At 41.1% G+C, this 142,854-nt stretch overlaps 8 protein-coding genes and 3 long non-coding RNA genes across 19 annotated transcripts; 6 read left to right on the forward strand and 5 right to left on the reverse strand.

Annotated features, from left to right (window-relative positions):
* The first annotated feature begins 6,442 nt into the window (after window positions 1-6,442).
* LOC143499248 (uncharacterized) lies at window positions 6,443-10,237 on the forward strand. Its single transcript, XM_076993991.1, has 3 exons — window positions 6,443-6,675; window positions 7,774-8,782; window positions 9,328-10,237. Exons 2-3 carry the CDS (start codon window positions 7,802-7,804, stop codon window positions 9,652-9,654), a joined length of 1,308 nt encoding a protein of 435 aa, XP_076850106.1. The 5' UTR covers window positions 6,443-6,675; window positions 7,774-7,801; the 3' UTR covers window positions 9,655-10,237.
* Window positions 10,238-24,911: 14,674 nt separating this feature from the next.
* On the forward strand, window positions 24,912-31,295 carry LOC143499250 (uncharacterized). Its single transcript, XR_013126057.1, has 5 exons — window positions 24,912-25,711; window positions 27,440-27,569; window positions 28,323-28,616; window positions 29,570-30,377; window positions 30,511-31,295. It is a non-coding gene; the product is annotated as an uncharacterized LOC143499250 (long non-coding RNA).
* A 10,057-nt stretch (window positions 31,296-41,352) lies between these two features.
* On the reverse strand, window positions 41,353-44,933 carry s100v2 (S100 calcium binding protein V2). Its single transcript, XM_076993988.1, has 3 exons — window positions 44,774-44,933; window positions 43,305-43,436; window positions 41,353-42,173 (listed from the first exon to the last, which is right to left on the reverse strand). The coding sequence occupies exons 1-3, from the start codon at window positions 44,783-44,785 to the stop codon at window positions 42,003-42,005; spliced, it is 315 nt and encodes a 104-aa protein (XP_076850103.1). The 5' UTR covers window positions 44,786-44,933; the 3' UTR covers window positions 41,353-42,002.
* Window positions 43,794-67,102, forward strand: LOC143499244 (uncharacterized). Of its 2 annotated transcripts, XR_013126052.1 has the most exons (4): window positions 43,794-44,036; window positions 46,189-46,225; window positions 46,331-46,372; window positions 66,966-67,102. It is a non-coding gene; the product is annotated as an uncharacterized LOC143499244 (long non-coding RNA). The 2 variants fall into 2 exon arrangements; XR_013126051.1 differs by lacking the exon at window positions 66,966-67,102 and adding an exon at window positions 58,720-58,962 and having other exon boundaries at window positions 46,189-46,372.
* On the reverse strand, window positions 58,919-62,503 carry LOC143499241 (immunoglobulin kappa light chain-like). 2 transcript variants are annotated; one of them, XM_076993983.1, is made up of 8 exons: window positions 62,136-62,503; window positions 61,277-61,597; window positions 60,830-61,129; window positions 60,550-60,642; window positions 60,299-60,326; window positions 60,159-60,196; window positions 60,027-60,076; window positions 58,927-59,889 (listed from the first exon to the last, which is right to left on the reverse strand). In XM_076993983.1, exons 1-8 carry the CDS (start codon window positions 62,200-62,202, stop codon window positions 59,815-59,817), a joined length of 972 nt encoding a protein of 323 aa, XP_076850098.1. In that variant the 5' UTR covers window positions 62,203-62,503; the 3' UTR covers window positions 58,927-59,814. The 2 variants fall into 2 exon arrangements, with proteins under 2 accessions (XP_076850099.1, XP_076850098.1); XM_076993984.1 differs by lacking the exon at window positions 61,277-61,597 and having other exon boundaries at window positions 58,919-59,889; window positions 62,136-62,502.
* On the reverse strand, window positions 65,958-68,550 carry LOC143499242 (immunoglobulin kappa light chain-like). Of its 2 annotated transcripts, none has more exons than XM_076993985.1 (8): window positions 67,894-68,550; window positions 67,351-67,656; window positions 66,956-67,249; window positions 66,725-66,835; window positions 66,611-66,635; window positions 66,480-66,517; window positions 66,218-66,258; window positions 65,958-66,139 (listed from the first exon to the last, which is right to left on the reverse strand). In XM_076993985.1, the coding sequence occupies exons 1-8, from the start codon at window positions 67,934-67,936 to the stop codon at window positions 66,095-66,097; spliced, it is 903 nt and encodes a 300-aa protein (XP_076850100.1). In that variant the 5' UTR covers window positions 67,937-68,550; the 3' UTR covers window positions 65,958-66,094. The 2 variants fall into 2 exon arrangements, with proteins under 2 accessions (XP_076850100.1, XP_076850101.1); XM_076993986.1 differs by having other exon boundaries at window positions 66,725-66,823; window positions 67,894-68,547.
* Window positions 68,551-70,510: 1,960 nt separating this feature from the next.
* sema4ab (sema domain, immunoglobulin domain (Ig), transmembrane domain (TM) and short cytoplasmic domain, (semaphorin) 4Ab) lies at window positions 70,511-102,197 on the forward strand. Of its 3 annotated transcripts, none has more exons than XM_076993975.1 (15): window positions 70,511-70,527; window positions 83,218-83,471; window positions 93,509-93,669; window positions 93,801-93,860; window positions 94,278-94,376; window positions 94,551-94,656; window positions 95,127-95,249; window positions 95,403-95,530; window positions 95,651-95,832; window positions 96,254-96,398; window positions 96,970-97,159; window positions 98,392-98,507; window positions 98,783-98,946; window positions 99,117-99,199; window positions 100,072-102,197. In XM_076993975.1, the coding sequence occupies exons 2-15, from the start codon at window positions 83,378-83,380 to the stop codon at window positions 100,893-100,895; spliced, it is 2,475 nt and encodes an 824-aa protein (XP_076850090.1). In that variant the 5' UTR covers window positions 70,511-70,527; window positions 83,218-83,377; the 3' UTR covers window positions 100,896-102,197. The 3 variants fall into 3 exon arrangements, with proteins under 3 accessions (XP_076850090.1, XP_076850089.1, XP_076850091.1); XM_076993974.1 differs by lacking the exon at window positions 70,511-70,527 and adding an exon at window positions 70,844-71,095; XM_076993976.1 differs by lacking the exons at window positions 70,511-70,527; window positions 83,218-83,471 and adding an exon at window positions 92,906-93,185.
* On the reverse strand, window positions 86,675-88,234 carry LOC143499239 (uncharacterized). Its single transcript, XR_013126050.1, has 4 exons — window positions 88,014-88,234; window positions 87,426-87,599; window positions 87,193-87,312; window positions 86,675-86,945 (listed from the first exon to the last, which is right to left on the reverse strand). It is a non-coding gene; the product is annotated as an uncharacterized LOC143499239 (long non-coding RNA).
* Window positions 88,945-93,069, forward strand: LOC143499240 (uncharacterized). Its single transcript, XM_076993982.1, has 4 exons — window positions 88,945-89,074; window positions 90,341-90,386; window positions 91,452-92,427; window positions 93,016-93,069. The coding sequence occupies exons 1-4, from the start codon at window positions 88,945-88,947 to the stop codon at window positions 93,067-93,069; spliced, it is 1,206 nt and encodes a 401-aa protein (XP_076850097.1).
* A 131-nt stretch (window positions 102,198-102,328) lies between the features above and the next one.
* LOC143499238 (uncharacterized) lies at window positions 102,329-115,767 on the forward strand. Of its 4 annotated transcripts, XM_076993978.1 has the most exons (9): window positions 102,330-102,639; window positions 103,671-103,762; window positions 105,196-105,350; window positions 106,139-106,255; window positions 106,377-106,433; window positions 106,810-106,947; window positions 108,248-108,298; window positions 112,139-112,252; window positions 112,485-115,767. In XM_076993978.1, the coding sequence occupies exons 3-9, from the start codon at window positions 105,255-105,257 to the stop codon at window positions 112,695-112,697; spliced, it is 786 nt and encodes a 261-aa protein (XP_076850093.1). In that variant the 5' UTR covers window positions 102,330-102,639; window positions 103,671-103,762; window positions 105,196-105,254; the 3' UTR covers window positions 112,698-115,767. The 4 variants fall into 4 exon arrangements, with proteins under 4 accessions (XP_076850095.1, XP_076850093.1, XP_076850092.1 ...); XM_076993980.1 differs by lacking the exon at window positions 103,671-103,762 and having other exon boundaries at window positions 102,329-102,639; window positions 108,254-108,298; XM_076993977.1 differs by lacking the exon at window positions 103,671-103,762 and having other exon boundaries at window positions 102,331-102,639.
* A 5,647-nt stretch (window positions 115,768-121,414) lies between these two features.
* On the reverse strand, window positions 121,415-128,770 carry LOC143499249 (uncharacterized). The gene is made up of 8 exons (XM_076993993.1): window positions 128,578-128,770; window positions 127,843-128,015; window positions 126,613-126,686; window positions 126,356-126,504; window positions 125,328-126,247; window positions 124,933-125,082; window positions 123,856-123,958; window positions 121,415-121,919 (listed from the first exon to the last, which is right to left on the reverse strand). Exons 1-7 carry the CDS (start codon window positions 128,639-128,641, stop codon window positions 123,893-123,895), a joined length of 1,596 nt encoding a protein of 531 aa, XP_076850108.1. The 5' UTR covers window positions 128,642-128,770; the 3' UTR covers window positions 121,415-121,919; window positions 123,856-123,892.
* Between the last annotated feature and the right edge of the window lie 14,084 nt (window positions 128,771-142,854).

Below are 142,854 nucleotides of genomic sequence, written 5' to 3' on the forward strand. Positions count from 1 at the left end.
TAAGAAATGCATTATCACAGCATGATGCAGACAAATTGGTACACGCCTTTGTTGGCTCCAGATTAGACTACTGTAACTCATTGCTGTCAGGAACCTAGCCACTAGGGTGCACACACCAGTGTATTTTAGTGCCAGGCCCAAGTTCAGATAAATAAGGAGGGCTGTGTCAGGAAGGGCATCCGGTGTAAAACTGCGCCAAATCAAATGATGTGGATCAAAAATAGAAATTCCATACCGATCGATCGAGGCCCGGGTTAACAACGACCTCCACTGGTGCTGTTGTCCAACAGAGCATTAGCGGAAATTGGACTACTGTTGGGACAAGGAGGAGGAGGAGAGGGGGGAAGAGGGTTCTGAAGCTGAAAGAGAGGAGGCAGAGCAGGAAGGTGGAGTTTAGAGTTGGTATGTTGAATGTGGGCTCTATGACAGGTAAAGGGAGAGAGCTAGCTGATGCGATGGAGAGGAGGAAGATAGATATACTGTGTGTACAGGAGACCAAGTGCAAGGCCAGGAGCATTGGTGGTGGCTTCAAACTCTTATCATGGTGTAGACAGGAAGAGAAATGGAGTAGGGGTAATCCTGAAGGATGAGTTTAGTAAGAGTGTAGTGGAGGTAAAGAGAGTAAGTGACAGGGTGAATCTGTGTAAAGTTAGAGATTGATGGGGTGATGATGAATGTCATCAGTGCTTATGCTCCTCAGGTAGGTTGTGATGTGGAGGAGAAAGAAGAATTCTGGAGAGATTTAGATGAAGTTGTTTTACAGGTTCCTAAAGAAGAGAGAGTGGTTATTGGAGCAGATTTAAATGAACATGTTGGTGGAGGGAACAGTGGTGATGAGGAGGTGTTGGGTAGATATGGTGTTAATGAAAGGAATACAGAAGGACAAATGGTGGTTGATTTTGCTACAAGGATAAAGATGGCTGTAGTTAACACTTACTTTAAGAAAAAGGAAGATCACAGGGTAGCATATAAGAGTGGGGGAAGATGTACACAGGTCGACAATATCCTCTGTAGGAGACAAAACCTGAAAGAGGTTAGTGATTGCAAGGTGTTACCAGGGGAGAGTGTAGCTAAACAGCATAGGATGGTGATATGTAGGATGGTTTTGGAGGTGAAGAAGAGGAAGAGAGTGAGAGCGGAACCTAAGATCAGGTGGTGGAAGTTAAAGGATGAGGACTGTGGTGTAAAATTCAGGGATGAGGTGAGGCAGGTACTGGGTAATGGTGGTGGTGTTCTGGATATCTGGGATGAGACTTCAAATGCAGTGAGGGAAGTGCTTAGGAAGGTACTTGTGACCTCAGGACAGAGGAAGATAGACAAGGAGTCGTAGTGTTGGAATGAGGAAGTTCAGGAAAGTTTGAGAGGAAAGCGGTTGGCTAAAAAGAATGGGGATTTTCAGCGAGATGAAGAAAGTAGACAGAGGTACAAGGAGATGTGTCGTAAGGCAAAGAGAGCAGTGGCAGAATCTAAAGAGAAGGCATATAGCAAGCTGTATGAGAAGTTGGACACTAAGGAAGGGGAAAAGGATCTGTACAGATTGGCCAGACAGAGAAACCGTGATGGGCAGGATGTGCAGCAGGTTAGGATGATAAAGGATAAATATGGAAATGTGTTTTCTGGTGAGGAGAGTGTCTTGGAGTATTTTGAGGAACTGATGAATCAAGAGAATGAAAGGGAAAGAAGGTTAGAAGAGGTAGAGGTTGTGAATCAGGAAGTTTCCCAGGTGAGCAAGGAGGAAGTAAGGGCTGAAGGGTAGTAAGGCAGTTGGACCGGATGATATTCCAGTGGAGGCATGGAAATGTTTGGGAAAGACAGCAGTGGAGTTTTTGACTGGGTTATTTAACAGAATCTTGGAGGGTCAGAAGATGGCTGAGGAATGGAGACGAAGCATAATGATGCCAATTTTCAAGAATAAGGGCAATGTTCAGAGCTGTAGTAATTACAGGGGAATAAAGTTGATCAGTCACAGCCTGAAAATCTGGGAAAGAGTATTGGAAGCTAGGCTTAGAGGAGAGGTAGAGATCTGTGACCAGCATTATGGTTTCATGCCAGCAAAGTGCACCACAGATGCTATGTTTGCTTTGAGAGTGTTAATGGAGAAGTATAGGGAAGGACAGAAGAAGTTACATTGTGTTTGTTGACTTAGAGAAAGCTTATGATAGAGTACCGAGACAGGAGCTGTGGTATTGTATGAGGAAGTCAGGAGTAGCTGAAAATTATGTGAGGGTGGTGCAGGATATGTATGAGAACAGTATGACAGCAGTGAGATGTGCGGTAGGAATGACAGACGGGTTTAAAGTGGGGGTTGGACTACATCAGGGATCAGCCCTGAGTCCATTCCTGTTCGCAATTGTCATGGACAGACTGACGAACGAGGTTAGGCAGGAGTCCCCTTGGACTATGATGTTTGCTGATGACATTGTGATCTGTAGTGAGAGTAGGGAGCAGGTGGAGGTGAGCTTGGAAAGATGGAGATATGATTTGGAGAGCAGGGGAATGAAAGTGAGCAGGAGTAAAACAGAGTACATGTGTGTGAATGAGAGAGCAGACGGTGGACAGGACCAGTTACAAGGAGTTGATTTGGTGAAGGATGATGAGTTTACCTACTTAGGGTTGAGAGTACAGAGTAAGACAGTAGCACTGACAAAGAGACAGGTGAAGGAGATGGAGGTGTCTGAGATGAAGATGTTGAGATTCTCATTTGGAGTGACGAGGAAGGATAGGATTAGAAATGAGTTTATTAGAGGATCAGCACATGTAGCATGTTTTGGAGATAAAGTTAGAGAAGTGAGATTGAGATGGTTTGGTCATGTACAGAAGAAGGAGGAAAGGTATGTTGGTAGGAGGGTCTTGAGGATGGAACTTCCAGGCAAGAGGAGGAGAGGTAGAACTAAGAGGAGGTTTATGGATGCAGTGGTAGAGGATATGAGAGTGGCTGGTGTGTCAGAGGAGGACACTCAGGACAGGACTAGATGGAGGAGTTTGATCTGCTGTGGTGACCCCTAAATGGGAATTGCCGAAAGAAGAAGAACTCATTGCTGTCAGGATGCTCATATAGGAATCGAAATAAACTTCAAATAGTTCAACATGCAGTAGCCAGAGTTCTGACTAGAACTAGAAAATTCTATCATATCAGGCCAGTCCTATCAGTCCTGCATTGGCTCGCAGTTAAATTCTGTATTGATTTAAAAATTCTTCTACTGACTCATAAAGCACTGCACGGGCTTGCTCCTGATTACCTCCAGGAACTTATTTCCTATTATGAACCCCACGTCTACTAAGATCACAGGGTGCTGGCCTCTTATTAGTTCCAACAATTAATAAGGTAACAGCAGGGGGAAGAACTTTTTCTTATAAGCCCCCTCAATTATGGAATAGCCTTCCAGAATGTGTCCGGGAATCTGACACAGTCTCAATATTTAAGTTTAGGTTGAGTTTATTTAGTTTAGCGTTTGATAATTAATGTGCCCCCTTAGATAAAGGTACAGATTCAGGGGCAAAGGGTTTTATGGTAAACTGGGGCGCTGGTGCTGTCATCCTGTGATTACAAGTGGTCACTCATGTTTGTTGACAGTGTAGTGGATAGATGCCAATGTCTCAGAATGCTCCCATGTCTGTGTTACCTTCTGGTTCTGCCTTTTTAGCTAGGCTGTAATATTTAAATTTAAAGCCGAAGTTGCTGCCACACTCCAAATGTTTAAATTTCATCTGTCCCACATATGATCCCATATGGCTACCCGCTTACCCGAGAAATACTGGAGAGGAGAGATGAGCCTTTCCAGAGATCCTGGGCCAGCCACCTCCTGCCTAACCAGATATGATGAAGGATCAACCCACTGCCCTGACTAGTGTGGATAAAGAATAAACCCTCTACCCTGGACAATCAAGCAATAATTTGTCAAAAATAAATGTACGCCTGTTTTTCAAGCATTTCTATATAAATGCTGGTTTCTGACTGAGATTTAAAATGTAATTTATATTAATATTTAATGTCATCCACTCAAAAAAACATGAATACTGTAAGCACAAAAAGTCTTAAATTAGTTTTTTAGTTAACTTCTCTATCTGTATCACAGCTAAGACAGAAGTGAAAATTTAGAAATAAAAGACAGCAGTGCAGTACTGTTTATAAGTTAAAAACTTATTCATTTTGTTTGCCTAATTTAAAGCTAGATAAAAACAAGGTAGTAGTCACTGTGCACCAGGCACCCTTGGTGTTGTTTTCTCCTTATATTTAAGCCCACAAGAACACTAGCCTAGTGCTATGGATGGTTCCTTACTGCAATCACTCTGAGTGATTCCACTGCTCTGCAGTGTCAATGGAACACCTGGACCTGTTACTGCCAGAACTTGTGCCCTGCTGCTTTGACCAGCAAACTTGTTTTACACTTTTCACCTTTCTGCATCTGTCACACAAGGGATGAATCTTGACAATATTTCATGTTGGGGTGTTTCTGATGTAGCTACTGTTCTAGTTAGTTATGAATAAATATGCATTGCGATATGTTTATATAGATTATAGGCCTTATGTTTCCATGTAAAGAGTGAATAATTAACATGGGTTACACCTGTATTTTGTTGAAGGTTTTTGTTTAAAATTGCTTCCTTCTGTAGATCACCTGCAGCTGAGAGGGAGACAATGTGAAGTGCCATGCAGGAAAGCATCTTGAAGAGAGGAAGCCATTTGTTTCTTGTCTGAGTTTATACTTTTGCTTTGTTAAAATAAAAACTGTGATCAGACTTTTTTTTCTCTTTCCAGCCAAACTACAAGCAAAACATGTAGATAAGTTGATAACTAAGAAAGCTCTTTGATGGACTTAAATGAGAACTCCTTTCAATGAAGAAAATGAAAGCATATTTTGAATGTTTTTTTGTCTGTTGCCACACTATGCAAAATTCAGATCTGTTGAATCTAACATGATCAGCAACACTGTCACACTCCTTCTTTAGTTATTCAGCATTTGTGGTTACTTCTTGGGTTTCATTTCTCCTGTGTGCAATAGTCTCATGAGGAGCTGTCATAATTTTCATCCACATATTAGTATTAGGGGTGGGACTTTTACATTTACATTGACAATATCAACACCCAGAACTTTCATTCTAGTTACCTTATACTTAGCCTGATTGTGTGATTTGTTTGTGACTTGTGTATTCATCTGTATAATTTGTTTTTGTGTAATTTGTGTGTTAACGGGCCGCCCAATGGAGGATGGGTTCCCTTTTGAGTCTTGCAAAAGCATAAACTTCAACATCTTGTTTATTTTTCCACCAGTCTACTACACAGGCCAATAGATGAGTGCAGAAAACAGAGCAAACAGTTTTCAGAACACTGGAAATTCTGACCAAAAATGTTGTTTAATTTTGGGAGTTTTGCTCAGGATATTGGAAGAATAAGAAGAACTGAAGTAAATCAGAAGATGTTTTTTAATACCATTTTAGATGGTAGACATTTTCTTTAATTTTCCAGGCCTTTGCTACAGCCATAAAGTCCTCTGCACTGACATCTCCATAGTGCCTAGAAGTGGTCTTCTGCATGCACAAAGCAAATGACTGGATCTTCCATTCATCATCTATAATATGAGCTGTCACACCAAGATAATTCTTGTTGCTAACAGAGGTCCAGTGATCCCCATTCAGAGCCACACTCTTCACAATAACCTGTTTTAATGCCCTTTCCTCATCATACAGCTGCTGGATTTTCTTCAACATTGTCTTTCTGGACGGAAGTTCATAACTTGCATCAGCTGACGCAATTTGCAGCGGTTCTTGTAAGCCTTTATCTTTATCTACAGTCCACAGCAATCCATCTCGCCAGTGATCAGTGATCAATTTGTCTGACGTGGACTTTGACATTTTGTTTCTTAATTTGAACCCAGACATGTGGTCGAGTGTTGATTGGTGACACTGTTTGCTCGTACTAGGAATACATTTAGCAGCTAAGTTATCATTACTGACCTGCACGTAAGCCCCAACATGTTTCGTGTTGAGGTGGTAACGAAGGGTGGAAGTGCTCCTGTGATAAGCGAACTCCTTCCTACATAAAGTGCAAATAACACTATTTGTGTTTGTACTTCCATCTGGAAGTTTCTTATATTTAAATTTCCCATCCACCAGCGTAGCCTCTTCAGTCATCTCCATCATGATCTTATTGTGCGTCCATATAATCTGTATGGCTGGAACTCGTGCACTGAGAAACATTCCACGATGCAAAAGTGTCTCATGTGTTAAATGTGTTAAAATGCGTAAATTTTTTAGGTTCGTTATTTTCCCTGAAATTAAATCAAAATTAACGCGTTAAAGTCTCACCCCTAATTAGTATCTAAACTGAATTCTGACTTTATTCTCACAATTCGGACTTTTTTTCTCACAATTCTGACTTTAATCTCACAATTCTGACTTTATTCTCAGAATTCTGACATTAATCTCAGAATTCTGACTTTAATCTCAGAATTCTGACTTTTTTCTCACAATTCTGACTTTAATCTCACAATTCTGACTTTAATCTCACAATTGTGGGTACTTGGAAGTCATCAGCTTAATGACCAGAGATCGACAGACATGTAGAGGCGTGCAGTTGGTGAACCAACCTGTGGACGGAAAGTCTCTGATTTAAGCGAGTTTCTACGGGGGCGCGGGGTGCCAGAAGACAGCATTTCAATAATGGAAGAGCAGAAGGTGAGTAACAAAGACAGTTTGTCGGCTGGCACTTTTTTCTCAGCAAGTAACCGTTACTTGTTAGCATGTTTGTTAGCTTATAATGTTAGCCAAATAGGCAACGTCTCACATTACATCAAAGTCGGTGAATTGACGGGTTTTTGAGTATTATTGTACTTCTTTTCAGTTTGAACCGAGTACGTTTACTACGGAAATTAAGCAGCATGTTATGAGCGCTAGCCGCCAGCCAATATCAGTTTAAGACTGTTCAAGACTGAAATCACAATTTATAGTCTATGCTAGCCTAAGTCTCAGCACGGTTCTAGTCAGCAGCCTCGCGCTGCACCGGGCTGAGAATTTCACCGGTTCGCTACTGGGAATGAAGCCTGGTTTATACTTTCGCGAATGACTGTAGCGCGTGACTCCGCCCACCTTGCGCGACCCTGCGCGAACTGTACCGGGCGTATTGTACACACGCCTTGGAGGGGGGGTTGCATGTTGCATGTTTCTTGCGTACTGACAGTCACGCTGTCTACATTGTGATTAAGAACAGGGCTGCCCCACTGAAGCATGAATTATGACCGTTACAAAAAAATCGAAGTTACAAAATTCGAGAGGTGCATGACCTCACGAAGCGACAGCGCGCGGAGCCCTCGCGCAGGGGCGGAGCCACCGCGATTACGTCATTTTCGGACCCTCGCGCCGGTCGCGACGCGTCAAGTATAAACCAAGTTTGACCTGGCTCAGGGATGACCTCACACGCAGCGCAGTGCCGTAGTGCCTGTACATTTAAATTTTAATGGTCCAATGAAGGTAATTTAAAAACCAGGACATTTCCTCACTTAAAAAACAAAATAAACCCGGAACGCCCGGGACAAGACGTGAAATACGGACATGTCCCAGGAAATACGGACGTTTGGTCACCCTACTTAACGGCCATACTGTAGCTCCCTTATCCCATTATTGTATTTGTCCCAGTTTTCCTGTTAATTGGAGACACTGACACAGCTTGAGCTGACTGTTTGTTGTGATTTGGTGCTGTATAAATAAAATTTAATTGAATTGTTTTGCAACGTGAACTTTGAAGAAAATTATTATTTTCTTTCTTCTTCTCTGCAGATTGACAATGCTGTCATAGCACTGATTGATGACACGGCTCTTGCAAATTCCATCCCCTCCTATGGAGACCGCATTGCCATCTTCAATTTCTGCTAAAGCAAACAACCACTCTCACAAAGAAAACAAAGACTTTTGTGAAAGGCTGGACCCTGGAGTGACAAAAACGGTGCCTACAATGTCAGAGTTAGATGACTTAATTCGATTGTACTTCAGACTGTCTTTCAGTAACAAAGAAATACTTGCAATTTTAGCTCATAATAATCAGATACTTATAAGTGTGCGTACCCTAAAGAGAATTTGTAAAAGACTAGGGCTCTTCAGAAGAAAGAATCAGACAGACCTGCAAGAAGTACTGGCCTTTGTTCAACAAGAAATCATGACCAGTGGCCAGATGCAAGGTTATCGTTGGCTACATCTTCGTGCAGTTCAACGTGGATTTGTTGTGTCACAAGATACCATAAGACGCATTATCAAATTGGTTGATCCACAAGGTGTGGAATTAAGACGAGCTCGACGCTTGAGAAGACCTCAGTACAGCTGCAGAGGACCAAATGCGCTTTGGCACATGGATGGCTATGACAAATTAAAACCCTATGGCATTGCCATCAATGGTTGCATAGATGGTTTTAGCCGCTATGTTTTATGGCTGGAGGCCTATATCACAAACAGTGACCCTAAATTGGTTGCAAGTTACTTTTTGAAAACAGTTTCATGCATGAATGGATGTCCAGAGAGAGTACGTGCTGACAGGGGCACAGAAAATGGTTGTGTAGAACAAATGCAAATGTTTTTGCGTAGAAATCACACAGACAGTTTTGCAGGGCAGAGAAGTTTCTTATATGGAACAAGTACAGCCAACCAGCGCATTGAAGGATGGTGGGCTACCCTCCGCAAACAGAGTGCACAGTTCTGGATGAACTTATTTAAAACATTTCAGGATGATGGTCACTTCACAGGAGACTTTTTGGACAAAAGTCTTATCCAGTTCTGCTTTCTTAATCTTGTTCAGGTAAAAGCTTCCTCATCCTCTGTAATGTCTCAGTTGTAGACATTGTATATTGTAAATCAATATAGTAGTGTTATTAGTAATTATAAAATCTTTCTTTGACATGAAAAATTTTGTTTTTTTTTTCATTTAAAAGGATAAGTAGAAGCAAAATGGATAAATATCAGTTATATTAACTGCAACTTTCTCAGGACAGGTGCATGGAGCAAATTAGTTTTCTTCCACATAGTTTAAATTACTGGAGAATCTGGTTCCCTGAAAATGTACAGCCCTCGTTTTGGGCAGAAAGCAGTGTTCTGAATTAGTGAAGTTATCATGAAAATAGTTTGTGGAATTACTGAACACCCAGAATAAATTGTTACACTTATTGGTGATTGCTGACTGGTGAAAGTGCTACTTTGTAGTTACTGCTTGTTTTTAGATTGATTAGAGGTCATTTGAATGAAAATTCCTGCTGTCTATTGATGACTTCATAAGCCTTAACTTTGGCAAGAGTTATTGGTGCACAATTTGTTTTATTCTTTTATTCTGCGCTACTTTCTTTGTAGGAGGAACTTGATGAAGTTGTGAATACATGGAACTCCCACAAAATTCGACCAAGATCAAGTGGTGGTGCTGCACCGCGCCGGCCAATCATGATGTTCTCATTCCCAGAGCTGCACAGTGCTGAGGACAGACTGAAACCTATTCACATGGAGGAGCTCACTGTTTGTATGGAAGAGTGCACTCCAAAAGGTCGATTTCCCTGTGATGAAACTGTCTTTGAACTTTGTTGTCTACTTATGGTAGAAAATGAATGGGATGCCCCAGTAGACCCACTTGCTGCAGCTGACCTGTATATCAGGTTAAGAGAAGAAATACTCCATAGTATTTAAGAAATGGCACACATCCACTATTTACATGTGCAAATATAAATAAAATATTGCAGTTTGTCTTGATCACATGATTTAATAACTGTTGCCATGTCTTACAAGTACCCTATTGTGTTGTGTTGCAGTTAGTGTAAGACGTTTTCCAGATAAATGCATTTTGGGTACAAGCAAACAGGCTTGCCATGTCATTCTTTTCATGTCATTCTGTGAATACTAAAAAAAAATGTAAATTCAGAGTGCTTATAGCAGATCATTTTAGTCTAATAGTAAAACCAATACAGTATGGTGGATATCCAATTATTTTGTGAATGTATAAAACCTATCTGCCATTAGAAGAATAAAATAGCTCTGTTAATTGTGTTTCTGTTGTCACGTGTATTCCTATTGTTCCTGGCTAGCAACCCAGGCACCAGGACATTATTTTATCATTATATGTTTCTGTAAATCATAGATGCATGTACTCCACATTTTTGGGTCTAAACTACATATAGACCCAAATATATTTATATAAACATTTATATAAACACATCATTGTTAATATATCAAGCTGTTACATATTTTGGGCTTTTAGTAGAAATAAAATGAAGATAGGCATGGTTACCCATATGAAGAACCATCACCTTTTACCATCATCTTTGTACTGTAATGTTATTGTAAGATTTTGGATTTTCCATTTTCAGTCATTTCCAAACTGATGCAGTATGAGCTGTCATGTACAAAGCTAATTAATCTAACATGATTCATACAATTAAAAGACCTACAGCCGAAAGTTAAATTTTTATTCAAGGTATACCAGCACCAATTTGACAGAACAGTGGCTGCAACGGTCACCAACATACCCTTTAATTTGGTATATAACTTTAGAAAATAATCTACTTCTGCAAGCAATGCTACATGTAAGACAAAAGCAGTGAAGGCTCAAGGTCAGGATATGGATATGGTTCAAATGGATACTGAACTTTATCAAAAGACTCAGAACTACAATATAAATGTAGTGGTAAAAGTAACATTTTATTGAAAATATTTTGCAAGAAACATTGTTATTGTAAATCCAAGAAGACAGAGCAAACTCTCTAAAACTATGTCCTGTAACAAGAATAGCACTACTTTTAAAAATAACGTGTAGATCTCATACAGCCTTGTGTCATGCATCAGACTTAGTGTACAAGATCACAAACACTGGCAATTGCATTAGAAATTCCTCAAGAGTCAGCTGTTGTTAAGTGCTAATGTTTAAGAACATGCATACAATAAAAATGTCCAAAATTTCCATAGGTAACAAGGACATTATTTTTAGTCTTGAAACTAATACTAGAGAACATGGAAATTTTGTATAAGAATGACGTAAGAATGATGGCATAAGAATGAAAGAATAATCACAGCCCTTGGACACTGCACTGTATAGTGTCTGTGCAATGACAATCAGTAAATGTCTTTAAAACTCTATTTATTTTGCAGTTTGCAGCATTTTCTTGGATGAATGTTTAGAAACAACACACCATTTAAGAAAACAGTGGAAATGCATGAATATATTCTAAAAACATGTGCGTTCACAAATGTGTGCTTATGTGGTACTTGAACATCCAACAGCAAATACCAACCTTTGATCTTTTAAACTAACAAGGGCATATAAAGCAAAATATCACAAGCATGACTAATGCAAATGTGCAAAATTATGCAAATTCCAGTTGGCAACTAGCAAAACAGTGTCTAACAACTGCCTATAATGCTTACAATAGAACATCAGAATAAATTAGTCCTTACAAAAGTATTTGGCTTTGCGCAAAATAGATAAATGTGATGTAATGTGATGTAAACTTTCACACAACTTAACAAAAAAAATATTTCACTGGGTGCATTAAAGAAAACATGAAAGAACATTTTCTTTATATTGCATACATCTCTAATGAGCACAATTTTTGTTGTTGCTCAAGGTTTCTGTTATGCAACTGGAGAACTTGGATTAGGTGAAAATAGCTTTAGCTATGGTAACGGACAGTGTGCCAGTTCATTTTGTTTTGTGACTGTACCAGTTTATCGTGAAACTGGATAATAAAAGAGACTGGAAGATTTGTAGCCAAAACTGGGCTTCTGACACAAATATGGTAACTTCTTTCTAATTATAAAAGAACAAGAAGGAGTGTTTTGTATAGAGCTCAAATATGTAGTGAATTGCTGTTCCTGTGGGAGTCTATACAATGTCCATTACCCAGACATTGCTTTCCAGAACTGTATTAAATTCAGAACGGAAATCTGGGAAGTTTTCATAGCTGTCAGCTATTTGCAGAATCTTCCCGCACGTGTGTCCAACTGGTCTTCTTGTAAACTCTGTCATAGCTTGAAACTCCACATATATACTGTCTGTCACTACAAGATCTGATCCAGTGCAGAATCGCAGAAATTTCTGAAGTTTAATGTCATCCAACTCTCTGATGAATCGTTTCAGATGATTTACCACTTCCTTTTGCTTTGGTGTCAAATCAACAGAAAATTTCAGAAGTTGGCAGACTTTTTTTGAAGTTGGCTGCAGGTCCGAGAACAACTTAGTCAGTGTCTCTGGAGTGAGGGCAAGGTGGGGATGGGTGATTTCCCTCCAACAGTCAATAACAAACATTGGTTTTTGGACAAGCTCCTTATGTGCTATTTCATCAAGGATTGTTGGAAGAGTCTCAGCTGTGATTATTTTCCTACATCCATAATTGTCAAGAACTTCCACAAGATCATCCATGTCAACTGCAGTGAAATCACTTACTGCTTGCACCAAAACTTCACATTCTTGGCTGCTCACAAACTGCAGAAAATGCACTTTAAGATCACTGTAAACACAGTTGAAAAGCACTTGTTCAAGAAAAGGGATAGCAAGTTTGGTTGGAAAATACTGACAGTCTTGGTAACCTTTCAGAAGTATTCTGCCAGTTGCCTTCCATTTTTCAGCAGAAAAATCATGGCGAATGAATGGCACTTTAACTGTTGCACCAAGGGTGCATCGCTCATAGAATTCTTGCCAGAAGCAGCTGAGTACATCTCTCAGTACTCCTGATCCTCTACCTGCTTCTTCTGTATTGTCTGGAAGTATGCGTTTCACATTCAGTGTTTTAGTCAAAATCTCTGCATCACAGAAAGCAGTAATCATGTCATGTAAAATGTTAGCATGATGTACAATGATTGTTACTACATCCTCTGGATTAGCTGGATTGAGGGGTACAAGAAAACCTTCATAGATTAATGTGTCCTCTGTACCTTCTTCAGCATCAAAAGTGGGACCAAAGGTTATCTCTGAATCATCTGAAATTTCTAAAGGATGGTGGTCTCCTTGAAAAGTACCTAAGACTTCTGCCACTTCTGTTGGATTAATTTCACTGCCACTGCTTGCAGAGACAAACATCACTTCAGATGTCTCACTGGCCTCTTCTTCAACATATTTTGGCTTTGTTGCAATGTAGAAGCGTAACATTGTCAGCCTTGCTGCTTCATACATATCACCAATAGACTGGCAAGTGTCATCAGTAAGGTGGTTCTGTTTAAAGTCCCAGACCTCAAACTCAAAATCAGTTTCACATCCTTTAGGAGACACTCCATCAGGGAAAAAGAAAATCTTGCCTTGCTGCATCAGTGGCCATTTGAATTTTTCTGGTGCCACCTCCCTGCTTTGCCCTCACCTGTTTGGTTATTTTTCCATCATGATGTATCCATCCTATTTCAACATTTCTTGATGTCTTTGGCTTCTTTGTCTGTCTTGTTCGTGTGTCTGCATGTGAAGTGTTCTCCTTGGGACCTTCCTTTCTGTTTTGCATTTTTTCACGAAGTTTTTGTAAAAGTCCTTGTTTTCTCTGTGAGAGTGGTTGCTTGCTTTTGCAGAAATTGAAGATGGCAATGCGGTCTCCATAGGAAGGGATGTAATTTGCAAGAGCTGCATCATCCATCACTGCTATGACAGCACTGTCAATCTGCAGAGAAGAAGAAAGAAAATAATAATTTTCTTCAAAGTTCACGTTGCAAAACAATTCAATTAAATTTTATTTATACAGCACCAAATCACAACAAACAGTCAGCTCAAGCTGTGTCAGTGTCTCCAATTAACAGGAAAACTGGGACAAATACAATAATGGGATAAGGGAGCTACAGTATGGCCGTTAAGTAGGGTGACCAAACGTCTGTATTTCCTGGGACATGTCCGTATTTCACGTCTTGTCCCGGGCGTCCCAGGATTTTTTTGTTTTTTAAGTGAGGAAATGTCCTGGTTTTTAAATTACCTTCATTGGACCATTAAAATTTAAATGTACAGGCACTACGGCACTGCGCACGGCGCTGCGTGTGAGGCAGGGCCGGCGCCACGGGGGGGCGAATGAGGCGAGGTGTCCCGCCCCCTCAATGTAAAAAATAAGACCCATTTATTTTACAACAATCGCTACATGGTGCCCCCTCGGCCGCTCGACAATCGTTACACGCCATCCCCCTATCAAGTTCGCCAGGCCCCCCCCCCCCCGCTCCGCTCAACAACTTACGTTCGCACCCCCGAAATTTTCTGACGCCCCCTCACTGTATATGTTCTGGCGCCGGCCCTGGTGTGAGGTCATCCCTGAGCCGCGTCAAACTTGGTTTATACTTGACGCGTCGCGACCGGCGCGAGGGTCCGAAAATGACGTAATCGCGGTGGCTCCGCCCCTGTGCGAGGGCCCCGCGCGCTGTTGCTTCGCGAGGTCATGCACCTCTCGAATTTTGTAACTTCAATTTTTTTGTAACGGTCATAATTCATGCTTCAGTGGGGCAACCCTGTTCTTAATCACAATGTAGACAGCGTGACTGTCAGTACGCAAGAAACATGCAACATGCAACCCCCCCCTCCAAGGCGTGTGTACAATACGCCCGGTACAGTTCGCGCAGGGTCGCGCAAGGTGGGCGGAGTCACGCGCTACAATCATTCGCGAAAGTATAAACCAGGCTTCATTCCCAGTAGCGAACCGGTGAAATTCTCAGCCCGGTGCAGCGCCAGTCTGCTGACTAGAACCATGCTGAGTTAGGCTAGCATAGAGTATAAATTGTGATTTCAGTCTTGAACAGTCTTAAACTGATATTAGCAGGGCTAGCGCTCATAACATGCTGCTTAATTTCCGTAGTAAACGTACTCGGTTCAAACTGAAAAGAAGTACAATAATACTCAAAAACCCGTCAATTCACCGACTTTGATGTAATGTGAGACGTTGCCTATTTGGCTAACATTATAAGCTAACAAACATGCTAACAAGTAATGGTTACTTGCTGAGAAAAAAGTGCCAGCCGACAAACTGTCTTTGTTACTCACCTTCTGCTCTTCCATTAATGAAATGCTGTCTTCTGGCACTCCTCGCCCACGTAGAAATTCGCTTAAATCAGACATTTCATCAAGTTCACCAACTGCACGTCTGTAATGTCTCTGTCATTAAGCTGATACTTCCAAGTACCCACAATTCCGAGAAAAAAGTCAGAATTGTGAGATTAAAGTCAGAATTGTGAGATTAAAGTCAGAATTCTGAGAATAAAGTCAGAATTCTGAGAATAAAGTCAGAATTGTGAGATTAATGTCAGAATTGTGAGATTAAAGTCAGAATAGTGAGATTAAAGTCAGAATGACTTTAATCTCAGAATTCTGGCTGCCCTTTTTTTTTTCTCAATGTCCCTTTTTTTATTTTTATAGTGGCCCTAATCCTCTTCCGTAATGACGAAACATGAGAGAACGTGAAGACGTTAATGTCAGGGCTGGCTCGGATGCCACACCATCTACCTCCACTAGGGGCACCCGAGTCAGCCCTAGACTACATCCATGCAATCAGCAATGATCCGTCTCACCTGTTGCCATGGCTTCTTAAGGAAGCTTTTGGAGACGGATCATTGCTAATTCGTTTTGGTCTTGCCGGTACGCTATCAGCCCTTCTCTTCTTTCTCTGGAGTTGCATTTCGTTGTAAGGTGTCTCGCCACCTTATTCTCTCTCTTTTACCTTTTACTTATTCGAGTACTTACCTCCTGCGCCGCTCCCTGGCCTCTCTCAAGTTTTCCTCCCGCTGTTATCCTTCCTGTCGGTTATTCTTTTATTTTGGGAAGGGTTTTGTTTTGTTGCAGCGTTCGCCTGCTGCCAGTATTCCCCTGGCGTCCTTAGTTCTATTTTCACGCGTCGAATTTATTCCGCGTTCTTTCCGTTGTCTTTGTTATTTTCTCTCCCGTGTGTTTACGGTTTAGTTTCGTTTTCGCGCATTGAGTTTATTCCACGTCAGTTTTGGGATTCGTTTTGCTACGGTGTGTGTATGCAGAGTCACTTTCGTTTTTGTTGGTGTGTGCTTATTTCATACACACAGTCCTATTATAAGCATTTATCCCATTTGGTTCCTAACGGCATTTGGGTTCAATACTCCCTTCATTTTCTTACGCGGTGTACCGGTCTGTACACCCCGCGTTGCAGTTAAGATTGGGCGTTTTGGGCTAATTATTTCGAATCATTTCGAGTATATGTATAAATATTTAACTTAATTAAGTTTAACGTTCTGGGAAATATTGAAATGGACCTTTAAAGTGACGTACAAGTGCTATAAAGGTGCACATGAAACTTTCTTGTCCCGGGCCCCAGCAAGACTGTCAACGGGCCTGTAGATAATACATGTCTATACAAGGGTGTAGATTTGCTCTTGACATTGGTGGGGACCATGTTCTAGGCTGCTTTGTCTGTGGGGGAGGGGGGGCAGTGATATGAGCTAACAGATGTGGCTAGATGAACTTTGGTCCATTCTAATTCTACACCCTTGTGCCTATGAATAAACTGAAATGGCTTTGGGCAAAAGGTTTTTCTAGTTAGTGCTTTGGAGCTTTGAGGCCAACACATTTTATGACCACCTAATTAGCATGATGCAAACTGCAAATTATTAGCCATATTGGTCTCTTGGCATCAGTGCAAAGCACTGAACATTTTGCTCAGGAAGGTAAGAATGTCTCCAGTACATTTTTCTAAATAAGTTTTAATTGCCAGTTATGTTACACATTTGAGGAATTTGTCTTGTTGTAACGTATTGACCAGACAGAGAGGGATCCAACTGCGGAAGTATACCGCTTTTGTTTAAACGAATCACGAGTACAGTGGTGGGAAGGTGTATAAGCAGTGTTGGGGAGTAACGAATTACATGTAATGACGTTATGTAATTTAATTACAAAAAAAGAGTGAGAATAATGAGAAAATATGTAATTCAGTTACAGTTACTTCTGGAAATATTAAGAATTACAATTTTAGTTACATTAAAAAAATATAAACAAAAACCTTTGCGAAATATTTAATGATATTTTTTATTGCTTTGCGCCCTATATCCCCTTTCCCGCTTGTTTCTGTGCTGGAGCAGCAAGCGTGCTGTTCAGTTTCAGCTCAAGCAGCAATAATGACAGATGCCTTCAAGCACTGAATTTTTTTTATCAAGTTATTATTGAAGATACAACAGTATAAACAAAACTCTCTCTAAATCCCATCCCAACCCACCCCGCCCCACCCACATCTAACCCACTAAAACCAGTTCACCTTACCCATAACCAGTGTTGTATAAAGTATTAGAGACCCATACTTGAGTACAAGTACTCTATCAAAAAAAGTGAGTTGAGTAGAAGTTGAAATGTTTTTAAAAGCTTTACTTAAGTAGAAGTACACAAGTATTCAGCATTTTTGTACTTAAGTATTGCAAGTAGTTTATTCTAAAATTTATTACCAGAGCCGGAGTGGCTAATCGGGAGATTCGGGAGGATTCCCGATGGGCCGGCTCATGTCAGTCTCTAGTTTGGGCATGAGGGGAAAATAATTTTGGGCCGGATTTGGGCATGAAACTCCCGGGCCCTGTTTATTACTCAAGTACTGAAAGTAAAATGTACAAGTATTGTGCTTTGAATTAATTAAAGAAAGCCATCAAACTTTGATTATCAATAGTTTTTATAAATCACTTACAAATCAAAGACCACAAATACAAGTGTTCTGTATGTATTAACAAGTAGCAACTTAAAAAACTGGGCTTAACACTTCGTACAAAAAAACAGATAACCTATGTCCCGCTACGTCGTAGGTTTGAAGCAGAAGTACAAGTTCGCCTTAATTTAGCTGAGAAAACGAGGTGTATTTTGGACGTAAAATCCGTTCGTCTGATTCTAAGGGTGAGCCTACTGCCCTGCGTTTACCCTCATTAAATGCCCTTACCCTATAAAAACACTACATTATAAAAATGGGTAGAGTATTCAACAATTTTACTCAAGTAAAAGTACAGTTACTTGAACCAAATGTTACTCAAGTAAAAGTATGCATCCAAAAAATTTACTTGAGTAAAAGTAAAAAAGTACTTTGATTAAAAGCTACTCAAGTAGTGAGTAAAAATGCATGAGTACTGTCTCGTGTCAGTAAATTACATCATGGGAAATTGAATTACGGGAAACAATGACTTTTAATGATAACAAAAATAATTTCTTATAAATAAATATTTTATATATATATATATATATATAAATTATTTATTATAAATAATATGTATTTTTGTTTGTTCCTAATTATTAGGCCTGTGTAACTTTAATGTATTCCACAAAGGCACTAACTGATTAGACTGTCAGCCAATACGTGTAGATACAACTTGACACCAACTGAATCAATTTGTAGCAGACTTAATCATCCTATATTGCTAGTGTGTACAATGTGAGAACTGGTTTTTAGTATTGCACTGCGTTACATTTAATAATTACATCATACAAACGTTATGCCTCAGAGATAGGCCTATAGCATTACACAAAATTATACATACAGCAAACAAATGTCCACACGTTTGCAGACACAATTGGCAGCGCCAAGGTTGCAAACTCTCACGCATTGAGCGTGAGACACACGCATTTGACTGTCTTTACACGCTTACACGCCACACATCCGATTTCTCACGCCGAAAAAAATCTAGTTTATTTACCTCTGATCCATATCTATGATTCAATGAGTTATTAGTTCGATCGATCGCGATATAATACTTAATTTGTGTCCATTTTACACCCACCCCACCCCCCCCCCCCCCCCCCCCCCCCCCCCCGTCAACAATTTACGTTCACCACCCACCGGTTTAAATCTCACTAAAAGTGATCTTTAAAACTTGGCAACCCTGCAGCGCATTATACAGCTGTCCTTTTACACGTTTGTAATGTAAACATTAGCTGTGAGGTCAGGGATGTTCGGTAGGTTTTTCTGTCACTTTCTTGCTACGGTGGAGAAAGTTTGCGTATGTGATCACGTGATTGACCGGCTTCATTTGATTGGTCACTCATACTCGGGTGACGAGACGTTGGTCAGTCTTCTCACTGAAAAGACGAATAGGCCCTTTTCACAACAAAACGGAAATACGTCACCACCGGGTAAAACAAGTTCCGGTACTCGCAGAAGATAGTTGTTGTCAATTCACCTCAGCATGGAGCGTGTGTTTACTTCATCCCTGTCGTCGCTGCCGAGACTGAATTTTGAATACGTTTCCAGTATCGTTGGAGAACATTCAACAACGAACTGTTCCAAGTTAAATAGAGGCTACAAATTGTTTGTAGAATAATTTATTCACTTATACCAGGGTAAGCTAACACCAGCTAGCACTAGCTAGGTAACTATTATTTAAGGTATAGCTGGTTCCATTAGTCATCCTACGGAGTGGTAAATCAGTCTTTATTATTATGATATATATTATAATATTACAAATGATACTGACAGCTTTAGTTAACAATATCTAGCTAGGTTAAGCTGGGCGTACACTGCGATTTTTGGCCCATTTTCAGCCGATTTTTCACTCGTGCGACTATTTTTGCGATCGGGCTGAGTTTCGGCTCAATCGCGTGTCGTGCATCGTATAGTTTACACGGGTAAACAAGGAGCGATTCACACCTCACGACCAATTCCCGATCAGAAATCGCAGCGTCGCAAGAATATCAAACATGTTTGAAATTCAAATCGCTCCTCGTGAGAGTATCGCACTGTTGAAGCAGCTCCACGAGCCGACTCTCCCTGCGATTTAGTCGTAGTTTGAGCTGGAGCTAAGCACATGATTTAAAATATCGTACAGTGTACGCCCAGCTTTAGCAAGCCAAGGGACGTCAGCTATTGATTGTTTGGTTTACATCAGTATCAATAAAGTTCATGACACACACCAAGTTATTACGTGTTATTGTTTATTCAGTGTCCAATATAGTCGACAGCAAAGTGATGGTCAGAGCTGGATGCTACCGAGCAGAGCTGGATGCTAGCGGATCACAACTAGTTTCAGAGCCGTTTCAGTGGAACAGTTGCTGTCCGCATTTGAAAGAGCAAACTCTCGACTAGTAGATGTCGTGGTGTACTGCCAGCCGAGAGCTTGCTCTTTTCTAGCTAGATGCTATCGGATCACGGCTAGAAGCTATCGGATCGGGGCTAGAAGCTATCGGATCGGGGCTAGAAGCTATCGGATCGGGGCTGGAAGCTATCGGATCGGGGCTGGAAGCTATCGGATCGGGGCTGGAAGCTATCGGATCGGGGCTGGAAGCTATCGGATCGGGGCTGGAAGCTATCGGATCGGGGCTAGAAGCTATCGGATCGGGTCTAGAAGCTATCGGATCGGGGCTAGAAGCTACCGAACCGGGGCTAGAAGCCATCGGATGATGGCTAGAAGCTACCGAACCGGGGCTAGAAGCTATCGGATGACGGCTAGAAGCTAGCGAACCGGAGCTAAAAGCTAGCGAACCGGAGCTAAAAGCAAGCGGACCGGAGCTAAAAGCAAGCGGACCGGGGCTAGATGCTATCGGACCGGGGCTAGAAGCTAGCGAACCGGAGCTAGAAGCTAGCGAACCGGGGCTAGATGCTAGCGGGTAACAGCTAGATGCTAGCGGACGTACGTGTACTCCCAGCCGAGAGCTTGATCTTTCAAACGCGGACAGCAACTGTTCCACTGAAACCGGCTGGGAACAGTAACAGTACTGGGGAGAGTAACAGTACTGGGAACAGTAACAGGGAACAGCACCAACTTTTAGCCGCGAGCTTCCTGCTATGTAGTCTGCAGCAGTGAAATGCTGGCTACACACAAAGATGCTCCGTATCACAAAGTTTTCCCCTTCATCCCTCCTAATTGCACAAACCCATTTTCTTTTCTGCTCGTCGTCAGCCGGAAAACCGTAGAAACTGAGATACGACTGTTTTTGCTTCGAGATCGAGCACCCTGGTGCACTGCAAAAGCTCTTGTTATTGGACTCTGCCATTGTTTAATGTGTAACGGAAGTAACTTTACCCTGCAACGAGAGCTTCCGGAAGAAAAAATGCGGAAGTGTGAAAAGGGCCTATTATTTACAAAACGAAAGTAACGGTAGCGCGCGGCGCAAATCTGATTGTAACGGAGTAAAAGTCGCGTTTTTCTCACCACATATTTACTCAAGTAAAAGTAGAAGTCGTTCATATTAAAACTACTCTTACAAATACATTTTTGTCCAAAAAGCTACTTGAGTAAATGTAACGGAGTAAGTGTAACGCGTTCCTACCCACCTCTGAAAATGGGCACATGATTAGTCACGAGGCTGAAGTTGGTTACTTATTCGCCGTTTGAGATTCGTTTGGTTACTTATTCGCAGCTCCTTATTTGGCGGCTGAAGTTGGTTCCTTATTCAAAAAGGGTGTGTTCACGATGCGTGTTTGCTGCGCACTTTGTTTAAAAGCGATAGATTAAACAAACGAGCGTAGGAGCAAACATTTAAGAGGTTATTGTTTCCCATACTGTTTCTGTGAATGTAGAAAAAATTTTTTTATGAAAGCATTCCTTTTGTAAATGGTTTCTATTCCAATTGTACACGATTTGTACATGATGATTGAATTCGTCAGCATTTCTAACGTAAGGAAACATATTCTTAGATTTAAAACTAAAAACACAGAAATGCTGTTCTAGAACACAAATGAATCAGAAGAAGAAATACCAGCATATTGAGCAGTGGGCATATAGGTGAATGGATTTAAAGGGGCAGTTTCAGAGGCTTATTGAAGGCCTTATTGATGGTGGGCCAGAGATATAACAAATGCATCATGAAGAACAGGTCACTCCCTAAGAGAGGAACCTGATTTTAGCCTGATCGAACATCATTTAATACCTCAAATTAGAGTAACTTGTTATTTATGAAGCATTAGAGTTTTGCCTGACCCAAGACCTTACAGGCATACAGCAGGCCTCTTAAATTGCTGCTCTGCATCATTTAACCTGTGCGCACCACTCCATGTGTCATGTTTCCAATTGGATTTGAGGCATAAAATTATGCTGGGCCAGGCCAAAAACATGTTTTTCTTACATATAGTAAAGTGTTATGTATGATGCATATGTTATTTGCCTGGCCCAATGCCTTGCATGCATACAGCAAGCCTCTGAAATCCACCTCATGAACCATTTCACCTGTGCGCTTAAATAGTCAATATGCCATTTTGCCAGTTAGATTTGAGTCATAAAATGATTCTGCGCCAGGCCAAAATCAGGTTTCTCATACATATAGGAACTATTTATGTATGATACAATTGGGTTTTGCCTGGCCCAAGACCTTACAGGCATACAGCAGGCCTCTAAACTTGCCCCTGTGAAGCATTTCACCTGTGTGCTTAACTACTCAATATGCCATGTTTCCAGTTAGATTTGAGGAATAAAATGATGTTGGGCCAGGCCAAAGTCAGGCGTCTCATACATATAGGAACTAGTTATATATGATGCATTCACAAAATCAGTATGGGAAACAATAACCTCTTATGTTTGCTCCTACGCTCGTTTAATGTAACAATGTAATGAACCTGGAGGGGGTGGCGAGTCTAAATTGTTGGCGGTGTAAAATGGACACAAGTTAAGTATTATATCGCGATCAATTGATCGCCAGTGGTTGGCGCCAGAGCGAACTAGTAACTCATTAAATCATAGATGTGGATCAAAGGTAAATAAACTAGATTTTTTTTCTGTGTGAGAAATCGGACGTGTGGCGTGAGAGCGTGTGAAGACAGTCAAATGCGTGTGCCTCACGCTCAATGTGTGAGAGTTGGCAACCCTGGAGTTATTTTGCAGGTTCTTCTGAAGATGGCACAACGACCTGATTGACATCCGGTGCGGGAGTCATGTGGCTTCATGGCGCAGGATAAGATTGGATGGCGGGCCTTTAAAAGCTCGCTCCGACAGAGAAACTGCCTTGTGGGGTCTTGAGCAGTGGACTCCACCTGGTCATTGGGTGTTACTGGGTGATTTCTGGCTTGAGTTGTAACTGGCTGTGTGAGTTCAGATGGATGGTTTACCGTCAGGTCTGTTATGAGAGAATTTCGATAAGCTTTGTGAGAAGTAATGCTTATATGCTATCCGATTATTGCATTTGTGTGTATAGTGCATAAAGAACATCATTGTGAATTTTGGGGGCTCTTTATTTTGGTTCATTGCTTTAACATTGTAAGGCTGGGCTGCCGTATTCTTTTGGGGTATATATATATATTAGGGATGCACCGAAATGAAAATTCTTAGCCGAAACCGAAAACCGAAAATTAGGAAACCAAGGCCGAAAGCCGAAAACCGAAACACCGAAATACATTATGCCAATTATTAGTAACATTGGATTTATGGCTAACCTCACTAAAAACCAAGGCATTGCTATTCAAAGAATAAATAAACTACAAAATTTGATTTGAAAATATTTATTTAGCACTGACATTACAGTAATGCATATTATAAAATAAAATTAGTGGTGGGCCGTTAACGACGATAACGCTGACAACGGCCGACCACTAATTAAATTTAACTCGCTTGCAGACCGTTTTTATCTGAGAGGATAAATATATGTATTTTATACGAGTTAAATTTAATTATAACTGACTGGCCTGAAAGATAAATATAAATTCTCTCATAAAAACGTGACGTGAGTTGCAACAACATTAAACAGCTCAGGTAAACACGTTTCTGAGAAATGTCGTCTGCTCGGCAAAACATAACGGGGCTCAATGTGCTCTATTAGCCTACGAAATCCCTACGACAGAGAACGGCTGATCGTCTAAGGCAGGGGTCGGCAACCCAAAATGTTGAAAGAGCCGGACCAAAAAAACAAAAAACAAATGTGTCTGGAGCCGCAAAAATTAAAAGCCTTATATAAGCCTTATAATGAAGGCAACACATGCTGTATGTATCTATATTAGCCTACCATCAAAATGAATAAGTTAGCTACAAATACGTAATGAGCATTCATGAATAAATGTTTATTCTCCCTGCAGTGTGTTCTGTAGAGAACGACGCACCACGTGACTGCTCTGTTGTAGGACGCCGCCTCAAGTTTAACTTCATTGCAATATTAATGAATTATGTTTCACTGATTTGATGAAATTAAAGAAATTCAATAAATCAGGGTTGCCAACTTTTCAAGATCACTTGGAGTGAGATTTGAACCTGGAGGGGGTGGCGAACATAAATTGTTACCGAGCGAGGTGTATAATGGACACAAATTAAGTATTATATCGCGATCGATCGATATCCAGTGGTTGGCGGCAGAGCGAACTAGTAACTCAATGAATCGTAGATGTGGATCAGAGGTAAATAAACTACATAGGTAAATAAACTAACGAGAAATCGGTTGTGTGGCGTGTGAGCGTGTGAAGACGGTCAAATGCGTGTGTCTCACGCTCAATACGTGAGAGTTGGCAACCCTGATAAATAAATCTGATTTTTGATGTCATTTTTATTTTTACGATTCGACAAAACAACAAAATGGAACGTGCATAACATGCCCCTTAGGCTATTTGGGCACTAAACAACCCGTTTAATGTGACTTCTGTTTTCGGACATCGGTCAGCTTCTCAACATCGGGCATGTAAGATGTAACTTTAATCTTGACACAGGACTGCAAACTCTCATCTGTGAGGCGGGTGCGATATTTTGATTTGATGTAGTTCATGTTTGAAAATATCTGTTCGCACAGGTATGTTGATCCAAAGATGGATAATACCCCAAATGCATGTCTTCATGTTCCTATAATTGTCAGGAAGAGCATTCATGTGTCATAGACAAGTTTCTCGGGTGTTGGGAGGCTTTCAATTTCGCTCCATTTGTGGCTTTGGCCAAGTTGAGCTGGCGAGTGACGTCTTCAAGCTCGCCGCCGGTGTGTTTACAAGAGCCACCTATGGAACGCCATTTGGCTCAAAACGTCTAGAATTACGTCCGTGTTAACACGTCAAATTTGGACGTCTTAAGACGTACAAAAATGCCGTGTTAAGACGTTACTTTTTGACGTCTTAAGACGTTTTAACGTCTTAAGACGTTTTAACGTCTTAACACGACAAAATGTGCCGTGTTAACACGTAACTTTTGGACGTCTTAAGACGTTTAGATGCTTAGACCTCCATACTATTGGTGGCCGCCAATATACCCACCCCTTGTTGACGTAGGGCTTACGTTTTAGTCACATGGGCTCTACGTTGCGGTGACATGGCGTCTACGTTGTGGTTACATGGGCTTTACGTTGTGGTCACATGGGCCTTACGTGGGCTGGTTCTGGGGCTACGTATCTATCACGTGACTTAGATGAGGCGGTGAAGGTGTGTTTGGAATAGTCCATGTGGGTTTATTTGCGCAGGTAATTTGGTCGAGTAGAGAACGCGATGGCTTCCAGGAATTTTTTGAACGACTGCCGTAGAACATTTTTAGAATGTACACGAGTTTTATCGTCGGATGATCAGCAACTTGATAATGTACAACCTGTTATAACTAGGTATGCTATCAATTAGTACAGTGTACAAAAGTTATTTGATATACTCTGGTTTCTTCACATAAATGTAGTTGTGGCTTCGTGATATTTTAAAGTGAATTGTATTTCATTCTGAACCGAGTTCATCAACATATTTGTAGTAGAAGTAGAGAACACGGGTCATGTTACGACAGTGAATTTATATCACGTTTTATGTGACTGAAACCGATTGGAGACTATGGCCTCGACCATTCGCTGGGCCAGTGGCCGACTGGTTGAAGCCGAAGTGGCTGATAATGCTTGGACTCATCAGTGAATTAATTCAGGAAGCTAGCAATCAACGACAACATGGTAAGTTTGCTTGTCAAATAAAACAGCCGCTATGTAATTTTTGAGTCGATAGGATGTATAGATTTGAATGAATTTAAGTTTTAAAATGTTTAAGCCCCCCATTGAAATGAATGGAGGTTTCAAATTACAACTGCGAGTTACCGTGTGACTTAGAGGGTGTGCAGGCATGAAAAATTATCAAAACTCTCCTGGATAAACTGCTGTAAAATCCTTACACCTTCACCTAGAAGCTCTATTTAAATTTTAAATGGGAGAGAAACTTGTCCTTTCTGGCACGCCGGGATATCTAATCATTTGATCGATTCGTTTTAGAGTTATGAGCATTTGTTTGGCACTAGGCACAGAAAACTGCTCCATTAGCTCCCATGTTAATTTCTCAAAATCCGAATTGTCATTTTGGGGTCAAACAATTACACCAAAATCATCACCAAGGGGTCCTCTCTCATACAATCTCTTCGGTTAAGTGATAAGTTAAATGTGTCCCGAACTACGACCGTTTGTTAGGAGTGTGCAAATCACATTAAACAAGCCTTCTCCACTCACAGTAACAGAGATTAGTTAGTGTGAGGAATGTCTCTCCCCCTCCCCCCACACACGCACGTGCACACACGCACATCTCTCGCACACACTGTTGACAACTCTTCTCTTTTATTTTAACATTAATACAAGCGAATTCACTCAACAGAAGTAAATTTCCTTTCTCGTTCTCGCTCCTCGCGCACTCTTTCTCACACACACACAACTTAAAGAAACAGTAACCCAATAATATTACACTACATCTCTCTCTCATAGCCACTCCATATACACCACACAGACACACATGCATACATCTCTCATACCCACTACACATGTACACCATACATACATACATCTCTCATACCCACTACACATGTACACCATACATACATACATCTCTCATACCCACTGCACATATACACCACACACACATACATACATACATACATCTCTCATACCCACTGCACATATACACCACACACATACATACATACATACATCTCTCATACCCACTGCACATATACACCACACACACATACATACATACATCTCCCATACCCACTGCACATACACACCACACACACATACATACATACATACATACATCTCTTATACCCACTCCACATACACACATAAAGACCGGTCTCTCATACCCACTCCACATACACATAAACACTACAAAGACACACACCTTTCATTCCCACTCCACAAACACACACAGATACATATCTCATACCCAGTCCACACACTAACACACACATACACCAAGCAGACATCTGCAACCCTTATTTTAGCCTAGGGTTGAATTGTCAACTGTAACTAACTTAATAACGGGCACACCTTTTCAAGCCCTATAGTATTTCGTTCAGGAAATGCATTGTTCTAGTTAGCTTTGTAACAGTGTTGTGTTCAAATGCTCTCCAGCTGATTTCATAAATACGTTTATCATAGATAAAAATGTAGTTAAAATGTATAGAATGTGAAAAGGTTATTTAAGCTTATTAACTGATTGTGACACCCTTAGCAGTAACAACTGCAATTGAATGTTTGCAAAAATATTTCTGTATAAACTGTATAACCAACATATGAAATTCCAAAGCAAATCATTTTACTTGGGCTCATTGGTTTTTCTATTTCAAATCTGAAGTTGATTTGTTTTTTCCATTTTCTGTTATTTTTATTAATTCTATGCTACTTTCTCTTGGACTATAGCTTTTCCTGGTTTCACTGTACCACGAAGGGCAGGACACGTGGGGAGATCAGTGTGTCAAGTAACACAACAACAGTTGCAGATGTTATAATTTAACTGTGTATCAAGAAGCACAGTGAAATGACGGTTAAGGTATGTGTTGATAGGTCTTTTTTTTAAGCACTTATATGAAACATTTGTGAATTGTTCTGTCTACAAATTGAATAATGAACACAAAATTTTGGAACTGCAAATTTAATTGCACACCAGTAGGATGTAGAATAACACATGATATATGTGAAGACAGTCACTGTCTTGAACTAACACTGATGCAGCATCACAAGGAAGCTAATATGCTCGCAGTAGAACACTGCTTAGCTCTGATCCATTAGCTAACAGAAACCTGTGCTAATTAGCTCTTATCTGGAGTAGAGTGCATGATGGAGCATGATCTGTGATTAAAAGTGGTGGCCCCCCTCCATCCAAATTTTTGTGTATTTTGGACATTTAAATAGGAATTTCTAAGTGGAAACACATTAAATTTATATATCAAGTAAGGGGGTGGAGTAACTACTTCAAGATACAGTATAGTGCAGCTTGGATTGATTTAAATTATTTGCATAAAATCACAGTTTTGAAAAAAACATACATGATTCGTGTATTAGTGTAGTCCTTTTGTATTCATATAACACAGCAGTTGAAAATTCTAATTTACTAGCCACATTTTTGGAATTGCACTTAAAATATGTGAATGAGTTCTGTTTGTTTTAGTATCTGATTTATGATTTGTTCACTGTAAAGCAGTTGACTGTATTGATTGTATTTTCCTACTGTAGCACAGTATTAAAATATGTCTTTCCCTTATCGTAAAACTAATCCGCATTCTTATACACTTTGTGTTTCTAGACAGTACAATCTATCTTTCCGGGGCCGTTACACAGCTCTGTCAGATGAAGCACTTGACAACCGTGTGCTGGAGATTGTCTCTGCCAATGACGAAATAGGACCTGAAGCTGTTGGGGCTCGGTTTGCTGGTGAAGGCGTCCTAGTCCAGAGACGACGTGTTCGTCAAAGTGTAATCAGGACTAATCCTAAAGGTGCTGCTCTCCGGACTATGTCCCACAGGCTTCACAGAAGAACATACAGAGTGGCAGGACCAAATTCACTGTGGCATATAGATGGAAACCATAAACTCATTAAGTAAGTAGCAATAGAAACTGTTTTACTTAAGTTGATTTATTTGCACCAACTGTGTCAATAGCCAATGTAAAGCTAACTCTTTGATTATGAAGTTGGTATTGTTAAGTTCAATCTTGTATAATCTTAGGGAATGACAACAATATAAATGTAAATGGGGAAAATGTCCAAAGTCTGTGTCTAGATTAGTTCAGGTGAGGACTGTGTGTCTAGGAAGGAACAAAGAGTACATCTGTTGCAAAGAAAATGCAGTTTTTGCCTAAGACATTAGGAAATGGATGGGAACAGGGTTAATGGAACAAGATGGTATTAGAAATGGATGGGAACAGCTCTAAATGTAACTGTTGAATCATAAATTCAATAGGTGTCAAGTCTTTAAAAGCAACAACTACTGAACTGCGTACCACTTATATCCATATAGTAACAGGTGGAGGCTCATTTGGGACCTAATCAGGTCAAACTGCAAGAATGGAATATTAAAAAAGTAGGGGCAGCAGTCACCCAACCTCCAATTCAAGGCTATAAAATATGGTTGCTGTACTCTTTATAATAACTGTTATTTAAGAGTCTGGTGTAATGGATTGGAATCTTTATACTATTACAAAAATAATCATCATCCCAACTATCATTTAAGATTTTTGGTTATATGTTAAAACAGGAGAATAAAAACACTACTGTTTACCTCTTGCACATACAATGCTTGCCCAAGTTGGTTGGATATAAAGATGTCTGTTAGTTATAAGTGGGGGATATTGGGGGACTAATAATGACATTATATTAAGTGTGAATTCATTTGAATGCAGCAGTGACCCCCCCCCACCACTATGAAAGCCCAACCATAGCATAGAGGCGTAGTCCTCGTTGTAGCTACATTCAAACTATTTGTGTGAATAGCTTTTCATTTAATGTGTTTTTTCTTCTTCTGTCACTCCCTGATCTTTTTCCATATTTTTTAGGTGGAGAATTGTGATCCATGGAGGTATTGATGGTTACAGCAGACTTGTGGTGTTCCTTCATGCGTCGAACAACAACAGAAGTGACACTGTAATGGATCTGTTCATTGGAGCGGTCAGCCAGTATGGTGTCCCTTCAAGGGTCAGATGTGACCATGGAGGGGAAAACAATGTGATGTGTCTCTTTATGGATGTCTTCCGAGGCTCAAGCAGGGGAAGTGCTTTACGAGGGAGGAGCACTCATAACCAGCGCATTGAGAGACTGTGAGGCGATGTGTGGAGAGGTGTTACAAACGTCTATCATTCGTTGTTTGTATATCTGGAGAATGAACGAAAATTGGAATCCAGTAATGAAATACACATCTGGGCTCTTCACGGTTTATCCGAGGGAGATAAACAAAGTGATCTCAGGTTGTTTGTTAGTCAGTGGAACCACCACAAGTTAAGAACTGCTCAACACATGTCACCGTATCAGATTTTTGTGCAAGGTTGTCTGTCACAACATTTGCAACATCACACTGGCATTCAAGGTGTGTTTGCAGATGAACAGATGCAGATGAACAGACAGTGCCAGGGGATGGTCAGGAACCCGTTTGCAACAGTTGGATTGAGGGCAGCGGAGGGCCACGGGGCAGGGGCGGCCGCAGCGGAGGCCCACGGGGCTAGAGTGCCTGCCTTTGACTGGCCTCAAACAATTGATGTCCCTGTTAATCAGTTTATACCTACTGAAGAACAATTGGGACACCTCAGGCAAAACATAAATCCTTTGGGGAGTGCAAGAGACAATTTGGGAACTGATATTTTTGAACAGGTACTTAACTTCCTCTCTTAAATATGATACATATGCCAGTTATACTGATCTCCCGCGAGACCTCTTTGTTCTATTTACCTATTGTGTTAATCTTGATTGCATCTATCATTGGTGTCTCTCTCCCCTCGATCAGTGACATCTATACCACACGCTGCATCCGCAAAGCCACCAGCATTGTGGAAGACCCAACCCACCCATCACACGGTCTCTTCACTCTGATGCCGTCTGGCAAAATATACAGGAGCATCCAAGCCTCCACCTCCAGACTCTGTAATAGCTTCCTTCACCAGGCAATCAGGCTCCTCAACTCCCATACACGGAACTGACACACACCAACACTGATCTGTCCCCACACATGCACTGAAACCCCCCACCAGAAATATTTGCTGCTCTCCCACAGGACCTAATAACTACCTCAGAACCACTGTGTTCATGTATGTTCCATATGACACAGTACATCACTTATCTCATACCACATTGCACTGCACCAGCACTTTACACCATGTCTCAATTGTCTCTGGCCTGTTGTATTTATTGTAATGTCTTGCTGTGAGATTGCACATTTTGCACATTGTTTTGTTACCCTGCTGCACTTTGTTGTCTGTTGTACTGTTGATTTGTGTTGCACCATGGTTCCGGAGGAACAAAATTTCATCACACTCTGTACCTGTGCTCAGATGTAATGACAATAAAAAGCCCCTTGACCTTGGTGCGCTCCTTTGATGTAACAACCACCCGGCTGGGGCTATCTTACAGTCTGCCATATGGGATTCTCCCCCGACAATGTATGTCTGTATGTAAATTCTTTAACACCTCAAGGGGTGTGGTTTTTTCTTTATGTAACCTATGTGTTGGTAGACTGTCAGATTACTTTGGAATAAAAAGTACATACAAAAAAACTTCATTCTTGGAAATCCCCACTCCTGTTTCTTGAAGAAACCAACGATTCTTGCTAAACAGAAGACAATACCCATGGTTGTGATTAAACTGCTACTAGCTCACATCTTGATGAAGTATAACTTTTACCAAATATGTTCTAAACTGTTAATGGTGTAAGTTATTTCACGATACCAGGGTAGTGAGACAGAACAAATTGATATTAAATCTATGATTGTCATGTAAATTCTTTGTATATGGCTATAGGAAGCTAATGTAAAAATATTGGTTGAGACAGTGAGGTCATACACACATACAACTTTGAATTAATGTCATTATAAGTTTTAGAATAAGCAAGCAGTCTCAGTCACTTGATGTTTATTACAAATGAACAAATAAATTACAGTTGAATACATAAACTTCAAAAGCATTCTGTAAATAAGAAATAAAACAAATTTTGGAATATCAGAACCATTAAAAAAATTCATTAATATTTCAGTTATTTGACAGCAGAAATATATCAGAAATTGAAAGTTTGGATAGTAATGATGGTGAAGATGTAGAGTGCATGTCTCTCAAGAGTAGATAAGTGTAGCTATCTGTTAAATACTGGTACTCCAACACTCCCATTGTTGTCCATAAAACAATGTATGAACATATAGCTACTTTTATTATTTATTCCAGGAGATGAGGAAGTACCAGTGATAGGACAAGACGTTGTTCTTGAGATACTACATGATGAGGAAGGATCAGGGCAGGAAAATTAGGAAGAGATTGTTTTATATTGTGAAGGTGATCCTTATGCTAGCCTAACAAAGAACAAACGTCCAGTGGCGTCTACTTGGGAAGATCCTATCACAAACATCACTGAACCATTAACTCCATATGCTTACTTCAAATGATACGTTCCACAAGAGATGTTTGAGCTGATGACCACCATGACAAATGTCTATGCTGAAAAAACTGCTGTGAGGGGCTACAAACATGAATCAGAATCAGAATACTTTATTAATCCCAGGGGGAAATTGCTTTTGTTACAGTGCAACCATTTGCATATTATTTTAATAAAACACCTCTATAAAATATAAAAATATGTACAAAATAATAAAGAATAAACATCCTAATATTGAATTTAAAATAAAATGTAAAATAAGTAGGTATTGCACATAATATGTAATAAAATAAAATAAAATTAAATTAACAATAAAATAAAAATAAACTGAAAATAAACAGTAGTGTCCTGTATTGTGTCATGTATTGAGGGAGGAGTTATAGAGCTTCATGGCCACAGGTAGGAATGACCTCCTGTGACGCTCTGTGGTACATTTTGGTGTGATGAGACGAGCGGTGAATGTGCTCCTATGTCTCATCACTAGTGGATGGGAGACATTGTCCATAATGGCATGCAGTCTAGACAGCGTCCTTCTATCAGAGACTGCATCCAAAGAGTCCAGCTCCACACCCACTACATCACCGGCCCTGCGTATTAATTTATTGAATCTGTTGGCGTCCTCCCTCCTCAGTCTGCTACCCCGGCATGTGACGGCATAGAGGATAGCACTCGCCACCACAGACTCATAAAAGACTTTTAGCATGACCTGACAGATGTTAAAGGACCTCAGGCGCCTCAAAAAGTAGAGACGACTTTGTCCCTTTTTGTAAAGGGCGTCAGTGTTCTTAGCCCAGTCCAGTTTATTATCGATGTGGACCCCTAGATATTTATATTCCTCATCATCAGAAAACTTCTGAAGATGGCAGTGCATCAGTGCATGAAATAGAAGCCCTTGTAGGCTTGCACATTGCAATGGGAGTTCTGAGGTTTGCGAATGTACTGGGAATCGTACATGCATCCATAATTTCAACTAATTTCTCCTTGTTATATATATTACTTTTTCATAATAAGAGATGGAAGGCAACATGGACAGGGCTAATGAGTTAAATCTGTTTTTTAACAGATTCGACATTACAGGTTCTGTCCCCCCCTGTCTGGATCCCTCAGATGGCCCTCAGAAGCCCACTGTACCATCCACCCCTCCTCCTTCTCCTTCCCCCGATGGTCTGCCTCCCTCCCCCGATGGTCTGCCTCACACCTCCACCACCCCTTCACACATCACCTCTACACTGTCTATCACCACTGACCAGGTGAGAAGACAACTTAAAAGACTCCAGAACAATAAGGCTGCAGGACCTGATGGCATCCCCCCCAGGGTGCTTAAAGCCTGTGCCGACCAGCTTGGGGGAGTTCTTAAATATGTTTTCGACTTGAGCCTGAGTCTACAGAGGGTTCCAGTGCTGTGGAAGACGTCGTGCATTGTTCCTGTCCCGAAGACGCCGAGACCGAGCGGCATCAAGGACTACAGGCCTGTAGCATTGACGTCTCACATTATGAAGACCATGGAAAGGCTCATCCTGGATCAGATACGGCCTATGGTTCAGCCACTTCTGGATCCAATCCAGTTCGCCTATCAGCCACGTCTGGGAGTTGATGATGCCATCATATACCTCCTGAACAGAGTCTACGCTCATCTAGACAGGCCAGCCAGCACAGTGAGGATCATGTTTTTCGATTTCTCCAGTGCTTTTAACACCATTCGGCCTGATCTCCTGAGTGAGAAACTGAAAAGGATGAAGGTGGATACCCCCATTGTGACCTGGATTACTGACTACCTTACCGGCAGACCACAGTATGTACGTTTGCAGCAGTGTGTGTCGGACAGGGTGGTTAGCAACGTCGGTGCTCCACAGGGGACTGTCCTCTCTCCCTTCCTTTTCACTCTCTACACCACGGACTTCAACTACTGCACAGAGACTTGCCACCTTCAGAAGTTTTCTGATGACTCAGCAATAGTTGGATGTATCAGCAAGGGTGATGAGGATGAGTATCGGACGACGGTGAATGACTTTGTTGAATGGTGCGAGATGAACCATCTGCAGCTTAATTTAACAAAGACTAAAGAACTGGTTGTGGACCTGAGGAGGGACAAGGCACCGGTGACCCCTATGTCCATCAGGGGGGTCAGTGTTGACATGGTTGAACACTACAAATATCTAGGTGTTCACATTGACCATAAACTGGACTGGGGTATGAACACTGATGTCCTCTACAGGAAGGGCCAAAGTCGCCTCTATTTTTTGAGGCGTCTGAGGTCTTTCAACATCTGCCGGACCATGCTGAAGATCTTCTATGAGTCTGTTGTGGCGAGTGCTATCCTGTATGCTGTGGCATGTTGGGGGAGTAAGCTGAAGGTGGCAGATGCCAACAGACTTAATAAACTGATTCGTAAGGCCGGTGATGTTGTGGGTGAGGAGCTGGACTCGCTGACGGCAGTGTCAGAAAGGAGGACTCTGTCTAAGCTGAGGGGTATTATGAACAATGTATCCCACCCACTCTACAACACTGTAATGAGACACAGGAGTACTTTCAGTGAGAGACTCATAAATCCAAAATGCACTACAGAGCGCCACAGAAGATCATTTTTACCTGTGGCCATTAAACTATACAACTCCTCTTTAAAAGCATAATGCTCAATATTCATCTGTGTAATGTTTACTACTAGTATTACCTCCAAATGTGCAATACTATTATTATTACAAGATCATACAATATTATTATTACGTTTCAAATGTGCAATACCCTCTTCAATAACAACAACAATTGCATCTGACACTTCACACTTTATTTTTATTTCTACTGACACTTTATTTTTTATTCTATTGACACGTTATTTTATTTATTTTTATTTATTTCTATTTCTTCTCCTAAACTCTGTTTGATTTGTTATTTAATTATGTAAATATTCTTGGCATTTTTTATATAGTGTACTTTTATTAAGAGGAGCAGCCGTAACAATTGCAATTTCCCCCAGGGGATTAATAAAGTATTTCTGAATCTGAATCTGAATCTGAATCTGAATGTTCCCAAAACTTGGATAGCATTTTTAGTCTATTGATCAGGTTTATGTTCAAAAAGGGAAAAACAAACAAACCATAAAATTATACATATTGTATAGCATTGCTTTACAACAGTTAAGACCCACCATCCACTGCAGTGGACATAAAAAAAATTACTATAAAAGTATTATATTTAATTTTTTTTACTGAGTCTTGTTTTGGAGTTCATTACAGACAGAAAATTGCATTTGTATATATTCTTTCATTACTGGAACATAATTCGGGTCTGAAGGGGTTAAAGAGAAGGGGTTCTGTGTCCTCTTTGCTCTATTTGCTGCTTTCACAATGGGGGCGGGGCTTTTTGGCAGTGTTTGGATTTCTCCCCTCAGCAATTGATGAAGTGGTAGCACCCAATTTTAAACGTCGTGTTAAGACGTTAAAACGTCTTAAGACGTCAAAAAGTGACGTCTTAACACGGCATTTTTGTACGTCTTAAGACGTCCAAATTTGACGTGTTAACACGGACGTCATTCTAGACGTTTTGAGCCAAATGGCGTTCCATAGCCACCTGCCTCATCTCGCCCTGCTAATAGAAACGTGCGTCGCAGGCTACGACACAAATCTTCGTTGAAATTTAGTTTCATTTATTCTACACATTCTTACAGCATTGGAAAACGTTAGGAATGTTGGTGTCATGTTTGTCTCCTACAAAAACCATATTAAAACAAAAAATATATTTCTCTCCCTCATCTTTTTACATTTTCAAACATTTTTGAAAAAGCTCCAGGGAGCCGCTAGGGCAGCGCCAAAGAGCCGCATGCGGCTCTAGAGCCGCGGGTTGCCGACCCCTGGTCTAAGGCAACGAGTTCCATAATTTTTGGTGTAATGTCCTTTGCCTTGGCGCCATCACTGGAAAACTTTTTTGCTAGCTTTATCCAAATAATCGCGTGCAGGTGGCGATTTTTGCTTGCGTCATCACAACACATTCTTTCGGCCGTGTTGTTTCGGTGATGAAAGTATTTCGGCCGAAAACCGAAAATGCAAATTTAAGCCATTTCGGCCGAAAATTTTCGGTGCATCCCTAATATAAATATATATATATATATATATATATATATATATATTCGTGGTGGTGAGGAAGGAGACCACCCTGGCCCTACCTAGAGACAGTGTTTGCGTTTGCTGGAGTGAAAGTAAAAGTAAATCCCTATAGGATGAAGTACCATCTCTGCCTCCCTAAAGAGGGTGAAATATTGGACTTCATCAAATTCACCTTCGAACTTGAAAAAACACATCAAAGTTATAACGCACATAAAATACACAGCTTTAGCTGTCAGTAAGCGCTAGTTAGGTTAGATATCTTAGCTAACTAACCTAATTATGTTCATGACCTGCTGCAGTATTCTCTTAACATTAGCTGGCGATCATAAAAGCGGTGTCACGCTGAGTTTTGTTTTTAGCAAGAGTAAGCCGTGACTCTTCATGGTGACTAATCATGTGCCCATTTTTATAGTGTACCTACGACATAACAGGACATAGGTTATCTGTTTTTTTTTTGTGTGTACGAAGTGTTGAGCCCAGTTTTTTTTAAGTTGCTACTTGTTTGTAAATACAGAACACTTTGTGGTCTTTGACATCTTTGATTTGTAAGTGTCGGCCCGGACGCCACCAGAGGGCGCACACAGTCACTCGTACACCAACCAACACGCCTACCACTTCGCAGCGCACACCCTCACATCCAAGGACACTCCCACGTTCCCAATCACCTGAGTTTTGACACCTGTCACTAATCTGGTTTGCCCTCTTATATTCCCACAGGTCGCGCTGTCCAGCGCTGCTCATTCAGCCTGCTACCTCGCCTCGCTACGTGGGAGAGTCCCTTTGCTTTCACTATTTGCCTAACTTCATATTTTCTGTTGTGTTCATTCTGCCTTGGTATCTGAGTTTCTCTGTTTGTCTTTTGTCATGGAGAATAAACCTTTGCGTGCACAGCCTTCGCCTCATGCTGCCTCTGTCCCGACTCACATGATAATAATCAAACTTTGACAGCTTTGTTTAATTAATTAAAAACATAATAGGCTACTTGTACTTTTTACTTTTAGTGCTTGAGTAATAAACTTTAGAATAAACTACTTGTAATACTTAAGTACAAAAAATGCTGAATATTTCTGTACTTAAGTAAAGTTTTTAAAGAACACTTCAACTTCTACTCAAGTCACTTTTTTGATAGAGTACTTGTACTTTTACTCAAGTATGGGTCTCTAATACTTTATACAACACTGGGTAAGAGGATGGTTGTAACACATGTGTTACAACCCACCCCACCACTGTCAGCCTGTAATGATACGGGCTCAATCATAGCTGGAGGCGGACACAACTGCAGAGAGTCAGGGGCTTTATTTACATTGGATTCAACATTAGAGTTAGGACACTGTGAGGAGCAAGCAGGGGAAAACTGCCTAGATGGGGATAAGGAAGAAACCTTGAGAAGATCAAGACTCTGATCTGAGTCTTAAAGACTAATATCAGAACACACTGACCAAAAACTGCTTGTGTTTTTATTTTTAGTTTAACATTGTTATCTATAGTGACAACTGGCTTATGATCCGTCTCACCTGACAGTCGTTTGTTTGTCTATATGTCTCTTGTCTTTGTACCAGTTGACTGCTGGTCATTGTATCCTTCATTTGGATCTTATCATGGGTTTTTGGTTTGAGCACTTTACTCATTAAAACCTCCCTTGTCGCCGAGACTTGGCGTGATTGCTTCCATTTTATTTCACACTCCCTGCTCATCACAGATGCTTTGCAAAGCATGCCAGCCAGTGCTTTCGAATTTCTTAACACTCTGCAAAATGGTTGACTTTCCAATTATGTAGTAAATTATTTTGCCTGTATTTCTGATGAATCTATTATAATGTTTCATCCTCATGCTGCTCTACTTGACTTACTCTGACACTCTGACTCTTCTTTATGGTTCTGAAAGATAACAGCGCAAGATGCAAATGCTGTTATCTAGAGCGCGAGCACTATGCAGTAGCTGGCCAAGAAAATAACCAGCTGCCCAGCTACACGGGATACAAAGACTTTGTAGTTTTTGCTGATTTCAAATGCAGCATGCTTGAGTATAGAGCCAAAACAAGAACAACAAAAATGTCAGTTCATAACAATTATTTCAAGAGGAAAATAATAAACTGTAAAGCCTTTCAGAAGCCTGCACGTCCTTACTGAATGACACTTCTCTTCTGTTTGCACAGATATCATATTTTGACTGTACTGCCACTTATGTTCACATAGTTTCTGAGATAGTGGCATATGGGTAGGTCATTATTTGCTTATCTATGAAACAGTGAACATTTCTTCTTAAGTGATAGAAAAATGAAGACTCTACAGGTGCTCTCCCTCTTTTTTCTACATCTGCTGTTTGCTTTGGTCCAGCATCCTGTTGATGCAGATAAACACCTTAATATTAAGGTGTCTTTAAAAGTCTCTTCTTGAGTAAAAATTAATAGCATAACACAAAAGAATTCTTGCTATGGTAATATCTGAATGTTATTGGTGACTGTCAAATACAATTTCAATGGTACATTGTTACAGAAGTTCCAATTGGATTCCAGGGTGTTCTGTATCCCATCACCACTGCTTAAGTGTTTCCTAAAGTGGAAAAGCAAAAATACAAATGTCATACTTGAATTTAGAAGCATTTTAGAGGAGATATGAAAAAGGTATTTGTCGCTAAAAAAATCTTTTTTAAACCTTTTATAGGTATAAACCACATAAATAGGTGTGCAACCACTCAGTTTGGAACTACACGGTAAGATTTCTTTCTTTGATCTTCTCCAACTCTTCATCTTAATGTTTTCTGAGCTCATCTTAGATAAATGTCATGATGGTGTAAATGTTTCATTATATCTGGTCTTAAATGTAATGAGTTACTGAATCAGACATTTTAATTTATGTTATTGATAGACAGTATCTGTTTTATTTCTTATCCAAAGACCTGAAGAATCTAAAAGCATTTCCTTAATTTTCCCACAAACATGGTCATCTGGAGCTGGGTACTTTTCTGAGACGTTGTTATATAAAAGTGATCAAACTGAACCATCAATCAAGAAACATTTTAACCAGTCTTCATCTCTGGAGTTCAATATCACATTTACACAAGAAACAGCTAACTACAACCACAAACAAATTGTCATTCTGGAGGATGATCCAGTAGTGGTGGATTCTGCCTCTTTCCTTCTCGAGAAAGATCCATCCAGGTCAACATTGCTAAATTACCAGAATGGGACATTGCATATAATCAGGGGCTCTGCAGTGCATCTGACCAAGGAGAGTCAGGTGCTGTTGGTCGGCCATAGAAGTAAAGGAAGTGATGGGACTTCGAGGTTTGGTGGTTGTGGTCCTGAGGAAATTGCTAAGATAGTAGGTTCCATGATGATTGTTGGAGGACATATTCAGACTCTCAGTCTGGTGGGGTGTGATCTTGGAAGTGATCTTCAGTTTGCCAAGAAGCTTCTGAAGGCACTGAGAAGCCTAAATGTAGAGGCAAGGCTACATTTAATAAGATCTGCAGTCTCTATAAGTTCCAGCGGAGAGAAACTAACAATGGATGATGATATCTGGCGACACAGAGACAGCAGTAAACAAGTAATTGCCTGGTTAGATGGGCAAAACAAACTCCTAACTAGAGTAGCGACTGGGACAAGGGGCAAGATAATTCATGATTACAACGGATGCCCACTTTATTTATCCACTCCTGAATGGCCGAGGCATCCTCAAATGTTTGTCCCTGCTGACTTGCGCAAAAAATATAAAACTATTGATTGTCTTGAGGGCCTGACGTGGAGTCTGTTTTTTGAGGAACATGAAAAAAGACGAGCGGCAGATGTTGTTCCAGCAAATGACATTTTACCTGTGTGGTTAAGCAACAGGCAACCAAAGGAGGGAACCTCTATTAAACACATTAGTAGTATTCTGGACCTTGTGGTTGAAATCAGGTACCATGCAAGAGATGATGTAAACAATGATATATATTACGTTCTAAACAAATTTATTTTCAAAGTGCAGAAAAGAACCTTCTACTCTTCCCTTGTGGGTAAATTTATTAATGCCAGTAGGCAGCAAGAAGTTCAAAAGTTTTTAGACACCTTTGAGTCCCAGAAAGATCACTATACCATAGCTGAACTGAGACATGACCTGAAAGCATCAGAATTTATTGAGTCCTGCCGGCAGACATTCCAAGTGAAGCACTGTGTACTTAACTGTGGTCACTGGGGACGTTTCTTCATGGAGGCGGTATTCTCAGCATCAGTACGGAACTTCCACACCTTCACACTCTTCCTCATGAGTGTAATTGCTTGTGAAGTCAGCATAAACAGAGGCTCAGATGACTTAATCTGCTCTGCCTTTGTGGGAGAAAACCACCCCATGATGCATGAAGACCCCTGGCCCTTCCATGGTCGGCGAGGTTTTTATGGATGTACGCTGGATAGCAACGAGAAGATAGTGAGGCAGGAGAGGGTCTACTGATTAGACGAGGTGGTTGCCAAAAAAGATTCTCTTTACAGAAGATCAAAGCAGATAATGTCTGTTATGGATCATGACCAGGAGACAGAGCTGGACATCTTTGGCAAAGTCAAGGTGATTAATGAATATGCATTTGCATCATATCTCGAATTTTTTCATGGGACAACTGAGGGAAAGAAATTGTCTCAAGGATGCACTGAGCCACCTGCTTATGAAACGTTTGAATGACCAGAAAATATCTATGGATTTTTACTAAAGAATAAAACATGCAAAGGGGTTCACATTTAAAGTATCTTGATTGCAGCACTATGAAGTAGCACCTTTTGATCATGATAGGCACTTACTAATGACACTTACTATGGATCCCAAGAAAAATCTAACCTGGTAACTATGTAAAAGCATTATGAAAATATGTAGGTGTGTGCCTAAAACATTTTAATTGTTTAATTCATAAAATAAGCATGTTTTATGTGTATATATTACTAAAGAATAAAGAAATACAAAATTGCTTAGGATCTTCCTTTGTAGACAATTTCATATTTGACTATTTTAGAACCAAATTACAAAGTATATGTGGTCTTCTATTGAAAATACTTCTGGGAATAAAATAATGTGTGCTGGATACTGGACAGCAAATCCTGAACCACTAAACATGTCATATATTAAAGACAGCAACAACATGATGCTTTTTGTTTTAATTATTTTAGACATTGCAGCATATGAATGTTTTATGGCCAAAAAAATATGAGGATTACAAAATATAAATATGAGAAAATGATGTCAAGACAATACCTCTGAGGAAGTATCACCTAAGAGATCTAAAGGGTACTCCTACTTTAAAACAAGAAAGCAAGAAGTTAATGTATTTATTAAACACAGATAATGTTACAAGTGATGCTAAATGAAGAAAAACATTTTGATCACAGTCATCTTAAAACTCTAGGTCAAGGCACATTTCTGATCCCACTGACAAATGTTCTAGGAAAAAATTAAAACAAACAGACAATCCTTATACAACACTCCAGTTCATCATAATTTGTTACAATTGTGCAGTTTTAGTTAGCAGTAGGACTTGAGATTTGGATGAGAGTTTCTAAAATGGCTCATTTCTACACAGCATTGCACTGTAAAAGAATAGTCAGTTTTTCTGGCAAATGTTTTATCGGGGAAATTTCCCACTGAAAGAAAGGCTGGGGGAGGGGGGGGGTTAGTGTTTTGAGAAGAAATGAGTGGTTAAATGCAGAGCAAATGAGAGTTAAAGTCTTAGTTGCTGTGATGATCCCGGAGGCATCCCTCCAACTCGTCATAGTTTGGAGCTGAAGTCAGGCACTCAGAGTAGAAGGCAGGTGCATTTGGACACCTTCTCATGGCTGAGCTGGCCAAACTGGCTGCTGGCCACATTTTGGATGAGGCTCCAGAAGTTCTTGAAGGTAATGCCCTCTCCATCCTTCACCCCCATTACCTTCAGCACCTCACCAAAGCCTGCATCGCTTCCTGTGGTCTAACAAGACATGCAAAGATAGTTGTGACTCTCATTCAGTTGTGTTTAGGCAATTTGCGATAAATAAAGGGAGAGCAAAAATCATGCTATTTTTGATTTTATCTATAAAGGGTCAAGATAAACAGCATTTATATTGCGGCAAAGTAATATTAACAAGTAAACTGTGACTGTGCTGCTCTGAGACTCATCTCATGCCACTGAGAAAGAACAGAATCAAGACAATACTGCAAATATACTGCCTCGCAGGAAGAAAGTAAAACAACACCTGACATATGCAGACTAGACATGCAAAACAACCAGATACCAACCATTCAAGTATGGATGTTTCATGCAGGATATACAGTTTAGGCACAACTATTCTGAATTTTAGCTATGAAGTTTTAAAGTGGCCCTTTAAGAGATGCAAACACAGCATCTTATGTAATTTGATATGAAGGACACTTACACGTTAGGACCCATCTTAAAGGACACTTTAGAAAGTCTTGCTGCCAAACCTACATCACTGTTTGCAGTTATTTAAAAAACTGGACAGATGTGAAGGGAGGTAATGTAGTACCAGATCTTTTTTAATCTAATTCACTGACAGATACAGGTTTCATTCTCCCCCTGTCAAAATGCGTGACTTTCTAAACTATAGAGTCACACAGACATAGCTGAAATTAGTCTATTTGGGTGTGGTAAGTCTGTCGTCTGAACGGTTTCCTTTTCAGTACAGTACAGTTTTTATAAGTGTGTACGTCCTGAGAATTCATCTGGCAGGGTGAAATAAACTGTTGAACAAATGTTTCAACAGTTTATGTGGCAAAATGTCGCCTTAGAAAGCTCGACATTTTGCCACAATATGAAGTGGAAAAACCATACCTACAGAGGGAGTATAACCCAAGGCTAGTGTGACCCACACACTGAAACCGGATGGATCTATGTAGTTTGCTGCAATGGTGGCCTGCGCCCTACCCTCTCCTGATTAAGGGCCTAAATACTGCCACACGTAAAGCTTTAATAATACCTTTGCTGTTACCACAGCAGTGTTCAACAGGCAAAGTTGCCAGGACAGGAAGTTTAGAGTTTCCCAACAGGGATCCATGACCACACCCTGTGACTGAGTAGCAGTGAATATCTGGGCGTGTTTACCTTGACAAGGTTAGGCAGCTGAGAGGAAAGAAGGTTCTTGAATTCATCTGCCTTTAGTGATGGCCCTTTATCAGCAGAAGCATCATGGAACTTTGTGACCAAAGTATTAATGGCCTTCTCCAGATCTGAGTACTGAGAGTAAGTGAGAAAGAATGTACTTAAAATGACTCCTGGCATCACTGTGAAAGAAACAAGTTTGTGTCCTGTCAAAAGCATCTTAATTGTTAGAAAAAGCTTGATGTCATATCAGGAGAAATTGAATTGGAAAGAACATTTAAATGTCATCAAAAACCAAAGTCCCAATCATATGAGGATATTGCTCAAAGGAAGCAGCCCATGTTAAGTTGTACTCACAGCAGTGAAAGGTTTCTAATTTTCCTTACAGTCTGCATGGGGTTTTAAAACCGTTGACAATATAAACGTGCTTCTCAGTACGCTACTATACCTGTAATACCTGCAAGTCGAGCCACGACAACCCCGCCTCCTTCGCACTATTTACCCTGTGGCGCACTTGTGTGAGAATAACCCTGCCCCTCTTTCGCAAGGCTACAAGAGTAGACTAGGGTGTTTTAAGGATCGATAGATAATTAACCCGTACCCTACACAAATCTACAGGTCCGCATCAAACCCCACTACAGTGAACGGAACCGATACCTCTGCCAGCAGATATCATTTCAAGGATTTACCGGACCGTCACCTTGACAAATAGTAAACCAAGCTTTACGTTCAAAGGTAATGAGGCTTTGTGGGAGCTTAATCTGTGTGTTCCCACTGCCATCGTCTCCCGCCCTGGAATGAAACCAGTTTGATTGATTCCTCGTGCGGTCCATTTCCACACGCGCTCATATCTCTACAGGCACAACCGAGAAAAGCCCATTCTGAAGCATATGGTCTTAATTAACATAGCATAAGAGGTTCACTCCTGGCCTGCAGACCTACTGGCCTCCGGCGATTTTCACTGACACTCCTTAATACGATACAAAACATTTACGCTATCTAGCTACATCTAATCATAAGTCGTTTAATTAAAGCAGAACCTATTCCAAGTGAATCTGTAGCAAAGATCGTAAGATGAACGCTATCAGTGTTTTTTCTTACATTTAGACAAGACGTGCATACTCTAAACACATACTTTCAATGAACAAAATTAAGTCTTCGAGAAAAAGAAGCTGATAACGCCGAGATCGACACTCTGAACTGCCTATTAAAGAGCACTAAATACCGCATGCAGGTCTTTAGACGAACAAGGTTCAATCACGTATATTGTTCAAAATGGAGTTTCTGAAATCCCTACTGTCTTTACTTGCATGGTGAGTTAAACTTTTTTAGACCAGAGAAGTTTGAAACCGAACATAGCTTTAACAATCTTACAGAAATCCGAAATTATTGAGACATCATGTCTTAAAAGTTTAGTCAGGTAAAGGCCAAACAATTCTAACATTATAAGATGTGTAAGTAAAATGCCGTACCTCTGCCGCCATTGCAGACGCTCCTTTCTCTTCTAATTGTTACTTTACTCGGCGAATGTTCCTCTGCTGTCACATCTTGGCTCAAATCCCGAATCCTCCCACTAAGATGAAAAAAACGCAACCCACCTACCGTGTCAGCGAGCTATGGGGAAGAGTCGTCCTTGTAATTCGATGCTTCGGGATTGTACGCTGGACGGGGCGGGGATGGGCAGCATATAGTCTACGTGTTCCCCTAGTCTTCCAGTGTTGATTCTACGAAGCAGAAAGCGCACGCATTTCACATCTGGAAACTCTCAGAAGAAAGCTGGAACACGTTCCTTTTATGCAACAACAGACTGCAAGCAGTGACTGGATTGAGTTGCGACTCTTTTTGGTTGTCCTACCTAAACCTTCACAGAAAGTGACACACCGTTTTGGTCTGAACAAATTGCAGTTGTTCAGAAAAATAGGTTTAGCGAGTAAGTTAGTCATTTATTCCTTACCAAATATTAGTCAATATTACCTTCCTTTTGGTAATCTTGACTAATATGATGCAGCTAGATTAAAGGAGGTGCATTTGAAACACACAATCACACACCTTCCTAATATGTGTCTGTCAACGACCTAAGACGCAGTAATTATGCAGGGAATCACCCTACATGTTGAATAAGTTGCATACAGGCCTACCAGATGTAGATAATCACGGAGTTGCTCCCTTTTGTTATAATAATACATTTTATGGTAACTAGAAGTTTCATTAAATGTACCATTTCATTAACATAAACAAACAACATTAGAAGGAAGTTCTATCTCTTTTTTTAAATGCCAAAGGAAATCCCCACCCCTGCCCCATTTAACCTGTCTTTGTGGTCGCAGGTGTGCTTTGTGGATAGTATGGCTTGATTACTGCCATAACACACTAACACAGTCATTCAATCTACAAATTGCACTGAATTAATTTGTGGTTAGTTTTGTGGTGTTACTTTACCAGGGAACTCTTTCCCTGGGTGTTCAGTATGACGGTAGAATAACGCACTGTGTGGCCATAGAGTCCGTTCAGTGCAGGGAAGGTGAAGGGTGAACCTTCTTGTCTTTTTTTTAATAACTGACTGTTACTGTTTATTTTTGTGTGCATTTAGGTTCTCATACCACAAGCTCATATTGTCATGCCTAAATGGTCATCACAAAACCACACAAGGACACATGCCTGATTAAGGTGTTACTGCAACCGGTTTGGTAAACATGTAAAATAGGCCTATACCTCATTCAGATTAACCTGACACACACAATCCAAATTCTTCCTTTAATAATTATTGCTGTTAAGAAAAAAATTAGATGTTTAACGATCTGAATAATTACAAGAGCTTTCTATGGGCTTGTCGGTGTTATGTGGAACCTTTTGGTGAAAGCAACTTTTTCTCCACACATCTTTGCAGAACTCAAGACTGACCCTACCTGAGAACCACACTGCTGGTGTGTCTGGCATAGCAAAGACAATATCCCCATGTTACAATATCCCCATTTCAATGTCATGACACAAACCGACATGGGTCATTACCAGTTCGACTCTTCCCACAGGTCAAGGGAAGAGCAGTCCAGGACATCACACAGACTTTCCAGGTATAGATGAACCTGCATTGCTCTAAACTCTGAAAAAAATACTATAATTATAATCGGATCTGTTGATCTGTTGTCAAGTTTAGTTAAAAGCAGTGGCACTGTTCCAAAACCAACCACTAAAAACAGGTTTGTGTTTTATCCTGCGTTAATCTATGGTTGGACCAAAATTACTGATGACCAGCTTAGGCGAAAGGTACTTCCTGATTGTATAACATCTTACAGGGGTTATCTGTGTCTAGGGTCTATTGAATGGATGCTGTACATGCCAGACCATTTGCTTTGTGATTGGTTCGTTTGTGCTGACCACCATTTCTGTGCGTGAGCGTTCTTCATATTATGCATGATTCTCCTTCTTCTGAGTGTTCTTCATGTTAATGCTTCTCCTTATTCGAATTATTTTAACCTGGCAAATTGCTTTATGAAACCCAGTCAAGTTTATTGTTGAATCTTTGTCACTATGCAGTTATGGGTGTGCTGGGCACACAGAGAGCTTGTGCAAAGCTGTATTGTATTAGGCCAGAGGTGCAACTTTAAAGGCGTTTGTCAACACAATCAGATTTAACTGCCAGTTCACCACAGCTAAAGCCTCCCCATTGCATTCACACTCATCTGGAGATATGTCAGAAGGGTCAAGTCATGTGTAGCTTTGAAACGAATGGAGTGAAGGTAAGCTTCTGAGACTAGGTGCACAATATCCTGTAGCAGGTAGTGCAAGGTGCTAGCCATGGGTTAATTTCCCATGGAGTACAAGCACTGTGAGATATGCTATGAATGACGTATCTAGATAAGTTTGTCTGCCCAATGCTGAAAGTGTAAATGTGTTTATCTTATACTGTTTCTTGCATCAGTCCACAACAGGGCTTCTAGTTGCTGTCTGTGTAACAACTTTGGTATAGCTCAGATGCTAAATCTATGGATTATTCTTGCTACAAACTGTGGTTTCAGAGGACACTTCATCGTCATTAAAATGTTTGACTTTAATATAAGTAGATAAGTGTTTTTCTAAAACCATAATCATGCATAAATTATTTTCAATTGTAAGTTTTGAATATTGAAACAAATTTACAAAAGGATTTACAAAATTTTACAAAGTAAAGGGATTTCAGGAAAATGAAGAACAACTTTGGCGCACCTGTCAAGGTGTTTCCTGTAGAAACTTGCTCATGGAATGTCTTGTGTTTGAGGCATTAGTGTACAAAAGAAAAGTCTGCAACAAAAGGAACTGAGTCTTCTTTGATTTTCAGAATGAATAAATGAAACGCTTTCAGTTATGATCAGAACTAGAGTATCAAATAAAAGCTATTTTTTTTTTATTTACAACAGTTGTTGTCACAAAGCAGCTTTACAAGTGTCCAAGCTCCAAGTGGGGGAGGGGGGTTTGGGATCCACCCTTTTCTGGTCGACGCTGGTCACGATGACAACAATAATTAGACAGATATATAAACAAAGAAGTAATGGGAAATATAAGTAATTCTCATCATTGTGTGCATTTATATATATATGTGTTATCTATGTAATTCTTATTCTTAAGAGTCCTAGACTTCCTGTTAGTCAGTAATAGTAGTCCAGGGCCGCGGAGATACAGCCATAGAAGCAGAGAATTCGGGGTGGTGAGAGGGGCCAGGGCAGTGGGTTGATCCTTCAGCATAACTGGTTAGGCAGGAGGTGACTGGCCTAGGGTGGATAGCAGGAAAGGCTCGTCTCTCCTCGTCTTAGTATTTCTCGGGTAGGAGGGCAGCCATTTAGAAAGAGAAAAGTGGGACATTTTGCTCTGTACTCAATAATTGTAGTGGTACAGACCTATGGAATCATCCAAAATAACTTTCAATTGATTTTCATAAAAGGTGGGGAAGATGAAATATCTGGCATGGTTTTGGATTTACCTAATCAGTAGAGGTAGAGAGAGAGAGAGAGAGAGAGAGAGAGAGAGAGAGAGAGAGAGAGAGAGAGAGAGAGAGAGAGTGTGTGTGTGTGTGTGTGTGTGTGTGTGTGTGTGATTTCAGGAGAACACTGAACTCTGAGCACTTTTTTCACTTTGCCACTTTGGACAGTTTTCATTCCGTGGTGTTTTAATTCTGTGAACAGATGTTTTGACCTTTTTCAGTATTTTAAGTTGCCTCTCTGATCCATTAGGACTGAGAGCAGGGTGTGTACCAGCAGAAGTCATCAATCACACTCATATACTCACACACACACACACACTAATCCTAAAATCTTTTGCTACACATTCACATCCAATGGGAGCCTGAAAGTCTAATACAGTCATCTACAGTTTATTGTAACATGTTCTATTGTGCAAGTTCATATACACTAACATTCTGTGTGGGTTGTATGAATGAATGAATGAAACTTAGATTTATATAGTGCCTTTCAAGATAGGTTAGATTACTTTACAATTAGTACAGGTACAAGTTTGTAAATTATTCAGAAACAATTTTCCTCATCTTTTTCAACTTTTACTTTTTATACATAATTCAACTTTTACTTTATATACTTTTGCATACACAGTCTATATAGTACATATTATAATTATTTGGAATAGATTAATATTTTTTTTTGTGCAGTTGGTCATTATAAGTGGCATCCCTATGCTGTGGCATTTGTTATTTTTGTACGATGTGTGGTTTCCCTGTATAGTGTTTCACACGGTATTTAAAACTTGTGGAATGGACTTACATTTCAGTCCAAGAAACAATAACAACTCAGAGGGCGTATCCATGGTGACAGATTGGCAAATCCACAAATTTGAATTTGTTTTTCCCACATCCTTTGGGAAGTTCGGTTGCAGTTACTATGGAAATAGTCTTGTTCAGTACACTTTTCAGTACACAAATTGCTATGGTCATCATGTGGGATTTGTGATTCTTTTTGTGAATCTTGTCATGACTGAGTTCTTGTGGGTGTGTCAGATGTTTGTGATGTGTGAAATTTCACTAATGCGAAAAATAAACTTATTTCTCTCACAAACACTTGCTCTCTCCCATACTCACTCTCTTACACACACACACTCTCTCTCTACCTCTCTCTTGTTCTCTTACTCCCAGTCCCATGTGTTCTCAAATTCTCATATAACACACAAGCACAGACACTCACTTGTGTTAACATTGTAGGATGTGAGTCATGAAGCCAATTGTGTGGTCACTGACTCTGTGTTGCCCACAAATGCTGAGTCAGGCAGCTGTTATGTCCTTTGATGAACTCTGGTTTAATCATCTGTGGTTTAAAGGAAATTCCACCCATCTGATCCATTTTGTTGTCTACATTTTCCATTTTATTTGCTCAAAAACATGATGACCAGAACAGGATTTGAGGGGAGAATTCAAACTCCGGCCCGGCACCGCAGGGGCTATGCTTGGGCCAGTGAGCTCACACGTTCCACACATACCACTAAGATTTTTTTGGACAGCAAGTTGCACATTTTACATCCAGTTCAGGTAAAGGTGTAATGGATTAATGAAAAGGCACAGAGTTGCCAACTGTGATTCAGTTTACGGTCATTTGTCAGCACGTGTTCATTTTGTCTCATCTGTCATGTTTTTTATTCCTCTCAGTGTAGCAACTTGTTGAAACCTGCATTGATTCAGCCATGTTTATTGCCCGCCCTGTTCAACCTTCTGGAGTCACGACACACTGTGACATCTCTTGGGCTTCCTCAGCAGTGGACGCGGCCCACTAGAACACTTTACACATTATATTGGACTAAGATAAACCACTTCCTTCATGATCAGACAGAAGCCATGTCCATCAAAACAACCTTGATCTCATGTGGAAAGGAACAGAGGTTTATAAAATGACCTCTGAAGAGCTGATGTCACCTTGAGCCCCAGCAATGTAAACAAGGGATTCTAGGTGACCTCAGATTTCATGTTTGTGGATGGCAGTTCAGTTTCTTCACTCCCATTCAATCAACATACTGTATGTTGTGTGTCCGTAGAGGTGTACACACTATGTCAACGTAAAAGAGAAGAGTGTAGCATGACCGCTGAACTATCAACTGGAGGTCTGAAAGTGGTCATGCATGTATTGGGTCAAGGCACATTGTTTTTTAACCTTTTATATGTCATCATTTCAGGCTAAAAAATTCTATTTTTAGAGAGTGGTTAACATATTAAGTAATGTCTGCAAAGTTAAGCATTGTCCTGGCACTATTATTGATGGTGTTCTTCATCTCACCCTTCAGAATTAGCCACAGTGTTTAATTAGAAAGGGTATGACTAAGTTATAAATCATAGTGATGCACACACACACACACACCCCTAATTTAAACCAAGTTTCACAATCTGTACAGTGGAACAGAGATTATGGACATTGAAGTTATGCATATCAGTTAAAAGCTTGTTGAATAATGTCAGGCATGTAAAAATTTAATGAAAATTGATTTTTTTGTTATTTCTCAAAAGGTTGTGTGACAAATATCCCCATTGCAGTCAAGAGAGTACCATTGTGAAAATGGTAATCTTTCCTAGGTGCTCAGTTCCAGTAAAAGCTGAGAAGTGGTTTCTAAGAGTGATAATCCATATCATGGGTTTAAGCATGTGTGAGGTAATTGAAGCAGCTGGAGGCGAAAGTGAGGCGGTTACGTTTTTAATGTCCATAACACAAAAACGGAACAAAAAGGCTTCACTTGATTATGGCTCAGCTAGAAAGCAGAGAAGAGCAGAAAAGCGCTAAACACAAAATGGAGTGCGTATAAAGTCCTTTTAGGCATCGTACAGGGCTGACGCAGGAGACAGACGTCGTAAGGGCAGGCAAGTCGAATACTCAGGACTCAATGAGCACTCGATGGAACATGTGGAGGCTTTAAAGCAGCCATGTCCAAAGTCCGGCCCGCCTTCAAACCTCCACCGGCCTGCAGCCCATGCCATAAAATCAGAAATATGCGGCCCGCCAGCGCCTGCTATTTTGTATTTCACCAGAAGGTGACAGTTGACCTGGTACACACGAGTAGACATCGCCACAACGTCTCATCCCCCATGCCGTCCCATCCCCCACGCCGACCCATCCCCCACGCCATCTTACGTAACCAAAAAGCAGCCCCCCCCCCCTCCTATTTATTATAAAATAAATTTGATAATTTGCATAAATTGGCTAATTGTCGGCCCCAAGTGGCCCATTGTCGGCCACAGCACTTGGGGCCGACAATGGGGCACTAGATCTGGCCCTCATTGCAGAATGTTTGGACACCGCTACTCTAATCTCACCACTTTTTTCAGTAACGATCGAGTAATCTAAAGAGTTAGTATTTCTAATCCAGTAGTCAGATTAAAGTTACAGTATTTATACAAGTAACTGTTCTTTACTATATTTGTCATTTTCCTTAATACAGTATATATATATATATATTGCTTTCTTTAGTTCTTACGTCTCGGGGAATGACATCTGGCTTATGCTACAATTATAGGCTCGAATATACTTGTCACTTGTAATTACCTGACTCATACCAGAAACCCGATTTGGACTACGCATGCGTGTAATTGTATACAATTTCTGATAAGTCTTAGGGCAGAAGTGCACCCTTAGGGCCACCAGTCTTATGCATGCGTGAGACATGTTGGTAATTCAACAATTAGATATCATGGTTAGCTAAAGTGCCACAGATCTTAACATTTACATTAACGCCAAAGAAACGTTGAATTTTTGTGTCAATCGCGATTGTGGAATTACAAAAAAGTAGCCCCTCCCCCTTATTTATTAAAAAATTAACTTGATAAATTAGATAATGTTTGGCACCTACACAATTTTACTTTACCATATCTGGCCCTCATTGCAAAAAGTTTGGACATCCCTGTTTTAAAGGAAGAGATAATGTGCTGCAGGTGTAAACGGTAAATGAGGGACTTATCAGTATGTGGGTGATTAAGAACGGGGGAGAGTTCTAGCAGTGACGTGACACCCCTGTGCCCGCAGCCCGGCCTACCACAACATGTATTCTCCAGTGATGCTGTCATGGCAGTGTGCACAGGCATGCCAGGACTAACCTGTTATTAAATTGTACTCTGAAACCAAAATAGATGTTTTATAGGACAAGATGGAAAACCTCTGGATTTTATTTTGTTTTAGGGCTAAAAATAACAACATTTAAAAACATTAACCTTTAAAAGCAGATTAACATTAAGAGCAGATTTAAAAATAAATACTCTTGAGATGAAGATAGTGCTTTCTTGAAGCATGAAAAATAATTGAATATTTAAATATTTAAGGGTAATTCCCTGATGATGGTTATGAATGGAGTCCCTGCAAGCATTGCCGCATCTTGACCTACAAGCTGGTAATTCTGTATTTGTTTATTAGCTGGGTTCCCTCAGAGTTCAGTGGGTCTCAAGCTCAACCCGTCATTGTTGGGTTTGCTACCTTGGTGGGTTGAGCTGTTGTCTCGGTCTGCATTTGGAGTCTGTTGTTTAGGAAACCTGTTCACTAAACATCATTCAGTGATCTAATTTTCTTCACCACTTTTCAAGATGTCACTTGATCATCAGTCAATTTGCAGATAATATAACTGAGTATTATATGGGGAAGATGCCACTTTAGCAACGCCTCTACCCCCAAACACTCAGAATCACAAACTTCTTATTCCTGTTATGATGGCTGAGGCTGGGACATCTATTATAACTCACAGTGACAGATTTGCCCCTCTTGACACTCAGTCAGTCACTAACAGACTGCTTCTGTTAGATGATTTAATTACTGAAGAGTCATATGATATGCTCCCGCACAAACAGACCAGGAAGCAACTTGGCAACTTGGTAATTTTATGCACTTGAATGCTTTTAGCCTGTCTGCATATAGATATCACTGGGTATAGTTATGACTGGGTAAAATTATGCCTGGGTATAGTTATGTCTGGGTATAACTATGCCAGTAAACCCCAAAAGCAATGTGGTGAATTAGCTGCCATCTACAGGAACACCATGAAATTAAGACACTTGGTTTCCATGATGTAATGAATGGCTTCCATGATGTTTTGAATACATGGTCTTAAAAATTATTGGTCTGCCTCCCTCTTGTGGTAGAATTGCTTTATTGCACCCCCAGCTCTCCGTGCCAAATGTTGCCAAGTTTTCTGTCTGATCCCTGGGAGGCACTCACATTAACCTGTTCTGTAACGTTAGCCTGCTGTAATCTTGCTTGGGAATTTTAACATTAATGTTGACACTCACTGCTCTCATGGGTGTGTCTGAATGTTTTAACTTTACGCAACATATTGACGGTCTCACTTATGTACAGGGTCATAACCGATCCTTTTGAAATACTAACGCTAGCAGTCCTGCTGCCTACCTGACGTCCTTAAAGTCTTCTAACTTTAAGACCTGTCCATGGTTTCCCCCGACCTAGGAGACTTAAAAGCTACCAGCAGGTGCTTGCAGTTGGACTACCACAAGTCTACGTGCAGTAGTCAGTACAAGTTTACAGGCATTGTTGTTAATCTCGTGGCAAATTTTGACATATGAAGAGCATCGCTCTCTATGCTGATTGCACATCATGTTTCTCCTCTATCATTAGTATAGGCAGTGGTAGGCTTGTGTTAGAAATTCTGAAACCCTTAAATGGTGAGCACAATAAAAGTCAGAAGCAGTTGGGTAAGATAATAAAGTACAATGATTTATCACATAAATTCTCTTTGCAAACATAAACAAAATACTTTAGCTTCAATACAGCTCATTTGTTTAGTGTGAAGCCTTCTTTAATTTTTTCTATGATGAAACTCATATAATTGATCAGACTTTCCCACCGGTGTCCCCATCCTCATCCTCTGTTAACCAGAGGTGGGTAGAGTATTCAACAATGTTACTCAAGTAAAAGTACTGTTACTTGAAACAAATGTTACTCAAGCAAAAGTAAAAGTATGCATCCAAAAAATTTACTTGAGTAAAAGTAAAAAAGTACTTTGATTAAAAGCTACTCAAGTAGTGAGTAAATGCATGAGTACTGTCTCGTGTCAGTAAATTACATCATGGGAAATTGAATTACTGGAAACAATGACTTTTAATGATAACAAAAATTATTTATTATAAATATAATATATAAATAATATGTATTTTAGTTTGTTCCTAATTATTAGGCCTGTGTAACTTTAATGTGTTCCACAAAGGCACTAACTGATGAGACTGTCAGCCAATACGTGTAGCTACAACTTGACGCCAACTGAATCAATTTATAGCAAACTTAATCATCATATATTGCTAGTGTGTACGATCAGAGTGTGAACTGGTTTTTAGTATTGCACTGCGTTACATTTAATAATTACATAATACAAACGTTATGCCTCAGAGATATAGCATTACACAAAATTATACATACGGCAAACTTATCGCATCGCAGGGTTGCCAACTCTCACGCATTGAGCGTGAGACACACGCATTTGACCGTCTTCACACGCTCTCACGCCACACTTCTGATATCACGCCGAAAAAAAAATCTAGTTTATTTACCTCTGATCTACATCTATGATTCAATGAGTTACTAGTTCGCTCTGGCGCCAACCACCGGCGATCGATTGATATCGATTGATCGCGATATAATACTTAATTTGTGTCCATTTTACAACGGCCCGCTGAAAAGACGAATTATTTACAAAACGAACGTAACGGTAGCGCGCGGTGCAAATCCGATTGTCGCGTTTTTCTCACCACATATTTACTCAAGTAAAAGTAGAAGTCTTTCATAATAAAACTACTCTTACAAGTACATTTTTGTCCAAAAAGCTACTTGAATAAATGTAACGGAGTAAATGTAACGCGTTCCTACCCACCTCTGCTGTTAACTCAGAACTACAACACCCTGACCAGTGGCGTGCACACATAGACATTAAAGCACCACCAACTCTGCCCTTTATCAACGAAAGTATGTATAGGTTTTGTTAGGCAACATAAATTAACACTCACACATTTGTGAAAGAAGAAACGGGAAGTTCCCCATTACCTGTGAAAAATGCCCATCTGCATTCATGTAATGACAACACTCAGTAGCCTATAACTCCTTCTCCTACTTTTTGGTCTTTTTACTGTCTTAATTGTAGGCCTATATTGATTTACTAATTGCAAAATATATGCAACAAGGCCTGCAGACAGAAGTTAACTGTATATAGTTAATATTGGTTATGTATTTTATCAGTTGGCAGTGTGACTTTTTTCCATTGAAAACTCACATTTAAAGAACGTTACAAATAAAAGTAAAATTTCATTCAACATGTTCTTGTAATTGTTTTTTATAATGAAGTGTTCCACGTGCGCTAAAAAGTGCCCCCCCCCCCCCCCCCCCCCGAGCACTTGCCCCCCAAAATGTCTGTGCACGCCACTGACCCTGACTACTCCTTCATCCACTTCACTCCTAATAGTGCCTCATAATTCCCCAAGTGCAAAGCTTTCTCACCAAAAAATAATATCAAATAATATCAAATAATATCGTACTATGACTCTGCTGACAGTGATGCCATAAACATTTTAATTCTTGTAGATCTTAGTGGCATTGTTGATACCATTAATCATGACATTCTCCTCACCTGCCCTTTCCCAAAAGGTATCTTCAGCTCATATCTGGTACAAGAGTCCTTACTCATACGAAAGTTCAGGACACTTTACACCCTTTACACCATTTACATGTACATTTATCAGGAAACCAACAAGCCCTGCCTTATCTCTCTGAGCTGTTGAGGCTATACAGCCCACACATACACTCCATTACCACTATTTGGTGATTCCCAAGGCCAGACTGTCACCTCTTCATAGTTCGCACTTGTGTCCAGCCTCCTACAACCCAACATTACAGGAAGTTAGGGTGAGCCAAGGCCTCGGTCTTCTGCCACCTCCGTCAGCAGTGGCAGTGTTTGTGTTGTCGTGTGGAGTTTTGCTATGTGTACACCCCTCAGGTAGGTGGTACCCATTAGCAGGGGTGTAGATGGAAATTATATATATATATATATACACTGCTCAAAAAAATAAAGGGAACATTGAACAGACAACAGGTAGAAATGAGAGATTTTCAACTGATTTCAAAGATTTTTATTAATTGAGATCTAGGATGTGTTATTGTAGTGTTCCCTTTATTTTTTTGAGCAGTATATATATAATATATGTGATATATATATGTGATATATATATGTGATATACTATATATATATATATATATATATATATATATATATATATATATATATATATATATATATATATATATATATATGTGCTCGTTTATGCTTGTAGATGCTAGATGTCGGATGGGGTCAATATTAATCTGGAGGGGACATGTCCCCCCCGTCCCCAGTGCCATCTGCGCCCCTGCCCATTAGTGAGTTCTCTACCTGAGAGTCATTTATCCTAGTCTATATATGGTATATTGTGTATAAATAGTGTGTGTACATTGCTGGCATAGGCGTGCAGACATAGACATCTAAAGCACCACCAACTCTGCCTTTTATCAACGAAAGTGCCTTTTTGAAACTTCGCTTAATATATATATATATATATATATATATATATATATATATATATATATATATATATATATATACCAGAACAGGATATAATTATCATTATTATTAACATTTTACTGAGGTCTGTTTGAAATGATCTTTTGAAAACCTGCGCGATTAAAAACAATGCCCTGAAATGAGCCACCACCTTGCACACACCCGACCTCTCTCTTCCTTTAACACCAGATGCGCTGCAGCAGCAGTTCAGTTCAGCGAGGTAAAGGAAGCGTCTTCAGCACAGCACACACGGTCACAGATAGACTTCTTCTCCCGTGCCCCACCAGCCAGGTCACATACACATCAAGTAAAATAGTACCGTTTGCCCTCTAAGCCCAACGTAATATCATTTTGTTGTGCAGTAAAATGTCTCGTATAACACCATCCTTCTAAACATTTTAGCCGACTGGTCACCTGATAAACTAGTCGCTCTAGCCCAAATCAATGATAGATAACGTGAGGACGACCACATACAAATAATTAAGGTAAAGTTTGCAAATCTATGTGGTAAGCTGAACGTTTTCTGTTGTATAGGTTTTGTTAGGCAACATAAATTAACACATTCGTTTGTGAAAGAAGAAACTGGAAGTTCCCCATTACCTGTGAAAAATGCCCATCTGCATTCATGTAATGACAACACTCAGTAGCCTATAACTCCTTCTCGTACTTTTTGGTCTTTTTACTTAATTGTAGGCATTGATTGATTTACTAATTGCAAAATATATGCAACAAGGCCTGCAGACAGTGGAACAGAAGTTAACTGAAGGACTTAACAACGACTGTAGGCCTATATAGTTAATATTGGATATGGATTTAATCAGTTGGTGGTGTGGATTTAATCAGTTGGTGGTACCTTTCTCAGCTTTTTAATGAATGAAAAACATTAACTTGCACTTTTTGTAACTTAGACCAATAAGTGAACTACTCAGGTACAGTCTATGACCCAGCAACACTGGTCACTCTATCATACATAATTATTTGATTGACTTGACTTCATGAAAGGGTCACTCTTTAAGTGTAGCACTCAAACATCAGTGTGGTGCCATAGGCCACTGTTTTGTTAGTCAGTGAAATGCACTGCATTTTAAGAATAAAAATCAATGTGTCTCTTACTCCGGAGATCCTGATAACAGCATCATTGTATCAGCATGCTGGCCCTTTTGGTGTATGGTGAACTTCTCAACAGCGCCATCTGGCGAATCTACCCAGTGCACAAGCAGCTCAAGTTACATCTCAGGCTGCGCTTTTGTGGAGTCTGATCAAGGAAGTGGTTCGCTTTTTGTGTCGAAGCAGTTTTTGTTTTTCAGTTACTGCTGTGGTTATGGCTAAGGGCATACTCACACTAGGCTCTGTGATCCGGGCCCGGGCATGGTTCCCTGCCGAAGCACGGTTCGTTTGGCTAGTGTGAGCGCTCCAACCGTGCCCGGGCCCGGATCAGTTAACCGTGCTCGGGCCCGCTTGAAGAGGTGGGCCAGGGCACGATTCATGTGGACTCGGGCACGGTTCGCTTCTAGTGTGAGCGCTATCCATGCCCGGGCCGGCTTGGTGCCTCGTCTGATTGGTTCATTTCGATTAGCAGACAATCGTTGTGTTAAATTATCAATAAATCTGTGCTTGCACCGTGTTTCTGCACTCCCAAAACGACTCCAAAAATACAATAAAAAGAGAATCGTGAACTCCATAGTGTTGTGCAAGCGCGCTTTTTTTCCAAATAAAGTCACGTTGTGATGACGTAAGCGTGCTCGGGCCGGGTTGCTGAAGCCAGTGTGAGTGCAGGCCAGAGGGGATAACCGGGCCCCAGCACGGAACCAGCAAACCGTGCCTAGTGTGAGTACGCCCTAATTTCCCACACCTCACAGATGTCTGTGATTCTGTTTATCAGACAGAATAGACCTGAAGGACTTGGCGCTTCTCTCCTTCGTCACATCCAGCAGGGTGAACTACTGCTCCAATAGGAAGGAGAAAACACAGGATGTGCTGATGTGGTCTGTGCCTGCTGAAGCCGAATGAATGTGTATGTATGTACTAAAGTAATAAAGAATTGCAAAGAGTGAACACATTTTAATGTTTTGAATCTGTACAAAACACAAATGAATAGCTAGTAATGGAGCAGATTATGCTCAAATTAAAGCCTTGCTTAGACTTCAGACATTCTCTTTGAGTCATCATTTAGGGATACAGTATCTGTAGCAATAGTAGAAAAAGTACCAGGAAAAATGAGATGACTGACCCCATGAATTTGGCCTGAACATCTCCAATCCCTTTATCAATGAACACTTTCTGTTAATGTATTTGGGGTGGCACTGCTGGGCAGACCGATTTGTAATTCAAAACCTGCAGTCATGCCACTTCCATGCTGAGTTCTCAAAACGGAGAATTCTCCCAAATAATATCTAGCCAGGAGTTGTCTGTGTTCAAAAACTGAATTGACCAATGGTGATCATCACTTATAAAACTCACCAATAAGGCAACAGTAATCAAATGGCTGACGACTGAAAGTATGAGGTATTAAGCGGCCAGTGAGTGACCTCTTTTACCAGGGCTCAGAATTTTTATTGTTGTAGTGTACAGTATTTAATCTTACATATTAACATATTTTCATTCTTGTTTAAAGATACATATTTTACCTTTATTACCTTTATATATTAATTAATTAGTTAATCCATTAAATTATTTTGTGCGGTGACATCTTTGTTTCATAACAAAGAAATGGCAGACACACAACAGGCATGCTGAAAGTGTGGTAATATAGAAACAAGGCTTGTGCACATGTAACAGTTATTTAATGTGCCATAAAGTATGAGAAGCCCACACAAATTACATACAAAAGCATTTATACAAAAGTAAGGGTCAGTAAGTCTTGATCATTCATTTCTCTCCCTTCTGTCTTTTCTCTCTTTTTTCTCCAATGTCTCTGTGCCTCTTTATTCCTCTTTGGTACCAGAGTCAGTAAAGAAAAGACGTTCACTAAACATTGCTAATCAAATTCTGATGGAGGAACAACACCGAGCTGGTTAAAGCTGTCAGGGTTCACACTGGAATACTCCACTTCCTGTAGAAGGGAAACAATTATGAAAAACAAGTATGATTGACATCAAAGTTCTGTTTATGGCGCATTGGTAAATCTGTAATCTACCATTAAATCTGTAATCTACCATTAAATCTGTTCAGGACAAATCTAGAATCTACCATTATAGCTGAAGGTCTCATTGCAGTAGGCCTCAGTGTGTCTCGATTCCCTGGTGAGCACAAAGGAGCCATCATCATGACAACAACAGCAGTAACAACAATAATAACAACAACAACAATAATTAGGCCTACCATTGTTTTGTTTTCCCTGAGCATATGTTCCACGGTACCTGAAATATCATACATGCATTATTAACAGCCAGGCCTATAAAACATCAGTCACAATTTCAGTTTTAGTTTTTGGTTTTTTACTAAAATGAGTAAAAACAAACCCCTTTATTGTAGTGGCTGACTGTAAATCTAAGAGGAAATAAATAACAATAAATAACCACACTGCAACCAGCAATCTATAATATGTTATAAACAATGCAACGATGTAATTCACACATTCAGATTCCTAACTGTTTCAGAGCTATACAGTAAGGCATGTTCAAGCCTCAAATTTCACATTCCTAGAATAGCGTGCACAAGCTTTACACAAATTTCTGTACTTTTGAATAAAAGCCTTTGATTTCATATTCACCTTTGTGTAAATAAACAGCAAGGGTGACCGTCACAGCAACAGTAAGAAACACAGCCGCGATGCCCGCATACAGCAACCAGATACATGCAGAATCTGAATAATGTGATAGCAATAATGTATTTTAGTGGATACTTAATGATTTATTACAATTTGTATTAATAACAGACCTACAGATAATAAATGCATACATAAAACGAAAGACTGGTTTGCTATTGCACAATTTTCCATTAGAAAAACAATCATACTAATAGACCTACTATAAGAATTTTTCCGTACTTACCCCTGTTCAGAGTTTTTGAGATTTCCACGCCGTCGTACATGACTACACACTCAATATGTGTGGCCTTCGCCCATTCCTCTGCTGTAATTGTAATTGTAGCTCGTGTGTACTCGTCGGCTGAATCGCTGTTCTCTGTCCATGCTGACTCCGTCAGTCCAGTGCGATTGCTTTGGTCAATAATCCAGACAACGCGCACCTGTGAAGGTACCGCTCCCTTCACCAGACACTGGAGTGGACCGGTGGGTCCGACGAAATCCGAAGGGGAGTACATAATGATGGACGGCATTATCGGACCACGATCTACAATAGACAACTGTATTAGAATAGTCAGTATCGGGGTTAGCGCAATATAACGTGTGAATAAAAATAGGAAGACATTGCTTAAACCTTCTTTGATCAATTAAAACCACTGGCTTCAAGTGCCATCATCTGATTTTGTCCACTTGCCTGTGACGATGACTCTCGTGCCGTTTCCTACCATAACAACTGCACTAAATAAAACTGCGCAATAGTAGGTGCCCGAGTTTTTAATGGTTGCACTGGAGATCGTCAGGCTACACGATTCTCCATCATCTTCCGGCTTGACATCCGTAGACACGATGTCACTGATGTCTGTAAGTTTTCCAGTCCTGGGGTTCAATTTATGCCAAAATGTTGAAGAAAAGCAATACGTGACCTTACTCTCGCGCTTACATTTTATAGTAAATGGGTCACCGACTGACACGTGTATAGTCCCAGGTGATTGGGTCACCAGAAATGACAGAGATGCTACAGAAAAGATTACAGTTAAAACACAATTAAATACTATTAAATAACACAAATACAATTCAAACATACACAAAATGTTCAATAACAAAATATAACAAGCAAACGAAAAAAAGTAACTTAAAAATACCAGCAAGCCTGTTTATTTGTTTATTCTGCTCAGTAAAATATAAGTAACAGTTTTGCTTAAAAATCCACAATTAAATATCTTATTTGTATATATCTTTGCATATTTTAATTGTAAATAAACAAATACAAAAATAAAAATAAACAAATCCAGAAAATATTACTGTATATGCAATATATTTATTTATTAGAATTAATATCTAATAAAATTTTAATATTATTTTAATATACAGATATGTAAACCATGCAATGTTGTTATCTGCATACCATTACTATAGCTGGTGCATGGTGTGTTAATACATTTTATTTCTTTATAACTTCATGTAGTATTTTATTTCAGAATATAATCTTAGTTTAAGTTGTGGTCTAGTGTATTCAATTGCAACTAGGAGAGAAACAAAGAAGAAAAACTTACTTTTCACAGCGTAAGCAGCACAAAGAAGCAACACCCAGAATCCCATGCTGAAGGTTTCAAAGAGCATTCGCCACCTCTCTCTCTCTTATCTAACCCATCTTGAGAAGTCAGTGGGAGGTTTCGCTTCTCCTCTGCTCTGAAAGCAGCAAGGTCAGCTCACCCTTTACCAGCAGAACATCAGGACGACCATCATGAACCAGTTCCCCTCCAAGCAGCGTTACAGACTGATCAAGAACAGCCAATGATGTGTACACAAGGGATTTGTAAGAATTTTTTTCAGCTGCAACATGTAAAGTTCATAGACTCCCTTGGACCTGTACTAAAGGCAAAGACATAAAGACTCCTGTGTTTTGGGTTTTTGTATTGAGAATGTGAGCAAGTGAGCGTCTCATGTTGTTGAGAATGTTGAGAATACCAGAAACACATTCACCTTTCAACTAACCTTTGAATGAACTGTTTTTGAAAGCCTACTACCTTTGCACCTCTTTTTTGTAACATTTTAGTGGTTACATTTTGTAACCACAATGCTTACTAAGCATAACCTAATCTTGCAGGCATTAAAGAAAACTCTTACCAAAGCAGTGGCGTGCACAGACATTTTGGGGGGTCAAGTGCTCAGGGGGGAAATGGGCACTTTTAAGCACACGTTGAACACTTCATTATAAAAAAAATTACACGCATATGTTGAATGAAATTTGACATTTATTTGTAACATTCTCTAAACGTGAGTTTTCAACCGAAAAAAGTCACACCACCAACTGATTAAATTCATATCCAATATTAACTATATACAGTCATTTTTAAGTCCTTCAGTTAACTTCTGTTTACCCTCCACTGTCTGCAGGCCTTGTTGCATATATTTTGCAATTAGTAAATCAATATAGGCCTACAATTAAGACAGTAAAAAGACTGTAAAGTACGAGAAGGAGTTATAGGCTACTGGGTGTTTTCATTACACGAATGCAGATGGGCATTTTTCACAGGTAATGGGGAACTTCCCGTTTCTTCTTTCACAAATGAATGTGTTAATTTATGTTGCCTAACAAAACCTATACAACAGAAAACGTTCAGCTTAACACATAGATTTGCAAACTCTATATTAATTATTTGTATGTGGTCGTCCTCACGTTATCTATCATTGATTTGGGCTAGAGCGACTAGTTTATCAGGTGACCAGTCGGCTAAAAATGCTTAGTAGTTTGGTGCTGTATGAGACATTTTACTACACAAGAAAATGGTTTCACGTTGGGCCTAGAGGGCAAACGGTACGATTTGACTTGATGTGTATGTGACCTGGCTGGTGGGGCACGGGAGAAGAAGTCTATCTGTGACCGTGCGTGCTGTGCTGAAGACGCTTCCTCCCACTCGCTGAACTGAACTGCTGCTGCAGTGCATCTGGTGTTAAAGGAAGAGAGAGGTCGGGTGTGTGTGAGGTGGTGGCGCATTTCAGGGCATTGTTTTAAAGGTTTTCAAAAGATCGTTTCAAACAGACCTCAGTAAAATGTTAATAATGTTTTTTTTAACCGTTTTAAAAAGTTTTAAAAGGGCACTTTTGTTGATAAAGGGCAGAGTTGGTGGTGCTTTAGCACCACCTGATGTCTATGTCTGAACGCCTATGGTTCCAAGGCCTGATGGCTGTGTGTGTTTCTTCTTGAGTGGTGTCTTTGAGCTCAAGTTTGTTGCTGGAGTCCAGGAGGTTGACTGAGTGAACCAAGACAAAGCTAATGCATTTTTCCCTTAAATAGAATAATAATAATAATAATTTAAAAATAATCATATACAATGTACAGATGATCGTCAAATTAGTTCATTATAGTTCATTCATAATTAGAATTTTTGAAATATAAGTACAATCTGAAATGTTTATGAAATTCATCAAAAAACATTTTTATACTATATTTCTATTTTTTCATACTGCATCTGCTGCCCATATTAAATCAGTGCATACCATGTGTTGACTATTAAATGTTTACTGATTTTAATGTGCTGTAGAGAAAAGGTGTCAAAAATGACCTGAAATCCAAACTGCAATCTGCAGTCTTCTAAAACTAGATGTATGTAAAACTAGATGTAACACACATACTAAAAAAATGTATGTGTGTACAGCAATTTTCTGTTAAACTCCCAAACTAACAAACTGTTTAATTGGCTCTGTGACACTCAGCATGTAGTTTTAAATATTTAATTCCAAACATACAGTAAAAAAAATCACCCTTATGATTACTCAAAATTAACAACAATGTCAAATGACACCGAATGAATATGTAACCCCAGCTAAATCAGCATGGTGACATTGGCCTTCATTGCATGTCATGACACTGTCAACATACACAGCAAGCATTCATTTAATAGAAGTGAATTTAAGTTTGTACACTCTGAAACATCAGGCTCAAGCACTGACACTTTGGTTTTCATTCATGCATCTTTGTTTTCACAGCCCACCTGCTGCAAAGATAACCCTTTAAGTTGCCCTGCACAAAACCCAAAGCGTGTTGCTTTCACGCAGGTGCCGTCTCGTGATTGACAACACGCAAAAAAGCAGAGCGAAATTCAGACCAGGTGCACCGATTTGTACGTTGAGGGTCTGGTCTCACATCCTGCTCTGACTTTGAATGTTGAAGCGGTCTCTGTTCTAACCACTGGGACCCAGGCGGGAGGCCAGCAGCGTGGTTGAAGAACACATGGGTCGATCCCCACCCACAGCTCAGATACCCTTTGTGGTTTCACAGACTTATGTACATGGGTCTCAAACCTGCGAGTCTGTCTCATGCAATAGCAAACCAGTGATGGTAGTTGCAACAAAGGCAAACATTTGTGTGCACCGAGATAAAGGAATGCTCTTTGCAAAAGAGCAAAAAAAGAGAAAAAGTATGGCAAAGCAAAGCACTCACAAATTAACAAAAAGAAAAGTTTTATCTGTTCATTTGCTGTCAGGTAACATATCATACAATTGTACACTGTTGCTGTACATTTTGACTGTAGAATCATGTAAAAATAATATCTTGTATTGAAAAAATAATGTAAAATTATAATTATATATTTTAAAAAATTATATGCAACATATTATTTTTTACATCATTATACAGCATATGCTATGATATGATATGCTGGTTATTTACTGTGTAAAAATTTATATGTATAATCACATAATTCTGTGTAGCGTTATTGTGTTATTGTATATCGTGCTACACTAAACCTCCCCACTTTCATGTTTTCATTTGCAAATATGAACGTGACTTTATTGTCTCTCCAGGAATACATACAGAGTGTGAAATACAAGTGGAGTCTACATCTCACAAATCTGTAATGTTCTTTTAAAATACATACGAATTTCACGTTTTCTGTAAAGCAATTGGATTGTAATACATTAGTAAATGAATTGAAAATTGTTCACATGAAAGTAAGTAAATTGTAGCAAGGCAGCAACAGAGGAGTGTGTGTGTGTGTGTGTGTGTGTGTGTGTGTGTGTGTGTGTGTGTGTGTGTGTGTGTGTGTGTGTGTGTGTGTGTGTGTGTGTGTGTGCGCGCCAGGGTGTGTTTTGTTTTCAAACATTTTTCAAATCAAGACAGATTTCAGATTTGATTGTACCGCTTGGGAGTCTTTATGTTGTAAATGTATATAATCACGTTCCTAAGTTAAAAATGAAAAATGCACTAATTATTATTATTATTAAAGAGTTTGTATGCCCAAGAGTCATAGTAACACATCCTGAACAGTTGTTATAGAGGTTTAGTCTGAGCTTGGTGTTCACAGCAGATTCACTTGGATGGTTTTACATCCACATATTTGAAAGAAACACAATACGTAAGTATGCGAGGCTGATCCATGTCAATGCAAGCTAGCATAGCTACACTTTATTTGAAATTTCAGCACATTGTTGTATTTTTATACACTCATTCACACATTCAGACAATATAAACAAACAAACAGAATGTGACAAGTTTGGCTAAGTAGTGTTATTACTGCATTTTCCAAAACTTGTCCAAACTTGTATATTGCACTTCCTGTGAACAAAAAATACTGAAACAAGTAAGGTCTCAAGAGTATTTGTGGTATACAGATACAGATAAAGTTCATCATACCGTTATATTCGATCCCTCTGCAGTGTGTGTACAGCGTCTCTCTAACAGAACAAACAATATGCATCATTTCGTAAATAGCACAAAAGACAATCCTCCAGTTCTATCAATATTAGGCATATGTGACTTTTTGCCACAATATCAAACTGACTGACAATAAGCACAAACACATTTGCTACATTACGCTTCAGTTCTACAACTTTGAAATCACTGGTTATGACTAAAATAATAGTAAAAATACAAAATGATATTTGATTTTTCTTACCATTCTGACATCTGCTTTGAGATTTCTTGTCAGCAGATCTGAAATTTAAAAAATATATTAAATTATTATTAATTATTGTTAAAGATATTACAAGCTGAATATTTGGTATTACCGTATGAAGAGACACAAACCTCTTGTTTGGGCCTTGTTTTCTTGCTAAAAGAAAAGTACAAACTGTAAGTGAAGTAAATTATGAACTTCTTCTGTAGTGAGTTTTTTGAGTGTTTGTGCTTTTCTTCTTTTACCTCTGTGTAAGAAAACAGTAGCAACAACAACCCCAACCATGATGAGCAACACTGAACCAGGACCCACATACAAAATCCATGTACACACACGATTTAAGCCTGTAAAGAGAACTGAACATTACGACAGCAAACATACTCAAAATAAAATAACATTGCAACATTACACATTCATATCATAACCACATTTTCCTGGTGCCGTTATTACATTGAAAAACATTATATTCTAACCACCTGTTTTCAGGGACTTGGAGAAATTTTTTCCACCAACTTCAACAATGCACTCAATCTGGATGCCATCCATCCAGACGTCTGAAGAAAGAGTAAGAGAAGCTTGTGTGAATTCTGAAAATTCAGTGCGCTCCTTCCAGCCGGATTCTGTCCATCCAGTCTGTGCTGTCCCACTTACAACCCAGAAAATACGAGCCTCATGTGGGACAACCCTGAACACGAGACACTGCAGAGACACGCTAGACTCCAGACTCTCGTCTGGGATGTACAGTGTGATTGTAGGTTGGGTATTGGGTTCTGTGGGTTGACATGAAATTAACATGTAATATAATTTACACACATTTAATACAGATCTGTTGTATACTAAAATAAACATTAAAACATATACTGATGCCTACCTGTTACAATGACTTTGGAGCCATTGCCTATGTATGCTATAACAGAATATAAAACACTGCAGTAGTATGTTCCAGAATCATCTACAGTCACATTGTGGATGAGTCCTGAGCATGAACTATTCTCTTGATCACTCTTGATCACTACAGCGGTGGCCAATTTCAGCTCTCTCATTCTTGGATGTATTTTATACCATGAAATCCCACTGCATGCTGCCATTACACTTTCTGTATTGCACGTCAGTGTAACTGTTTCACCCAGTGGCACTTTGACTACTCCAGGTGTTTGAAACACAGCTGGACAAACACCTGTGAAGCAGACAGTATCGAGACATTGTAAATATGAGACACAAAGAAAGAAAGAAAAATTACAAATAGCACAAAAAAATAAACACAAAACCTATAACCTGTAGCATCTCAAGAGCAGAATGAGCAATGTAAAACTACAAAAATGAAATTCATATACAATAACAATGGAAAATATTAAATTTCATCAGTAATATAATTGATGATCATGAATCTTATATTTGATATATATACACTTACTTTTAAAAGCAAATAAGAAAGAAACAAACAGTGTCCATGCCATGATGAAAGCCTCAGAGAGCTTTAAGAACCACCTTCTTTTATCTCAGGCTACATCAACAGACTTACATAATCTTACATGTCCATCAGATTTTACATCCCCTGCCACGTAAAATTAACGTCATCAAAATGGACCAGTGTACCAGCATGGATGTTAAATTAAAATAAAAACGAGGACTCACAGGATACTTTACCAGAATGGACTAGCATAGTAATCAACTGAATACGTAAAACGTGGTATATGATGATCTTTCCTTAAGGTTGACCCATGAAAACTCCAAGCTTGTGAGAATGTATGGTGCAGTGAGGTGTATTCTTCTGTAGCATTGATGTGAAGAAGTATCCACCAACTACAACAGTTTCATTGTGCAATTTCATTTATGGTGCAATTTCATCTGCTCGTTACGCGTTGCACTGCAGTAAGAGAAAACAAGTATCGCTTGTTTTACGCTGCGTTCCCGCTCTGCTCTCTCTCTCTCTCTCTCTCTCTCTCTCTCTCTCTCTGTTTAATCATCTAAACATTTTGTTAATAATGATTCGAGTAATATTTTTGTCCAAGTCAATAAATGGAAACTTATCTTCCTAACGACAAAATCAGAAAACGTTCGTGCTTATGTTTTGTCACATGATGATGGTATAATAAACAACACAGCAGACAACAGCAGACCTTTCTTGAATTATTTTTAAATCAAGACAGCTAGAATACAAATGTAGGCTACTACAGTACAAATCCATTTTTAAAACATAGCACAAATTAATTGTGTTCCTCTTCCTTGCAGTCCCAATGCTGATATCCTTCCATTGATCGCAGGTGCCCGATGACTTCATTTCTAAGGGTATCGACACTGCACTGCAGCGCACGGTCCGCATTGTTGTAGCCAGAACATTTCAAAGCAAAGTTATAAAAGTTTTTGACTGTAAATACGCGAGGTTAGTGTATGTATAGGTGTTCAGGTATCACTTTATTTTACATTTTAGTGTCAGTTGTGTTTTGTCCTCACGCATTCCTACATTCAGAGGATGACAAAACTGAATTTGAGCACGCCTGGCTAAGTAGTGATAATACTACATTTTACAACGTATAGCCTACTGTCCAACTTATACTGTCCAAACAAAAAAACTCAGGTGTTTTTATGGTATACAGATACGGGTGGAGCTCAACACACCGTTGTTTGGTTCACCCGCAGTGAGTCCCCATCATCTTCCTAGAGAATCAACAAAATGCACATAAATCTCTATATTTCTCTCTCACATCTGCATAGCGATCAGGTGTAGCCGACTGTACGTCGCCGAGTCATAACAAAGCCAAAACCTCCAGTACTGCACACATAGAAGAACTTAATAGTTCACATAAGACCTTTATTTACATTAAATACCAAAACCCATAAACAATATTTACAAAACATTAATATATTATTATATTAATAGTTATTCATCAATTATATTTATTATGATTGTGTTATTTATTGAAAATATTAGCCAATTCTATATAATCTTACCCTGATTTTTTGTTTTATTTTACCTTTCTGACGTCTGCTTGGAGTTTTTTGGCTAGCAGATCTGAAATGAAAATATGTTCTATTGTTAGAAGTGGCATTACTAGCTGCAGTACAATTCCTAAAGTATCTCGTTCTATAGTGTTTTGAGTTGGTTGTGTTTTTCGTCTTTTACCTCTGTGTAAGAAACCACAAGCCCAACCATGATGACATTGTTTAACAGCCAGTTTTCAGGTCATTGGAAAAAAATTGCCAGCAACTTCAACTCAATTTATAAAGAGTTAGAGAAGCTGTCCCGGCCTGTGCTGTCTCTCATACGGCCCAGAAAACACGAGCCTTATCCGGTACAAGCCCGAATACGAGGCAGAGACACGCTAGATCCCGGCCTCTAGTCTGGGGGTGCAGTGTGTGATTGTAGGGTACTGTGATCTGTGAACATGTATTCATTTTTTAGATATCAAGACCAGGTGACATTTAGGCTACAAGCTGTAAATAATTACCATACAGGAAGTGTAGAAACGACCTGTTGTGTAGCCAGATATCGATGCGCAATTACGCACATTATTAAAAGGCTTATTTCATAGTTGCTTGTGCAGATGTGCGCTTCATTTAATATATGTAAGTCTACACTATACAGTTCTACCAACCGGCAGCACGTCTGCATTTGAACACATGTATCTTCTGCATTTGAACACATCTATTACGGATCACAGTTGGTGTCGCAGCTCTGGCTGCAAAAGACTTTGCGAGGTCGATGCTAATCTGAAAATCTTCTTTCCTCCTCCCATGTCTTCTTATTCCTACCTCCACTGTCTGTTCGTCACCGCCGCAGGGAGAAACTGAAACATTAAGCCTACATAAAATAAATCACAAAGAGTGGTAGCTACACAATGATGCATCGGTCCGAGTTGGTCTTCAGTGTGGACTGACGTTTTTGAAGGGTATTTATCAGTCATCTAATGCGCCACTGATAGCTATAAGATAACGTTGTAACTTTAAAAGCAACCGATACTGTAGAGAGAGGACTAGACTTTTTCTTCGATTCATCGACACCGGATCATCGGGTTATTGGGTTCACCTGCAGCAAGTTGGATTATGAGTAAGCTTTTCTTGCAGCGCTTAAACTGGACTAAGTCATAATTCTGCATAATTTTATTCACTCAGAAAAGTTTACCATATGTTTACCAAATGTGTGTGTGTGTGTGTGTGTGTGTGTGTGAGAGAGAGAGAGAGAGAGAGAGAGAGAGAGAGAGAGAGAGAGAGAGAGAGAGAGAGAGAGAGAGAGAGAACGTGAGCACTACCAGTGCCCGTCTGCTCGTCTGGGTACTAAACACGTTTCGCTATAACCACCACTAGATGGCGCACGTGTCCAAGCCAAAACAGCCGGCGTCACCTTGTTACTGGTGGACAAACAAAAAAAAGATGAACACAGTAAAGGTAGTGTCCTTATCAAGTGTGCGAGCAAGGACTGCACCATTTACACTTTAATTGTCTGTCACTTTTTAAAGGACTCAAGGTAGACGTTGTGTATTGTGCTGGGGGGTTTTATAAGGTCTTTTGCAGCTATTGTGTGTGTGTAGAAGTGAAGCTGGGTTGATAAGGGAGAGACACAGACACACCGGAGAGACACAGACACACCGGAGAGACACAGACACGCTGGACATTATGTGAGTAACTATGGTAACGGGGTGCATGGTTCTCAAGCTTGAATGTGGTTTAAACTAAGTTGGGACGTTTAGCTCGGCTGAGTCACTTGACTTTACAGAGTGAACTGTGTGTTTAGGAAACGTGTTTTTTGCAGATAACGTTAATTAGACGAGGTTGAGGTTAAATCCGTGTCAGAAGGAGCACATGTAACGTGACCTGCTTAGCCAGCAAAACAAGCAGCTAGCTGAGAGAGTCACAGCAAACACGGAGCAAAACAACCAGTTAACCCTCAACTAACTTTAACTTGAACTTTAACTAACCTGCTTAGGCAGCTTTACACTGAGCAAAACAGTTAACCTCAACCAGTTAGCTAGCTAGCAGCTAACGTAAACCAACGTGTTATTCTGTTTGGATAAATCCAAATATTTTAATCTCCATCATGTTCGTTACCGTTTCCTCTGTTTGCTCTTCGTGTCTATTTTGCACGCTGTATTGATCATTCAGCTGGTGGCTTATGTGAGCTAACTAATGTTATATCTCTAGTGGTCCTCGCTAGCTGGGTTAGCTGCTGTCACCCACACAGGGTGATGTGAACAGCAGGTCTGTGGTGGCCACAAGTGTTGGTGCCACGCACATGTTATTCTAGGAGTACACGTTTTGAAGTAAAGAAACGCATTACTAGAAATTTTCTACGGGTCTGTGTTTAACCTAATTAGATGGCTGGCTGGCTTTTGTTTTTCCAGCTCACGCTAGTTGCCGATACACACGTGTGTGTGTGTGAGTGTATCTGGATATTGACTGTAAAATCTGCTACAACCCCTAGATTGGTCCCTTTATGCACATCAGTCTTTACCGTTTGGTACTTTAACGGTGCCTCAGTCGTTTGTGCTGCTCTTATTATTGTTCTTGACAGAAGGGTAAGCCAGCATGCCGTGCAACAGTGTGTGTGTGTGTGTGTGTGTGTGTGTGTGTGTGTGTGTGTGTGGGTCATGCTGCTGCTTGCTTGGGTTCAGATGAACGCATGGTGGTCTAATAGCACACAAGAGGCTCTCCACTCTTGTGCTCGAAAACAATAAGCCACACCATAGAAAGAGCTCACGTCCTCCCATGAGACCAAGTAGTATAAGGTGAGGTGTGTGTTCGTTCGTGTGTGTTCTCGTGTGCGTTCTCTGGCACCAATTGTGGATTTATCTCTATTGGTGTCGTCTTCGTTACACGGAGTCCTTCTATGAGAAGTAAAATGGTTATTGGTCTGCTGCCACAATCACTATGTTCATTTTCACACCTAAATCACGTAACGGAGCCATGCAATTTATCTGACTCCTTCAAAGCCCTTTAACCTCTCATAACTTTATTATATTTATTATATTATTATTATTATCCACACCCAGTCTAAGTCTTGTGTAGTGGTGTGAAAGGAAGCGGTTTTTTTGGGGGGGGGGGCATAATTTTCCTCCACCCTTCCCTGTCTGACCCCATTTTTTTCTTTCCTTTTCTCATCCACTTGAAGCTTATGTGTGAAGTCATTTTAAATATTTATTACAAATATTTAAAAAGAGAATATTTAGGTATGCCCATCATGCCTGATCAACTAACTGTCGTATCTTCCTTTGGATTACTTGCAGGTTCAAATGACATCTAGAAATCTTACCTGGTTGGTTATTCCTGACCTTGCTCATGCTCTTAATTTTTATTGGCTACTGTGCCGATCGTCTAGTTGGCATTTTGCCTAGCTGTGGAAGGGACACTTTTGGCTGTCTGGGCGTTTTCAGCTGTGTAGGTGGAGGCCGTTTTTTCAGTTAGGATCAAGCACTTTGCCAACAGCATAGATAATGAGATTAATTATAATGAACAACACCATATTCAACCCACATGGCTTTGTCAGAAAGACTGATCCAAAATGTTCCAGGTTAATAGTGACTCACTGATATAGACTAGCCAAATTTAAAAGGTCTGATCTAGACTCATATAAAAATGGACTTAAGTCTCAGTTCAGACTGATGTGATAAAACAAAATAACACTGACCCACAAAGATTGATTCAAACTGAATCCAGGTTATTTTAAAGCATTTTTCTTTGGTGTGAATGCCTTGCATGTCAGTGTTACTGTACTTAGGAAACAGGGTCTTGCACAGTACAGAGTAGTAGAAGGTGAACTAGAATGTGCTTACTTGAATTGTAAGACACAATGTCATGTTCTTCCTTAGAAGGAAGTCATTAGATGAAGAGAACAGAAGGTCAGGCCCCACAGTGGTAGCTTTCAACAACACAGTACGGTTAAGACTCCACCACTGTGGAGGTGGGCTGTGTGTACACCTGCTGCATTTAGGTGCATCTACATTGTAGGTGTTCAGTTAGATGTTTTAGCTCTACACGTCTAGGTTAGACATTTTTTTACTGCTTTGTATAGTGTTATTTATCTTCTAGCCTTTATCTAATGCATGATTACTCGTTGTATTTAAGTCTATTAGACTGTCCAGGACCTCTCTGTTATATGTGTTTGTGTAAGTAAGCAGTAAGTGAAAAAGTCTTGTGTCTCTGTTCTGGTGAATGCGTGACCTCTAACACAAGTCATGGGTTTAGTTTTCCTACACAGCAGCCAATTTAAGACACTGTGACATTGTGTGGTGGCAGATATGACTCGTCTTCCTACCTCTTAGACATCCGTCATTTTTGAGACGGCATCTTTAAACCGATATCAGGTTTGTGCATGTTATTACAGCCCATTTGACAGACGGTAGTACTGTGTTTCCGCCTACACCTCTGTTGACCGATTATAGCTTACCAATAATCACAATGCACTGTGTACAATGTGCTGTTAAACTTGTAGAGACTTGATGGAAATACATCTGCAAGTGCACTGAAGTTGCGTTTGTGTGTGTGTGTGTGTGTGTGTGTGTGTATGTGTTTCTATTACTGGTGAGTGCTATACCTCTGTTCTACCTGTTTGTTGTACTACGGGGATCACTGTAGATGTATTTCTCCATATTATTTAGTAACATATCTCCATATTAAAAGTAATATCATCCCTGGCTAGGTAGCTGGGAAACTATCGCCTTGTGTGCCATGTTCAACCCTGCACTGACATGGCTGCAAAAGTTGCAAAAGCTGTGTAAGATCTGTGCGTTAGCACTTGGCAAAAACCCATTAATTGGATGTAATTGGCAGCAGTGACAGCATTGACCTTCTGAGGGGGTATTGGGTGTTTTTAGCTCCCTGATTTAGAATTAGGCATGTGTTACACTTAACTGCAGGATGTAAACATGTCATGATAAGATCCTGCACATGCTGACTGTAAAATAGCTAAATCTAAGTCAGAGTATGTTATAGGCCATAATCTTTATGCTTGAGCACAAGGCAGTATGATTTCATTTGTAAGGTAACAGTTAAATAATTTGGTGGGTTGTTTTTCTGCTGTCTGCTGTGATTTATTAGAATTCCCAGAGAGCAAAGGAATGCCAGGATGCTCACTCAAACTCTTGCAAAATATTGAAAAGGCCAGGAATATTGTGATGGCCATTTGGCGAACAAATGCTGCATTGTCCGGGTCTAATGAAAGCTAGCTTCTTTTTTTTTAGCTTTGTGATAATTAGTCCCTTTTTCGGTCCCTCTTTCTGTCCATGATGGACAGAACACAAACAAGGCTCTGTGTCCCACCCAGAGAGCAAAGGGAAGTGGACCTGGGGACACACCTTATTCACATCCCAGTTCAGGTTCTGGGATTTAGTTTTTGCTCCATCATGGTAAACTCACACATTTGCAGCAGGCTTATTTTATCTTGGTAGTGAGTGAATTGAATTGCATGTTGATGACTGTTTAACCCCCCCCCACCCCCCCCTTCCACACTCCCTTTCACACATAGGTTTCACACATAGATTTTTAACTAAAACTATGGTATACATAGGTAGCTCCCTATGGTAAACAGTGTTGGGTTTAATTCACACAATACTCAACACACCACCCAGCAGCCCCCAGACACAGGAACCAGGCTTTGTTGTAGATAGGTAAGGAATATATTTGGTCTATATCTCATATACCATTTAACAGGGAACACTCACAACACACATTCTACATTACATCTCTCCAAACATTGGGTATTGGATAAAGGCGGTGATAAAGAAATGAACCAAATAAAACATACCACTCCTAACACCTAAAACGACACTTGCAACCACACTACAAAAACAACATGGCACAAAAGAAGCCTACTCTACCGCTAATAAAACAAGTACAAAGGTTACACCGCTACTCACCTAGGGTGTCTAGACAAAGGTTGACTACATGGTGTTAAAATGTAAGGGTGCACCCATCTCACCTCGCCAAGCCCGTGTCAACATTCAAACAGATCACAGGGACAGACAATAAAATAAATCACACATAGTAAACAGACACAACATCTGTGGTGTGTGTGGACCAACAAAACATCCTTCCTTCTGACTTTTATCCATGTCTGAGGCTCCACCCCAACAAGCCAACCTTGCAGAATAAAAGAAACAAAGGAAAACCAGGACAAAAATAGAGAAAACAGCAAAAATACCAACACAACAACACAAATGTCAACCATACGTGTCCTGGCACATAATTACATTTGGAAATTTAGAAGGATAAACATATCATGTCCAGTATTTTTATGGTTGATCACTAACCCACTCACTGGTTCAACTGTACAGTAGATTGCATTGCTCTACAAAGTACTGGCATGGGGCTTTAACCAGAAGGCCTTAGCTTAGTTTAACTTGCAGGTCAGCTGCCTTTGCTTAAATTAATCACATATGGCTTGTATACAGATGACACATTATTGACACATTTTTAAAGATTTATTAATTCCTTACATTTAAACTGTCCAGTTACAGTTGTATATAATTGTTTACTCAGAATGCTTTAAAAGTACTCAAAACACAACATCCACTCAAAACAAGCTGAGTTTTGCAATGTGCAAGTTTTGTCAAACTGACTAGATCGTTAAGAAATGAGATGAGCTGTTGGATGACTAATTTTACTTCTGTTTCAGTAGATTATTTTCTTGCTGGAATAAAGGCCTCATTTCTTATACTTCTACCAGCAGGGGCAGCTGAAAGTTCCCTGTTGGACTTTCCTCTGGTTCTCCAGGGTGCTGGTACTCTGTCAGCAGTGTGTTCAGGTAGTATGAGGAGTGAGAACAGAGCTAGAGTGGGTGTGTAGTAAAGGCCAGTAAGAGCACAGACAGCCCCGTAATGTACACACGGTCACTGGAATGACTGCACTGGTCTGATGGGAGTGACTCAGTGGAGCAGTAAGTCTCACTGTGTCTGTGTGTCAGGTGGCCTCACTCAAGGGATGACTAGAAATCTTCTTTTCTTGTGTAATTGTTAATGACGGGGAGCTATTGGTAAGGAGTGGGTGTGCATGTGTGCATGCTCTATTCCACAACGTCATGCTTGTTTGGAAACCTTGTGTATTACATAGAAATTTTAAATGTAAGCTGCAGCCTCCGTCCCCACACACACACACACACACACACGCACGCACACACACACTTGACTAATTTGGATTAAGACCAGAATTCTGAGCTACACCACCTTTATTTGAAGATGTTTTTAAGACATCTTTCTGAAGAGGAACCAAGCAAAAAAATAATAACCTATCCCACATGTCCATCCAAAGAACTGTACAGGTCAGTCCAATGAACTCTCTCTTGAGTGTATGAGGAGAATTACGACATAGACCTGCAGCTATGTTCAGAGAATCCCTCAATGATAGGTCCATGGTTCCAACCTGGAATCCGTGTGAGACTGAGTTTGTCAAAATACAGTTTGCACATGCACTCAAAAGGTCTATATATAAAATAAAATAAAATAAATTCACCCAAAAAATTATTGTAGACCACGCCTCTTCATTGTTGTGTGAACCAAATAACATCTGAGAAATTGCTGATGATACAGTATCAGAAAGAAAGTATGGCTAGATCTTAGCTTGACTTAAAGACTTGTTTTTCACAGGAGAACACAGAGTAAAAAATTAGTATTGATTGTTCTTGTTACTTGTTTATTATTGCTACTTATTGATATTGCATATTCTGCACAGCTCTGCCAAAACCAGTGTCTACATGGTGTGCATATACATATGGCACAAACTGCCCCTCTTTCAATGAATGAAGGAGATTGACAGTTATATGTATAGGTGCTTATGCTCATAATGATGTAAAAATGTGCGAGTATTCTGCTCTGCTGGGATGTTGAAATGAAAAGTGTCCATCTTGTTTGATTTTCAGCTAAACAATTATCCAAGAGAAAAGGAAAAAGGTATCATTGTAAGAACAGTTAATAATAATGTAGATTAAATGCACAGAATATTAAATAAACACTATTCTGTATGAAGGTAAATGTACTGCAAAACTTGAGGGCAAGAAGGACATGATTTGAGAACTTGTAAAAGCAAATCTGTACTTGTATTTTTAATTTGGTAAATTGTAAACTAAACGTTGCACTTGTATTTTTGTACACGAATTCAGCACAACTTTAAATCTGTCCGCCTCGAATTTTGCAACACTTATCTCAGTGTACTTGTTGCAAAACTGAATTATGCACTTGTACGTGGAAGTGGGCGGGGCAGTGGGGGTGGGCCATAAATCGTGAGTCATCTGAAGTGCTTAAAAATTCCTGAGAAATTATCCCTGATTAATCTCCGTCACTGATAGCACGCCAAACGACGGTACATTTATTTTATGAGCACTGATTTGCTAATACTGCAAAAATTGCAAACAGCATTAAGTCATCAATATTAAAATATGATGGAGAAAGTCACTTGATGAAAGCTTGAGTTGTAATGTCTTTATGATTTTATCTTGGCTAGGTAGATTACTAGCTATGCTAATATTGCCCAGACACATTATAATAGAGTTGGCCTGTCTACGAAAATGTGAAGGGAAACTAACCAGCTGGTTAACAAAGATAACAAACTAGCTAGCTAACTGTAGCTCAGTGATCACTTGTATGCATTTAAATGTGCTATATTTGTCAATTGTGATTTTTTTTACCGCAATTGAAATTTGTCCTCTGCTTTTTACTCCTCTGTGCAGTTAAAACACACACACACACACACGCACACACACTTGTGATTACTAGGGGGCTGTGGTGCACACGTGCCCAGAGCGGTGGGCAGCCCGGCACCCGGGGAGCAGTTGGAGTTAGATGCCTTGCTCAAGGGTGCCTCAGGCCTGGGAATTGAACCCACGACCCTACGGTAACAAGATCGTTTCCCTAACCACCAGACCATGACTGCCCATTTAACTTCAGTAGGGCTGCTTTACGAAATCTGTAGTTAAGTTCCCCTTAATCCACCTTCCTACCAGCTCTGATCTAAATTCATCTAGCTCAGACTTCTCAATGTGATTGCAAATCTGAACACTACAAACAATGATCTCCAAACAAGTGTGTGTTGGTACTGAACACTGCATGAAGGCTGATTGCTAAGGTCAGAGCTGGTGATCACTGAACTACAGTTAGCTAGGTAGTTCGTAATCTTTGGTAACCTTCACATTTTCTTAGACATGCCAACTCTATTATAATGTGTCTGGCATATAATGACATTACAACTCAAGCTTCTATCAAATGACTTTCTCCATCATATTTCAATATTCATGACTTAATGCCGTTTGCCATGTATATTAGCAAAATAGTGCGCATAAAATAAATGTGCCATTGTTTGGTGTGGCATCATTGACTGAGATTAATTAGGGATCATTTCTGCAGCAAGATTGTTTACTCGGGTTTCCAAACAAGCATGACGTTGTGGAATAGAGCATACACACATGCACACCCACTCCTTACCAATAGCTCCCTGTCATTAACAATTACACAAGAAAAGAAGATTTCTAGTCATCCCTTGAGTGAGTCCACCTGACACACAGACACAGTGAGACTTACTGCTCCACTGAGTCACTCCCATCAGACCAGTGCAGTCATTCCAGTGACCGTGTGTACATTACGGGGCTGTCTGTGCTCTTACTAGCCTTTGCGTTTTTTTAAGCACTTCTGGTGAGTCACGATTTATGGCCCATCCCCACTGCCCTGCCCAATTCCCCGTACAAATCAGTTTTGCAGCAAGTACACCAAGATGTGTGTTGCAAAAGTTGAGGCGGGAAATTGAAATTGAATTCGTGTACAAAAATACAAGTGCAACTTTTAGTTTACAAGTTATCAAATAAAAAATATAAGTACAGATTTTGTTTTGCAAGTTCTCAAATCAATGTCCTTCATGCTCTGAAGTTTTACAACATATTAACTTTCATAATTCTGACCCTAATCTACTACTGCCTACTAAATGCTGTGGCTAAATCCATTGAATTCTGATATGTTTCAGTTCATAGCTTGCACTGACAATAAATTGGCTTTGCTCAAGAAAACTGATGAAAGACATAGTACTACTGAACAGATTCCATCATGCCAATTAAACCACAATAATTTCACCATTCTCAGTTCTTTGGAGTTGACCTCTCTGGACTGTGTGGTATATAATCAGTACCTACAAGGTTTCATGCTGCTTTTAATGAGTGCTAATAGACTCTAAATGTAACTCCACCATGAACTTTTAGACTCCTACAGGTGAGTTTGAAGCAAGAACTTAAATCTCAGCAAAGCAACAAAAACATACTAAAGCAAGAGTACTCTTCAACTCAAAATTTAAAACAAAAGACTGATGAGGGTGGAGCTTAACTGCTGTCATTTGAACAAGTTTTTTAATACACATAAGCAATCATGCTGCTTTCTGATACCATTTTTTTCGATGTCATTATAGTCCTCCCTTTAGTTGACTGTTAAACGTACCATTTCAGCAGGACACCTCCCATATTCTGCACAGAATTATATTGTAGATAATCCAACTGTCCCAACTGTTTTTCTTCCTTCTGCAAATTTCACAGAATAATATAACATCTGTATGTGCTAACTGAGATGGACATAGATATGAAGTGACTGGCAGGAGATGTGGAAAACTGCTAATAAGTATGTCAAGGTCTGTCAAAAGACTAAGCACACAGACAAACCCTCTAACAACCCACAAATTAACCTTATCCAGGCAGTAGATTACCTTTAGCACATGAGTTCGATTGGGAAGAAGCCAATGAGATCGAAACAGTGATTGACAACAGAGTCACGTAATACATGTTTGTTCTTGACTGCATGAATAAACATGCAGTTGGTTTGCGGTGAAATTCTGGTTTAGCCTAATACCATTCAACTCACCACTTCTTGGTTCTTGGTAAATGTTATGCTGCTGTTATGAATCCTGTTTCTCAAGTGGCAATCTGGTTTGTAAAGATGGTTGATACGTGGGGATTAATGCTGGATCTGTGTGAAGAGCCCGTCTCCCAGTGATGGCTTGGTTACTTTGAAAAAGTAATCCAATTACTAATTACTCCTTTTAAAAGTAACTTAGTCACGTTACATATTACTTGATTTTAAAAGTAACTACAAGTTTCTTTAGTAGTTACATTCAGCAGCAAAATGAGTTTTTCCAATACTCTGGGTATTTCTTTACACTACCACATATTGTTACGGACAACACTGCACAGAATGACGTGAACGCGCTCGCGCTCTCACAGGTTCGCATGCGGAGTCGAGCGCTACGGTCAGACGCAAGTATAACTGAGCCAAGAACCCATATTATATATATTTTTACTAAGGAAAATAAAAATAGTAACGCACAGTTACTTGTATAAGTAACTTTAATCTGATTACAGGACTGGAAATAGTAACACGTTATATTACTTGTTACTGAAAAAAGGTAATATTAGAGTAACGCGTTACTGACATCACTGCCGTCTCCTGTCCGAACACCTCACTCGGGTCACTCCTGGTACTACGCATGAGGGATTGGTTTAGTTCTAGCATTACAGCTAATTAAAAGTTTAAACCATCACCAAACTGTAGCAATCTTTATTGTTTCTAAGGGCCAGTGTAAAAAGAGACAACAAATTAAGGACTACTAACCTCATGATGATGCTGTTGCCATGTTACAGCTTCTCTCTGCTTGGAAGAGTTCATGCCCTCACCCTCTCAGTGCCTTAAACATTTAAGAACAGCCCGAGTTATTTCAAATGTTGGGTCATGACTTCATAAGACTGCTTCCTCCACAAACATCCAGATGTATCTATACAGTGCAGAATGTTACACTGGAATTGTGCTCTAAGAGCACTTAGTTGCATGTCATAATACTTCACACTTGCATTTGACACTTCTTGGTGACAGATTTTTCATTTCATGTGGTGATATTTCAACTGCACAGAAATCAGACTTGTGTATATACAGTGTTGTTGATGTGACATCTCTCTTAGTAATATTAACAAAAAACAATACCAAAAATGTAATGGCAGTCACTTTGTATGATTATTGATGGCACAACAATAATTGTTTTAGAATTATTTGAGAAAAATAAGCAACAGCGAGAGGGATTGAGCCCATGGTAAGTCTTTATTACTAACCACCAGAGGTGTCAATTCCAGGTTCAGAAAGTAAAAGTCCTCACCAGGATTTTGCACAGGCTTCCTGGATTGTGTTGATTCCACAAATTTCACCTGGATTGCACTAATTAGAAAATCTGGCAAGCTTGAGCAAAATCCTGGTGAGGACTTTTACTTTATAAACCTGAAATTGACACCTCTGGTGGTTAGTAATAAAGACTTGACTGTTATTTAAAGCAATGCAATATTGTGCTAAGTCAATGAATAACCAGCAACTTTATGATGGCAGAGCATTTCTGCTACAATCAGGGAGTTAGTAATTGCAGGTTGGTATTTAGAAAGAAACTGAATTGAAACCTGGCAACATTAGATAAAGAATGAACAGGTTATGGAAGCATGAGTCAATAGGCTAATGGTTAACCTTGTATAATATACCAATGATAGGATCTCGTGATTATCTCAAATAAGACTTTTTTCACTGGTTCGATTAACTGGTTCGAATGTGTATATTTTCTGAATTCACAGTTTCCAAAATGTAGTGCATGTGTTATTTTGAATATAAATTTGTGTAGCATTCATGAATTTGCATTGCGTTTGTAAAATGTAGCAAGAGCATTTGTTGTTTGATTAGTTTGCTTTGTGCATTTGCAGCACAATAGGTGACCTGAGAGATGTATTTTTGCAGCCACTGTACAGATCTCCAAAATGGCTCAAAGAAAACAGAGGTTGCTACTTAGAGAAGCATAAGGTGTTTCCTCCTTTTGCTTGTCGGTAGCATGTCCTTGATCATACAAATATGATATATAACACACACTCATCAAACTAGCCGTCGGCATGCTTATTTTTTCATTCAGTATTTCTTACATTGGTTCTTTTAAACTATGCATCAAACCCACTATTGATGTTCAAGTCCACTTACAGACTACAGCTGGTTTAAAGCCTGACATGTTGTTAGACTATGTGTAAGTCCACATGATGTAAATAAGGATGTAGGTCATTTGCTCTTACTTGACCAGGATTCATTAAGTGCCACACTATCGACAGATTGATTCATTTGTGCATTAACATTTAACCTATTCATTATGATGTATAGAAGCACTCAGATAAGTTGATGCGTTTTAACTTGTGTCCACTCAATTTATAATCTAGACATTTAGAATGGTGAAGTAAGTAATTTTTCCAGACTGACACTGTAATAATTTGTGGGGATAATAGTAGAGAACGTAAATATCCTCAGGGTGCGGATATGAACAGCAGTTTAAACTGAAATGAAACGCCTAGAACGCTTCTGCCTCGAGCTGATGTAAAGGGCTGTTGTGCTTTGTACTGAGACTGGGAAACGGTTGCCTAATAGCTGCGCTCCATATTAGGGTTACATGTAACTTTCGCTCTTAGTTGATCTCTACCCATTGGAAAGTCCAGGATGAATGGTGAAATAAGGTTGAAGTCCTTTGGAAATCCTAATATATCCCGGATAAACATCACTGAACAACATCTTTGCATTGTAGTTTGCAGGAATCTTCTAGATGTATATAAATCCATTTAAGGTATTACATGATGACAACTTGATCACGTGTTATTTAAGATTGATGTTCTGACGCTGTCATGTGCAGTGGCGGTGTCGAAAGAGGAAGCTCCTTCCACTTACAAGGAAACTGTAGCTCATCTTTCCCCCTCTCTCTCTCTACCACTTTACCATAACAGATGACTGCAGCAACTTCCTGTATGCAGAGGAAGTGGCACATCTGTGGGCTCCAGAGCTCTGATTGGGCAGTGGTTGAACAGAGCAGTGGCCCAGCAGAGAAGGCTCACAGTTGTTTCATCTGACCAGCAGTGTGCACCTCTTCCAGCTGCTACCGTGAGAATGCTGCGTTCCGGCCTGCCAGCTGTCTGGCTGACCCTGGTCATGGTGAGCGCTTCCTGGGACCAGCCCACACCACGACTCTCCTTCCCCCTGGGTAAGTTCATCGCAGCTGTCCTTCAGATACGTTTACGCTTCAGATTATACAGATTGATTGTAAAGCATGACTGGGGAGGAGTGATTGCTTGTCTTTGCCGTACGTGCTGCAGAAAGAAGATGTTCACTGGTCACTTCTAGTAGTGTCCAGTGGGAAGATCACTGTGCCCTGGGGCACACTGACGTCGTACTGATAACATACTCTTAGCTGACCGTTGTTATATGTGAAGATCTCTAACTCTGTTTTCATTAAGACATTAAAAATAAATCTTTACTACTTTTTATGAAAACACATATTTAGGATAGAGGACTGTGTATGTAGGTATGTAGGTACACATGCATGTGTTTGTATGTATAAACTTTTAACATATGTACTTTTATTTATATATATATATATATATATATATATATATATATATATATATATATATAATAATTGAGTGGAAAAATGTACAAGGTTTAACATACTTTTAAATCAAAACTACAGCGTTGGATTTCTCACATTTGTTCTTTACATAAAATATGAAAAATATTTGATATTTCAGATATTAATACTGATCCTCAAACCTAAGCAGCCCTGTTCCTATAGGTGCAGTAAGGTAGAGGTCTGCGCGGGACTGCTTTTTTAATCCCGCTCCCGCTTGTTTTAGTCCCGCTCCCGCCAATAAATCGCTTGTTTTAATCCCGCTTCCGCCCGCACCTGCATGTTTTAGTCCCGCTCCCGCCCGCACCGGCCAAAAAATCGCTTGTTTTAATCCCGCACCTGCCCGCCACATACACGTTTCTGTCCCCCCCGCCCGCAATCCTAATATGAATTGAATTAATTAGATTTAGTACTTGAAATTTTCTTATGTATTTATTAAAACAGCAATATATTGATTGATCGCGCTGTCCCATTTCTTACCACAGTCCAAACACATGCCGTCAGGTGACGTACACCAACACTTTCTGACATCTATCACAACAAGCAAATGGTAGACGATTTCCATCTCCATTAATTACAATGGAATATGACTTCCATACATCAGACTTTTCTGTAGTTGGCTTAATTGTGGTGTATTCGCCTGTTTTAACTGAATTTTCCACAGCTGAAACTGGTTGACCATCTACAATCTCTGCCATTTCGGTATCAAAATGACAAAATGACGCCCACTTCATGTTCACGTGATCAGTTGCTTAGCCAATATTTTGAATTAGTTTATTGCTTACTTACTGAATGATTAGTTGTTTTCGTCCTGTTCCTTTTGCATGGAAATCATTGCGTTGTTATTATTATTATAATTTTCTAGACTATTAATTTGCGGGATTTTTCTACATGTATATGTGGTCCCGCTCCCGCATCGCCTGGACTAATTAAACTCCCGCTCCCGCCAATAACAATTCAATTCTGTCCCGCGCCGCAAGATATTCTGTCGGGTCCCACGGGACCTGCGGGATTACCGCGGGAGTGCAGACCTCTACAGTAAGGGTGGGCAGCGACTTGACCTATTCCTGAATTTGCCCCCTCAACACACCTAACTCTCCCAACTGGAGAGGTTACATTAAACATATCTGCCCTTTTGCTGCAGTTTTTGCCCTTGTTTGCTGCGGCAATTAATTCAGAAGCACACAGGGTTTTAAAGTTCAAAAGCTGAGCAAATGGGGCAAACGGGTATTGTATTGTCAACATGCATAGTTCTAAGTAATTCATGCAATATTAAATGTTGCTTTAATGGAAACAGTTGATTTCTTTCATGAAATGTAAGCTCTTAGCGGTATCAAAGTCAAGACCAAATTTATTTATATAGTACTTTTACAACACGTATCCAGGTTAAGATCCCTAATCAGCAAGACAGAGACAACAGTGGCAAGGGAAAAGTCCCTAGGTGGGAATTAGGACCAAGGGAACCCATCCTCCATTGGGCAGGCCAGCTAGTAGAAGTGTGTGGAGAATCATAAAACAAAAAAGTTTAGACTTGGTCTTCTAAGAGGCTTCACATGTTTCCACATAGTCTTGAATTTGGAAGATTACTTCCCTGCCAAGGACTGCGTCGGAAATTATGTTCAGTTTGCAATGCTTGAAGCTCACCATTCAAGTATTGCATATGAATTAATGTGAATTATTTAGTAGTTTCTGTAGTTTCTGTAGTTCAATACTACAAGGGTATTGGTAATTCAGAGAGAGAAAGAAAGAGCTTGTTCATGACTGGGCCATTTGATCCTGTTATTACCAGTTTATAGTGTACATATTAAAAGCTGCATTTGGTATTTATTGCTTCAGTTAACAGGTTGCCGTTTTGTTTTTTAAAAAAATTAATGAACGGTCCTATTCTGTGGTGTTCTGTCATGATACAGGAACCATTTTAGGAAATGGTCACACACAAGACTTTAGACACAGGGGTACATTCAGGACTTTTATAGATTTATTGCCATTATAGCTCTCTAACTTACAATATAGATTAAGACGTTCCCTTTTCAGTACAGACTTCAAACAATGGTTTTTTTTTAGTATTTGCAAAATTGCTGGAAAATGTTTGTTGACATTGAAATATTTTGTTAAGCTTTTTTTATCTTCTTCTGTCTATATCTGCTATAACCCATGTATTAAAAATATGGTAGGATTTGACCCAGAATGAAAATTATTAGGTTAATATTTAATATAATTGATAAGTATTAGGTTTCAATCTAGAAACCAACCATGGTCCTATAATTGTTTTAGATGTGATTTAAGAAAACAGATTTCTCCTAACTCTAATTAAACCCAAAACTGTTTCTCCATTTACTGAAACATTTCATCACCCAGTTATGTGTATTATTCATTCATTTCTCTCCATTCTTGTTGGTTACAGCATTGTACATTCTCAAAATAGGAATTTCTAATTCACGATTTGAATTTAAGTATTGAACTGCATCAGTGTGTTTTGTGTTCTGCTTCCCACAAACAAATTGGGTTTCCACTAATAACCTGCAGAGCTAATTTTATTTATTTATTTTTATGATAAGAGAAGTAACAATATATGGTGTCCCAATAACCCAGTGACCGCTTATAGGGCTAACAGCTGTTTTGGGTTAGATATGTTTTTATTATTTTGAGTTAGAGCTGTATTCATTAGTTTATTCCAGCTTGAAAAATGATTTGGTCTTTGCTCTTCTTGTCGCTTTTTGCCGGTTCTGTGGTAATATGCCTCTTGGTTTTACTGTTGCTGTGGGAATATGCCCCTCAGTTTCACCTGTTCTGAGAGAAAAATGTGTCCCTCAGGTTTACCTGTTCTGTGGGAATATGCCCCTCAGGTTCACCTGTTCTGTGGGAATATGCCCCTCAGGTTCACCTGTTCTGTGGGAATATGCCCCTCAGGTTTACCTGTTGCTGTGGGAATATGCCCCTCAGGTTTACCTGTTGCTGTGGGATTATGCCCCTCAGGTTTGTCTGTTCTGTGGGAATATGCCCCTCAGGTTCGTCTGTTCTGTGGAAATATGCCCCTCAGGTTCGTCTGTTCTGTGGAAATATGTCCCTCAGGTTCGTCTGTTCTGTCAATCAATCAATCAATCAATCAAATTTTATTTATACAGCACTTTTTACAACAGTTGTTGTCACAAAGCAGCTTTACAAGTGCCGAGTCCTAGCCCCCAGTGAGCAAGCCAAGGGCGACAGTGGCAAGGAAAAACTCCCTAGTTTTTTTGCATGAGGAAGAACCCATCCTCCTCTGGCCGATATTCTGTGGGAATATCCCCCCCAGGTTCACCTGTTCTTAATGGAATATGCCCCTCAGGTTTGTCTGTTCTGTGGGAATATGACTCTTGGTTACACAGTTCCTCAGTGTAGTGCTGACTTTCACATCTACGCTCTGGATGGCGAGACAAGTCTGTAGGTGTGTGAGGGGGAGAAAATTTACTTTGTTTAACTTACGTTGTTTTTCATATGGATTACTCAGATGTTGTTTATGAGCTAGTGTGTGTGAAGTGTACAGAAGCTAACCTCAGGCCCACTACGGACGACGAAGAGTGTGGTGCGAGGAAGAGTACCTCAGACAATATGTGTCTGATGTGCAAGACATTCTCTAAATCTTCAAGTCTGAGTTCTGTGGTTGCACAACATCACCCCTGCTGAGTTCCCCTCTCCAACCACCACATTCAGACAGACAGGCTTGAACTTGAAGGATTTTGTAGGAGTGGCAGTTTTCCAGTCCACATTTGTGAGGGGGAAAGAGAAATGATTGTAGAGATAAGGAAAATAAATAAAATCACTGTTCAGATGAGCTTCTCACACACACACACACACACACACACACACACACACACACACACACACACACACACACACACACACACACACACACACTCATCCCCCCACTCCCCTACAAACACACTCAGATCTTCACACCCCCACCCACCTACACACACACCCACATTCATCCCCCCCCCACCTCTTTGAGGTCTTCTACATATTTACTCCTAGCTACCCCAGAGTTGGGGGCAGATCATTGGTTGTCAGGGCCCCCAGTGTGGGGAGCTGTGTCATGATGCCTTCCACTCTGTTCCTCACTAAGAACTTTCAGATCCTTACCTTAGAACACTTCTGTTTTCCTCTGCCATGTTCACTCCTCTCAGATCCGTTACTGATCTTACTGAAACTGCTGATTGCGGGACATACATGCAGCCAACAAATGACAAGACACTTTACTACAACACAGAAACCTTGAAACAACCTTGTCATGCTTGTTTCAATATGTTGATGGGCCAGTAACTGTCTTAGACCAGACAGAGCAGTTCCTCCTTTCCGCTGAACTTGACTGCCTGGTATTGAGTTTAGATGCAAAGACGATGATGAAAGTGATATAAATAATAAGTACATAACGTGCGTGCAGTTCTGTTACTGTGTAAAAGAGGAGTAGAGGAAGCTCTCACGCTAAATTTAGAGTAGCCTGTTCTAAACAGAATACGTTTGAATTCTTCTAAGCAGTCCAGAGCGGGCTGAGAGGTTTCACTGTAGGCAACCACAGAAGCCTATTGCTGTCAGATAAACTCTTGAGGGTTTTCATATTGGTTTCCCCTCTCGCTCATGTACATGCATTTACAAACACGCACAAAGACACACACTACACCTCTGCACATCCTCATCAAAAAAAAAAATCAGCCTTCACCCCAGAAAAGAGTACGCCTGTTCATGCTCTGCAGAATATTACCAGCAGACACAGAATTCAGATCAGACTAGCAAGGCTGGATGTTGTGGTGCCGTTCCCCCTTCAGTGAGAAGATAAGCAGAACCTGTGGGCCGAGCGAACGGGGCCGGCGTGATGCTGAACCACGCCGTCTTCTTGAAGTCCAGCGTTTCAGCTGTGTTTCGCAAACACGCGGTTGGCCACTCGCACCCGGATTCTGTCTACCGCGCTACTCTGGACGTGCATGCTGTGCAATTTTTTTGAGTTGTTGGTTGGATTTCTCGTGTGAGGGCCAGTGTGAGTCAGCTTCAACTTCCCGTTTCAGTTCACTGGAGAATGCGCACGTTCGGGTGCCTGGCCTTCACGTTCGGGTGCCTGGCCTTCACGTTCAGGGGTGCCTGGCCTTCACGTTCAGGGGTGCCTGGCCTTCACGTTCAGGGGTGCCTGGCCTTCACGTTCAGCCTGCGTAGATGCTTAGACTGGATGTATGTGAGAGCCATGGAAGTTCAGTCTGTGATAGTAACGATACTTCAGTGTACTCATTGCTGCCACTGGATTGATGTTTCTCCTCTCTGCCAGATCTTTAGAAAGCTCTTTTTGCACACTGCCCTACACACATTTATGTTTACTGTCCTTGTGGGGACCTTCCAATAAGATCACTGTAGTGGATTTTTTCTCCACCTGCTCCATATCTTCTTCATCTGCCAAGCCATGGCAGTCATGGCCTGGTGGTTAGGGAACTGGTCTTGTGACCGGAGAGTTGTGGGTTTGATTCCCAGACCTGAGGCCATGACTGAGGTGCCCCTGAGCAAGGCCCTTAACCCTCAATTGCTCACTTGTATAAAAATGAGATTAAAAAAATGTAAGTCGCTCTGGATAAGGGCGTCTGCCAAATGCCATAAAATGTAAATGTAAGCCCTTAGAGACACATTCAGCAGCTAATTTCTCAATAAGCAAATCCCCAGATCATAAAGCTAGGTCTGTCCAAAGGGGACCATGTCAGAGTCTCTGGTGGACAGCCTTGACCCTTGCCATACACTTACTCTGTGAAATGTGACTTTTGTCATGTGTCTGGCTTTGGTGTTTTTGCCTGACCTTTGCTTTGTAACAGTACAGCAGAGCTTAAAAAGGCTACGCTTCACAGGTTAAGAAGATCGGAAGTTCGTCGCTTTCAAAACCCAGTAGACCACAGAATGTGATGCGTGCAGATGATTTCTCCCTAATAAGACTGCACGTGAACTCCTCTGGGTTACGTCTCCTCTGTTTGCTAAATCAGGAACTCTCTTGTTTGTGCTTCAGCTCATGGTTCTTGATCTGTCTACTTCAGATCACTACCTCTTCTGTTTTGGCTTTAGATTCAGGAGTGCAGTTATTTGCAGGTCACCTAATGGCCTTCGCCTTTCTGACTGGTTTTATGGTGTAGAGAATTGCATTGTGGGAGTACAAGACCCTTGGGCTTGAGGTACTTCAGCATCTCTCTACCTGCTAGACATTATTATATCTATTCTATCCCTCTCTGTCTCTATCTATCTCTTTTTCTCTCCCTCTCTCTTTCTCATATGGAAACCAGAACTGAAGCAGCCCAAGTGCGTGTACATGTATATATGACTCCCAAGTCATCAAGTAGTCATGGTAACAGCGACCCAACCAGGATCGTTTGTAGAGCAGCTCGCAGTTGCATGATGAGATCCAAATATCACATGTTTATCAGCAATATGATTATTATCCACAGACTGGAGCAGGTTAGACACAAACTTTCATCTGTTCTTCATCTTAAGGTAGGACTTGAGTTTAATTACTATTGCCTCAGATTCTGGTAGATTCTAGGCTTCTTATCATAACCTTGTTGCTTGTTAGCTGTTATTGGCTGTAATTAGTCACTCCAGGTGTAGTTTCTCCCTGGTCTAAGGTGTGAATTAGGGGCGGATACAGCACTGACTAAAACAGATAAATTAGGACAACTCCGCTACAGATGTATGCATCTATAGCGGTATGCAGTAACTTTTTACGCTCTTTGATTCATAGCCATCGCAACACCAGGAACCTAACTTACCTGCAATGTTCACCACAAACTCCAATCACAGTGACTGGAGGACTCTGGAATTGCCAATCTGCTGTCCAGAAGGCTGACTTCATCTCAGCTCTTGCATCCCTCCACTCGCTACACTTCTTGGCTCTGACCGAAACCTGGATCACTCCAGAGAACTCTGCAACTCCAGCTGCTCTGTCCTCTGACTTTTCATTCACTCATTCCCCATGACGCCTTGGAAGGGGAGGTGGCACAGGTCTACTTTTATCTCCAGAGTGGCGTTTCACCCAACTCTCCTTTCAGCTCTTTCAATTTCTTCCTTTGAGTTCCATGCTATCACTGTGTCCTACCCAGGGTACCCGCGGGTCCTTAAAAAGTCTTAAAATGTCTTAAATTTAGTTTTTCATATTCAAGGCCTAAAAATGTCTTAAAATGTCTGGAATTTTATGAGGGGAGGCATTAAATTATTATAAGTGTGTGTTGTTCAGTTGTTCTGGCGCGATGTGAACTTTGCCGAATCTAGCGCTAATGCAGAAAATAACCGCTCCAGGGTCCTAGTGCTAGATTCCCAGCGTTGGAGTATACGGCCTCAACGACGTCAACAATTTTCGTTCGCCAACACAACTCCCCCTGTACATTCTTCTTACTTTCACCCAAGTTTGCGCTCCATCAATCCTTCAACCCTTGCTACCACTATTTTGTCCTCCCTTCCTCATCAGAATTGTCTGTCTTCTCTCTTGCTGGACACAATTACTGATACTTTCCTCTCTACGCTCTCTTCATCCATCAATCTTCTGTGTCCTCCCTCCCCTAGGCTTAAGATATCTGTTCCATCCACCCCCTGGCTAAATCAAGTGCTTCGCAGCCACAGGAGAGATCTAAGAACTGCAGAGAGGAGGTGGAAGAGAAGTCGCCTAGATTCAGACCTCCGCTCATATCAATCTCTCCTTTCAAAGTTCTCACTGGAAGTCACATCAGCAAAGTCAGCCTACTACAGAAAGAAATTTGAATCATCTGCATCCAACCCACGCAAGCTATTCAGTATTTTTTCTTCACTCCTTAACCCTCCCTCACCCCCTACTCCATCCTCTCTCACTCCTGAGGATTTTGTCATCTTCTTTGAAGAGAAGATTGCAGCAGTCCATCAGTCCTTCTCCCCAGCTCCCAACCTTCCTACTAGTACCCCTAATCCAACACTCAACTCCTTGGCTTCTTTCTCCCCTCTCTCCTCAGACAAGATACATAAACTTCTGACGTCTAGCAATCCTACTACATGCCCACTGGATCCAATTCCTTCCACTCTTTTCCAGAATATGTCAAGAGAACTCCTTCCGTTCATCTCCGCAATCATCAACAACTCCTTAGTTTTGGGTCATGTGCCTACCGTGTTCAAGATGGCAAGGGTGGTACCAATCCTGAAAAAAGCAACACTTGACACCTCTGACATGAACAACTACAGACCGGTATCACTTCTTTCTTTTCTATCAAAAACTCTGGAGCGAGCAGTCTATGGCCAATTATCTCTCTTCCTCACCCAGAACCAACTCCATGATCCTAATCAGTCTGGCTTCAAACGGGCACACTCAACAGAAACTGCCCTCAAAGCAGGGACCGAGAAGCTCCATGCTGCCAAGGCTAACAAGCTATCATCAGTATTAATTCTTCTAGATCTTTCTGCAGCCTTTGACATTGTCAACCACAACATCCTCCTCTCTGTTCTTTCTAGCCTAGGTGTGACTGGCTCTGCTTGGAAATGGTTCCAGTCATATCTTGAAGACCGTTCTTATCAGGTAACATGGAGACATCCAGTCCATGTAAACTTTCCACTGGAGTCCCCCAAGGCTCGGTCCTGGGCCCTCTTCTCTTTATATACTCGTTCCCTTGGTGACATTATTTTGTCTCATGGTTTCTATTATCATTGCTATGCTGATGACACCCAGCTAATTCTTTCCTTTCCTCATTCTGACACCCAGGTCTCTAGGCGTATCTCGGCATGCTTGGCAGATATTGCTTCATGGATGACTACTCACCACTTGAAGCTCAACCCTAGCAAAACTGAGCTTTTGTACATTCCAGGAACCCCAAACCCACACAACGACCTCACAGTTTCTTTTGAGAACATCTTATTAACACCATCAGAAACTGCTCGAAGCCTGGGTGTAACGTTGGACAACGAGTTGTCCTTCTCAACACATGTTTCAAAGCTGACCAGATCCTGCAGACTTCTCCTCTGCAACATACGGAGAATACGACCCTTCCTTTCACAGGAAGCTACTCAAGTGCTGGTGCAGTCTCTAGTAATCTCTAAGCTGGACTACTGCAATTCCCTACTTGCAGGTCTTCCTCTACGGGTCATCAGACCTCTACAACTAATTCAGAATGCTGCAGCACGAATGGTCTTCTCCCCAATCTCCCCAAGTTCTCACATGTGACTCCTCTACTACGCTCTCTTCACTGGCTTCCAGTAGCGGCACGCATCAGATATAAAACCTTGATGCTTGCTTACAAAGCTAAAAATGGACTGGCCCCTCCCTACATGATGTCCATGGTAAAAAGCCGATCTGTATAGCGAACACTTAGAACCTCAAGCTTTGGGGGAGGGGTGTCTAGGGCCATCACTGTGTGTGGGGGGAAGAGTGTCTAGGGCCATCACTGTTTGTGGGGGGGGGGGGGGGGGGGGTGTCTAGGGCCGTCACTGTGTGTGTGGGGTGGGGGGAGGGGTGTCTAGGGCCATCACTGTGTGTGGGGGTTGGGGGAGGGGTGTCTAGGGCCATCACTGTGTGTGGGGGGAGGGGTGAATTACTTTGTATCTTTGTCTTTGTGTGTGTTCACGTGTGCTTCATGTGTGTGTGCGCTTGCTCATCTGTGCAGATGACCCAGGCCGGCCTGTTTCACTCTTCACGCTCACTGACGTGTCTAACAGCACCACACTGCTCCTGAGTGAGGATGAGGACATGCTGGTGGTTGGAGCGAGAAATGCCATCCTCTTCTTCAACATCAGCCTGGGGGGCAGCCTAACCCTCCACAGCAGGGTAGAGAGTGTGTGTGTGTGTGTGTGTGTGTGTGTGTGTGTGTGTGTGTGTGTGTGTGTGTGTGTGTGTGCGCGTGTGTGCGTGTGTGTACATGCATGTGTCTCACGCTGTCTGTTTCTCTCCATGTTCAGCTCAACTGGTCTCCCACTGAGAAAGATCTGAACGACTGTTCCATGAAGGGCAAGAGTAAGGTAGGAGGCCCAGGTCCTGAGTGCTGGTGTCAGTACGTTAACACTCTCCACGTAACGCTCAAGATCTCAGGACCTTCACTGGAACCACAGCTTAGTTCTGTATCCCTGATACATTTAAATACTGCTGGCCACTTTGCGAGTGTCACAAAAAACTGAAGCAAGTTTATCTGTCCGTAGAAGATGTACTCAAGTCCCATGGTCCAGTGTATCACTGACCAAAAAACAGCCGTATTATTTATAATACTCAGAGTCGTTGTCAACACCCGACCCCTCCCAAATGTCAAAACCTGACGCAGCAGTGAAGGCACTGATTTCATTTCATGTATCTTTGTTTACTTGATAACGCCTCAAAATCCCCTCATTTCACTGCATTTCTCTCTCTCTCTCTCTCTCTCTCTCTCTCTCGCTCTCTCTCAGGCGGACTGTCCAAACTTTATCCGCGTCCTGCAGGAGCTGAACTCCACCCACATGTACGCCTGTGGCACTTTTGCCTTCAGCCCCCGCTGTGCCTACATCGTAAGATCTCCATCAGGCCTCCTCTTTCATCTACTCTGGGGGGGGGGGGGGGGATGGGTTCTTACTGCCACTACATATTTGGCAAGAGACCTTTTAAGTTATGAACTCGCTCACTCATTCGCTCATTCCTTCCCGTATAATATATCACTGCACTGTGTTTTTACCTTTTCTTAGAACTCTCAGCAGTTTTCCCTAGTGACGGGCCCTAACGGCAAAGCTGAAGAGGGCAGAGGTCGCTGTCCTTATGACCCCTACCAGAAAAACACAGCCATCACTGTGGGTAAGACTCTGCGACTCTAAGACACTGTGGGTATGTCACATGATTACACAGGGGCTCCGGTGACCTACATTAATAATGTGAGAAAAGAAAACCTTAGTGTGCCTACAAGAGCGGGAGGTACGAGAAAAGAGAGGAAGGACTTGAGTGAGATTGAGCTGATGTAAACCGACTCAGTCTACTGGTGCAAAACAAAGGCCAGATTAGGAGCTCGGTACCTTACTGTGTATTATCTGTCAGTGTCTGAGTGCAACGTGTTGCTCAATAAAACTGGCAGGACTATATTTCAGGAGGTTGCTCTGTGGGCGAAGGTTTGGTTTTCTGCAGAACAAAAATGTGATTCAAGGTTGTGTGTGATTGAAGTAACACTTAAGTTGGTAAGGTTTCTTGGCAGCCCCTAGTTTTACAAAGGTGTGGGTGTGTGTGGTTTGTATGTGTTTTTGCATGTATGTGTATGCATGTTGGCGGTGTAGACGGGGAGCTTTACACCAGTACAGTGGCAGACTACAGGGGAAATCGGCCCGTCATTTCCCGCCACCTGAGCGAGGGAAGACATGTGGACCTCAAGCTGGACGACGCACCGTACTTGCTGGAAGGTAGAGGGGAATATCCCAAACCAGTGTGACCATGTGAACGTTTGCTTTTTTGTGTGTGAAAGTCTTCCATTTGCTCCTCTCCGTATATCTCACTCTCTTCTCATCCTCTCTTATCTCTCTACTTCTCTCTACCTGTCTTTTTCTTTCTTGCAGATCCAACCTTCATCAGTTCCGCCTTCGTTCGCAGCGAAGGGAAAGTCTATTTCTTCTTCAGTGAGATTGGCCGAGAGTATGATTTCATCGACAAGTTCACAGTGTCTCGAATAGCTCAAGTGTGCACGGTGAGTCGTTTCTAGCGTATCTTGAGGCACAGGCTGGTTACATGTTTAATTTGGTGAAGATTGCTTTTTGTTGTTGCTTTACTTCTGTGGCATGTTTGAGATGAATCGCTGTGTGTGCAGAGTGACGTGGGGGGCCAGCGGACTCTGCAGCGACGCTGGACCACCTTCACCAAAGCACAGCTCCTGTGCCAGGCAAGCGGAGAGCTGCCCTACAACGTCCTGCAGGACGTTGCCACCCTGCCGCCAGTAGAGGGCGCCAGTGAAGACGACACGCTTTTCTACGGCATCTTCAGCTCACAATGGTGAATAGATCAGCTCACAACGGCTACTGTATTTTTCACCCTCATACGTGTGATTCACTTTTCAGTAAATAAAATCAATCTCATTCCATAAAGTATTTTATAATCCTTTTTTTAAATACTTTAACATACAGCAGGCATTTTCTGCACAAATCTACTACAGTAGTTACCACAGTAGTTAGCATCCAGATTCCATTTTCACCACAGTCGTCCCAGCAGTCTGGATGTGATTTTCCTGATGAGCTGAGTGTGTAGACCAAGTGTGATCTCACTAATGAGCTGTGTGTGTTTGTGCTAATTTTGATCTTATTAGTGAGGTGTGTGTGTGTGTGTGTGTGTGTGTGTGTGTGTGTGTGTGTGTGTGTGTGTGTGTGTGTGTGTGTGTGTGTGCGCGCGTGCGTGCGTGTGTGTGCGCGCATTGCAGGTCTGTGAACTCTGGCCGCTCAGCAGTGTGTGTGTTCAGCCTCAAGGATGTTAAAGGTGTGTTTGGTGGCAACTACAAAACCCTGAACAGGGACACTGTGAAATGGACCAGGCGAGTTCAGGAGAAGATCGCCAGCCCTGGAGAGGCAAGAGCCCAACCTCACAGAGATTAACAAACAAGCAAGAGCCCAGCCTCACAGAGATTAACAAACAAGCAAGAGCCTAGCCTCACAGAGATTAATAAACAAGCAAGAGCCCAGCCTCACAGAGATTAACAAACAAGCAAGAGCCCAGCCTCACAGAGATTAACAAACAAGCAAGAGCCCAACCTCACAGAGATTAACAAACAAGCAAGAGCCCAACCTCACAGAGATTAACAAACAAGCAAGAGCCCAACCTCACAGAGATTAACAAACAAGCAAGAGCCCAACCTCATAGTTTAACAAACAAACACAGAGTTGAACTCTTACACACAAACAGTATAATGACCTCCAGGGTACAACTACACTGTGAGATCTCAGGTTTCCAGATATTTACCAAGCCTGAAAATCTTTCTGTTCTTATGCTTACAGTGATTATACATACACATAGTATTAGTTGTTAATGCACTTTTATCATTAAAAGTAAGTACGTGTGTGTGTGTGTGTGTGTGTGTGTGTGTGTGTGTGTGTGTGTGTGTGTGTGTGTGTGTGTGTGTGTGTGTGTGTGTCTTTGCAGTGTGGCCTCCATAATGCCTCAGACAATGTGCTGCAATTTGTCAAGGAGAACTTCTTAGCTGAGGAGAGTGTGATGCCTGTTGATCGGAGTTTGACGTTAGTGTCACCTGATCAGCACTACACTAACATAGCGGCTCAGAGGGTACGTGGAGCTGAGGGCTACAACTACACTGTCCTGTATCTACTCACAGGTATGGTCGACCAAACGCACAAAGGAGTTGTTTTGCTTTTCACACATGATTGGATGTTTGGCACTTACTGTACTTATTGGATGGAAGGTGACTTTAAGCCCTTAAACCAAAGTAGTCTTCTAGCCAGGTTTAGTGTTTATGGTTGTTGCCATACTGACCAGAGCCCTTTTCGTGTATTTCCAAGGTTCAAGCCGGAAGTCTTTTTCCTCATAAATAGATTGTAGAGAATAGATACCTATTACACTGTGATGAGTGCATGGGATAAATCTTCACTTCTTTTATTTTGAAAACGGCTGTTTTTGTTTGCACTAAAATGTCGGAGAATGTGTTGACCAGCTTTCGAGAAATCAGCTCTAAGCTGTCAGCTAACGGTAAAAAGAATTATTGATATAGAATGCAAGGAACGGTCTTCTAAATATTAATTTACTGAAGTAAAATGTAAAGCTGTGTGCTTGGTTCACGATGAACAGTTTGCGTGTTTACTCTCGTAATAGTGATTCACATTGTAATCCTTAAACACAGCTGAGAAACACAAGAACTCGACTGATACACAGCGGGCATGGCGTCTAAAAAATTGCTAGCGAAACTGCAAACGCAGCAAGGATATTTTACAGAGCTGCACTCATCCAGGGATGTAGCAGTCAGGACCAGCTGTGTGTGATCACTACACTGCAAGAAACAGTAAGATATTGGTGGTCTTAGCAACTCTAAGGAAAAAGTATGAGCTTGCAAATGTCACTCTTCAGGCAAACTGCAACAAAACGGATTTTAGGGGAATTTGGACATTCAGCTGCAAAATGAAAGCAGATATTTACTTATTTTGCCTTGGCTCTGAATGAGAGCTGTGATGATACAGCGCAGTTACTGATCTATATATGTTGGGTAAGGACAAACTTTGAGATGACGTAGGAGCTGCAGCAATGCGGTCGATGAAATGCTATTTTGTTTTTTTTAACAGAAAAAGTACTTTCTAAACTGAGCTTATCACAAGTTCATCAATTAACACCTCCACATTTTCATTTTCATTGTGATGTTTTATTCAGTTTTTTTTATTAAGAGTATGTACAGTGTATACAGTATGTTTGTATTGTGCAGAAGTATATTAGTCTGGCCCTCTAAAACCGTTCCAGTATCTCATGTGGCCCCCGGTCTAGAGCATTCTGCTCTCATTCAGTACGTGATAAGTTTTTCTGGAGCTGATGGGCGTTCTGTTGTCTCACCCCGCTGAGCAGAGGGGGGCTACCTGCACAAGACGGTGCTTCTTGAGAAGGGCCCTCACATCGTGGAGGAGATCCAAGTCTTCACCCAGCCGCAGAAGGTCCAGAACCTGCTGCTCTCCGTCTCCAAGGTACCTGCAGATCTACAGCATTTCCGTTGCGACCTTACAGGCCACAGCCAATAGAAGGAGGCAACAGATAATGAAAGCTGTGGGTGTCGTGGATTACTAGGGCTAGTGCTGAAGAAATGCTCTAATTGTGGACATGTCTGTGCAGTCCTGTGTTGAAGTATTTTCTCTTTAAAATGAGTCAGACTTGCTGAAAGACCGGCTGAACCCTCCCCATTGGTCGCCGCCTCCTCTGCCCGCTGTGGTTTGCATATTGCTGCTTTTGCTGCCCCCTACAGGCTGCAGTGTTGATAGGCACTTCACAGGGCGTAGTGTCCGTGCCCGTCTCGAACTGCTCCTACTATGAGAGCTGTTCTGAGTGCGTGTTGGCCAGAGACGCTTTTTGCGCCTGGGACCCCTCACGGCACATCTGTGCAGACGTCTCCTCCATCAAAAAGAAGGCGTAAGTCAGGCCACACCAACTAAACCTCTCACAGATTCAACATTTGGGACACTATTGAACTGGGTTTTGTCAACGATATTTAAAAGAAACGTGTGATTAGTTGCTCCTTTTCTGATTTAAATGGAAACGTATTCCAACCCCCCCCCCCCCCCCCCCATTGCTCTCCTCAGGGCTCAGGACGTGGAGGGGGGCAGCGTGAGTGAGGTGTGCAGTACCGTGCGTCCTCGGACTCACTCCAGCCCTTCCCTTCCAGGTGAGTGTCATACACACACACACACACCAGTGAGGTTAGTGAGGCTCTCGTGTGAAGTAACTGTTCAACACAGACCAAAGCAGCAAGTGGAAAAGCTGTAATAAAGATGTGTGCACGGCTTCTCTAACGAGGAAAGTGTCGCATCTCTGTATGTGCCTTTGTACGAGACAGCATCTTATTTTTAATCTTTGTTTGCTTTGTTTGAATGTGGTCTTATGGTCCTGGGTGTATTTGTCTTCTCAGCATCTGTTGCCTGAAAGTGATTTCAGCCTAATTTTGGACTAAATTGCACCACTAATGCTGACTCACTAATAGTGATCCTTTATAGTCTATACCAGGGGTACTCAACTAAATTTGTCCGCGGTCCAATTTTGGCAGATACCTGTGACCTGAGGTCCGGTGCGGTGGGGGTGGCGAACGTAAGTTGTTGAGCGGGGGGCGAACGTAAGCTGTTGAGGGGGGGGGGGGGCGTAAGTTGTTGAGCGGGGGTGGCGAACGTAACACTCGTGACGGAGTGTTTTTTTCAATAGCCCTGAATTAAATGCTCCGGTTTTTTTTTTGGTCCGTATCCAGTTAATCAGGAATGAGATTGGGCCGGACAGGCCTGCGTTCGGGTCCGGATCCGGACCGCGGTCCGCCAGTTGAGTACCCCTGGTCTATACTGAGGTTAAATTCTGGGTCTTCATTTACCTGTTTCACAGATAGATTGTCAGCTGTTAAATGTTCAGATGTTTTGCCTCGCTGTGCTTCATCTGTGGTGTCGCTGAACTGTTGCGCGTGGAGTCTGGGTTTTGTGGTGTCTAATGTGTGCTGACCCTTGGCCCCTGACCCTTGGCCCCTAACCCTGACCGCTCTGGCCTCTTGTCCCCCAGGTCAGTTGGTGAGTGTGTCCCTGAACACGGTGGTGAAGCTGCAGTGTCTGACGGCGTCTCGCCTGGCAAAGCGCAGCTGGGAGCGGCCTGACGGCCAACTCCCGCCCAGCATTTACCTCCAGAACCACGACAACAGCGTCCTCCGCTTCCTGGCCACGCCCACCACATTGGGCTCCTACCGCTGCCAGGCCACAGAGAATGGCTTCACCCAGACGCTCGCCGTTTACGAGGTCAGAGAGAAGGGTGGCGTGAATCTTCAGCTGCCTGCCACCAGCCTGCCCCAAGACAACCAACCCAACAATGAGGGGCAAAGGGACACAACGAGGCAGGTGACCCCAGCGACAACGGAGCTAAAGCCCAAAATGGAGAAACCGAAGCCCTCCTCTGCTCCTACGGACATGCCCACAGTCATCTTACACAGGAACTTTGCTCATAAGATGGGTTCAGACAGGGAGGCGGAGACGGAGGTGGAGGCTGGTGTTGTAGACCAGGGTCGGCTGAGCAGCACGAACAGATATGTGCAGGAGCTGATCGTGGTGTCTGTGCTGTTGGTTTTGTGCATTATCGCTCTGTTGATGATGGCGTTGTACAACTTCAGGCTACGGCATCATCACAGGACGGCGCCAGCCATGCAACAAGATGCCGAGACTCCAGATGGGGCCACAGCGTCCGAGAGGGAGGTGCTCAGGACGCAGTCAACCTATGAAGACAAATGCAGGGGGAATGAGTCCAACAAGCAGGACACTGGTGGCAAATCTTCAATGACCCTGAGCAACGGCACGCTGAACGGCTCCATGAGCCACCTGCCCAACATGCCTATCTGAGGGAATCACCAAGGCTTCTCGAGCCCTTCTTGGCTAGGATTAGCCTCTCGCAGATTCTTCTAAATAAATCAGAAACTGGAGCAAAACAAGATTCCTGAAGCTGATAAAAATCTGACAAATCTCCAGTTTTACCTAGCTGACACCGAACCATTTAGCTGTTTCTGAGCCATAGGGTGCTGAATTTGACCTAAAGCCTGTATCTCTGCAGTGATCTTCAGTCATGTAATGGTGACGCATAGCTTGGTACGCCACACCACTGCTTATAAGGGCCCTCTTTTTTCAGTGGACACAGTGCTATCAGACTCATTCTTCAGTTTGCGGTTATCCTGCAAATATTTCTCCATCTTGTAATGCTTTGGACTGATGCACCGAGTGACTAGATTCACTGTGATGGAGAATTGTGTAGTTTTGTGCTGTGGACACTCAGAGGGGTATTCGCCTTGTGAAGCTGTGTATACAACGGTGAATCGTCAGTGAAACTGAAGTTTTTGGGAATCTAGATGAATGAAAAGGTGAAGATTAATTTAAAAAGTGACAGTCACTTCCACAATTGTATTAAAACACCTTAATGACACCTGAGTTGAATTTCAATAATTTTGTTTAGGTCTGTTAAGAAATAACCAAATTTGTATCCATCAGGCAGTTCCAACAGGTACAATGATTTAAAAAATCTATTTATAAGGGACTGCACATGTATTTATTATTTCTTTCCATGGATGTACAGTATCCAGAGTTAGAAACCTCACAGTATTCTATTTTAGCTCGTTTATTTCAATTTCACATTTGGTTAACCTGTCAGAATTCTCTTGTCAGTTTGGTCTCTGCAATTCAGATTTAATCTTGTATGTTCACTAGTTTCAACAATGGCACTCGCGTGGTGGTTTAATAGTCCTTAAGGCAATGTCCACTCTATCCTCTTACAAATGTTTAAAACTGATTGATCATCTTGTTAAGGTTAAAATAAAGTGGATTTATTGCTGAAGGTAATATACAGGTTGGGGTTTACACTCAGGTTTGCTGCTAAGATTAAATTTTCCTTAATCCAATATCCCTGCTTATCAGTCAAGGAAAATGGTGGGAAAGAGAGAGAGAGAGAGAAAAGTGTTTTTAATACTGTAGAATATTGTATCCTTAAACCACAGGCAGCCTGCAAGTTGAACACAGATGACGTAAGCAGTCTTTTTTTTCCCAGGCTGACATTAAATGATGCTGAAAGCTGGACAGAGATCTTAATTTGACCACCTGTGTACCTGTGATTTTTTTTTTCTTCTGTCAAGTTCAACTCTGTGTACAACTGTCTTAATAAAATGTTTTATTTTTATACTGCAGACAAAAAATAATAAACATTGGTTCGAAAAAATGTTTACAACTTGCTCGGATTTTCATCGCCACTAGGTGGCAGCCCCAAAACGGAACTAGTAAAGGAAAGTCTTATTACATTTCTGTGGAGAAAGCACAGCATTTTTTTTTCCGTTTGTATCCTTTGTGTAATAAATATTTTCTATTTCGGTCTTTGCATTTAGTAATGTGATGACATTTTAATTAAGCTTCAGCACAGAGCGGCTCGTGTGTGTGTGCTGTGGGCTGGTACAGGGCTGCTGTGCTCCGTTATTCAAGTGTCCATCAGTAAACGGTGTCCTGGACAAGTTCTCACGCAGCCGTCCGGGCCTCATCCTGCATCCTCCGGGACGAACTGTTTCTTCGTAACGAATCGCCGTTAGCGAGTTTTGTTGCTAACCTGCAGGTACGTCGTAGGAATTTGCTGGTCGTGATAAAATTGCCTGTTTTACTAGGCAGCAATGCGTCATTAGTGCACGCGCACCCTGTATAGGACAGGTATGAGCGCGCGCCCAGGGTCTCGGGTGTGTATAATGAATATAAACTGCTCGCGATGATGCGTGTGTATTCTGATGGAGTTAGTAGTGCTGGTGTGCATATCTATGCAGTGATGTGTTGTCTACATCACTGTGTCCGTGCTCGTGGTGAGGACTTGCCCTTGACTACACACTCCAGCTGTGGGTCTGAGCCACATTGCTGAGTTGCAGGAACATTAAAATCAATACGTGCTGCTGAAGCCTATTGCGTTGCATCCGCACCTGAGTTTATCTCGGTCCGCTAGAATATTTCTTCGTTATTGTGTTCTTGTTTATCGCACAAGCTTTATTTTCCGTTTTACAGTTTCAGACACTCCCAGTGTTGGGGCCTAGCCCACTTTTAATGGCCTGCTCCAGTGTAGGACTATCACACGTACATATAATCCCTGACGCTCAACTTCCACACTGTTCCTTATTTCTTTAAAGAAGCTACGAATCACGGAGGTGCCAGACGGGCGCATCAGTGATACGGCTTCTCACACATCCTCCTCCTCCTCCTCCTCCTCAATGCGGTACCCGTGGATGGAGCCGCGCACACTGCACGCGCCCTATCTAACCTTGCACGTGCGGCCGAGGAGTGACGGGCTACACGTCGCAGTACAAATACGGTCACATCTAAATCAAACAAGTCGGTTCCGAGAACTGCAGCGCATTTGCTTGTCGACGTTTGATATTGGATAATTCACGTGTATGAGATGCAAACCACGGCATAATAAAATGAAACGAATGTTTGAAACGTTGCTCCTGATAATTTTGTGTGCAGTTTTCTGTTGCGCTGCGTCCAGATTGATTGATTTGTGTACTGCGCTTTTGCGCACGTGAAGATGTCACACGTTTCCGCCGCTCGACTTGCGTTTATTTATCCATCTCTTATGAATCTATCGTATCTGTCACATTACAGCAGTAAAGCGCTCGGTCATTCATAGTCCCACCTCCAGATCATATCGTAGGACTCGAGGCCACAACTCCATACATCATTCGAGGTGTTCTCACGTGAGTTTTCTAATGCATGACTGTTTTATATTCATCACTAAACCTTTCTCTTTAAATGAGTTGTTTAATGTTGGTGTTCTTAGCTATATGTCTCAGTCCACTCTTCCCTAACCTGATGGTAAGATGCAGACATGGGAGATGAGATGATCCTCGTTTTGGGACTCTCCTATGAAGCAGAGTTCAGCTCAAACATGCTCATCTCATACCTTCAAACATACCTTCTCATGTTTTATTTCTACTGCATGTATCACTGGTATTTTTGTCTATTCTTTGACTTGTAATTCTTTGGATAATTAAATTATTTTCAGTATCTAGTTTTATTAAATGTTAAGAAATTGTAGTATTTATCCATGTAACTATTATTTATTTGTTTGTTTTGCAAACCTTATTGAGGTGATTGATCTCAGGATGTAATAAGCTTCATTATTCAATTACTTTATTTCCATCAGTGATTGCATGTTTGTGTAAAGTGCTTTGAATTGCACCTGTGCCACACTAGCGCTCCACGAATAGACGTACTTGTCCTGGCCTTGCCCAGAACCTTCAGAAACAGTGTCAGCGTATTTGTCTGTTTTGTTTTGTCTAGTTGTCGCATTTGTGGAGATGCTCCAGTTTGTGGAGTCTGTGCAGCTTCCGTTTTAAGCTGGTTTTAGTTCAGTCCACTCACTTCCTTTGAGGACCTGGGCTCCCTCTCGCATTTTACATCCATTTGTGAAGTACCAGGAGAAACAGAAAGTGGCCACTATTTATCCAGTAACATCACAAAATGAATTTTCAAGTAGTTATCATACGAGCCGCAGGGTTAACATGCAGGTTTTTATAGTTTTGTGGTACAATGCACAACTGGCTGAAATATTCGGTTGGTTGGTATAGTCATTAACATCACTGCCTGCTCTATGCTTTATCAGTAAGAGGCCTTGGACAAAACTATTTTTTTTACTATCAACATTCATAATAGCCGAGCTATATTTGCAGTTGCTGGTATGCCCATATGTGTTTGTTGGTTTGTTTTTGAACGGTGGGTGCAACTTCTTACTGAAATAACATAATTTAAACGCCAAACACATGGCAGACGTGTTCAAAGACAACAATGTTACAGTGCAACAAGGGATGGGTCATTGCACTTTAAGTTTTCAAGAAATAACTCCACGTGATCACTGAAAACAAAGCTTCGTTTCGAAACACATAAAAGACAATAAGGAGCGTTAGTTGCCAATATAGGGTTGAATATGTGTATGCTTCAATATAATAACTATGAATAAATAAAAATGTTACATTGCTTAAAAAAGGAGAATCAAACATGTTCAGCCTTTTTTGTTCTACCTATATTTGCAAAACTGTTTAATAGTTTGTGTTGATTTTCATTTGTTGGAGTTTATTTCACAATGTGGCCCACAGATGGTTAAGTCTCTCTCTGATGATTTAATTCTCAGGCCAGACCGCTAGAATTCCACAGTGTGCACTGCACTGATTGCTGATACCTGCCTGTACTATGGGGATGGAAACTCAGGGCCCCGTCCACACTGTTGGAAGACTGACCCCTGCACAGGTGAAGACGTTCCAGAAGGTAGAGCCAAAGGCTCTGGGGGTGAGTAACTGCTTTCTTCATTTCATCAGGAGGAGACCCTGAAGAGAGGGTTGTCACAGTGAGAATACATCTCTAACGTGCTGTTATTTCCAGATAAGTACACTACATTGCCAGAAATATGTGGACACCCCTCCTAGTTTTGGTGTTTCAGCCACAATAATAGCTAATCAACTACAAAGTCCTGCAATCTACGCATACAAGCATTGTCAGTAAAATGGGACCTTCTGAAGGGCTCAGTGACTTTAAATATGCCACTGAATGCCGTCTTTGATCAATTCATTACATTTCTAGCTAGATCTGTCCTGTTCAACTAAAAGTGCTTTTATTGTGGAGACCTGTAGAAGTAACAACAGCGCACAGCCATAGCAATAGACCCCAGCAGATACACGGTGTATGATCGTAGAAGGATGAAGCACATGAAATTGTCTGTCTTCTTTTGCATCAAGCATCACAGTGATCCAAACCAGAAGCAGCATGGGACTGAAGGGGTTCCTCAGTTCTGGAGCATATGCACAAAAATGCATCCTTACTGCATCCATTGTATAAATATATCACTAACACTTCACTAATGTATCACTCCTGCTGTGTTTGTCCTGGGCAATTGTAGTGCTTTCCACATATGTAAGTGTAGTCTGGGTTTGCCATTCTGAGAGTGAATTAGTGTAGTAAGTCTATTCTGAAAATGAATGTGTAGTAAGTCTATTCTGAGAATGAATTAGTGTAGTAAGTCTATTCTGAGAATGAATTAGTGTAGTAAGTCTAACTCTATTCTCTCTTCTGCCTGTCAGTCAATCCAGATCATCATTGCTGCCCTGTGCCTGTGCCTGAGTGTTTCCATTCTTCAGATCTACTATGAGGTCCACTTCACTCCAGACCTCATTGTGGTAGTTGTGATTGTTTTGCAGGTAAGTATTCAGCAGCACTGTCCTACCTTCCCCAACCATTAACCCTCTTTGGTAAGATGGCTGTTGTAATGCAGGCAGCAATGTGGCGTGCTGAGATTGACTCTGTCACGTGTTCCTGTAGCTACTTGCGTCCGGATCCATCCTGATCCATGCTGGGAGGTTCCCCTCTCTTTTCTGGGTGAGTCACAAAAAATGGGGAAAAAACCCCATTTTACACTAAAACTATGCTTCTCCTATACCATACTTATAGAGCCTAATATACTGGATTTTGTCTAGCCTTTACAGTGGATGGCAGTCATACATTTAGTGCACACTAATTAAATGTACTGAACTTCTCACACGTTTTAGTCCAACCTTCTTCACAAATCTGGGGTGAGTTTCCCAAAACGTTCTTAGCGCTAAGTACTTCTTAACCTCGTACGTAAGAATGAGGTTACGAAGTACTTAGCGCAAAGAACGTTTTGGGAAACTCACCCCTGATTCGTAGCACTTGATGTAAGCTCAGAGTGTTTAAGTCGGAGCATCGCCGTACAATTAAGGCAGAGCGTTCGCAGGTCAAAACGACTCTGGTGGTGCACCTGGTGAGCGCCGCCTTCAGCACGGCTGCGCTGGGTCTCCTGTCCCGTCACCTGCCCTACCGTCAGGACTCCTACCACTGCGAGCACTGCAGGAGGCTGGAGATCTACGCCGTGGTAATACCATCACGCTCCACGGGTTTACACTCAGTCTGCATGACCAAAGAATAACAGGAATAACCAAATCACACTGCTTTAAAACAAAGCTAACACTGGCTTTTAAAAATCTATTTATAGAATCACATATAATGACATTCTCATAAAACATATGCATGTGTTTTGTGTAATAACCAATGATCATCGTTAATGAATTGAACCTTGATGTAATAATGAGACCTTTAAGAATATCAAATTGCTTTGCATCTCTCATTTCGAATGCATACATGGTACTGCGTGTATAGTGTCAATTTCGAGCTGATGCGAGAGCACAAAATTGAATTCAAGTCTTTGAAAGTTGCCAAGTAAGCAGAGCTTTAGAAGGACCAACGTGCAGAAGTGGCATTTCATTCCGTCATAACCAGAATTGCCCTTCTAATATATTTTTTGTCATGCATTTTTGGTGAGCACTCTGCTGATGAGAGAGGAATGTCTTGGGGGCTGAATATACAGTCTTGTATATTGAATATACAGTGGTACCGAACAGGAGTTGGAATTAGGACAGCACTGGTCAGAACTAAGCAGATTTAACACTGCTTAAGTCCATAGCAAAACTGCACCTGGTCCAGGCACCTTTGTAGAACTGAAGTTGGAGTCGAGACTATTATCACAGTGATCAGAATGTGGTGAAATTTAACATCAGATTTAAAAGCATGATCTCATGGTTGTCACTCACTCTGTTACAGTTTTTTTTTACTCATATAATTGCATTTTCCATATAATTGATACATTTTCAAAGGACTGTACCAAAGTGCAAAACAACCCTAAAACTGTGTGAAGGGAAAATGCACCAAACTGCGGCTTTAGTAAAGGTATTCACATGGCAAGATGACCACCTTAACGTGTCTGAGAGAATAGCTAGTGGGGAGGTTTGGTTTCGACCGTCTTTGTAGTTTGTTGGTTCACATTAAGCTACACTGTGGCACTGAAATGTCCATGGTAATTAAAAGTCTTTGTGAAGAACTTTTATATGACTAAGCATGGGAAATATTTAAAACATTAGTGTGTTATAATTTTGCTGTCTTTTTGTGGCATTTTGTAAGAATATAACTAATCCTTGACAGTTTGCACTTGGTACAGGTTTTTTGATGCTGGAGAGATTGAGTAAGTGGTTTGACAAGCAATTTTAAAAAACTGTAACAGTTTCATCAGAATATCAGGTTTTTGCACAGGGCTATAGTTTAGAGTTAAATTTTGCAAATGTCTTTGGTCTTTTGCAAAATTTAACACAGCTTTGTCTTTTGTGTCTGCTTTTCCAAAGCAACAGAATTGTTACAAGCAGTGCACTTATACGGTCGAAAGAACCAGTAAAGTAAGTAATGGAATCTTGTGTTTTAGACTCTGTTGTGCATGAAGTTACTTAACAGTTAAACTAGTAAGTAGAGATGGCACCAATTTGATACCACATATCACAATCAGGATATCGCTGGACAGGATATCTGTAGAGGAACTTGGAGGAAAAAACAGATCCTTTACATCACAAATCCTTCTTGAAAATAACATGGACATGCTTTGCAACAGCACACCATGTGAAAACAGCCAGACTACTTTGAACACAGTTTATACACTGCTGTAGAATTTAACTGTAGCATTTTCTTCACATTAATTACAGAACTTAATTAATTAAACAGAATTAAATTAATTACATTCTAATGCAAATATACGTGGACTCACACTTATGTGATGAATTGCGTTACTATAATTTTGATAATACAGCATTGACCCATTGTGGGGACTTTGCCTTCTAGTAAGAGAGCTTAAACATGACAAAATAACACTTTTATTTTAATAGCACTGTTTACTGAAATGGATCAGTGACCAATGGTGAATTGTTTATTAATTGCTTACAAAAAAACACAAAACAATCACATGTTCAGGTTGGTCGTGAAGTACACAACGTTCCGGGTGGGGGGGAAAGGTGAAACCTGACAAACTGAACCAGAGAAGAGAGAGTAATCGAACAAGTAAAGCACTCTCCCTCTGTTAATTCAGCTACAGTTTAAGTACACCACATGAAAAATGGAAACCCTGCTGTTTGCCGTTAGCCTGCTGAGTTTTATGATGGAAACATGCTAAAGAATTAACTTCAGCTCTGCCTCTGGTTAGAAAGAATAAAAATCTTGTAATCATTACCATATAGAATTGACTATAGAATTGACTACCATAGAAAACCATAAACGCCTTTCTCCATTTGCTTTCTCCTGCTCACCTAGTGTGTTTGGTAGAATAGAAATTGACTGTTGAAATTTACAAGAACATCAACTACAGTGAGGGAAATAAGTATTTGAAGACTCTGCGACTTTCTCCCACTTAGAAATCATGGAGAGGTCTGAAATTTTCATCTCAGGTGCATGTCCACTGTGAGAGACATAAACAAAAAATAATATTTCTGGAAATCACAAAGTATGTGATTTAATAATTTGTGTGTTTCTGCTGCAAATAAGAATTTTTTAAACCTGTGAAATCAATGTTAATATTTGGTACAGTAGCCTTTGTTTGCAATTACAGAGGTCAAACATTTCCTGTAGTTTTTCACCAGGATTGCACACACTGCAGCAGGTATTTTGGCCCATTCCTCCACACAGATCTTCTCCAGATCAGCCAGGTTTCTGGGCTGTCACTGATAAACATGGAGTTTGAGTTTCCTCCAAAGATTTTCTATAGGGTCTGAAGACTGGCTAGGCCACTCCAGAACCTTGATATGTTGCTTACAGAGCCACTCCTTGGTTATCCTGGCTGGGTGCTTTGGGTCATTGTCATGTTGAAAGACCCAGCCACGACCCATCTTCAGTGCTTTAACTGAGGGAAGGAGGTTGTTCCCCAAAATCTCCCAATACATGGCCCCGGTCATCCTCTCCTTAATACAGTGCAGTCATCCTGTCCCATGTGCAGAAAAACACCCCCAAAACATGATGCTTCCACCCCCATGATTCACAGTGGGTGTTTTTGGGGTGGTACTCATCATTCTTTGTCCTCCAAACACGGTGAGTGGAATTAAGACCAATAAGTTCTATTTTGGTCTCATCTGACCACAGAACTTTCTCCCATGACTCCTCTGGATCATTCAAATGTTCATGGGTGAACTTAAGACAGGCCTGGACATGTGTTGATTTAAGCAGGGGAACCTTCTGTACCATGACTTTAAACTATGACGTCTTAGTGTATTACCCACAGTAACCTTGGAAACAGTAGTGCCAGCTCTCTTCAGGTCATTGACCAGCTCCTCCCATGTAGTTCTGGGCTGGTTCCTCACCTTTCATATGATCATTGCTACACCACGAGGTGAGATCTTACATGGAGCTCCAGTCTGAGGGAGATTGACAGTCGTGTTTATCTTAGTTGGTCTTTTTTCACCAAGCTGCTTGGTAGTTGCCCTGTAGACCTTTCCAGCCTTGTGGAGGTCTACAATTTAGTCTCTGGTGTCTTTGGACTGCTCTTTGGTCTTAGGCATGTTAGTAGTTGGAGTCTTACTTATTGTGTGGGGTGGACAGGTGTTTATGACGACCTCAAACAGGTGCTTCTAATTTAGAATAATAAGTGGAGTGGAGGTGGACCTTTTAGAGGTGGACCAACAGGTCTTTGAGGGCCAGAATCTTTGCTGATTGGCAGGTGTTCAAATACTTATCTGCAGCAGTAACAAAAATAAATTGTTTAAAAATCATACATTTTGATTTCCACATTTTTTAGATCATATATCTCACAATGGACATGCACCACTATAGTTGCATGCAGTCATAAGGAAAAAATGCAAACAAATTATAATGTCAATTTTAGGAGTCAGTAAGTGAGGTGGCCTTACTGACCAAAAGCTGTGTGTGTGTGTGTGTGTGTGTGTGTGTGTGTGTGTGTGTGTGTGTGTGTGTGTGTGTGTGTTTTTGTTTGTGTGTGTGTGTGTGTGTGTGTGTGTGTGTGTGTTTTTGTTTGTGTGTGTGTGTGTGTGTGTTTGTGTGTGTGTGTGTGTGTGTGTGTGTGTGTGTGTGTGTTTGTGTGTGTGTGTGTGTGTGTGTGTATGTGTGTGTGTGTGTGTGTGTGTATGTGTGTGTGTATGTGTGTGTGTGTGTGTATGTGTGTGTGTGTGTGTGTGTGTGTGTTTGTGTGTGTTTGTGTGTGTGTGTGTGTGTGTGTGTGTGTGTGTGTGTGTGTGTGTGTATGTGTGTGTGTGTGTGTGTGTGTGTGTGTGTGTGTGAGTGTGTGAGTGTGTGTGTGTGTGTGTGTGTGTGTGTGTGTGTGTGTGTGTGTGTGTGTTGGGAGTGAGTACAGCACAGCTGGCAGCTAGGAACATGACTAAGGCACCAAATATCACCTCACTAAGTGATACTAACTGTATGGCAATGAAAGAAAAATATATAATACTTGTCTTGTAAATTTGTAATTTTCTCTTGTAAACAAAAGCTTTTTTATTTGACTTTTAATTACATGTATCTGTCATATCCATGCATATCTGTAAAATAGCAAAAATAATGCTTCTAACTAAAAATCTAACTAAAAAAGCAGCTCAAATCTGTATCAATATCGAGCAACATTCAAATGCAAGATAATGACATCAGATAAGTACTGTACAGATAAATCGGTATCGTGCCATCTCTACCAGTAAGGATAAGCTAATGCTTTCATTATTTCACAAAGCAAGTTTTAAATGTTTTTCATGTTCAAAATATTTTGTTTCCAGCAGTTAAAATCCCAGTTCAGTTGCTGTAGTGCTACAACTCTACACTATTCTGCAATGTATCATACTTATTTTGCTTCATCGGTGTATTTACTAATTGGCTGAAATCCTTTGTTTTGTGTATGACATCACTAGATTAGCATACACAGTGTAGTTGGTGGGCAGCTGTGGTGTTGTTGTACTGCTCCTAGTTTTGCACTTTGGGCCAGTGTTTTTTTGTTTGTTTGTTTTTTAAATATCATGATATATGTTTAGCCTCAATCAAACAGCCGTGTTATTCTTGGGTGTGATTAAAAAAAACCCTGTAATGAGTCCATCTACTGTTTGTAATAAGCTGAACTGGACAGAGTAAGAACATGTATTTTATTGTTATTATAAGATATGGATTTTATAGATCATGATTTGGGGATTGTGACTGAGGATGATCTTAAATCCTCTTCCTGATTGATCTTCTGGTCTGTCTGTCTTCACATGGCTGGGGTCTAGCTCTTGATCGATGGCTTGTTGACCACCCTGGTGCTGTTCCTGGTGGTGGAGTTGGCAGTCTGCATAGTCACCATTCTTTTTGGGCTTGCGGTTCTGGCTAAAGGTGGTCTGCAGGTCAGTATCCTTTACAGGAAATACTATACAGCACACTGTGAAATGTGATTGATTTTGAGTGACCTATTCCTGAGCACACTTCTGTATTATATTCAAGTATTTGCATTACTATATTTATTATTACATTTATGCTCAGTTCTAAAGCATGACTGTTATGGGGTGACTAGATGTCTTTTAAAGTCCATGTTTGTATTTGTGGAGGACTACAGAATGGTGTTGTGTCCTTCCACAGTTGCCTGGGGTGGGCCAGCATGTGGTGCCTCCTGCAGCTTCATCCCAGCAGTTCATCCCTCCGTCCCCAGTAGAAGCCCAGGTACCCACAGTACCTCAGCAGGTGGAGGTGGTGGTCAGAGAGCCTGAGCCCGAGCCTGGACCAGCAGAAGAAATCTCGACCCCGCCCACTGAACCTCAGGTGGAGCCTATCGACTCTTTTGCTGAGATCTGATCTGGGGTCATATGACTTCCTCTCTGACCTATCACAAAGAAGACTATGGGATCAGAATGTATTACTATGGGGGTTGTAATTCAGGAGAATGAAGGGTCTTGGTCAGACCAGTGAATCTGACAGACTGTATGTCATTACACCTAATACAGCATTATCTTCTACAGAGGCAAAAAACAATTGGACTCAGTTCAGCTCATAACTATCAACCAATCAGTGAAAGTGGTCTCCATCTCCTGCCCAGAATACCATCACTAACACAGTCATTCATAAATTATTTCATGTTTAAGTCCTGAAATTAATTACAGCTGTTTACATTAATTAAGAAATGCCACTGGAGAAAGATTTTAAAGGCAAGGGAAATTCCTCTGACTTTTTTTCCCTGTGTAATTCACTCATTGAGAAATAAATAACATCTTGCAGACTTATGCAAAATTATCCATTCTAGTGAAATGATCCATTCTAGTGAAATGATCCATTCTAGTGAAATCTGCCAACTCTGATTTGTGATGGGAACTCGGGGTTTGGATATCTGCAACCCAGAGTTGCATTGTTATCCAAGCTACCAGTGATGCTGCATGGAACTTCTCGGTTTTTATACATAATTTTGCCAATATATAAATGGTTAAAATATTATTTTTTTCCTCATAGCACTCTGAATGCAGGAGTATATGATCAAAATAATATTCACGTTCTGTTCTTTTGATATAAAAATATTCTCTTATCACACTGTTATAAACAACTGCATTATCATAAGCATTTTTTTCTTAAGTACGCTAATAATTGCTTCGCATGGTGGTAACCACTCAAATCCTAATCCAGTCCTTGACTTGACTTTTTGTAAACAATTTGTAAACAATGTCATGCATAAGGGTTAGACCACCAGGGTTAGACTACAAGGGTTAGACCACCGTGCGTCCCCTGATGGTTTTTTAAGAGCTGGGAAAACAAACTCATATTGCTGAGTCAGAGTTCTGATACACAGACCGGCCGGTAATTTCGGGTAGAAGCACTACGGGTGTTCTCTCGAGCCCTTTGTCTCTACTAGTCTTTCCCTTTGCTTGAGTTCTCTCTTTCTTTTCTCATCTTCCACAAGTTGTTTCTTTCTTTTCTAATTATTACAAAAAAACAAGACAAAGGACTAGTCTTTGTTTCTCCGTTTTGTTTTGATTGATCCTTTGAATAGGAAAGTTCTTTGTTCTTTGTTGTTCCTGTTGTTGAAGGGTTCTTTGCCCTTCCTCATACCAAGCGGTTACTTGGGAAGGTAGCATTTAAATAATAATCAGGCAGTTGTTTTGAGAGTGATGAGTGAACTTCTCAATTTGTTGTGTACGTCTTAAGTTAAAGGAGCAATCACTCATGTTTATCATCATAAATTAACAAAATATGAATGATTATTTTGTACCTTTTTGTTTTCCATAGGTGATGAAAGATCAGATTTCTTTGTAGTCTCCATATGGATCTGTTTATGCACCGTAGAGCAGGGCCTCCACATGGAGGTGGGCATGTTTATAAAGGCGTTAGTATAAAATCTCTGAAACGTCGAGGCCACTAGATGTCAGTATAATTTCTTTTCATAATGTAAAGAAAGAATAAGTGACTAATTATCTGAAAAGGCACAGAAGTAACAAAAAACTTTTCAGTATGGTCAATTGAAATTGGAATTTAAGTCTTGTGCAGTCTCTTTTCTTTATGTGTGACCTAATGAAGCCTTTCATATGTTTAAAGGAGAATGAAGTTAAAATTGGAACAAGAATGTTTTTATGGTCGTGCAGTTGTGTAACAGTGATGAAGGTGCTATAAGAATTTTTATACACATGCATCAGAACACAACATTTCAACCAAAGAACAGTTTTTCATTTTCTTCCATAGAATGTGAACAGAATTTTTGTACTGCCCTTTGTTGGTGTGGAAATTACCTAAGAATTGTCAGTCAAATTCCTTGAAAGAATTCTGAACTAAGACATTGAGCAATGTATAGAATACAAGCTTGCGTAATGACTACCAGTGAGGATGTTAAACACTGGACATTCTCATATCCTTTTTGACAGTGAAATGAATTCAGATTTCTCTAGAATGGTGGATTTTGTCACCAATTTAATCTTGATGACATTTACTTCTCAATGAGTGCTTTATGCTGAAATGTCAAACAAGCAAACTTCAATGGCCCTCAAACTAGAGCTCAGTGTTGCATTGTATTTGGCTTCCTGAAATGCAATTCCAGACTGTAATCCTAGAAACATCCTGCATTACTGTAATGTCCACTACACTATTAAATATTGGTATATTTATTTTAATATTTTTAAATATTACTTTTTTGCTCTGTAACCTAAATCTAATAATTTTATTTTATAATATTAGGCATTGGTAGACATTTGACTCTTACACTATAGTCTATCGCAGTGTTATCTAAATCACGACCTCAAGTCCAAATCCTGTCCTGGATTTTGCAAACCCTTGTAGTTGATTAAATGTTTTACTGTAACTGGTTTGTCATTAGACCAGCTTCCAAGGTAAAGGATAGGGGGAGAACTGGGAGTTGAGGACTGTGAGTTTAATTCTTCTAGTGTCAAGTCACCTGCACTATAGTCTGTAGTTGATTGCACTGTACAGGGAACGTTTAGGAGCACTGAGATGTAACCAGTGCTAATACATTGGCCTTTGTATTCTGCAGCCGTTTCCTGGGTTGTCCTAGGCTTGTAGTGCACAGTCACACATCCATCTGCTTCCTATTGCACTGATACTTAGCAGTTACACCAAAAAACCATTGAGTGTAAAATGTGTGAGCAGAAACTGTGGGACATGTTTTTAGTCCTCATGTAACCACAGCGTCCTGTCGTGTGTTTTTGCGAGCCTCTCTGTTTTCTGCACTCCTTTCATGATACGTGCTGTGTTCCTTTTCTCCACTCACACTCTGCTGCTGTTATTTTAGGTGTGTTGCACTCTGGGTTCCACTAGATGGCAGCAGATGAAATTGAAGTAATAAGTGATGCTGAACTGCCTTTATTGTTTCTTCTGTGATGTATGTTGGAATGGGACAGACTCATAAACTACTGAGATGTGCAGAGGTGAATTGTGTCCTTTTGTTTTTTACACCACACACACACACACACACACACACACACACACACACATATTCCACCCTTATGGTCTATTCCCTTCAAGCTTGGGCCCTCTACCTGAGTCCTGGGAGCTTGAGTGCCCTGCGCAATATCTTAGCTACACTCTTCTGGATGGAGATCTCAGATGGTGTTCCTGTGATCTGTTGGAGCCACTGACCAGTTTGGGGGATTACAGCCCCTAGAACTCATATTCCCACAGGAACCACTGTTGCCTTCACCTTCCACATATTTCCCTGCTGTTCTTGTATGTATAATCTCTTCTTGTGATGTTTGTAGCAGCTTGAAGTAGTTCATCAGCTCTTCAGAATTACGACAAAATCAGCTCTTTTTGACTACTTTCAAGGACTTTGCCCAATTTTCTTGTGTAATGGGACCAGATCCAAGCTCATGCACTATTTACCAGGTTCTGTGCTGGTTTACCAGGTGCATAGATCCATCATAGAGAGACAGATCACAGCTGATGCAGATGCCCAGAGTTGTCACTTATTTACTCACTCTTTCACTCACATTCTCTCTCTCTCTCTCTCTCTCTCTCTCTCTCTCTCTCACACACACACACACACACACACACACACACACACACACACACAGTCTCTGTAAGGGGGTATATTTTTAATGTATTCTGCTGTAATGTTTTTATAATATTACACATTTTGTCCCTATGATAAACAAAGGAGGACACACACAAATACAAATCAGAGTATCAGAGAAGCTGAATAGCCAAAAGCCAAGGAGTAATAATGTTTTGTTACAGAAGTAGATTCACAAATGAATGTGTGCTTGTGTGCGTGTGTGTGTGTGTGTGTGTGTGTGTGTCCAAAGGATTCCTTTATAGATACGGCTGTTTTTTTTATTAAATGTAGATGATTAATTATCCACAAATAATACCTACATATCTACACTGAGATTGCTGTGTGACGCAGGTACAGACCTAAAGATAGAACAAGGCTCAGCCCCATTAATGTTAGCAGAATGTTTCTCTTGGATGCTAAATACCATGATTAACGAGGTAGTTCAGGGCTTTATTTATTTATTTTTCCTAGTGTGATTCGTTTTTAAATTGAAATATTGCTTGCTTTATATTTTATTACATTTTATCATGAACATGACAAAGTGTCCGTAAAACAAGTTAGAGCCTCACAAACGAGTCTGTATTGTAAACACTTAGTTGAAAGAACAAAGGCTGAAATTCATTTAGTTGAAAGAGAAAAAACTGAAATTCATTTCAGGGGAAGTTCTAGGTCCTCTTGTGTTCCATCCAGAAGGAAATGTGTACGTGATTATCTACATTTTCTACATGAAAGGTTCCTAAAGTGTGATTTTCTCTTAAATCATATACAATAAAATATAATAAGTCAGAATAATACATATTGTTAGACAAACAGGACACATTTTACGGTAACACTTTACATTAAGTGTTTACTTACTAACAGTATGGACACACTTCAGTTCCTATGCTGATAGATTCTGAATATTTTCAAGTTACCCATTACTTATGTACAGGGGCGTAACAGCAAATTCTGGGCCCTGTATACTCTCAATGTCAGTGGGCCCCTATAAATGCCAGTAAACATGAGCAAAATGGGCCCCTCACCCTACTCGGGCCCTGGGTAGTCAGGTCCACTTTTCCCCCCACTACCACGCCCATGCTTATGTAGGTAAATCAGTACAATGTAATATATTCCTTATTCCTATATATATATATTCCTAAAAAAAAGCCAAAACAGGAGCTGCAACTGTTACATGTTTACTTAATGTTAGTTAATTATTGTTAATGTGTTACTTCATGTGTTGTTCATGTTAACTAATGCATTATTTTACGCTAGTAAGTAAACACTTAATGTAAAGTGTTACTGTCACAGTGAGGTGGCCCCCTACCGGCCGCCTCCGTCCACAGCGGATGTTGTTGTTGTTTGGTGACGTCGTTGCTCACCCCTGCCCGTCACGGTTACCCATTTTACATTCATATAGAGTACAGTGCAAAACTAGGCCTACATTAGATTTGTTGTTTTAGCAATGTTATAATGACAACATAATTATTTCTCATTCTCAATATTCAGATGCAAAGAGAAAACACAGGACATTTGTATACAAAGTGAAAAGAAATGCACTTTTCAGAGCAAAATGGCTTCTACAGGCAAAAGTCAGTATTTAGTGTGACTTCTTTTGGTGAAACTGTCCTAAAGTCATCTTTTGGCACCATTCCAAATGAAATACAAATTTCATGTGTTTTCTGGTTGCATTCTGAGCAATAAAGAGGCTGAGAAATAATAATAAATTATCATTACACCATTGCTGAGACTTTTGTTCAGTACTGTATGTTCATTGAACAAATGGATTAAACAGCCAAGGTCAATAAGAGAATAGTGTGTGAATGTAAACCTGGATAATGGGCTCTTAAGAAGAGAGTAATTGAAGTCAAACATTACTGTTGAATTTATGATTTTATCTGCCTAAAAACTGTCACCAGCTTTCCTATTATCTGAAATTTGTTGCAATACGTGTTACTAAAAGTTTTATAAATGTCAGCTTCCATAAGCATATAAAAACTAAACACTGGTCATCCTATAAGAATCAGCATTCTATAGACCTTTATGTGAGGTACATTACACTAGAGTCATGAAGTGTGGACATCACTCAGACCTACTACAGACTGTTCATGAAACTGCCAAAAGCAAAACATGGAGTTAAACTGATCCTCCTGGGAGGAAATAACTGAGAAAACCACTATTTAAATATCCTGGTTAGGGAATTGAATGAAATGAATTGTATAGATACAAATAACTATGTGCTATACAATTACCTTGATAAACCCAGCTTGAATCCAGATAGCCTATGGTCACAAGCTCACAGTTGGTCACAGCTGGGTAGTGACTGAAAGAATAATACAAGCAGCTGAAATGAGTTTCCTCTGCAGGGTGTCCGGGCTCGACCTTAGAGAGGAGTGAGGAGTTTGGTCATCTGGGAGAGACTCAGAGTCGAGCCGCTGCTCCTCCATGTAGAGATGAACCAGTTGAGGTGGTTTGGTGGCCTCTCTGGTGAGGTGTTCAGAATCCGAAACAGAATCCACTTATTTCGCCAAGTATGTTGCACATACAAGGAATTTATCTTGGTGTTGGCCCACAAGTAAGACTTGACACATACTAGACGACAAGACAACACACAGACTATAGAGATATGTACAGAATAGATATGTAATAAATATGCTATAGACAGTTGTACAGTTGTACAGTTGTACAGTAATTAACAGTAAAATGCCAAGGGGTGGTATAATGTATTGCACAAATGCTGTTTGACAGAAAATGTCATCATGTCCATTGAGGTAGGTGGAGAAGAAAGTGAGTGTGGTAAGTGGCGTAAAGGGTTTAAGGTGCAGAGGGACTGTCCAGGCATGTCCAACTGGGAGGAGACACCAGGGAAGACCCAGGACAGGCTGGAGAGATTATATCTCTCAGCTGTCCTGTGAACACCTCAGTATCCCCCCAGAAGAGCTAGAAGAGGTGGCTGGGGAGAGGGAAACCTGGGCCTCTTTGCTTAGGCTACTGCCCCCGCGACCCGGACACAGGTGGATGGATGGATGGATGGATGGATGGATGGAATGAAAGAAAGAAAGAAATCCCAATAAATCTAAAGGGTCCACAAATGTTCTCACCTTTGTTCCCACACATCGAAGGTGGTTTCCCAGCTTAAAAATAGTTATAACTTTCACATCATATTTGGGTGTTTTTTATATTACAGGTGAAAAAATTCTGTGTAGGTGATCTACTTCTGTGGGTTTAAACCTGTGAGACAAAGCCATTCTTTGCACTGCACCAGACAAATGCACCTGCTTTGCTTTGGAATAAAGCCCTGTCAGGTATGTGCTGCTAAACGGTAAATGTCTATCAGATCCTCCTTGACAATATTTCACTAATTCTCTGTCACTTAGAGTCACTTGAGGGTTCTCACTATGTGCTAAATAAAATTTTAGTACATTACGTCAGTTTGTTCTCCCCCCATATTTGATTTATTCAAAATGGCAACCTTGTAGAAGTCGGAGCTGTTTTATAATAGCATTAACAGTGCTGGCGCACAAGTATTGAAAGATAAAATGTTAAAACACTGCAGTTGACAAAATTTGTGTTTTTTCCAAATGACGTCTTTAAATGCTTCACGCTGATGAACCGCCGTAGTCAGCCCTCGCTCTAAACATGCACTCTATGGGTGTCTTCTTATTTGTTCTTCGACTGCAGGGCTTTAATTGAATGCCACAGCTGTTGTGAGGAGATTTGATTAAGTTCCACCTCCTTATTTAAGATCTCTCACCATCCTCAGCACCTGTCGGAGAATTTGTGAGAAACTTGCTTGGTAACAACAGTATTTGGTTACACCTACTACTGTGTGCTTAAACTTTGACTTTTCATTGTTATCATTTCCTCAATGGAGAGCTTATTAATCATAATGTAAATTACCGTTATCAGAGAATAGGCCCCAGGCATCACAGTGGGGCAATTATTGTGTTTGTAGTAACTGATATTGTTCCTGGTGGTATTGCCTGTGATTCACTAAGTGAACGTAAGAAATACTGTATTTGTAATTGTACCGTTTTTTATGGTTTTATTATGTAATGGCTTGCTTGTTTGGACTTCAGACAATCAGGAATTATGCAGAACATTCTGTTCACATACTGTTAAACGGACTCTATCTGATACCAAGAATGATGAGGCCAGAAAACCATGTAGCCGAATATCCCTCAGCTAAAGATTCAGGTAGAAGACTTTTTGTAAAGACTTTTTTGCATATTAATTGACTTGAAGCTTTTAATTCATATGCTTACCTTTTCATCATAGATTTTCAGTGAACTTTGATTTTACGTGAACATATGGTATGCTGCTTTAACGTTTAGGCCTGGTTAAGTAAAGAAAGATCAGTATTTGTGTCCAACACAGAGACCCATGAGGGTGTGACTGCAGGTTTTCATACTGCCACTTTATACTGCATTAATTCCACTATAGCTTAAGTGGTTGTTTAAGGGCAGGAGGTTCAGTGTGCTGTTATTTACGATGTGCATGTTTCCTCATTCTTGTGCTGTGAGTAGATGAAGGTTCTGTGCTTATTATGAATCGATCCCACAGACCTTGAAGAACATTTTACTGGGTTGTTTAAAAACCTAATTCTGCATTATCTTACCAAGTGTGATCGATGGCTTCTTCAACTGTAGTTAGGATAGATCTTCTGCAGATAGTTCTTTAACTCAGTCTATGGACAACATAGTAATCCAAAATGCAAAATGTATGAAGGTGAGATCAGTGAGAACATTAATGCAGTATTTCCTTGGTAGATGGTATTGAAGTGGATCGGTAATAGAAATGAATCACTTCTTTATATATCGATTGCTCACAGTGCTATGCTGTGACATGCAGGACCCACCATCCTGCTACACCTGCTACACCTAGAAGACTCCATCACTTCAACATCAGTTTCAGACACCCTGCTAATTAAATAGCATCCAACCAAAACAATTTAACACAATGGACATTACGGTTGATATCAGTAATATTGTTGGGTTTATTTATTGTTGTAAGGATAGTATACCTAGTATAAATGGTAGGAAAATATCATAATGCAGAATATATGTGAAATATCTGAAATATTTTTTTACAATGATGATTTTAAAATGTGGACCATTCAAAACATTGCAAATATAAAATCAGATTATACAAGTTGATCTGTACACCTCTGAAAAATATACATGGATTTAAATTCTCTTAACACCTTTATATTTGTCATTCGACTCAGAGCCTCAAAAAGGTTTTTGAAGACACAGTAAGGCGTAGTTCAACTAACAATATGAATATTCTTATATATTTAAGACAAGATTAGAACATAAGATTTTTCTGCAGCCAGAGTCAGATGTTTACACATCCTAAATACTTGAATAATAAATACATAACCTCTAAATAATGAAAATAATACTTGTATATGGTATTGAGAGCACTGTACATATGTTGTCTTTTTGTATAGTTTGGAGTTGTTTCGGAGAGCAGGCATCACTGTGTGATGAGGTTTCCAACTGCATTGTCCAGCTCCCTGTAATCTACACCAGCCCTCAGCTCCTTACAGTCTGTTAGAGACAAAATGCAGGCTATTAGTTTTAGACAACTAGAATGAATTAAAGACAGTAAAACCTGGTCAGTTATGTGATATTGTGAAAACATGTCCCGTTACCATATGGGCTGTTTTCCTGTACCACAATAATTTTTGCATATGTGTTTCTCATACAAAAGACTTTTTAAAGTTTACATGATATAAAGCAGTAATAAAACACAATAAACCACCCTACTAAATATAGGCCAGTTCAAACAAACATGTTTCTGAGTTGAATTTATCAAATCAAATCAAAGTTTATTTGTATAGCGCTTTTAACAACTCAAGTTGTCACAAAGCAGCTTTACAGGATTTACAAGGTTAACAATACTATGGGTCCAGAACCCTAATGAGCAAGCCAAAGGCGACAGTGGCGAGGAAAAACTCCCTATGATGGTGGTGGGACCTAGGAAGAAACCTCGGGAGAACCAAGACTCAAAAGGGAACCCATCCTCCATTGGGCGGCCCGTTAACACACAAATTACACAAATACAGACAAATACACAAGTCACACACAAATCACACAATCAGACTAAGTAAAAATGACTTTTTACAATTTATAAACGGCTGTTAACTAAAAAACATGAGAATTTTCTCCGGCGGCAGTGAGACTGTGTGGGGGATGTGTGATTACTAACAAGGTTGCATTTTATGGAATGTTTTCCATATTTACCATTGCTAATGGCCTTTGCTAATATAACCATTGTATGCTACACAACCATGCTGAGTCATGTATAGATTCATCACCAAGTTCCCTGAGTCACTCCAGTTCACTCGAGTGAATGGAGACAGAGAGTCTGAGGGTGAGTTATAATTGCATAAGGCTTTCTGAGATCTCCACCTCAGTGCTGTAGCATTCTGACCATCAACATTGACTCTCAGTAGTGGGGCAATGATGATCAGTTGTGATTTTATTAGTGATATGTTGTTGATCAATAAAAATTATAACGTTAAAGGCATAGACATTTTTGGATACAATTAAGTTGTTTCTACTGTGTAAGCACTAGAGAGAACAATGCAGCCAATGAAGTACATCAAATAGTTTCATTTTGTAGAGGTACCAAATATTTATCACATGGTCATGTATGTAATTTTTCATATTTCAATTCGGAAAATTTACTGTCCTTCATGTTGAAATCGGACCAACTTCTGATCATGTGGTGCACAAAGCCCATTGTAATTGTAGCAGGTTCAAGTCAAATTGAATAAAATTTTAATTATTTATAAAAAACTCCATGATTAAAGGAGAAAGTGTAATATAAAATATAGGAGTGGCTGAATAATATAGCCAGAAAGACCTTTTGTGTTGATGCAAACAGGGTAACAAAGGCTGACATTGCAACTTCAGAATAGCAGTACACGAAACCTAAAAACTGAAATTATATTGTGCTGTCTGGCACACTCAAAGTGGGTTGGCAGGGTTTTGTGTGTAAAGCAAGTCTCTCCCAGTGAAAGCACTGACTCCGACCTACTGCATGTGAGACATGGGCAGAAGGCTAAATTAATGATGGGAGTGAAGAGAGAATCAATCTTGCTAATCCAGCATGAATGAGACTCAAACACAAACTGTTTGCATGCTTGAAAAAGAGACTATCAAGCAATACTGAGTTAGTGTTATACAAACAAGACCTTCCTGAGTGCGGGACTTTCTTTGTGTGCCTTCTAATATGTATTGATGCTTATTGTTATGCAGTGGAGTGTTTGTTCAGTCTTAGTTGGTTTGCTAGACTTATTCCAAAGGCAGACGTGGTACATTGTTTTTTTCCCCACTCTTTGTTTTTTGACAGCGTCTTTGTTCATTTTTGTTTGGGCAACAGACTCTCTCAGCATGACTGTGGGATTATGATTTAGGGCCCGTGTCCAGCTGAGCTCAAAGATCTGCTTCATGTGCATCCTGAGTGAGTGCCACGTACCTCTATTGCAGCTCTGTTCCCTGATGAGGATGACGCTTCATGAGTTGTCTGGATTCACAACGTACATGCCTGCTCGGTTGACTCTGGGCTTTGCTGGGTCCTCCTGATGAGAACGCGGAGATTCACAAATAAATACTTCCAATCACATTTATGACAAAGGGCATCCCACTGGTGATATGGGCAGTTGGCACTGTGACACCAAAACTGGAGTGTCTTCAACAGATACCAGGAATAACACCATCCAGAAGAGTACAGTCCTGGGAATGGCAAGAAGACTGCAGCATACACTTAAAGTCCAACACCTCCCAGCTAAATATGCAGTGAACCAGACTGCAAGTTATGGTAGGTTCTAAAAGTCTAAATATACTGTTACAATGCAATACAAGTAAAATTTGGGATGTACAGATAAACCAGCCCGGTGATCTGATGATCTAATTTCAGTTTTTCCCCCAAACAAAAATTATAGTGCACCGACATCTCTAATTGTGTGAATATTGAATTTGGGATTTGAAAAAAGCTCTGGCACAAAAGTATGACATGCAGCTTGATCATACTGAAAAAGGAACTTTTTGTGCAAAATAAATCAGCAGCATCTACTGACGTGGCTTCATTGAGGAACATCAGCATCACAGTGTCTAGGTGCCTAAGTCTTAACTAACAGAATTCAGCATGCATGCACCAGCCAGCCACATCTACCAGTGTGTTGCAGCAGCTGGGGAATCTCTAGAAGATTCTAGATTCCAGGTTTTCCTGCAGGTTTTCCTTCAGCCAAATAGAAGCAATCTGACTCCACATGTTCAATTATTTGATTTCAGTCTTCGCACAACTAAAGAGATTTATTGGTTAACAGTCTTGCTAGTTTGGAATGAAAACCTGCAAGTACACGGGCCATTTGTGAATAAGACCAAGCAACCTTCCTATAGAATGTCGTCTCTCATTCAGGGCTGTTTAACTTGTCAGTTCTTTTTCGAGAACATTCTGAGAACAATTTCCAGTATTAGAATATTAGTTAAATTAGTGTGATTTGCATTGGTTTAACTGGCAAAATGAGTAGAGAGCTCAAAGAGGTGCACTTACAAAGGGGGAGCCAATGGGGGTTTTTTGGGGTGTATGGGGGCTGTAGGGAGTGGAGAGAGGTTCTTTAAATGCTCTTCTTCCATAGGGGGTGTGTTCCTCTGGGACAACATTAGAATCGACCACTTTGTCCTCGGTGCAACATCTTACAATCTGGAGACCGAGAGAAAGAAAAAGCAAGAAATAATTATCACATTAGACAAAAGAACTAGCAGCCATGCATGGAAAGGTCTTTATGGTGATGCAAAACATTGAAAATTATGAATAGCCTATTATCTGTATTCAACATGGAAGATGACATGGAAAGAAGAGATTGCAAAGTAAATATTTAAGAATTTTGAGATTTAACAAACTTGTGTATGATGTTTACACAGAAATGTATATAAACTCATGCTCACCGCAATTATGAGGAGGATGATGAGGAGCACAAGGATGATGCAAACCAGCACAAGTAAAGCGATAGCCCAACCAGGGACCCCTTCATAGGGGTTATATCCACCCCCACCAACTGGGAGAGTAGTGTTCTGGAGAAGAGGTTCTGGGCCTCTTCTAGTGGTGAAGGAACGATTTGTGGAAGAGGAAGGCTTGGTGAAGAGGGGTAGAGTGCTGTGACTGGTGGAGGCGTTCTCTGCATGCTTGGTGGTTGTTTTGGAGAAAGGTTTGGTGGTAGTGGAGGAGCTCAGGTTAAGGTGGGCTTGACTTTGGGTGGCTGTAGGTGAAAAACTGGAGGATGTTTTCTTGCTGGGAACTCCTGAGGTCATTTTAGTCGTTGTATTGCTTGGTGATTTATGAGTGGTTGACTCATGACTGGTTGTTGTAAGTGTGGTTGGTTTAGAGCTGGTTGTTGTAACTGTGGTTGTGTTAGGGCTGGTTAGTTTAAGTGTGGTTTTGTTAGGGCTGGTTGCTGTAACTGTGGTTGTTTTAGGGCTTGTTGCTGTAACTGTGGTTACGTTAGGGCTGGTTGCTGTATGTGTGGTTGTTTTATGGTTGGATGTTGTATGTGTGGTTGTTTTAGGGTTGGATGTTGTATGTGTGGTTGTTTTAGGGCTGGATGTTGTAAGTGTGGATGTTTTAGGGCTTGTTGCTGTAACTGTGGTTATGTTAGGGCTGGTTGCTTTAAGTGTGGTTGTTTTAGGGCTGGATGTTGTAAGTGTGGTTGTTTTAGTGCTGGTTGTTGTTTTAGGGCTGGGTGAAGTGAACGTGGTTATTTTATGAGTAGTTGCTGTTTTTGTTGGATTAGTGACAGTGGTGTTTTTCACAACAGATGTAGAGGATGGAGCACTCGTTGGTGAAGTAGGTATAGATGGAGCTTGAACAACTGAATCCACAAAATTGTTAAATGTTAGTATTATATCAGTGTTAGTATTTTTCACTGTAATAAGGTTTATGATTCACTGCTGTCAGTATGCTGTACACAAATGCTTACCCTGTATTAACTCAGGTTTGATTGTAAGACCTTTTATGTGCCCACCATCAGACATGATCGTTTCCTGAAAAATACTTTGTAGCAGAACGGCATTGATGGGTATATAGGTCTGGAACTTGATGGTGGAGAGAGCAATCACAGATCCATGTCTGTTAGCAAAGAGATCACCATTAGAAGTGCTGATTAGAAATACTTAGCTGATGGTATGTAACAGTCATTCTCCCACTGCATGTAGAAATGGAGTCTTAAAGCCGTACGTGAATGTCATGTCTTGCACCCCTGTGTAGAATGACCGCGTGCCACAGCTGACGCAGGAAAGTACAATGTTCAGCTGTGAAGACACAACAGGTTCACATGGAGAGATTTTTCCAGAGGATGGTAGGAAGGTCTATCTGTACATAAATTTCATTAACAGTTCTGTCTCAAAAGCAAGTGAAAGATCTCAGGATTTATTCACACTATAAAAACTGAAATTGTTATATTGTTTTTTAACGTTGTGGTCAAACGATACTTTGGGTAGAACAAGAAAAAGCTCTATGCCCTATGCTCAAAGTTCATTGTTAAACATTAAAATACAAAAATAAACTGAACCAGACATCATGGAAAGAGTAAAAGGGTTTGTGTGATCATATATAAGCCCTGGAGTCAAGACACCTACTTATTTTGTCCATGAGACATGACATATTTTATTGTCCCCAGAAGAAAAACTGTTTTAGACTCAACGCATAAATCATCAAAGATTCAGATACATCACATATACTAATGTTATCATATGAATTAAAAATTACAGCATTTTACAGCACAACCCCTTAGAACAACTCTGCAATTATTGTGCTGTTCAGCAATCATTCTGTCCCACAATTGCAATTACTGCACACTTTCATATCCCATATGGCACAATCCTGTTGTTTCAAAACTCTTTAATTGTCACAAAGTCCTACACAATCAGCAGACACATAGCCATCTACACTTATTACACAGGCCCTTAGATATTACACACCCTCACAGCTGTAAGAAATAAATAATAGTATATTTACAATAGCAATAAGTAAATAACGGAAATACCACAATTATCACACAACTTCACTACTCTTCCACCTCTCAATATATTTATACAGTCTAAAAGAATGGCATCGTTCCTTTTGAAATTGCACCAAAGAGTGCTAGTAACTTTCATATGATGAATGAGATAAGAATGTCACAATTAAATAATGAAAAATTAATGCACATGTGTTTCTGTTGGTTCAGCAGTTATGGGACAAATTAACTAAAAACAACTAAAATCAACAAAGTTTAAACCAGAGCAAGCTTTATGGCGTTCTAGATACTTCAGGTTCAGGTGTGTAACGCTAGTACCATTGAGTATTAAACACATTTACTGGCAGATAAGTCATTCCAAAGGGGACTTAGATATGGTCATTACTTGTGGCTTATTCCTAAATGCAGTTGTTAATCAGTAAGAATAAAACCAATCTGAATCTACTCACCACATTATCAACCTCTGTGTACATATTCTTATAGTCAGGGGAGTTTTTGTTAAGGAGGGAATCGTTGAAAATCCTGTTGGTGATCACCATGGACAGGACGAAGGCCGTTACGGGGATGGGAGGAGTTGTTGTAGCTTTGGTGAGCATTTGTGGGGCTCCGGCAGAAGGTACACCTAAAGGAGACGTAGCAGTACATGTTACTTTCTGATTACTCTCAATATCTGTGTAGATAGTGAATGACCTTTTCATTTTTGCCTCCTTTTTGGTTTCAATTTTCATAGAGCTTCATTATGATTAAATCCCTTAAGCTTGGAAAAGGCTGTAAAACCTGTTAATGTGAGGCTAAGTGCAGACGACGAGCCCGATCAATCTCTGCCCTGCAGCATTGCCATTGCTAGACTTCAGAAACAGCTTCCCTTAAAAGGGGCCATTCTCTTGTTCCCAAAGATCTTATTTGATGTATTCTGTCATTAGTTGTTCTCGGTTACTCGGTTGGTCTCGGAGCCTACTGCTCAGGTAGGCTGTAGAGCATTATCAGTGATGAACTTCCCTTTGCTGCCATCATGATCATGACCATCTGTTGCACATTACCAATATTCAATTATTATTCATATCTTATGTAGTAATAAGGAGATAGATATCACATCTATCTGATACAGCTGAGAAATGCTGGTAAACAATTTTCCCACTCAGTAATCACTCCAGAGTGAACTTCATCCTAAGAAGCTCTCTTACCTGCACTCACAAACATCAGCATGCAGAGAGCCGTCCACCCGTATCTGACCAGAGAGTGCTCCATCACAAAGAACCTGTCTGATTCTTCAGTAATATTCAGTTGCAATGTTCAATGAGAGTTCAATGCCAGATAGAAGCAGAATTCCTCCACAGACCAACAAGAGAAGAAGTTTCTAACGCAGGAGTGTCTAGACTCCTGGTGTGCTGATGTGAATGAGTCTGGAGGAGGTGGATACCTGGCCTGACCTTTATCAAGGGGCTGTCACTCCGCCTGGGAGGGAACTATACCTGGGAAGGGTCAAAACATCTTTAACTGGGTGAACTGTGTGTGCATGTGCATGTGTGCGAGAAAGAATAAGAATGAGAGTGAGACACTCTGATTCATGGACTGGCATCGTGTCTTGTGTATTTGATCTGCATGCACTTGAATCACAATTACGTCAAACCGATATTATCCACATATGCTAGTGTCAATAACCTGCTGCACCTTAGTCCTACAGATATTCTCTTTTTGCTAAGGATGTGTTGTCATGGAAATATCTATTTTTAACTCAGTGAAGGAAGTACAACCTTTTGCAGGATGAAATAATATAATTATTTTAGATTATATTAGACCTCATAGTTAGAAGGTAGAACATCAGAAAAATATCGCACATGATGTGTTTTATATACATATACAAATATTTTAAAATGTGACAGGAAGTATACAGCTAACAGGACAGCTAACAGGACATTTGAAGAGAGAACAGTGATTTTTAATATTTAATATTTGTTGTGTGTGTGTGTACCATGCAATGACTTGCATCTACATCAACCATGCAGGGCAGTGTGAGGTGGGTGTGTGGGGCAGTGTGGGGTGGGTGTGACGGGCAGTGTGGGGTGGGTGTGAGGGGCAGTGTGGCATGGGTGTAAGGGGCAGTGTGGGGTGGGTGTGTGGGGCAGTGTGGGGTGGGTGTGAGGGGCAGTGGGGTGGGTGTAAGGGGAAGTGTGTGGTGGGTGTGAGGGGCAGTGTGGGGTGGGTGTGAGGGGCAGTGTGAGGTGGGGTGGGTGTGAGGAGCAGTGTGGGGTGGGTGTGAGGAGCAGTGTGGGGTGGGTGTGAGGAGCAGTGTGGGGTGGGTGTGAGGGGCAGTGTGGGGTGGGTGTGAGGGGCAGTGTGGGGTGGGTGTGTGGGGCAGTGTGGGGTGGGTGTGAGGGGCAGTGTGGGGCAGTGTGGGGCAGTATGGGTAGGTGTGAGGAGCAGGGGCATGTGAGCTAACATCCGCTCCTAGGCTGAACTTCAGCATGATCTCCTCATGCACCTGACTCATTCTCACACAACATAAAGGGATTTTATCATCATTACACTCCTCTTCTAAACATGGATTTTCAAAACAATGGAAGTCTGTCTAAAAAATTTTGTCAATTATTTTAAGAAATGTATTTATGTAACAAAGCAAATGAAGTTAGATCAGCCCTCCTGAAGCAGTGGCTTTAAGCATTGTAGTGTATGTATGGATGAGACTTTGATTCCATAGTATTACTGTTTCGTATTATGGGCTGCATTTTGGCTCATATCAAAACAGTCGTGCGAGCCAGGTCTCCTGTAGCTCCTTTAATAGCAGCTCAGTGTCATTATATAATAAGACAAATTTAGTATCGATATATTAAATAGTAATATTAATTATACTGAAACGCAAAAGGCAAGTTAAGTGAAAGTGGGCGGGAATCTGTTGTCATTCCATTGACGTTTCTTGGCTCCCCTTTGTTTCAAGAGTGACATTTTAATTCCTGTTTAAATGTTTGCTTTTACCAAGCCCTTTGGTGCGGAAGTTCGCACCACTATGTCCTTTCATTAATAAACTCAAGTACCCACCCTAATGACTAAAGGAGGCAGAAGCTCTTCTTTAATTTGAACTTGGTTGATCCTGCTATACACCTTTTATTATTACAACTTAACTCTGACTAAAGTTGGTTGGTGCTTTTATCTATGCTTGAAGGAATATAAAAACATTAGCACTAATAAGGAAAGTTTTCACTGCAGTCAAAGTAAACACTTTTTTGAGAATTTGTAGGAATCCAGTTTTGTGTAACAAATTCATAAAAAATATATTGTTTATACTGAAATTGAAAATAATACTGAAGACTGTATTCACGTTTTTACATTACAACTATGTTAAAATGATTTCATATATTGTATATGTATTGCATTACAGTAATTAAAACCAATGTTCACGGGGGGAAAATGGCTAGAGCATCTGCGCCCTACCTGCCACTGCCTCAGGAGGAGACACTCAGGTTGTCATTCCCGAGTTCCTGGGAAACTGCTGGAGAATCAGGAAGAGCAGACAAGCTTTTACCAGGACCTCATTGCCAATGAGGCCAATGAGAAGGTTGGTCGTTGAGCGAGGTTCTTCTCTAAATAGTTTGTGCATAATTTGGAGGTGTGCTTTGGGTCATTGTCCTGTTGCAGGATGAAATTGGTTCCAATCAAGCGCTGTCCACAGGGTATGGCATGGTGTTGCAAAATGGAGTGATAGCCTTCCTTATTCAAAATCCCTTTTACCTTGTACAAATCTCCCACTTTACCAGCACCAAAGCAACCCCAGACCATCACATTACCTCCACCATGTTTGACAGATGGTGTCAGGCACTCATCCAGCATCTTTTCAGTTGTTCTGCGTCTCATAAATGTCTGTCTGTGTGATCCAAACACCTCAAACTTTGATTCGTCTGTCCATAACACTTTTTTCCAATCTTCCTCTGTCCAATGTCTGTGTTCTTTTGCCCATATTAATCTTTTTCTTTTATTAGCCAGATATGGCTTTTTCTTTGCCACTCTGCCCTGAAGGCCAGCATCCCGGAGTCGCCTCTTCACTGTAGATGTTGACACTGGCGTTTTGAGGGTACTATTGTAACGTTTCAGCCAGGAAGACACGGATCCAAATGCGGATTGCTGATGTTTTTATTTCTTGAGTGAATATGGAGTACTCGCACAGGTGAATAACTCCGTGTGGTGTGTGCAGTGTGTGAGTGCGGTTGTCGTGGTCAGGACGGTCCGAGTTCACGCCGGGTAGACAGATGGCTAGAGGTACAAAGGGGCTAGGCTGGAGACGAGGTCTGGAACGAGAGCAGAGGTCAAAACACAGGAGAGCAATCAGGAGATAACGCTTGGTAGATGGCATGCCAACAATACTTCGCAACCCGGAAGATAGAGGAGGAAGCTTAAATAGCGTGAAAGGGGAGGGGCGATGAGCGGCAGGTGAAACGCATCTCATGGCGATCATGTGCTGTTCCTGACAACTATTTAATGAAGCTGCCAGTTGAGGACCTGTGAGGCGTCGATTTCTCAAACCTGAGACTCTAATGTACTTGTCTTCTTGCTCAGTTGTACAGTGGGGCCTTCCACTTCTCCTTCTACTCTGGTTAGAGCCTGTCTGTGCTCTCCTCTGAAGGGAGTAGTACACACCATTGTAGGAAATCTTCAGTTTCTTGGCAATGTCTTGCATGGAATAGCCTTCATTTCTCAGAACAAGAATAGACTGTCGAGTTTCAATTGAAAGTTGTCTTTTTCTGGCCATTTTGTGAGTTTAATCGAACCAACAATTGTAATGCTTCAGATTCTCAACTAGCTTAAAGGAAGGTCAGTTTTATAGCTTCTCTAATCAGCAAAACTGTTTTCAGCTGTGCTAACCTACTTGCACAAGAGTTTTCAAGGGTTTTCTAAATATCCAATAGCCTCCTTACACAGTTAGCAAACACAATGTACCATTAGAACACTGGAGTGATGGTTGTTGGAAATGGGTCTCCATACATCTATGTAGATATTGCATTAAAAACCAGACGTTTACAGCTAGAATAGTCATTTACCACATTAATAATGTATAGAGTGTATTTTTGATGCATTTAATGTTAGCAAAATTGAAAAAAAAAAACTGCTTTTCTTTCAAAAATAAGAACATTTCTAAGTGACCCCAAACGGTAGTGTATGATCACACAAACCCTTTTACTCTTTCCATGATGTCTGGTTCAGTTTATTTTTGTATTTTAATGTTTAACAATGAACATGGTACTATATTTGTAATAACACTACATTTCTAATGGTGCTGTATTTGATAATATATTTTTAAGGATGCTGTATTTGTAACAATTCTGTAATTGTAATGGTTCTATATTTGTAACATTGCTGCATTTGTAATGGTGCTATTTTTGAAACAATGCTGTATTTGTAATGGTACTATATTTGTAACAATGCTGTATTTGTAATGGTACTATATTTGTAACAATGCTGTATTTGTAATGGTACTATATTTGTAACAATGCTGTATTTGTAATGGTGCTATATTTGTAACAATGCTCTATTTGTAACAATGCTGTATTTGTAATGGTGCTATATTTGTAACAATGCTCTATTTGTAATGGTGCTATATTTCTAACAATGCTCTATTTGTAATGGTGCTATATTTCTAACAATGCTCTATTTGTAATAGTGCTATACTTGCCAATGAAGCTAAAGCCAGTTATGGGCTTTTCTCTCTCTCTCTCCCTCCTGAGTTTGAACACTAAAACGGACTTGTTCACTCATTTTTATTTTATCCATTGCCTGTGATACAGGCTAAAACATTCCTTATCACAGTGGTTCTCAAAGTGGGGAGCTATTGTAGGGGGGGCGCAGAGCTTGGAAGTAAAACATGTGCACATGTGTCAATATGATGGGGGGGGGGGGGGGTGAATGGAAGGGTGCCTAAGTGTATAAATTTACATTAACCGGCTAGATAGCAGATTTTGAGACATAACCCATATATTTTCTAGACATATCAGGCAATAGATAGCTTTATATTTTTTGATCTATAAAAGTTTAGTAGTTTCTCATCAGTTATAACTGTGGGTGGTACAATCTCATTGAAAGCTTCACCACAAAGCAACTTTTTTCTAATTCAGATACTCACTGAGCTTAAACTCTGCAATTTGGCAACAATTTAAGTCATAACATAAATCTCATTGACAGTTAAAGAAATCTCTATCTAGATATGTATAGATAGGTATAGATAGGTATAAATAGGTCTAGATAGGAATAGATAGGGGTGTCACTGTATAACGTGCTTATCTAGAATATGTTCAAATAAGAAAGGGCACTGTAGCCTTTGTCAAAGATACGCTAGTTGTTATATGATCAGACTGGCAATTTAATAAGGTTTGTCTGAAAATAGCAAAGAGCAACTGGGTATTTTACAAATACATTTATCTATACATTTATGTGTGTTGGGGAGAGACAAGAAATCTTGTCCATCTTATGGATGCTAAGGAGGCAATGACAGCAGAGGTTTCAGTCTGTTGTAAGAACAAACATCAAAATGATTTTTACTTTGCTGTTTTATAGGATCAGTAGCCTGAAGTAACATGTATTCTGTCCTGTGAAGTATAAGATCATTATTGTTGATCAACTACAATAATTGATAGAGTGTAATGATCTACTACAGTGTTGCCAGTGTACTTTTCTCAGTCACAGTTTAATTAGTCTGTTTAGCTGAATATTTTCAGCATATTCCCTGTGATTCATACAGACCTTATCTAGAACCACATGAATGACACTACTTAAGTGGTACCATTATGCCACCTAATGGTCAATGGGCATTAGTAAATTGTGAAGTACCATTTTAGAAAATGATTTTAGAATGGTTTCCTTGATGCATTTAAGAATGGAACAGCACGATTGCATATCTAATTAAAAACATTCCACGAATAGCTTCATAAGAATGCTGCAATGTAATGCATTAATACTCACGCTTAGTCCATGATATACACACTGGTACTTTGAGGCAGGAGTGAGATGCAAGTGTTGAGAAATAATGGTTGTTTTCAATTGTAGACAACACAAAACAACACTTAGAAGTGTGTCAGACAAATAAGTTTGAACCAAACATTTCAAACAAGTGTTTGTATGTTCCTCAAAATTGTAGCAGGTGTCACATAATTATGGAACTTAGCAGTGCGAGTGCCTCTCGACTGTGGCGTCTGCTGTCCAGAAATGCCGCCTGCCTCTGATGACAGACATCTAAAAACAACTTTGAGACTCTGAGTACTGACCTCTCAGTTATGTTATCCCAAAGTGCCCCAAATTGCTATGTGATGGATTTGTAGAAATAAAGTTTACAACTTTTGTTAGTTAATGTTTGGTGAATGATTCTTGCCAACAGTTCAAAATCTTCGATGAGTCCAATTTAGATTATTGCAGACTCAGGCTACAGTGGTAGACACTTAATGAGAGCATTGTAAGCTAAAAAGATTTATTTCAGATTATGTTCATCAATGTATGTGTCACGTTACGGCCCCTGACCCCTCCCTTTTGGGCGTGTGTTTACGTTGTCTACGTCCAGTCGTCTGTGTCTGTGGATCTCCGTGGGTGCGGTTATGTCCTAATGTGATAATCCGTCTTACCTGTGGCTCGTCTTGTAATCACTCGGGATTTATGTGGTTTGTCTATTTAATGTGCATTCGTCCAGTGTCCCGTGCTCATCTTTGTTTGAGTCTGAACGTTACATGTTCTTATATATAAATGTAATTGCTAAACGTGCGCATCCGCGCTGTGAATGTGTTAAATAAACGTGCATCAGTGCAAGACGGAGTGGACTCGTGCCTCGTCCTTCTAGCCGCACCGACCGTCACAGTATCCTCATTGTATCCACGCTATCAGCGTAATATAAAACCACTGAGAATGAGTGACCGCTTGAAACAATTGGCATTTGCCTCCACCAGGAGTGTCACACACAATCCACACCAGTGTAACACAGCATACGCTGTGTTACGTAATGACGGCGGAGGCCCTGTCTGTGCTGAATCAGTTTTATTGGCCAAGTATATGTACATACACAAGGAATTTGACTCCAGTAATTGTCAATAGACAACAGACAATAAACAACAGACATACAGTAGTAACAGTACTATACAAATAACATACGTTATATACAGATAGTGTACAGTAGTAACTGTACTATACAAATAACATACATTATATACAGATAGTGTACAGTAGTAACAGTACTATACAATAACATACATTATATACACTATGTATGCATACAGGCATACATAGTGTGCATATAGTCACCTATATAAAGTAAAGTGTACATATACAGCGGAACTGTGACAGGCAGGGAGTGCGAAATAAAATGGAAGGTGATCACTCCAAGTCTCAGGGAAAAGGGAGGTTTTAATGAAGAAAGTGCGCAAACCAAAAACCCGTGACAAGATCCGAATGAAGGATACAATGACCAGCAGTCAACTGGTACAAAGATAAGAGATATATATAGACAACCAAATGACCGTCAGGTGAGGCAGATCATAGGCTCATCCCACCTGAGGGACGAACACAACGCAACAACAACTGCCGCTGTGGACGGGGGCAACCAGCAGGGGGCCCACCGTACCGTGACAGGTACAGGTTACCTGCAATAGTCACTGATTCGACTATTCCACTGAAGGACCCCTAGTCGACATCATAGCTGAATGTACCATTCTAACTGCATGGGGGTGCCCAAGGATGCTGCTAAGCATTAGTTGTTACATGAAATGTCTTTGTTTTCATTATATATAGCATTTTGTCAAATAAAATCATCCTAATTTCTGTTAATAAATATTTTAAAATGATGTGTGCGCATTAACAATAGGCTTCTTCCTTACTAAACATTAATAAATCACACCCTGCAGTTGCACAATTCAAATGAGCGGAGCTGAACACGCAAAAAGAAAACAGTTCAGCCGTTTGTTGTTTCGGTCGTGTCATCTCATCATGTCTCGGCAAGTAGGCCTATACACATTTTTTGTTGTTGTTTGCTTTTTAAACCCTGTTACTTGAACCTTTACTTATATTTTGTTGTTGTTGTGTGGCAAATTATTTTTATATTTTCAGGTAGGCATATTTTATTTAAAATATTTTTGACATTTTGCACAGTGCCTGTCTGACAAAGTTCGATATGCGCACTGACGGTCACTTTTTTTAAAATTATATGCATACTTTTAGGGGTTGTGCATAAGTTACCAATTTGCCAATCGGAATTTGTCCTTTGCATTTAACACATCCGTGCAGTGAGAACACACACACACACACACACACAAGTGAACATACACTAGCCCTGGTGAGCAGTTGGGGTTTAAGTGACTTCCTCAACAACACTTCAGTCATGGCCTAGCTGGCAATCAAATCTACGACACTGTGATCACAAGATCCCCATCCCCTTCCCTAATGCCCTATCCTACTAGACCTTGGCTGCCATATATATAAATAAGATGGGGTTAATGTATCAAACTGCTTTCGACAGTTTTATTGTCCACCAATAAAACTTTATTGCCCCACCCCTCTCATCCGCCATTTTATTGCCCTATGAACATCTCTAAGTACATCCTGAGAGTGCGGCCCTAATTTAAATAAGTTTAGATTATTATCAGGAGCTCCTAATCCAATTGCCCATCCATTGTCTTTGATGTATAAGCTGTGTGTGTGTGTGTGTGTGTGTGTGTGTGTGTGTGTGTGTGTGTGTGTGAGAGAGAGAGAGAGAGCGAGAGAGAGAGAGACACCCACACAAACACAAACTTTCACACCTTACACGTCCCTGGAACGTGTCCTGTCTTAAGGGTGGGGGGGTCTTAGGGGAACCACCACAGCCCTGACTTTTAGGGTCTCGTGGGAAACATTGATGTAACTACTGGCATTCACACCTTACACATCGCTGGGAACGCCTCCTGTATACACATTTAGAGGAGGTTAAAAGAAAGTTTAATTACTTTACAATATTTAGCAATATAATTACAATATACTCCATTTTCTTACAAGTTACCTAAAGGCTCTTGGGAAAACACAATGATGTAACTGCCTCATGGTTCCAAGAACATTCATCCGGTCCGTACCGGTTATCTACAGATTTGATTAGTAGACACCCCCCTCAAGACTTTTATGTGTATTAAAAGGGGAATGGTTTATCATGCCAAGGCAGTCCAATATGCCCATGTAGGCCACCTACACCAAGGTTATAATAGTTTTGGATTTTTCATTATAGTTTAGTTTTTATTTTATTGTGACTTTTTTTTCTAATTCAGTTAGTTTTAATTAGTTTTAAGAGCATGTTTGCTAGTTTTATTAGTTTTATTAATTTTTTTAAATCTTAGTTTTAGTTTAGTTTTCATTAGTTCTAGTATTAGTTTTAGTTTTTTTAATACTTTGGGTTATTTGTCAGGTGCAGGATTCAAAAAGTCCAAAGTAAATATTGTGTAATAAAAACTCATCAAAAGCAGTGCCGTTTCAAGGTATTTGGGGGCCCCAAGCAAAGACACCAACTGGGGGCCCCCCAACCTAAGTATGGGATTACCCGGGACTAGGGTTGCCACCTAGGTCTGACAGAAAACAAAGACACTATCATACTGACACAGGGTGGCGAGTGTAATCTGTTGACGGAGGGGGGGGGGGGGGTGTGGCGAACGTAAGTTGTTGAGCGGGGGGGGGGGGAGTTTGGGGGGGAGTTTGGGGGGGGAACGTAAAATGTTACCGGAGGGGTTTAAAATGGACACAGCGAGAAAAAAAAAACAGATTTAAAGTGTGCAGAAACAGTCTAATTTTTTTCCGGGACTGAATATTAAAAAGAAGAAAAACCGGGACAGCCCCGTGAAAACCGGGACAGTCCCGGGAAAACCGGGACAGGTGGCAACACTACCCGGGACGTATATATTGTTTTTAGCCTACCTGCTGCTAAATTACACCATTTGTACAGGTAGGCCTAATTTATCCAGTGTAAATCATCACTTACCACTGTCTTGCGTACATACCTGTGTGGTGGGACAGACTGGATGCCTGTCTGGCGGGACAGACTGGAAGCATGGCTGCGCAGCCCCCAGGACAGACTAGATATCTGTCAGGCGGGACAAACTGGAATCCTGTCTGCCGGGACAGACTGGAAACCTGGCTGCACAGCCCCTGGAAAAGAATGGAGTACATACCTGTGTGGTGGGACAGACTGGAAGCCTGTCTGGCGGGACAGACTGGAAGCATGGCTGCGCAGCCCACAAGACAGACTAGATATCTGTCAGGCGGGACAAACTGGAATCCTGTCTGCCGGGACAGACTGGAAACCTGGCTGCACAGCCCCTGGAAAAGAATGGATTACATACCTGTGTGGTGGGACAGACTGGATGCCTGTCTGGCGGGACAGACTGGAAGCATGGCTGCGCAGCCCCCAGGACAGACTAGATATCTGTCAGGCGGGACAAACTGGAATCCTGTCTGCCGGGACAGACTGGAAACCTGGCTGCACAGCCCCTGGAAAAGAATGGGAGTACATACCTGTGTGGTGGGACAGACTGGAAGCCTGTCTGGCGGGACAGACTGGAAGCATGGCTGCGCAGCCCCCAGGACAGACTAGATATCTGTCAGGCGGGACAAACTGGAATCCTGTCTGCCGGGACAGACTGGAAACCTGGCTGCACAGCCCCTGGAAAAGAATGGAGTACATACCTGTGTGGTGGGACAGACTGGAAGCCTGTCTGGCGGGACAGACTGGAAGCATGGCTGAGCAGCCCCCAGGACAGACTAGATATCTGTCAGGCGGGACAAACTGGAATCCTGTCTGCCGGGACAGACTGGAAACCTGGCTGCACAGCCCCTGGAAAAGAATGGAGTACATACCTGTGTGGTGGGACAGACTGGAAGCCTGTCTGGCGGGAAAGACTGGAAGCTTGGCTGCGCAGCCCCCAGGACAGACTAGATATCTGTCAGGCGGGAAAAACTGGAATCCTGTCTGCCGGGACAGACTGGAAACCTGGCTGCACAGCCCCTGGAAAAGAATGGAGTACATACCTGTGTGGTGGGACAGACTGGAAGCCTATCTGGCGGGACAGACTGGAAGCATGGCTGCGCAGCCCACAAGACAGACTAGATATCTGTCAGGCGGGACAAACTGGAATCCTGTCTGCCGGGACAGACTGGAAACCTGGCTGCACAGCCCCTGGAAAAGAATGGAGTACATACCTGTGTGGTGGGACAGACTGGAAGCCTGTCTGGCGGGACAGACTGGAAGCATGGCTGCGCAGCCCCCAGGACAGACTAGATATCTGTCAGGCGGGACAAACTGGAATCCTGTCTGCCGGGACAGACTGGAAACCTGGCTGCACAGCCCCTGGAAAAGAATGGAGTACATACCTGTGTGGTGGGACAGACTGGAAGCCTGTCTGGCGGGACAGACTGGAAGCATGGCTGCGCAGCCCCCAGGACAGACTAGATATCTGTCAGGCGGGACAAACTGGAATCCTGTCTGCCGGGACAGACTGGAAACCTGGCTGCACAGCCCCTGGAAAAGAATGGAGTACATACCTGTGTGGTGGGACAGACTGGATGCCTGTCTGGCGGGACAGACTGGAAGCATGGCTGCGCAGCCCCCAGGACAGACTAGATATCTGTCAGGCGGGACAAACTGGAATCCTGTCTGCCGGGACAGACTGGAAACCTGGCTGCACAGCCCCTGGAAAAGAATGGAGTACATACCTGTGTGGTGGGACAGACTGGATGCCTGTCTGGCGGGACAGACTGGAAGCATGGCTGCGCAGCCCCCAGGACAGACTAGATATCTGTCAGGCGGGACAAACTGGAATCCTGTCTGCCGGGACAGACTGGAAACCTGGCTGCACAGCCCCTGGAAAAGAATGGAGTACATACCTGTGTGGTGGGACAGACTGGATGCCTGTCTGGCGGGACAGACTGGAAGCATGGCTGCGCAGCCCCCAGGACAGACTAGATATCTGTCAGGCGGGACAAACTGGAATCCTGTCTGCCGGGACAGACTGGAAACCTGGCTGCACAGCCCCTGGAAAAGAATGGAGTACATACCTGTGTGGTGGGACAGACTGGAAGCCTGTCTGGCGGGACAGACTGGAAGCATGGCTGCGCAGCCCCCAGGACAGACTAGATATCTGTCAGGCGGGACAAACTGGAATCCTGTCTGCCGGGACAGACTGGAAACCTGGCTGCACAGCCCCTGGAAAAGAATGGAGTACATACCTGTGTGGTGGGACAGACTGGATGCCTGTCTGGCGGGACAGACTGGAAGCATGGCTGCGCAGCCCCCAGGACAGACTAGATATCTGTCAGGCGGGATAAACTGGAATCCTGTCTGCCGGGACAGACTGGAAACCTGGCTGCACAGCCCCTGGAAAAGAATGGAGTACATACCTGTGTGGTGGGACAGACTGGATGCCTGTCTGGCGGGACAGACTGGAAGCATGGCTGCGCAGCCCCCAGGACAGACTAGATATCTGTCAGGCGGGACAAACTGGAATCCTGTCTGCCGGGACAGACTGGAAACCTGACTGCACAGCCCCTGGAAAAGAATGGAGTACATACCTGTGTGGTGGGACAGACTGGAAGCCTGTCTGGCGGGAAAGACTGGAAGCTTGGCTGCGCAGCCCCCAGGACAGACTAGATATCTGTCAGGCGGGACAAACTGGAATCCTGTCTGCCGGGACAGACTGGAAACCTGGCTGCACAGCCCCTGGAAAAGAATGGAGTACATACCTGTGTGGTGGGACAGACTGGATGCCTGTCTGGCGGGACAGACTGGAAGCATGGCTGCGCAGCCCCCAGGACAGACTAGATATCTGTCAGGCGGGATAAACTGGAATCCTGTCTGCCGGGACAGACTGGAAACCTGGCTGCACAGCCCCTGGAAAAGAATGGAGTACATACCTGTGTGGTGGGACAGACTGGATGCCTGTCTGGCGGGACAGACTGGAAGCATGGCTGCGCAGCCCCCAGGACAGACTAGATATCTGTCAGGCGGGACAAACTGGAATCCTGTCTGCCGGGACAGACTGGAAACCTGGCTGCACAGCCCCTGGAAAAGAATGGATTACATACCTGTGTGGTGGGACAGACTGGATGCCTGTCTGGCGGGACAGACTGGAAGCATGGCTGCGCAGCCCCCAGGACAGACTAGATATCTGTCAGGCGGGACAAACTGGAATCCTGTCTGCCGGGACAGACTGGAAACCTGGCTGCACAGCCCCTGGAAAAGAATGGAGTACATACCTGTGTGGTGGGACAGACTGGAAGCCTGTCTGGCGGGACAGACTGGAAGCATGGCTGCGCAGCCCCCAGGACAGACTAGATATCTGTCAGGCGGGACAAACTGGAATCCTGTCTGCCGGGACAGACTGGAAACCTGGCTGCACAGCCCCTGGAAAAGAATGGAGTACATACCTGTGTGGTGGGACAGACTGGATGCCTGTCTGGCAGGACAGACTGGAAGCATGGCTGCGCAGCCCCCAGGACAGACTAGATATCTGTCAGGCGGGACAAACTGGAATCCTGTCTGCCGGGACAGACTGGAAACCTGACTGCACAGCCCCTGGAAAAGAATGGAGTACATACCTGTGTGGTGGGACAGACTGGAAGCCTGTCTGGCGGGAAAGACTGGAAGCTTGGCTGCGCAGCCCCCAGGACAGACTAGATATCTGTCAGGCGGGACAAACTGGAATCCTGTCTGCCGGGACAGACTGGAAACCTGGCTGCACAGCCCCTGGAAAAGAATGGAGTACATACCTGTGTGGTGGGACAGACTGGATGCCTGTCTGGCGGGACAGACTGGAAGCATGGCTGCGCAGCCCCCAGGACAGACTAGATATCTGTCAGGCGGGACAAACTGGAATCCTGTCTGCCGGGACAGACTGGAAACCTGACTGCACAGCCCCTGGAAAAGAATGGAGTACATACCTGTGTGGTGGGACAGACTGGAAGCCTGTCTGGCGGGACAGACTGGAAGCATGGCTGCGCAGCCCCCAGGACAGACTAGATATCTGTCAGGCGGGACAAACTGGAATCCTGTCTGCCGGGACAGACTGGAAACCTGGCTGCACAGCCCCTGGAAAAGAATGGAGTACATACCTGTGTGGTGGGACAGACTGGATGCCTGTCTGGCAGGACAGACTGGAAGCATGGCTGCGCAGCCCCCAGGACAGACTAGATATCTGTCAGGCGGGACAAACTGGAATCCTGTCTGCCGGGACAGACTGGAAACCTGGCTGCACAGCCCCTGGAAAAGAATGGAGTACATACCTGTGTGGTGGGACAGACTGGATGCCTGTCTGGCGGGACAGACTGGAAGCATGGCTGCGCAGCCCCCAGGACAGACTAGATATCTGTCAGGCGGGACAAACTGGAATCCTGTCTGCCGGGACAGACTGGAAACCTGGCTGCACAGCCCCTGGAAAAGAATGGAGTACATACCTGTGTGGTGGGACAGACTGGAAGCCTGTCTGGCGGGA

Source organism: Brachyhypopomus gauderio, unplaced genomic scaffold (genome assembly GCF_052324685.1).
Source record: "Brachyhypopomus gauderio isolate BG-103 unplaced genomic scaffold, BGAUD_0.2 sc131, whole genome shotgun sequence".
NCBI lineage: Eukaryota > Metazoa > Chordata > Actinopteri > Gymnotiformes > Hypopomidae > Brachyhypopomus > Brachyhypopomus gauderio.

Excerpts from the sequence above, each read along its gene's own strand:
- LOC143499248 (XM_076993991.1), top strand. The coding sequence starts at position 7,802 with ATGACACGGCTCTTGCAAATTCCATCCCCTCCTATGGAGACCGCATTG. Across the intron at positions 8,783-9,327 it reads GCTTTCTTAATCTTGTTCAG|GAGGAACTTGATGAAGTTGT; the intron begins GTAAAAGCTTCC and ends CTTTCTTTGTAG.
- s100v2 (XM_076993988.1), bottom strand. Across the intron at positions 42,174-43,304 it reads AGCTGCCTAACCTTGTCAAG|ACCACAGGAAGCGATGCAGG; the intron begins GTAAACACGCCC and ends ATGTCTTGTTAG.
- LOC143499241 (XM_076993983.1), bottom strand. The coding sequence starts at position 62,202 with ATGCTCTTTGAAACCTTCAGCATGGGATTCTGGGTGTTGCTTCTTTGT. Across the intron at positions 61,130-61,276 it reads CACGAGAGTCATCGTCACAG|ATCGTGGTCCGATAATGCCG; the intron begins GCAAGTGGACAA and ends TGTCTATTGTAG. Across the intron at positions 59,890-60,026 it reads TGAGACCTTCAGCTATAATG|GAAGTGGAGTATTCCAGTGT; the intron begins GTAGATTCTAGA and ends TCCCTTCTACAG.
- LOC143499242 (XM_076993985.1), bottom strand. The coding sequence starts at position 67,936 with ATGGCATGGACACTGTTTGTTTCTTTCTTATTTGCTTTTAAAA. Across the intron at positions 66,836-66,955 it reads CTCCAAGTCCCTGAAAACAG|TTCTCTTTACAGGCTTAAAT; the intron begins GTGGTTAGAATA and ends CGTAATGTTCAG. Across the intron at positions 66,259-66,479 it reads TCAAAGCAGATGTCAGAATG|AGAGACGCTGTACACACACT; the intron begins GTAAGAAAAATC and ends TTGTTCTGTTAG.
- sema4ab (XM_076993975.1), top strand. The coding sequence starts at position 83,378 with ATGCTGCGTTCCGGCCTGCCAGCTGTCTGGCTGACCCTGGTCATGGTG. Across the intron at positions 97,160-98,391 it reads TGTCCTGTATCTACTCACAG|AGGGGGGCTACCTGCACAAG; the intron begins GTATGGTCGACC and ends CCCGCTGAGCAG. Across the intron at positions 99,200-100,071 it reads CTCCAGCCCTTCCCTTCCAG|GTCAGTTGGTGAGTGTGTCC; the intron begins GTGAGTGTCATA and ends CTTGTCCCCCAG.
- LOC143499240 (XM_076993982.1), top strand. The coding sequence starts at position 88,945 with ATGCGCACGTTCGGGTGCCTGGCCTTCACGTTCGGGTGCCTGGCCTTC. Across the intron at positions 89,075-90,340 it reads GGCCTTCACGTTCAGCCTGC|ACTGGAGCAGGTTAGACACA; the intron begins GTAGATGCTTAG and ends TATTATCCACAG. Across the intron at positions 92,428-93,015 it reads TTGAAGACCGTTCTTATCAG|AATGCTGCAGCACGAATGGT; the intron begins GTAACATGGAGA and ends CAACTAATTCAG.
- LOC143499238 (XM_076993978.1), top strand. The coding sequence starts at position 105,255 with ATGGGGATGGAAACTCAGGGCCCCGTCCACACTGTTGGAAGACTGACC. Across the intron at positions 106,948-108,247 it reads GGCTGGAGATCTACGCCGTG|CAACAGAATTGTTACAAGCA; the intron begins GTAATACCATCA and ends GCTTTTCCAAAG. Across the intron at positions 112,253-112,484 it reads TGGCTAAAGGTGGTCTGCAG|TTGCCTGGGGTGGGCCAGCA; the intron begins GTCAGTATCCTT and ends GTCCTTCCACAG.
- LOC143499249 (XM_076993993.1), bottom strand. The coding sequence starts at position 128,641 with ATGGAGCACTCTCTGGTCAGATACGGGTGGACGGCTCTCTGCATGCTG. Across the intron at positions 126,687-127,842 it reads ACACAGAGGTTGATAATGTG|CTGAACATTGTACTTTCCTG; the intron begins GTGAGTAGATTC and ends GTGTCTTCACAG. Across the intron at positions 125,083-125,327 it reads TCATCCTCCTCATAATTGCG|ATTGTAAGATGTTGCACCGA; the intron begins GTGAGCATGAGT and ends CTCGGTCTCCAG.